General features: G+C 33.5%; 2 protein-coding genes and 2 non-coding genes across 4 annotated transcripts; 2 read left to right on the top strand and 2 right to left on the bottom strand.

Annotated features, from left to right (window-relative positions):
* Window positions 1-8240: 8240 nt before the first annotated feature.
* LOC118187687 (SEC14-like protein 2) lies at window positions 8241-78405 on the top strand. The gene is made up of 14 exons (XM_035357961.2): window positions 8241-8665; window positions 32913-32986; window positions 33809-33878; window positions 35682-35725; window positions 37528-37590; window positions 40509-40602; window positions 50510-50604; window positions 54702-54780; window positions 56958-57038; window positions 60073-60159; window positions 63685-63791; window positions 70266-70489; window positions 72292-72434; window positions 75935-78405. The coding sequence occupies exons 2-14, from the start codon at window positions 32933-32935 to the stop codon at window positions 76018-76020; spliced, it is 1227 nt and encodes a 408-aa protein (XP_035213852.1). The 5' UTR covers window positions 8241-8665; window positions 32913-32932; the 3' UTR covers window positions 76021-78405.
* TRNAS-CGA (transfer RNA serine (anticodon CGA)) lies at window positions 25078-25150 on the top strand. The gene has a single exon. It is a non-coding gene; the product is annotated as a tRNA-Ser (tRNA).
* A 4-nt stretch (window positions 78406-78409) lies between the features above and the next one.
* LOC118187691 (uncharacterized) lies at window positions 78410-111253 on the bottom strand. Its single transcript, XM_035357972.2, has 4 exons — window positions 111095-111253; window positions 104583-104738; window positions 87510-87582; window positions 78410-78716 (listed from the first exon to the last, which is right to left on the bottom strand). Exons 2-4 carry the CDS (start codon window positions 104647-104649, stop codon window positions 78500-78502), a joined length of 357 nt encoding a protein of 118 aa, XP_035213863.1. The 5' UTR covers window positions 104650-104738; window positions 111095-111253; the 3' UTR covers window positions 78410-78499.
* On the bottom strand, window positions 110397-110510 carry TRNAL-CAA (transfer RNA leucine (anticodon CAA)). The gene is made up of 2 exons: window positions 110473-110510; window positions 110397-110442 (listed from the first exon to the last, which is right to left on the bottom strand). It is a non-coding gene; the product is annotated as a tRNA-Leu (tRNA).
* Window positions 111254-121896: the final 10643 nt, after the last annotated feature.

Raw genomic sequence — 121896 nt, 5'->3', positions numbered from 1 at the left:
TACTTTCTCCTGTTTCACCATACGTTAAAAATTTTGCACGATAAATATCTTCGCGTAAGAGTCATGTTTCGGATATTTTTTTTAGAAATACATATCTCCTCTGAAATACGCATTTATAATTATGAATAATCTTTGATTGCTGTTGTGACTTATCTCCTTTCTCTGGCAGTAACATCAAAATAAGCCCATGAAATTTATCGTGGCAATGGGTGCATGATTGCGTCTGTCATTGGCAATACCCTTGAGCGCCATGCAGGTGAAAGTGCGACTTTGTTCCCTTCCGCCCCCCCCCAATTTTAAAGAACAGTACCCCGGGGGGGGACAAGTGCAAGAGTCTCTCACGTCTCTCATCCCTCTTCTCCCACCAAAACCTCTCGAGAGGACTTTCGGCTAGTCACATATTTAGAGTGCCCTAATGTCGCAGAGACACTATACATTTAAAAACATCCACGACTACTTCGGGATTCGAACCCGGCCCTTCGGTACCCCAGTCAAAGTCGCTAGCTACTATTTCGCTTGCGCGGCGAATAATCATTTTCCTGATATGATACGATCGATTTCTGTAATCGATGTCTTTGAGCTCCCGTTTATCACACAAGCATATTAGTGGAACAATTCCTGTAAGTTTGACTACTATTCCGATTTAAAATTTAATTTCAAATATGGAAGGAAACTTTATCTGTTGAAAATTTCATCAAATATGTCTAAAATAAAAATATGTCTAAAAAAAATGCTTCTTGAACGAGAGGACTGCTGAGCTTCAGCTTGGGAACGAAGCTAAGGTTTATTCTCTAGAAAGAGGCTGTCCTCAAGGCTCTGTATCCGGACCTACTCTTTGGAACATAATCATAAATGATCTTTTAAGTCATCTCGACGGTTGTTTAAAAATTGAGTTTGCAGACGACTTACTATTAATTTTCCAAGGAAGGATTTTGAATAACATTCTTTTGAGAGCACAAGAAGTTCTAGATTTTGTCTCCAGTTGGGCGATTTCTCATAAACTCACTTTTAATCCTTCAAAAAGTAAAGCTATGCTTGTTCCCAGTACGTTTGATGATCAAAATATTGCTTCTTTGATGCTCGATATTTCTCCTTTGGAATTTGTAGAAAATGTTAAATATCTTGGTGTCATTCTTGACCAAAAATTAACATGGAAAAAGCACATTGAATTCCTTTCTGCTAAATGTGAAAAAATTATTAATGGCTTTCACCGAATTGCCAAAAATACTTTTGGAGTAAGCTACGATGTTAAGAAACTCATGTATAAGCAGTGTATTGTACCTTTCATTTCGTACGGCTGTCGTGCTTGGGCACATGTTCTTGCCAAGAAGGTTAACAAAAGAAATTTAAGAAAGATTCAACGGAGAATTCTTCTTCGTATTATTAGTGGTTATAGAACCTTAAGCTATGAGGCTACTTTTGTTCTTGCAGGAGTTCCGCCTATTGATTTTGAAATTGCATATAAGAATAATATTTTTGAGTCATTGGCAACTCATGCTTCGGAAGACTGTATTAATGGAATTGTCCCCTTCACTGATCTTCCTCATCCCGCTTCTTTAGAACCCATAAATTTCTGCGATTATAAAGAGACTGCTGAAATAAGTTTTCATATGGTTTTCTTTATAGATGGCAGCAAGATGAACAACAAGGTTGGCCTTGCATTTGTTCTTTTTGAAGGCCATTCCGAGATTTGTTTTCTTAGACATCGTATACGGAATGAACGTACAGTTTTTCAAGCAGAACTTCTGTGCATTTATTTTGCCGTCAAATGGATCCAGGATCATGGGACAACATCCTCAAAGTACCTTATTTGTTCTCATTCTCTTTCTTCTCTTCAACTTTTGAACAGTATTACCAGCTGCGATAAATTAGTTATCGAAACACTAGTAACTGTTAGGTCACTTAGAATTAGAGGTATTGATATCTAAAGCAGATATATGCAAGATATATGCAGATATAAGCAAGGCTTATGTTCGTGCTCATCATGGTTTCTACGGAAAGAGCTGATTTTCTAGGTAAAGATACCTTAAATTTACCCATTGATATCAACATTAGCATTCCAAAGAGTTATTGGAAGTCCTTTCATTATAAAAAGTTTTTAGCTATGTGGAATGAGGAATACATTTCATCTTGTAATGGTGAAGTCACCAAAAAGTTCCTTCCTTCTATTTACCATATACTGAATTCCGAGTCTTTCCTCTCGTTAAATTTTAAAGTGTCTCAGTTTTTATCTGGTCACGGTAAATTTGCAAGTTATTTGTTTCGTTTTAATCTACGATCGAACAATTTATGTGAATGTTCAAAAAGAGTTCCTCAGGATGTGGAACATTTGATTTTCTCGTGCCCTACATTTGATGGTCCTAGATTATGCTTACAGAACGATTTGAAAATGTTCGGAGTGACTTGGCCAGTGAACTTATCTGTTTTCGTGAAGTCCAGACTGCTGTTCTCTGCTTTTGTTCGCTTTATTTATGCATGTAATTTTTAATGTTTATTTACACATGTAACCTTTAATGTTCTAGCTAACTTACTTCTGTAAGCCCCGTGTTGTACATATGTGGTGCACGGGGAGTCTGTATGTTCTCAAAGGAAAAAAAAAAATATGTCTAAAATTGATCGGAATTCTATATTACTCTGTAATGAAACGTATGTTTTCTTTAGTGTAGGGAAGGAAATAACTTATGCCGTAAATTAGAAAAAAAATACTTTTGAGTTTCATCAGTAAGCTTGTGGCATTCCTAATTCTTTTGTCTCAGATGAACGTCGAGGAAACTAGTTAACTATGTAAAGACTTATCGCTGAGTTCAAACAACTCAAACCTAGACTCGAGAAGGGTTAAATTACCCTTTTATGCACTCAAATAAAAATAACATTCGGCCCTTTCTCGGGCTTATAGGAAAGCCTCTACTCTGGCTTTAACTTAGAATAAGAAATAAGAACTAAACTATAATTAACTAAGCGAGACTTAGACGAAACTAGATACAATTATCTAACATAGTTGGCCCTTAAATTAAAATAGCCTGCGAATATCATTAGGCACGTATGATACGGCCAAGCGTAACAGCTTCAAGAGTGACTTAGTAGGAAGGCAAACACGCTCCACTAAGCACACTCTTTCGAAGTAAGTTCAACCTTCCTTAAATGCTTCTTCTAACTCATTTGCATTCAACGTGATTCTAAAACCTCATTCCGGTAGGCAGTTGCAAGTGGAAATAAGAATTGATAGAAAAGGGTTTCAAAATTAAAATAACTGTTATAAAAAGTAAAATATATCTTACAAGTTTACCAATTTGAGTAGTATATTAGTGAGACCTTTTTAACTGTAACTGCTAGCTTTCTAAGGTTTGTGCTTTTTCCTAAATTCCTAAGCAAATTCCTTCTTCATTAAAAAAACATATCCCTTGAAACTATTAATTTTAAACATTAATAATATATTTTTTCTCTAACATCTTTGAACTACTTCAGTTTTAACTTGAATACGAGAGCTATTTTTACTTTAAAAAAAATCTGATGTGTACACCATATGAATGGAATATTAAATTGCATTTCCTTTAAACTTATTGGATTGAATTAAATCTACTTCGTCGATAGCGCATAAACCACAATAGAATAAATACACTCTCTAAAATCCACTATATTTGTTTAACATAACGACAGTCTGGCGCTAGGTTCACTTAACAGCGTTATATTTCGTTCATATTATAACTCAGAATGCACAAAATTTATATCATTTGAAGAATTGTCGAATCGTTGCCACATGTTCTATTCAATTACTATAATAAATCTAGCACGATGTATAAAAGAAATTAAGTAACCAAAAAAAAAAAAAAGTTTTTCACAGACGGTTCAGTATTTCTCATTCAATTAATTCAGTTCTCACTTCGTGACAAGACAAAAATACATAAAAGCTCAAAAATATATATATTAAAAATTAAAGTAAAATCAAACACTTATTTCCTCGAAAAAATACCAGAAAGGATTAAGCATGATTTAATTTTCAATAATAAATGAAGGCATTATCTTTGTTGTTGCGAAGCTTAGTCTCCCTAGATTGGCAACAAATCTACTATTCTGCTGTTTCAAATGTAAACAAACATATCCGCCATGTTATTTAAAAATTAGGCTTAACCGCACTTAAACCGCTTTTAAATTGTTGATAATTCTACAAACATTGCTTGCAGATTTCTTAAAGACATAAAAACGTTAACCGGAAGATAAGAACAACATAATTCTATCATTTTTAAAACAAAAAATGCACAATTTACAAACATATAAGCGTATATAAACTGAGATCACTGAGCCGGGTAACAGAGTGGATATATATAAAAATATATTTATATACGTTTGATACGGCCGATTGCAATCAAAATACGACGTGCATATCTATATGTTATAGCAGTCCTATATACAAAATTTCAATGTTTTGAGGCTACTCGTTTTTGAGTTATGCGAGATATATACGTACGTACAGACACCACAAAAAATTCTCTTCAGAATTCTTTTTTAATAACATTTATTATTTTATTATTATTTAACATTATTTTTTATTTTTATTTTGTTGGAGGAAAAGAGTCTTTTATTCTGTCCTTACGTACAGATGTCACGCAAAAACATCGTTAAATTGCATTCGATAGCGGTCAAAGTAGATATTTTCGTTGAAATATACTGCCTGAAACTTTTCGCGATTACAATACACTACTTCCTTTTTACTTCGTACAAGGAAGTAAAAAATATATCTGAAAATCTTGTTTATTTAACAAAAGTTTCAACAACATGGATTTCAGAATGATATATTATGACGACTAATACATTAAAAGAACAGTAAATGTTTCCGTTTCTGATGATCAGATTAATTCGTTCCTAATATCAAACGAATGAAAACGGGTGCAATGAAATAATAAAAAGCTCACAGTGTTACAAAATAGGACTGATAGGCTGGTGGCTCTTTCGGAAAGGAAAGGTTAACAAGATTTACAATACTGTGTTATAGAAAATTTAATCATGAATACATTTTTGCATCAATGCATTTTATAAATCTTGCATACTTACAAAAATTGTACAGATTCTAACTTGTTATCCATTATCAGCTCCTCAATCTTTCCCATAATGGATGAAGCTTGATACGTTTGTGCTTTGTAAGAAATAAGTTTTTCAAGCAAGGAAATCAGCACTTTCATCTCTTTGAGAAACATATTTTATCCTTCATTTTTATTTGAGAAACAAAACAATAGTATTTAAGAACAATAATGAAACTGGTTTTCAAAGATCCGATATTTAACGGATAACGATAACGGGATTTTATTAATAATCCCGTTATCGTTAAGAAATATCAAATTATTTGTATTGAGCATACGGTCTTGAATTGTAATTCTTAATTGAAATGTTTGTTTAAAGATGTCATATAGTTTTGCAAAGAATTAATGACTTTTAGAGTCACTATTTTTTTTCTCGTTATACCGCTATTAAAAAAATATCTAATGCGGACTTCCTTGTACGGCCTATTAAATTATACATTTTTTTTTTTTTTTTTTTTTTTTTTTTTTTGCCGGACTTCATCTAAACTTATTTCCTCGAATTTCATCAGAGATATATTTCTCATTCAATCAATTCAGTTCTCACTACGCGGCAATGCAAATATATGTAAAATTTCAAAACATCTTCATTAAGAATTGCAAAATATAGAAAAACCTAAAACAGCAAATACAGTTAAGAACGTTTGAAGAAAACAATTTTTACAATTAAAATTAGCGTTTCTACACATAAGAAACCAATTCGGGCAACGTGCAGGAAGACATTTTCGGTGCCTTAAATTCAAAGTTAACTTTGGTCCCAGTGGGCAAAAAGAGACTTTAGGTTGGTGCAGTAAGTGACTTAATTCACTATTCTACGAAGAGTTTCAAGTGCAAACAAAGGCGGCCTCGTTAGGTCTAGCGTCACTTAACTTTTAAGCTGTTGATGATTCTACAATTATTGCGTGCAAATTAAAGGCATAAAAACCTTAACTGGAGCATAAGAACAACATACTTTAACCTCTCTTACCGCAAAAATTGTACCAGCATATAAGAATAAAAATACTGAGCTCCCTGAGCCAAATAGGGTGGGAATATATGTGTGCTTGCGGCCGATATATATATCTCCTTGAATGCAGTTCTCACTTGCGGCAAGGCAAAAATACATAAAATTTCAAAATATCTTTATTAAAAATTGAAAAATATAGAAAAATATAAAACACCAAATACAGTTAAAACAATTTTAAAAAACGTTTTTACAAGTAAAACTAGAGTTTCTACCCCCAAAAAAAGAATTCGGCCAACGGGGAAGAAAGCATATTTTTCGGTGCCCAAAACTTAAAGTTTACTTTTGGTTTCATTCAGCCAACAAACAATGACGGGGCATAAACTGACTAAATTCATTATTCTGCTAAATTTCAAATGTAAACAAATATGGCTGCTAAGGTAAAATAAAATTAGGCTTAGCCTAATTAACTTACACATCTCTTAAATTTTGGCTCATTAAATTGTTGATAATTTTACAACGATTGCATGCAGATTAACTAAAGACATAAAATCCTTAACCGAAACATAAGAACAACATAATTCAATCACTTTTAAATATAACACAATCACTTTCACTAAGCATAATATGCGCAATTTACCAACATATAAAAATTTAAAAAAAAAAAAACTGATCTCACGAAGCCGAGTAACAGAGTGGTGATAATAAATAAAGTGGTGATAGTAAATAAAATACTTTTTATATACTTATTGCAACTAAAAAGGGAGGTGCACAACTACATCTTATAGCAGTCCTATATACAAAATTTCAACCGTCTGAGGCTGCTCGTTTTTGAGTTGTGCGAGATACGTACATACGTACGTACACAATGGCGACACTTGGGAATGGAACCGATAAGTTTGATATCTAAGACACAAGAAAAATTTACCATTGCTGAAATGGAAAACTGAATTTATACAGACTGTAGTTTTTTCTGGGTGTCGTCTAATAAGAAAAAAAGTTAATGAAAAATATAAATAAAAGTTAAGTTAATAAATAAAAGTTAAATAAGAAGATGAATATTATAAATAATATTGATATAAATCAGGTACAGACTAATCATGGGCGTTTCCCGGATTATTTTAATCGGCTCCATCTACAGAATAATGATAAATGCTTAGTATGTGACTAGTTTGGGGATGCTAATCACTTTATTCATAAATGTACACTTACCCAGAGTGCAAGAGAGAAATATAGAAAGAATTTTAAGAAAGATTTTAAATGGAACTATTCAAATTTGAAAGATTTTGCAGAGACAATGATGAAAATACATACGAACAAAAATACAATTGGAATTCGGCACTGAGACTCAAATTATATATATATATATATATATATCTGGCCAGTCCCGTTCTTTGTTCGTACAGGCGGCTTGTGTCGGCTAGGAGGATCGGGGCTGTGCCTTTATAATGATAATGATACGTACGTACACAGACGTCACGAAAAAAATCTCTTTTGAAGCCATTTTAAATCCTTTTTGCAACCCGTTTTGGGAAAAAAGAGTCCTCTATTCTGTCCTTACGTACAGATGTTGCTCAAAAACATCGTTAAATTGCATTCGATAGCAATCAAAGTGGATATTTTTGATGAAAATAGGATACCCGAAAATTACCCGAAGTAAAAAACAGATCATTACAACATTACAAACTTAAGTTTACCAAAGTCGCGATGTATATTTTAGTATTTTGACAAAAGCAGAGAAGATACGTATGGGCATATTAATATATAGGCAATAAATAATATTTGCAAAAGCAGAGTATATATATATATATGGAGATATTAATATAAATATTGTTTGAGGATGTGTACCTTAATATTGCGTAAACAACTATTTTTGCAACCCGTGGAATCAACACACACCTTAAATTGATCTCCATGTGTGCAGAAGTTGTCCATCACTGGTATAACAGATTTGCTCGTCAGTCATCAAATATTATTTAGTAAAACCTTCAAGTAACAAAATGTAAAAATAGTTTTCGGTAATGATGAAGTACTTTGTGACCTCAAGCAATAATTTCCTGTTGTAATCAATAAGGAAAAAACAAACTACTGCTCTGATAAGAAACAACCCTATGAACTTAACAATCCGTGCAACACTTCAAGTTTCAGAGCGAATGAAACAAGTATAAAAGACCTTCAAGATTTTATCAGTTTTGGATAGCTTGATACAACTATAAATAATTTTTCTTTTTTAAATTAGCATTCAGTATTCGAAGCATGCTTTCTTATAAATATGGATGTGCACTTGCAACGGGTAAAAAAAAAATACTCTGTTCCGTTTCGCTGATAGGAGATGAAAAATACCTTCGCTTGGTCTATTGCTCCAATAATCGTGTTTCTTGGTTTTGACCACGCAAATCCAATGGTTGAATTACCTTTGGGGAAAGTCCAATTATGCTTCAAGGTCATTGTTTACTTCGAGAGTTGTTTTCCATTACATAAGATTGTTCTTATCGGGTGCATTTTGTTGATGTGCTACAGCGGAAAGTGCAGCCCAAAAAAAAAAAAAAAAAGGCTTAAATACACTCTCACTCTCGCTGTTCAAAATTTGCTTCAACATTATCGGTGAGCTTGGACACTTCGCAACAACTTTGTCAACCGAATTTTTTTAGTAAGTTTTAAACTTGTTCTTCGTTTCTTGATATATTAATGAGAATGTGTAATAATGCATATGTATCCAAATGTATGAATGCTGTACAAATATAGAAGCAGATATTCATTATTACTTGGTTTCAGTTTTGATGCAAAACGTTTAATGTTTGTCATTACTTTTTGCACTAGTTAACATATTAATAAAATGGTGTGGAAGAGTAACTTTCAAAGTTTCAGTACATAAATTTTAGTGATATTTTAGTAATTTCACATAAATTTTAGTGATATTTTAGTAATTTCACATAAATTTTACTTATTAAATATTTTAGTAATGATTAGTAATATTTTAGTAATTTCACATAAATTTTAGTAATAGAATAGTGGAGAATTTTAATGTGTTTGCATAAAAACACATGACTTTTCCCTTTATCATATCGAATTTGAGCTGTTATTCCAAATACATGTATTTAAGTGTATATAAATTTACAGTCTATGGTAAGTTGAGGGAATGACTTGGCAAGAGCAGTTTAATTGTATCTAATAATTTTTATAAGCTTAATTGTATCTGATAGTTTAATTTTTAAGAAACATATAACCGGACGCTTAGATATAGATATTACATTTTAATCATTATTAAATTTTGATAATGATTTAAGTTTAAGAACTAATTATTGGTGTTTATTGGGCATGATTGAATATATGAAAACAAGACATCAATTTTTGTATATATTTTAATGATATTATTACTCAAAAGACAAAGACACTGCATTTTAATCATTATTCAATTTTGATAATGATTAAGTTTACAGAGTTTAAGAACTAATTATTGGTTTAAGAACCAATTGAATATATGAAAACAAGACATCAATTTTTGTATATATTTTAATGATATTATTACTCAAAAGACAAAGACACTGCGTTTCAGTCATTATTAAATTTTGATAATGATTAAGTTTACAGAGTTTAAGAACTAATCTTTGGTGTTTATTGGTCATGACTGAATATATGAAAACAAGAAATTAATTTTTATAAATGCTAATTTAAGAAATTAATAGATATTATTACTCAAAAGATGTAGACACTACATTTTAATCATTATTAAATTTTGATAATTATAATAATAATTTTGATATTGATGATAATAATTTAATAAGTTTAAGAACTAATTATTGGTGTCTATTGGGCGTGATGGAATATATGGAAACAAGACATCAATTTTTGTATCTACATATTTTATAGATATTATTACTCAAAATATTAAGTAATTAAAATTACATTTAAATATAGCAGCTTCTTTAATTATGATATTTTAAATACTACCGAATTGCTTTTTATGTATGATACTAGGCACACTACTATATAAATCTTTGAAACACAATTGGAAAAATCTGTTTCCAAGTTACTTCTGTTCTGTGAAATACTTCAAAGTATATTGAGGAATATATTATGGCACCTTTTCCCACTAGATTATCATTAAACTGTTTCTGAGTGTGTAAGAATTATTAAATTTTTAAGATTTATGATGATTGCATTATATGATGAGTATATTTATGAATTAGAGTTTTTGAAGCAGAAGAAATCAACTGCATGAATTTTAATCCGAAGGTGGATGAATGTAAACAATAATGAGAATTCGCAGAAAAAAATAAAGCATGCAATTATTGAATATATAGTATCAAATGCTACATAATAGCTTTTTATCCACTATAATAAAACAATAATTTATTTCCATGCATGAGAATTATGCTGTAATACTTTTAGAATTTTATTAATGAATTTTGAAACAATCTCAAGTTATAATCAAATTAAGAAATTAGTAAAGATGTGTAAGGATTATGTTAATTTTATTAACAGTTCAATTTTAAGTTAAAGTTCCTTTCCTGTCAAATTCTTAACTTCAACTTACTACCTCCGGCCAGAACGTAGTTTTGGAATCTTGCTGAATATTTAATGAGGAGGAGCGGTATTTAAACCGCGAAGTTACTTACTGAGTCAGAGAGAATCAGAGTTTCTGATTTACGCGCGTCTGCTTTTTTGGCCACTCTCTCTCTCTCTCAAAGCTGTTATTACGCTCGGCCGTACTCAGGCCCTTGCTAAGCTTCGTAGTCAAATAAGTTAAGGGAGCCAACTCGTTTTGAACCTCGGCTATACTTCTTTAGTTAATCTTAGTTTTAGTTTAATTCTTAGTCTTTTAAGTTCAAGTCCAAGTGCGGGCTTTGCTTGTACACTCGCAGACGGAGTTTTGATAAATCTTATTGGAATAATAAAGCGTTAGTTACCCTTCTATCTTGTTGTCACCGAACTCAAGCGATTATTCGCTTATCAGTTCTTAGATTCTTCACTTCAAAATTTAACTTAGAATTCCAAAGTGAGGAACTCTACAGATGTTTTCATTCAGAACTTAAGGTGCATGATTATTTCATCATATTTTTAGCTGGAAGTGGCAATGATGTATATGTGGATAATTTATAATAAAATATGATATAAATTCACTAACAGCGTTAAAATGTTTCTGAGTGTGTAAGAATTATTAATTTTTAAAATTTATGATGACTGTATTATATAATGAGTATATAATACAAGTATTTAAGTATAATTTAAAATACAAGTATTTAAGCATACAAGTAGTTATTAATACAAATATTTAAGTATAATTTGTGTTTGACAAAGTTATTTGTAATTAGATTATGATACAGTTTCACTAATCATTTGTTTCAAAACACATTTAGGTTTTCGCGATTATAAAACTTTTGAACACAAAATATTTGTAATGAATTTCTTCTTAAACTTATTTTATTTTGAGAATACCATTTTTAATAATTTATGCTTAAAATGAACATGATTACATGTTCTGGTGAGTGTAAGCTATGCATAAGATTGAAGTACGTCAAAGCATGGGGAAGCTTTGTGCCGAAGATCGAATGGGATGTTGGAGGGCTTTTCAAAGGGAAGATGATTCGTATTCATAATGCATAAGAGGCAAATCATCTAAACTTCTAAACTCTCATACCCAACTCGTTCGCTTGGCTACGAACCCATGTCGAACTACCTGTATTCTAGAATTTTACCATTTCGCCACTGGCGGCACCTAGGTTTAAAAACTTATAACATGCACGTAGTATTGAAATTAAAATATGAATTAGAGTGCAAATCAATATGCAGTATATAGTACTTAAATCAATATGTAACATTACGTATATCTATCTATATATATATATACTGCATAGAGCTTTATTTTATATATATATATATATATATATATATTTTTTTTTTTTTTTTTTTTTGCTGCAGCTGTTCTATGTATAACAATTAGTGGGATAATAACAAATTTAAATGACTATATTTTCCTTCAATTTTCGGAATTAAAATAAGGGTTAGAACTTATATTTTTAGGCCACAGGAGCAGTCTGCCCAGAAGGACTATTAACTTCGTTTTGGCATTTTGCGTTGATTCACTGTAAGCGTTGTTTCACTTTACAAATTGTTGCCACCAAAAATTATCGCCCTGTATTATATATTTTAAAAAATTAAATAATGACGAATCTGCATAAATGTACGTATGTATGTTTCTTAGCACTGTGATAAAGCAACGGTAACTAGAGCCATCCAATTTTGAATAGCGTTATCCTCCTACGAATATGGGCATCTGGAAGCCCAAATTTGAAATTTGGAATTTGTTTTATTGTCGATTCCCTATTTTGCAAAACTTTAACGAATTTCTGATTAATAAACTCAAGGATTTCAAAGCGAGCAATGGCAACGTTGCACAGACAAAACAGTTTATCTTCGGCGTTGTGTATCAGAAATTACATGCTCGAAAAGGCCGAAAGAAAAGCCCTGCTGCATTTTTTGCCAAGGGGACCATGTAAGCAGTTTCCGTGGTTGCGCGGCATATAAGATGAAGCTTCAGAAAGGAAGTCAGCCCAGAACTCAGCGGAAATCACCCCCAGATGCCACCCAAGAAAACTTTCCTGAGCTGGCAAAGTCAAATCTTCGGACAGACCAGTGCTGCGAGCAAAGCCAGCTACAGCAAAAAAAAAAAAATTGAGAAGCAAGCCTCCAACGTCGCTAAACATCCTGGAAGAACTTCTATCCTGGTTTCTTAGCGCGAAAATTCAAGAACTGCTAAAAGTTTTCTCCGAAATTCTAAGCTTCCTTCGGAATGTCAACCTAGCTGAGAAACTGAGAAGAATACTCCGAACCGTACAGAAAATCATGCAGATGACCAGAGTAATTCCATTTGCTTTTTACCTCTCAAAGACTTCTGAATTTTTGCAGCTCGCCAGTTCGATGGCCTCCTGGCCTGCAGCTATTTGATTTTAGATCCTTAAATTTCTCATATCCTAAAATTTAAATTATTTTGCAAGCTTAATATTTTCATCTCAATTTCCTAGCAGCTTTATTAATTTAGTTTCTTCAGATTTTCGTTCGAGTAAAATACTCAGATTATTTCTTAACAAGATTCGTAAACGTCTTATTTTATTCTACAAAATGTAGGGTCTCTGAACACAGGTACCCTCGTGTGTAGACTTCTGCTGGATCGAACTGTATCAGAAATTCTAAAGATGTGCTTATTTTAAAATTATTTACCGATATTGCTCTTGAACTGAATTTCATGGGTTAAGTGCGAAGAACGTGATATTTAATAAATAAAAGTAACACACAAAATGTTACAAAAACGCCCCGTTGGACGTAATTTAAAATCTAAAACCTTTCAATTTTTTTAGATGTAATTTATTATTGCGGTATGCATCCCACAATTTTGCATAGATTATATTTCCAGAACAAAGAGCAATGGCTAACAAAAGCTAAGCGAGCGAAGTAGCGTCCTAAAGACAACAGAGGTAGAAGCTCTTTTCGACACGTAACACACTTTTTTAAGGACATAATAGTTTACTAAGCACTTAACATTTGTTCAGTTAAATTATACTTTTTAAGAGAATTAGTCTTTGGTGAGAAACTTAAAAGCGCCCTACAATGAATCTTAGCACTTATTTTTTTTTTTAATTCGGAAATACTATATTCATCAAAACCATTATTCTTCGAGGCTGTTAAAGGAAAAAATGAAATTTTGGGGTACTTTTCTGTTTTGCCGGCGGAAACAATAAAGTCGCCAATAACGGTACAACTGATGCTAAACGGAATACCTTCGCTGGCAACCTTTTACGCTTCATTTCCAAAACAAGTTGCAGCCATTCTTTCAATACTGACATACAATTACATAGAAATTTTACAAGATTGTTCAATTTTATGGCGTAAGGCCATTCCCGGTAATTAAGTCAATTAGAATGCAATCACACCCCTCACCGGAAGGAGAAAATATAGAAAAGGCAAAATCAAGGGTTAAATTCATCTATTCTAATGAGAATGCACTAGCGAAGTAAAGCAATGCGGTTTTACATAATTTCCGAGTAAGCTATTCGTAGGAATTGAAATAATTCTTGCATTTAAACTAACTTGTATTCCAAATCAAGATTTAACTTGAAATTGATGTAAATCATTAATGGGAGAATTAGTTTTTTGTAGCGTAGTTTACGTGAGATGAGATCACTTGGGGGTCACGTGATAATAACCGGCGAATCGGGATGTTGAACCATGAAACCGTAGTAAATTCTTAAATGAATGTCTTTTTACGAATTTATTGTCTTTATTTATTGGCTTTTTAAAAAATTTTAAACCATATTAAAATGTTCATGCCTTTAAAATAAAAAAATCTTAGAACTAACATTTGTTAACACTTTTTATGTGTATACTGTATGCTGTCGCCAACAAAGTCTGCTTGACGAGATTTGCGCCGGCGAAACGGAAAAGTACCAATTTTTGTTTTCCTGTTATGTTAACGTAACTTCATAAATGGGACTGGGCACTTTCATAAAGAACTAACTGTATTTGTATTAAAAATTAGACTGAACTGAAAATTATTTTACACTAAGCTAAGAAAAGAAAGTAATTTCTTATACCCAGAACAAGTCTCTTGGCTTAATTACTTTGCGTAATAATATAACAAAGCATCAACTCAAAACGTAATAAAAATAAATTCTAAGAAGCTTTCATTCTGAGATTACAAAATAGTGTATTTCATAAAAAGCTGAAAATACAAACATAACATGCAATTTGCGTCATTAGATATCAAATGAAAAGCTGCTATCAAAAAGGTTTATGTTTTATAAACTACTTCTAATAACATATCATATCATTCAGTGACATATCGACCTATCTAAAAATATGTTAATTATATGTCAGCTAAAATATATCTTATCAACAGTGAGACCTGCCCTCAAAGAATCTGAGCACTAGAACCAGATTTTCACTTAGCACCGACAGAAAGCATTGCTTATTTCCCCAGGTTTTAGGTTCTAAACCTTGAAGTTTACTCTGAAGTTTACGCACCAAGCTAAACGTCATTCTTATAATATATCTTTGCTGTTATGTCAAGAAAAAGAATAAGAAAATGCATGCATTTATATGGAAAAATTTTATATTACGCTCAAAGAATCTTTTTTTTTTTTTTTTTTTTTTCCCCATTTACACAAGCATACGCGTTTCGGGAGTATTTCAGCTATTCATTTTCTTTATGAAATGTTAATTCTTGTAGAATAATTTCACCATTGATAAGAGACTCATATTAATAGATTTTTATTTTTAATTTAAAGACATATTTTGGAATTTAGATTAGCAGAGTTGTTATACTTAGTCGGAACACTTTATTTTAATGCGTTAAATTTACTTTGCTAGACACCAAAATATTTTTTATAGTTCAAGAAAACAAAGAAAGAAAAATTAAAAAAAATTTATCTTCGGCAAGAAATAATTCCGTTAAGGGAATTTCAAGTTTATTATTATTATTATTATTATTAGTCCAATTTGCCCAGAAGGACTATTAATTTCGTTTTGGCATTTTGCGTCGATTCACGATAAGCGTTGTTTCACTTTTCAAATGATTGGCACCAAATATTACAGCCTTGCATTTTATTTAAAGAAATTAAATAATAAAGAATCTGCATGAATGTATGTGTGTTTCTCGCATTGCGACAAAACAACCTAAAGCCATCCAATTTTGAATTGCGTAATCTTCCATAGAATATGGGCATGTGGAAGCCCTAATTTGAAAGTTTTTTTATTATCGATTTCATATTTTGTAACATTTCAACGAACGGTTTACAAACTAAACGACTTCAAAGCGAGCAATAGGAACGCTGTACGAAAAAAAAAAAAAAGAAAAAACATTTTATCTCCAGGGCGCGAGACTCTGTATCGGAAATTCTAAAGATATGCTCATTTTAAAATTATTTTGCTATAGTGCTGTGGAACTGAATTTTATGGTTTAAGTGCGAAGAACATGAAATTTAATAAATAAAGGTAACACACAAAATGTTTAAAAACGCCCCTTTAGGTATAATTTAAAATCTGAAACCTTTCAGACTTTTTTTTTTTTTTGGGGGGGGGGTTAAGTTTTTTTATTTATTATTATTATTACTTTGTCTAAATGTTTACAGTATTACTTCAAAATAATTCATTTACCCATATTTTCTGCAGTGGTTTTGCATATAACGTTTATTAGGATAATAACAGATTTAAATATAATTAAATTTTCTTAAAATAATATAATTAATTAAATATAATTAGATTTAAATATAATTAAATTTTCGGAATTAAAATATCGGGCAAGAACTTACATTTTTTATATGTAATTTACTATACTATACATCTAAGTTATTATTCAGACATGGAAACAAATGTTTTAACTCAATGGAAGAAGAAAAGCTCTTAATTGATGATGTTGAAAATGATGAAAAATTGATGGAACAAAAATATGTCCCCTCGCGTAACTTTCTGTTGAGTTAACAAAATGAATGCCAGTATTTATCTCAGAAAGCGATGACTTTTCTATTACATTTGTAACCCACGTACGGAAAAACCAGATTCCCCAGTTTTTTTTTTTTTTTTTTTTTTTTTAAACAAGTTTATAAACAGATTACATCTTAATCCAGTTTTAAAAAAATTAATTTCTTTCCATCCTGAAATTCATTTTCTTTATGAAAAATATCATTACACTTCAATTAATATTACAGCTCTCTTCATCTCTTTTCTTCCACATTCTTATAATATTATATACTAGCAGCTTCGCTGCCAGCCTTCGTCTGGCTTTTAAATGTACCGGAAAAATAGCTGAAGGAAACACCAAACGTTAAATTTAAAAAATTGCGCAGAATGTTACTCTGCAGAACTATTTCATAAAAAAGTTATTACGTATAACAAAATTACAATGAAATAAGCAATATCCCTTAATACATATATTAATTATCCTAATAAATAAATTAACCAAATTCCCTTTGCAAAATCTTAAGAACTCAAATGGTAAAGAATACAAAAAACAAAAAAATTCTGAAAAGCAAAGTATAATTAATGATATTTTATCTTATATTTTCAAGAGAAAAAAATTACAATGAAATGAGCTATATCCCTTAATACAAATATAAATTATCCTAATAAAAAAATTAACCAACTTTCCGTTGAAGAACACAAATCATGCAAAACTTTTCAACATCTTACAAACAGTGAAATAAGCAAAAATTACATGAAAGCAACTCAAAAAACATAAAATTCCGCGCAGAATTTTACTCTGCACAACAACTTTAAAAAAAAATCAATAAAATATATAAAAAAATGACAATGAAATATGCCAATCTCTTAAAAACAGTGACATAAGAAATACGATGAAAAATTGTTGCCAAACCCATATTTCTAAAAGAATGAAACTATTCAAAATGATGCTATTTCATCAAAAATCTATCAACAACAATAACAGGAAAATTGTTGCCAAAATCACATTTTTAAAGATGTGAGATGTGAGAAGTGTACTCGGAAGCTTCATTTAAAAAAAAAATTTTTAAATACAAAATATTATCATTTTTCCAAAATTCTTTTTGTAAAAGCAGCCGCAAGGATGAAAGTTTAACGTTGTCCAAAAATCAAAGAAAAATAAACTGTACATTTTTAAAAATAAACTTTTTTAGAAAAATCCCGTTGAAGAGGTGTCCCTTTGTTAAATAAATTCGTATTCAATCGATTTATTGAAACAAGAAATTTATTTTAAGTTAAATAGCTAAGTGCCTACGCTTCATGACGATGTGAAAATGGAGTGCGTAGAGTAAAATCTCGCTTTCCTATAGCCCATTATATCTCAAAATGACGCGATTTCGTCACAAAACATAAAATAAAAAAAATTCGAATTCGAATTTCGAAAAAATCGCTTCGAGGCGCATTGGCTCTTGTTTAGATGCATCTATGTACCAAATTTCGTAGCCGGGGGTCTATTAGCTTACTATCAGCGCGAACGAAAGACACACACACGGACAGACAGACTCTTACTCTTATTATATGTAGAGATTAGATTGTAATTTCACGTATCAGGTAGCTATATAAATTACAATTGTAATTTTTAATATCGAATGTCATAGATTTGGATAAACAATGTCGCTTAATTTTCCACATTTATTTTGCTGAATAAATTTGTAAAATGTTCTGTCCGATAGCGGTGAAAAGACATCAAATCAGAAGAAACATTTCACTCAGGAAATTCACGAACATTCTATTTGAAAACGATCACGAAAGAGGATAATTAACATTTTCTCAGACAAATATAACATTTCTAGAAATGTTCATAAAATCACATTATTCTGTGAATAAATCTGTGCATCTCAAAAATTACTATAGAAATAAAACTCTCTTGTTCTCAATAAAGAGTAAAGGTTAATCACACAACTCTTGCCCAAAACGAAACATCGTTTACAATTTTTAGCTGAAGCATAAATAAGCAGTTGTTTTTATCCATATTGTTATCCCAAAGAGCATTAGCCTAAAAGGATTTATTGAATTATTAATTTCAAAACGGCTTTTTGCGTCGATTCACTTTTCAAACAGTTTTCACCAAATATAATCCCCATGTATTATATTTAAAGAAACTAAATAATGAAGAATGTGCATGAATGCATGAATGTTTCTCGTACGGTGAAGAAACAACAGTACCTAGAACTATCAAATTTCTAATAACGTAGTCCTCCAACCGAACATAGATACTTCAAAGCCCGCATTCTGAATGTTGAATTTGTTCTATTCTCTACTTAAAATTTTGTAAAACTTTAATGAATTTTTGATTAACAAACTCAAAGATTTCAAAGCAAACAATGGCATAACTGCACGAAAAAAAAAAAAAAAAAAAAAAAGAAAGAAAGAAAAAAACATGTTTATCTCCAGCGCACGAGGCTACGTATCGGAAGCTCTAAATATGATGTTTTTAAATATTTTGCGATATTGCTGTTGAATTGAATTTTATGTGTTTTAAGTGTGAATAACATGATACTTAATAAATAAAGGTAACACACAAAACGCTAAAAAAACGCCCTTTTGAACGTAATATAAAATCCAAAAGCTTTCAGATTTTTTTTTTAATTTTTTCGTCTAAAATGTTAAACATCAGATTATTTTAGTAGTACAAGAAACAAAAGGATTACTAAAATATGCACTTAAGGAGAAAGATTGCACTCATTCTAAAATTTTCCATGAAATAAATTTTAACATGGTGTAAATATCTCTCTTTACAATGATGTATATTCTGATATTTGAATTTATTAATCAGTAAAATAAACGTCAAATTTGTGTCCCAGAAAATGCCCAATAAACTATAAAAACTAGATTTTGGAAATAACTACATGAAATATATTTTAAAAGATTACCAAAATACGTACTTAAGGAGAAAAATTGCACTCGGTCTAAAACTGTTCATGAAATAGATTTTAACATGATACAAATATCTCTCTTTGCAATGATGTATATTCTGATATTTGAATTTATAAATCAGTGAAAGAAATGGCAAATTTACGTGTTACAGAAAATGCCCAATAAACTTTAAAAGCTAGATTTTGAAAATAAAAAACTGCATGAAATATGTTTTAATCTTAAAAATCATATTTTTAATTTTGAAACTTCTACGTGGGTGCTTTCTGATATAAAAAATGAGCTGAAAGTTTTTCAAAAAATGCGTTACTTTATCAGCATGAAAATAATATTTGGAAACTTTAATATATGAAGCGCTAACAGATTTTATAATTAGAACTTTACAGTAAATCACACAGCAAAAGGACAATATTCATACATTTTTCGCAGCTTAAAATTTCCGCTTGAGTCAATGATTAAATTATTAAATTAAATTTATGCTTCTTACGATCCAATAAGATTTATAATATTTAATGTTAGATTCATAAAGTGAAAAAATTAAATACGGCAAGAAATTTCCTGGAATTATCTAACTTGAATATCTTTCCTTGAATTACCTCAAATGGGAAATTTTACTAATGCTACTTACTTTTTCACTAAGATAAAGAACGCAAGATTTCGACAATGCAAAAAACAACAAACAAACAAATAAAAAAAAATAAAAAAATCTGAAATGTTTCAGATTTTAAATTACGTCCAAAGGGGCGTTTTTTAACATTTTGTGTGTTACCTTTCTTTATTAAATATCATGTTCCTCTCACTTAAACCATAAGATCCAGTGCAACAGCAATATCGCAAAATAGTTTTAAAACGAGCATATCTTTAGAATTTCCGATACAGAGACTCACGCGCTGGAGATAAAAATGTTTTTTCTGCACAACGTTGCCATTGCTCGCTTTGAAATCCTTGAGTTTGTTAATCAAAAATTCGTCAAAGTTTTAAAAAATAGGAAATCGATCATAAAACAAATTTCAAATTTCAAATTTGGTCTTCCACATGCTCATATTCGTTGGAGGATTACGTTATTCAAAATTCGATGACTCTATATACCGTTATTTTATGACAATGTGAGAAATATACATACATTTACGCAGATTTTCATTATTTAATTTCTTCAAATATAATGCAGGACTCTAACATTTTATGGCAACAGTTTGAAAAGTGAACCGACATTTATCCGTCCGACGCAAATGCCAAAACGAAACTAATAGTCCTTCGGGATTCAAATCCCTTTGGACTAAAAATAAGCATTTTCGCTCCAACGAGAGATAAAGTGAAGGAAACAATTAAGAAAATGATCTCTAAATGTAAAAATTATGCAACACATTATAATAACATCGTTGTAGACATGCTTATAAAGAAAGTCCTTTAATGCTGTAAAATCGGAAGCGAAATATTATTTATTAGTTATTATTACCTTCTTTTTGTATATATAAGTAAATCTGGTAATACATTAATACCATAACCTGTGGTTGTTGATAGAGCACCTGTATTATTAGCGTCAATTCCGAATGCTATTGTTTTTAGATGTTTACATCTGTTAGGTTTCGTTAGTTTATTCCTGTTTAATTTTCAGAGTTAGCTGATACTGTATATAAGAAAAAATAAAGCATTTTTAAATGAAGGGGGAAAAAATTTAAAAAAAGAAAAAAAGAAAATCTGAAAGGTTTCAGATTTTAAATTACGTCCAAAGGGACTTTTTTTTTTTTTTTGTTCATCGAAGTTAAACCATAAAATTCAGTTCAAGAGCAATCTCGCAAAATAATTTTAAATTGAGCATATCTTTAGAATTTCCGATACAGTCTCGCGCGCTGGAGATAAAAATGTTTTTTTCTGTACGATGTTGCCATTGCTCGCTTTGAAATCCTTGCGTTTGTTAATCAAAAATTCGTTAAAGTTTTACAAAATATGAAATCGATCATAAAACAAATTCTAAATTTCAAATTTGGGCTTCCACATTCCCATATTCGCACTAAGAATAGGTCATTCAAAATTCGATGGCTCTATGTACCGTTGTTTTATCACAATACGAGAAATATACATACATTTGTGCACATTCTTCATTATTCCATTTCTTCAAATATAATGCAGGACTCTAACATTTGGTGGCAACAGTTTGAAAAGTGAAACGGACATTTATAGTGAACCAACGTAAAATCGCAAAACGAAAACAATAGTCCTTCAGTGACAAAGCCCCTTTGGACTAATAAATAAAATAAGCTCTAAAAGCTTTCAGATTTTATATTACGCGCAAATGGGCGTTTTTTTAACGTATTTTGTGTTACCTTTATTCATTAAATATCACATTCTTCGCACTTAAATCATATAAAATTCCCTTCAACAGCAATATCACAAAATACTTAAAAACAGGTGTAGGTTGAAATGACCCAATATTTCCTAAAAGTTAAATGGGTATAGCCCTTTTGCACTGCCATTTTTATTAATTTAGAATGTAATAAATAAATAAATGTTTACTGTCGGTGCCTTTGCACTTACAAACTTTGGAGTCATATTTCCAGATTTTTAGTAGTATAAATTTTGTTACAATTTTTTTAGTATGCAGAATTTTGTCATGGTATATAATTAATCATATTAGATCTTTAGGATCAGGCTTATAAGAGATCATATTTTTCATAGTTCATCATTTGTAGTATATGTTTGTATATTCATAATAGTAAAATTTATTTGTAATTCGTAATAGAAGTATTAATAAGTTATAATTATTGGAGTTTCGGGTAACTGAGCTGTATTTAATTAATTAGCACAAAGTTTTTCTTCTGTGGATGAAACGTACATCATGCTATTTTCTGTTTTCTTTCTGAAATGCTTATTCTATATTTGAAATTTAATAAAAGCATTTGTGTTTGAGGTAAGTAATTTAATGTGAAATGATCTAGTTAAGGGACAGGCATTTATATAATGATTAGGGTCTCCTCTATCTCCACATACGCATTGATCTAGGATCATTGATCATTGGAAGTAGAGATGTTTCTTTATTGAAAGTATGTGGGGAAATATTTAAAAACAGTATATCTTTCTAATTTCCGATGCACAGTCTCGCGCGCTGGAGAATTTTTTTTTTTTTTTTTTTTTTTCTTATATAGTGTTGCCATTGCTCGCTTTGAAATCGTTGAGTTTGTTAATCAAAAATTCGTTAAAGTTTTACAAAATGTGAAATAGATAATAAAACAAATTAGGGCTTCTAGGTGCCCATGTTTGGGGGGAGGATCACGTTACTCAAAATTTGATGGCTGTAGATACCATCGGTTTTACAGAATGCGAGAAACATACATACATTAATGCAGATGCTTCATTATGTAATTTCTTTAAATAAATTTGGTGGCAACAATTTAAAAAGTTATTCGCGTTTATAGCGAAACGCTACATAATGACGTTTTGAGACTAATAGCCCTTCTGAGCAAATGCTCCTTTGGGCTAAAAGAAGAACAAGAGTTGATGCTGAGCTTCGACAAGAATTAAGTAGATTTACAAAAAGTTAAAATATGTTTAAATGCACTGTAGAGGCATTAAGATTTTTTGGAGGCCGGAAAGATGAAAAATATGCAACTGTCTTCGCCGGGAATCGAACCACGGACCTCTGAAATACCGGCTCAGTGTGTTGACCACTATACCACGAAGGCACGCTAGGAAGGCAGGAGAAGTACCTTACAACACAAAAATAATCAACGCGGACCACAAAAAAAAAATTCGGGTTTGGAAAAATAGCTATTTTTAGCAGAGGTAAAAATTAAACCAAGAAACAAAAGACAATATACTACAAACCATCATTTTTTAATGTAGTGTGTTTATGATGACAGTAATAAACATTCTTTTTTACAGTATGTATTTACAGTATACCTGCCTGAGTTTTTAGCCGCATTTATCTCTTTTCCATCCATTTCATTAAGAAACGACAGATCCAGGTTTCCTTTCACAATACGTAAATCCTTTCACAACTTTTATCTTAGCAACCGTTACATACACATACATACTTTTATCTTAGCAACCGTTACATACACATACATACTTCCACAGCAACAAAATATTTTAAATGAGGCAAATAGTAATGTTTGACATTTTTTAATTTATAAAATTAATTCTGTAAAAGTTACAAAATCTAATTTTTATATGGTGCCGCGTCCATATACGTATATTTATTAAAAGTTTTAATTTATTTTGCAAATAAAATAAACAAATAATTGATTTGCTTTGTTCGTTTATGTGATTACGGCAAAGCCTCAAGGGCTATCTGCCTAAGAGAAGAGAATGCTTTCATGGAGGACTTTCTAAGGCGAACTGGCTCGTACACACGTTACACATGGGGAGAACCACGAAAATGCCTATACAGCCAGTCTGTTCGCGGGATTTGGACCGAACTACCAGTGTTCAGTGACTTTACCGCTCGGCCGCTGAAGGACTTGACAACAGATAATTTAAGTGGGCATAAAGACTTAATTCCAATGAATGGAACCACTGTATATTTTACAAAGAATGCAATCATCTGCAGAATTAATGGCTGCTTATATTTTTGCTCAGTTATTTGAGAAAAATTTCTTCTTAGAAGACATTTTAATAAAGTTGTGAAATAATGTATTTTACTCTCATGTGTAGCAAAAAGCATTGCTTTTTCCCGTGTGTATACGTCAGTCTACGTTCGTGTGCATTTATTTGAGTACTATAAAGCAGCTGATCTTTAAGTACCTTATTATTATGTGTCAGAAATGGAGTTTACTGAAATCACCTTACGTATATAAACGGAGCAATATATATATGATGATAATGATCGTCGTGGAAAATCCACATATCTATCAAAAATATACGCTATAAGGTATTTTTCCCGCTTTCTTAACATGCCTTTGTGGTGTAGTGGTCACCACGCTCGACGCGAATTCGAGAGGTCCATGTTTCGAGTCCTAACGAGGGCATTGCTCATTTTTCATACCTTCTGCTTCGAAATATCCTATGTCTCTACCGTGGCGCCCGAACTAAAAAAGGTAGTGAATAATTTGGCCACCCGGATTCGGCGACTGTGTCCCCTAAAACCCCCGTCGCCCTTTAAGGGGTATCAACAACCCCTATACTGACAATGTTAAATTGGTCATTTTTGATGTACCTTTTCTCAAAATCTGCCGCAGATACACGCTTGAAATTTTGTGTGGAATTAAAGTATACCTATGTGATTATCGTGTAAGTGAACTTTTGAAACATTCTGAATTTTAGAGTAATTTACAGAATATTTTGTTAGGCATAGAAAAATTAGCACTTTTCTCACACAAAAAATTTTGTTAATTTTTTTCCTTAGTTTATCACAAAACGCTCATTTTAATAAATATTAGGAAACCTAATAAATAAGCCATAAAAATTTTAGATACCTGTGAGCAGTAGTTCCTAAGAAAAGGTACCTCGAGTATAAAAAAATCACGTTTGGAGAAAAACGCGTTTTTATGTAAAAATCCCCGTTAATCAAAACATTCGATGACAAATTAAAACTAGATTTTTTACAGTTCCAATTTTCATAGCGATTAAAGAAAGGTATTTTTAGAAAGATAAAAGTATAGAGAATTTAAAAATACAAAAATATGAAATCACCATGTTTTGAAAATTTTTCGGGTTCCAACACCCCTTAAAAGAAGGAGTATATAAGACATTTCTCCCGCCTTCGTGGTGTAGTGGTCAGCACGCTCGACGCGAATTCAAGAGGTCCGTGGTTCGAGTCCCGGCGAGGGCATTGCTCATTTATCATATCTCCTGCTTCGAAACAACCCAATGTCTCTATAACTCAAACACTTTATTGTTTTCATACGGAAAAAATGTATTCGCGTGTTGCTATTTCATAAGACATGTATTCACTTTCGCAACAATTTTCATTCAGCACCTTTTTATCCGATACCTGTTCACAGGTCCGTTCCTAGCGAGGTGCAGGGCGTAAACGTACGTGGGTGGCCGAAATAAGGGGCGGCCGGACACTGCAGATACCACACCTAAATATTTTAAATTCATCGTAAGTATTTGTCATGTGTACTTTTCATACAGTTTGTCATATGTAGGTACTTAGTGAGTATGGAATAACAATTTTATTAATCATTGAGCATTTTTTGCTTCCTTGTACGAAGTAAAAAGGAAGTATTGTAATCGCGAAAAGTTTCAAGCAGCATATTTCAACGAAAATATCCATTTTGACCGCTATCGAATGCAATTTAACGATGATTTGCGTGATACCTGTACGTAAGGACATAATAAAAGACTCCTTCAAAAAAATTACAAAACTACTTTAAAATGAATTCTGAAGAGAATTTTTCGTGGCGTCTGTACGAACGTATGTACGTACGTACGTACGTGTCTCCCATAACTCAAAAACGAGTAGCCTCAGAATTTTGAAATTTTGTATATAGGACTGCTATAACATGTAGATGTGCACCTCGTATTTTGGTTGCAATCGACCGCACCAAACGTATATAAATATATTTATATATATATATCCACTCTGTTACCCGGCTCAGTGATCTCAGTTTCTTTACTCTTATATGTTTGTAAATTGTACATTTTTTGCTTTAAAAATGATTGAATTATGTTGTTTTTATCTTCCGGTTAAGGATTTTATGCCTTTAGTAAATCTTTGCGCAATATTTTTAGAATTATCAGCAATTTTAAAGTTGTTAATTGCAGCTAAGCATGTTTTTAATGGCGGCCATTGATGTTTACATTTGAAACAGGAGACTAGTGGATTTGTTGCCTATCTAGAGAAATTTAGCTTCGCAACAACAAAGATAACGCATTCATTTATTATTGACAATTAAATCATGCTTAATTCTTTCTGGAATTTTTTCGAGGAAATAAGCGTTTGAGATTTATTTCGTAATTTTTAATATAGATATTTTGAGTTTTTATGTATTTTTGCCTTCTCGCGAAGTGAGAACTGAATTAATTGAATGATAAATACTCAATCGTCTGTGAAAAACTGTTTCTTTTTTGTTTTGTTTGCTTAATTTCTTTTATACATCTTTCTAGCTTTATTATAGTATTTGAATAGAACATGCGGCAACGATTAGATAATTCTATTCTTTAAATGATATAAATTTTGTGCATTATGAGTTATAATACGAACGAAATATAATACTGAAAGGGAGTCATCACTTTTGCGCAACACAAAAAGTGAGAATTTTAGCTGATTTTCGAGTTTTAAGAAGTCATATTGTTTTGGACATACATATGTGAAATTTTCAGTGTGTCATCTCTATACATAGATGATTATCTTTCTTGATTTATTTTACTTAATAGTGTATAAGAATTTGTTTTATAAAGAAAAAACTAACTGTATTTTCCGAAAATTTAAAATTTGTACTGAAGCACTGAGCGCAAACTGACAGTAATAGAAATTTAGCTACAATAATATTTTTAAGTGAATTCTAGCGCCAGAGTGCTGCTATGGTAAACAAATACTAGAGTGAAATTTAAAGAATGCATTTATTTTATTGTGGTTTAGGCGCTGTCGGCGAAGTAGATTTAATTCAATCCAATAAGTTTAAATGAAATGCAAGAAAAATGCGTTTAATTCAATATTCCGTACAAGGAAGTCATGTGGTGTACGCATCAAATATTTTTTAATTTGGGGACGGCGATCTTAGAAAGGTCGCGGCTAGCCATTGGCCTAGGATCGGCCCTGCCCAGGCGTGTTCATTTTTCAGACTCCGTCAACTATCGCTGATTATAGGCAAAAAATTCAAAAGAAAGAAAACCGCTTACGTAAAGTTAAAGTCCATCATTTGAACACATTACGTGAAAGGCACAAAAAGAAGGAAATTTTATGAAATCGATGATCCTGTGAATACAACAGAATTATTTTCTCAGAAAAAGGAACAATAGAATTAGGAGTCACAATTATTTTATTCTTTTACTAGAGCTTACCCTTGAACAATATCATGCTAAGTGAGCAACTATTTAAGCTTGCAAAAACTCAAAGTATGTCCCTTCAGGACTTATTTTAAATTTTTATCTTTGTTATCAGCTTATTATAGCGCTAAAGATGTGCTTAAGCTTTAAAAAACACAAGACAATTTTCACATTTCGCATTTTTCCTGTAGTATATCAAGGTACTGAAGCATGACCAAAGTGCGCATAAAGAATGCGATTCTCAGAGCAGCTTTGGGGAATAACTTGCATGTAAATGATAAAAATCTTTTTTTTTTTTTTTTTTTTTTTTTTTTTATTTGCATCTATCAGTTTAAATCGAATATTCAAATATTAAAATTAGATATATATATATATATATATAAGGTAAAAAAAAATGTGTGAATCAGAATTATAATTTAAACTAATGGTAAACTCTTTAATTCTCCCTCTCGGTTCTAAAAATCGTAATAATTTCTCTCGATTGCGCCATTTCTAGATCTTTTGATTTTGCGTGGCCTGCGCAGCGTTGATGACGTAATAATTGGGAACTGAAACTTTTAACTCAAACCAAAACCTTTCCTTTTGTGTGCTCCATATGGGATAACTACACACTTTAGCTCCGCTCTCTACCTTGCTAGGATGTACCTTCGCTGTCTTGCTTGTTATTGAAATAGTATCAAAAATGTAAGTGTTCTGTTATTTTCTTCCTTCACGTTCGTACGGGGTTCGTAGATTTGGAGTGAATAACGACGACACTTGATGAAGCATCGAAACACACTTTATTTACCAATATTCTCAGGACAGCTCCAAAATACTGTCGTCTAACTGTTATAAACACTCTGACACGTTTAGCGACACAGCCTTCATAATTTCAGGCAATAACGGTGGAGACAGCTTCACTGCAAAGCACCAGAGTACAGCTTCCGACTCTGTTTAATCGTTCTCGGAACTCCACGTACTCTAGAGACTGTCCACGCGATGCACAAGGGTATAGGTCTCCACTCAGCACAGTCTAAGACAAAATTCGACGATGCACTAAAAGACTCTCTCGATGCACTCGACGACCAACTCGGCGGTAGACTTCGAGACGCCCGCTCAATGACTGACTATCAGCTCGCTAGACGAGGCACACACACTCAATACTACTACCTCTCCGCGTACCAGCAGGGTTTATATAGCTTTCGGCTTGTGTTCGAGAACATTCTGGGCTAAACCGGTTAGAATTCCTTCCAGAAGGGGCCCACCAGCGGCCGAGCGTCGTCGCTGAACACTGGTAGTTCGGTCCGAGGTTCGAATCCCGCGAACGGGCTGGCTGCATGGGCGTTTTCGTGGTTTTCCCCATATGTAACGTGTATACGAGCCAGTTTCCTTTAGAAAGTCGTCCACGAAGGCATCCCTCCTCTTAGGCAGATAGCCCTCGAGGCTTAGCCATAGTCACACACACACCTTCCAAAAGGTTCTCCAACCGTCCATGGTATATCGCAAATTTTGTCGCCAAATGGGCGATTTCTCGCCAAATGTGGCAACCCTGCCTCCCCCCCGCCATTTTATGGCAACTCTAAAACTGCTTTGCGGGGAAGCCATCTTACCGCGCCTTGACATTTCGTAACAATATGTTAGTCAAACGATGACAAGTTTTAACAGGTTCAAAATTGTATTGTTTTAGTAAATGCGTCATACTGAATTTCACGCATACTCTTAATGCCCATGAACTTATAGACAGACCCGATATTATTCCGCTTGCACATAAATTTCCGTATGTTTTCGTGCTGCTTATTATTTACATATCCTGCCATACTCTAGCCATCACGCAAATTTCCGGTCGATCAGCTGTGGCCTTCTTGATGCTGCAATTTTAATGGCCAGTCGCCATATTACTTAAAAGCTATTCGCAACTGTTAAAGGTTTTCCTCCTTTTTTTATTATTATTACCTGAGAGATAACAATGGCCCGTCATTCATTCATTCAAAATATGTTTTGTAACTCATATTCTATCTTATTTCCTTTAACTTAAAGCCGCAAGGTTTCTTCTTTGTGCTAATTTTCAGTACTTTTCCCTCTCATTAGCTCCGCAATTTAGCGTCTGTGGTACATCGGCTTTGATTTCATTTGGAATTTACAGATTTCCTTGCCATCTAGGTTAAAAACAGGATCTTAGAAAAAAAGGAACAGCAAAAACGTATTAAATACGTACTTAATGTTTTAATGTAGAATTTCCTATACACAGTCTTGCGTGCTGGAGATAAAAATGTTTTTTTTTTCTTCGTACAGTGTTGCCACCGATTGCTTTGAAATCGTTTAGTTTGTTAATCAAAAATTCATTGAAGTGTTACAAAATGTGAAATCGATAATAAAACAGATTTAAATTTGGGCTTCCACATGCCCATATTCTCTGGAAGATCTCAAATTTTGATGGCTCTAGGTATTGTTTATCATAATCCAAGAAACATACATAGATTCATGCAGATTCTTCATTATTTAATTTCTTTAAATATAATACAGAGTTGTAATATTTGGTTGCAGCAATTTGAAAAGTGAAACAACGCTTATTGTGAATCGAAGCAAAATGCCAAAACGAAATTGATAATCCTTCTAGGCAAATTGCCCCTTTGGACTAGTAATAATAATTAAACTTTGAAATTCCCTCAACGGACTTTTTCTTGCCGAAGATAAGTTTTTCTGCTTTTCTTTCCCCGTTTTCTTGAACTTTAAAAAACTTTTTGGTGTCTAGCAAAGTAAATTTAATGCATTAAAATAAAGTGTTCCGACTAAGAATAGCTCTGTTAATCTAAGTTCCAAAACTTGTCTTTAAATTAAAAATAAATATCTATTGATATGACTATCTTGTCAATGGTGACATTATTCTACAAAATTAACATTTAATTTTTCATTCTCTTTATCAGTAACTCATTAAGTGTGTTTTATATGTACATTTCTCTATATATGTATAAAAATAATATATAAAATCTGTATCCCTTAGAAAATAGTGGAAAAAGTATAATTAGCCCAAACCGGCGATAAACAAATAAATGCTTTACAAAATATGAAATACGTAGATAATGAAACGAATTCCAAATGCCAAATTTGGGCTTCCAGATGCCCATATTCGGGGGGAGACTTACGTTATTCAAACCTGGATGACTCTAGGTACCGTTGTTTCATCGCAATGCGAGAAGCATACATACATTTATGCAGATTCTTCGTTATTTCATTTCTTTAATGCATGGCTCTAATATTTGGTGGCAACAATTTAAAAAGTGATTCGCCGTTTATAATGAAGCAACGCAAAATGCCAAAACGAAATGAATAGCCCTTCTGGGCAAACTACCCCTTTGGGCTAAAAATGGCTTTATTTTTTTAAAGTAAGGTATCCTTTTTTACTTCCTTGTACGAAGTAAAAAGGAAGTATTGTAATCGCGAAAAGCTTCAGGCAGCATATTTCAACGAAAATATCCATTTTGACCGCTTTCGAATGCAATTTAACGATGATTTTGCGTGATATCTGTACGTAAGGACAGAATAAAGGACTCTTTTCCTCTAAAAAAACTAAAAAACTGCTTTAAAATGAAATGTGAAGAGAATTTTTCGTGGCGTCTGTACGAACGTATGTACGTACGTGCGTATCAACGTACGTACGTACGTGCGTACGTACGTATCTCGCATAACTCAAAAACGAGTAGCCTCAGAACGTTAAAATTTTGTCTATAAGGACTACTATAACATGTAGATGTGCACCTCGTATTTTGGTTTCAATCGGCGGCGCAACGTATATAAATATATTTATAAATATATCCACTCTGTTACCCGGTTCATTGATCTCAGTTTCTTTACTCTTATATGTTTGTAAATTGTACATTTTTTGCTTTAAAAATGATTGAATTATGTAGTTTTTATATTCCGGTTAAGGATTTTATGCCTTTAGTAAATCTGTATGCAATATTTTTAGGATTATCAACAATTTTAAAATTGTTTAAGTGCCGCTAAGCCTAGTTTGATGGCGGCCATTGATGTTTACATTTTAAACAAGAGACTAGTGGATTTGTTCCCAATCTAGAGAAACTTAGCTTCGCAACAAAAAAGATAACGCATTCATTTATTATTTCCAATTAAATCATGCTTAATCCTTTCTTGAATTTTTTCGAGGAAATAAGCGTTTAAGATTTACTTCGTAATTTTTAATACATATATTTTGAGTTTTTATGTATTTTTGCCTTTTCTCGAAGTGAGAACTGAATTAATTGAATGATAAATACTCAATCGTCTGTGAAAAACTGTTTCTTTTTTGTTTTGTTTGCTTAATTTCTTTTATACATCGTTCTAGCTTTATTATAGTATTTGAACAGAACATGTGGCAACGATTAGATAATTCTTTAAATGATATAAATTTTGGGCATTCAGAGTTATAATATGAACGAAATATAATACTGTTAAGTAAACCTAGCGCCAGAGTGTCGCTATGGTAAACAAAGTGAATTTTAAAGAATGCATTTATTCTATTATGGTTTATGCGCTGTCGGCGAAGCAGGTTTAATTCAATCTAATAAGTTTAAATAAAATGCAAGAAAAAATGCGTATAATTTTATATTCCGTACAAGGAAGTCATGTGGTGTACACATCAGATTTTTTATCTATTGTAAATCTTTAGCACAACAAATTTGGTTATATATGTAGAATATGAGATAATTAATAATATAGTTTAAAGATAATTCACTAGTTCAGCAGCAATCAATTGTGATAGAATAACTGTAACTTCTTAAGATCATATTTCAATAGTGTTAGGATAATCTAATGATATTATACATATCAATATATTGACTATACTTTCAGGATTGTTTATTGAGGAGCTAAGCGATAATCACTACAAGTAGAAGAGAAATTTTTTTTTTTTCGTTTAAAATTAACTTTTATTATTTATTTCACAAACTTTTCTTAACTCATATGTATGGAACTATGATATTTACGTTTTGATAGATGATATTTATGTTTGTTATATATTCTTTTCATAACTATGTATCATATTATTGTATTATATTTGACTATAATAATAGTAATATTGTAGAGATATTAGGATTTTTGGAAGCAAGAGAAATTAAAAAGTAACAACGCCTTCGCCGGGAATTGAACCACGGACATCTGGTATACCGGCCCAATGCGCAGACCACCGCACCACGAAAGCACGCCAAGAAGGTGGAAGAAATACCTTATAATATGAGCTAAATGCGAAATTTATAAGTGTACAAATTACATGAAAAAGTTATGTAACATAATAGCAAGAAAACAGGGTTTTAATACGAAATAAACTGATCTTTTTTACTCATCACATCCTCCCTAAATTCAATATTATGTCCATCTTCTGAAAAACATTTATATTATTTTTCTGTTAATTATAAAATGTAAGTTTTTCTCACATTACTAAAATATTTACAAAAGGTACCCTATCTACATAATATTTCCATCTATAAAAATGACTGTTTTTGAAAGTACTTTTTTTTTTTAAAATTTAAATCATGCTAAATGACAATCCGTTTCGAAGACTATCTTATATTCACAAAATATTATAAATCTGTCAAGATATTTCATTAGTTTTCTCTTCTTTTCAGAAGGGTGATTTTTATGTGACATGGCGACTTCTGACCATAAACTAAACAATATGGAGCAAGAAATGCTAAAGCAGGTAATTTTCTGCAAACTGCACAAAAATCTAAATTTACATACTTTTTTTTAAAGTGGTGTATTATTCTATTCAGGGTGAATAATAGCAATAAAAAACTTATTGATATATTTCTTATAAGCAATTTATTAAAAAGTAAAATAACTTCCCAAAGAAAACATTAACAAAACTGTGTTATCATACTAAAATCTTTGTGATAATGCCGAAGTTCCCAGTTCAATCTTATACTTAACCCTTTGCGGCACAGTGTGTCCGGTCTGGACACAGCTAAAAATTTCTTTCTGTACGCACAAAAAAATTGAATGAAAAAGGATTTATAGGTTACTATAGGTTACTCTGAACCTACTTTATTTATAGTAGATGGCAGCTCAATGAATATTAATGAAAACGTGATATTGAAAATGTTCTAACTCTGCAGTCACTTCTGGAAAATTTTAATTTATTTTTTAATTACTTTTACTAACAATCTCAGCTGCATTCGCGTTAGATTTAAATTTTGTTCATTTAAGTTCATTTTAGTAACTTTACTTTGCCTTATTGTAATATATATGTATACGAGAACAACAATCTCTATGTTATTAAAATAACGTTTTGAGAACCAGCATAAATTACACTTTTAATATAAGATGGATTTTGTGTTTTAGAGTTTATGCATTGCAAATGTCTCACATTTTCAAAAAAGGAATATCAAATTCTAATGAAAAAAGTTGTGAATGATATCATAAAATGAAAATTAATCTAAATTGATTCTTTTTGAAAAGATCGCCTTGTTATTTTATATACACTATAAATAAATAATTCCTAACTTTGAATTTTCTTTATTAGTTTCGTAACGCCTTAGACGATGTTTTGACTCCAGAACATACAGATGCCGTATTGCTGAAATGGCTCAGAGGTAAGCTTTTATTGTCTGGATGTTTATTACACAAATTGTTTGATTTCATAGCTTTATAGTAATGGTATAAGGATTATATTGAGCTGCACTGGTGAAGTAGAAGTCAGTTTTTTTTTCAACTGACCACCTTCGCGGTCTTCTTGTTGGTATTAAAGCAAATTTTGGGTGATGCAAATGTTAATTAACACGAAGAAGAACAAATATTGAGAGTATTAAACAAAAAGAATAAGCTTAATTTACATTAATTTGCAGAACTAGTTTCTAAGGTTAAATAGAATCGTTCTTCAGCTGCACGAGTGAAAATGACGAAGAAGAAGTATGTGTTTCCGTGATAACAATAGATAGAAAATTCAAGAAAGTTCTAGCTAAGGAAAGAAAAGGCTACTAGCGCAATCTATTGATCAAAAGGTAAAACACTTATGAAATAATTTGTTTAAAATTTGAAAGTTAATCCATCTGTACTTTCAGCTTAAATTATATCTGGTAATTTTATTATCTAGCACTTTGCTATGCATATAAACAGTCTGCATTAAAATGATTCATTTCAAAATTTATGGCTAAGGATTATTTAATTAATTATTATCATACCCTTTCTACTTCAAAATTAAATTGTCTTCTTAACGAGCTCTCGCTTGCTCACTTCTCTTAAGCAAAACTCGTTAATATGATACTCTACTGTATGACTAAATTTGCTGAATTCATCGATATATTAAACAAATAGCTATATTAAATGCTACCTCTTTTTACTTACTTCTCTTCGAAAAGTTTATATAAGCTGTACTGAAACACCTTATATGTTTACAGTTATTTAAGTCGTACAGAAATGAATGACACAAATGCTGCCACAGAGCGGAATACAATTTATTAGAAAAAAAAAAACTAATAGTCCATCAGGTTAGAAATAATCGCCGCCCATTTCAGTACACTTCTGCCATTTGACTGGGAGACCCCGAAAGGCTTTGGTAAACCAGTCTATGGGATGTTGGTGCACCACCTATCGGCAATTGTATGCAATTCGGCAGAAAATACAACATGTTGGCCCCTGACTACGTCTTTCATGTTGTCCAGCAAGGTATAGTCCGAGGCCCACCCACTTTGCACACAGATTTGTCATCTCCAAATCACCATGCACAATCACCTGCAATGTTCCTTGCGCAAGCCCTGTCTCGTCCTGCATCTTGTTGAACATTGTGCGCCTGTTCGCCATAATCAAATCCGACACTGCTGCCACATTTGCTGCTGTATGCGATATTGCTGGTCGTCCCGCGCTGACATCTTTGGCTGTGTTCTCCACTCCACTGCTGAACTTGGCCAACCAACGGAACACAGTACGCCTTGGAGGTGCTTTATTCCCGCACACCGACACCATACGACGATATGGAATTAATTCACTACGCTGTATCCCTTCCTTCCATAGGAACCACGCTGTCCAACGCTGACCGTGATAATCACCTTAAATCATTGCTGTCCACTCTCTCAATGACGACGGCAAAAGGGACGGGTCCTGACTTATACTGTTCGCTTGCGGCCAGCTCCATTTATGCATTCTGAGTAGCTCACACTCCCTTGTGTCTATTTCACTTCTTTTCCCTTTGCATAGTCTAATAGTTTCATCGCGAGAGCCCTTGTGTCAATCCTTTCTGTACGATCCAAGTACTTTACACTTTTCTTGTGTATTTTTGTGTGTCTGTAACTGTATTTGGCTAACTGAATAGACTATGACTGTTCTTTTTTTTTTATTTTTCTGTGAACGTATTTATGTATGATGCTTTATTCTTGATGCTAATTTTTTCTTTATTCTAGCCCGGAATTTTAATTTGAAAAAGGCTGAAGAGCTCTTTAGACAGGTTAGTTTTTGATAATAGTTAATTTTCTTTGAATGCAGCTTTAGGAATTATGACATAACTTCTTAGCTGTTGTTTAACATGAAGGAGACACGATCGTGCAAAAACTTAACAGTTTTTATATCATGCAGAGTAATATTTTACACTGCTGCAGAGTTGTCAAATTTACAGAGTAATAACTTACCAAAGGTGAATAGTGAATTAAGGAATCTATCATAAATAATTTATAGATAATTAATTAGAAAATAGAAAATTTGCGACCTTTTGATCAGATTTTAAAAATTAAAATAAGTGCTTTATCTCCCTTTTGGTGAAAACTTGACTAATTTTATAGTGCTGGCTCAGTGTATGCTTCTTATATAACACCTTCAATAAGCAAAGATAATTTTCAAAAACATATTCTCAATTTTTTTATTCTCTTTGCTTAAGTGTTTCTCATTATTCCTCTTTCAGTCAATCAACTATCAAAGTTAGTCGTTGGATTTTGGTAACCCTGCTGCTATGCTAAGCACCTGGCTTTTATATTGTTACGAAATGTACAGGCGCGGTGAGGTGGCTTTCCCCGCAAAGCAGTTTTAGGGTTGCCATAAAGTGGCAAGGGAAGGCTGCTCACTTCTGACCCCAGTTGTTACGTTATTTTCCTCCTTCAAGTTCCTACAAGTTGCGAAAATTTGCTTTTTCAATTTCAGTTAAGAGTTTTTAATAAATATCTCGGCTGATTAAAGTCGTATGCAGATGATAATGATCGAAAAGGCTTCCCACAAATTTTTGAAATCCGAGGTTACTTCTCTCGAAACCCAACTCCCCGCCGTTCCGGAGGAGATGATGTTACAGACAAACGAACAAACAGACAGATGCGCACAGATTTTTGATAGTACAAATAAAACGGCCGACCGAGAGGCATACTTTCAAATGAGCAGTTGTTCTATTGCAATGCCAGCTGAAAAGGGACCGGAAATGTATTCCTATTTGTCATCTTTTAAAACACTTCTTTGAGTGATTCTGATACAATCCCGCTGTAGAGAAAACGTGTCCGATTAAGCCATCATTCACTTCTTTTCATTTTCGCTGCATTCTGGATGAAGGGGGGTAGAAAACAGTCTCTCTCTGGAGTAAGGCCCAATTGTGTGCCGTTGCGAACGCTTAATAACATTTCTCAAATCGACTAGTTTGTCAAGGGGCAAACGGTAAAGTGGTTAATGTAATAAGTACAATATGCAATCAATGTCTTTAAAATCTATTGTTTCCATTAAAATAAAATTTCATCTCAAGCTTATAGCTGCTGAAAATTTGGCCAAGTGTCCTGCACTTGAATGTCTTGAAAATGTTATGAAATGTTTACTGACTGTATTAACAATTTAAAGAATTTTAAGAAGGATTAAAATTAATTTAAAGAATTTTGAGAACTGATATCTTAAACAACAAAATTCAGCAGTTTTATCCCAAAAACAACATTACCCTTCAATTTGATGTAGTAAAATGCCCCGAGGATATTTAATATTATGCTTTCTGTAAAGACTTTTGAATTTATTTCAATAAACTCATACTATTGTATTTCAAGGAGTTAATCTTAAATTACATCTGAAGGAAAAAAAAAAGGTCTGTTCGATAAACAACTACTTTTAATTCATGCTATCTGAGTTATTTTAAGATAGACAAACAGAAGTATTTTAGATATCTTCCTCATTTGTCTATTGGTGAACATATTGAAATTGTCTAAATTTAAATCAACGCACAATTTAAAAAAATTTTTTACACATGTTCATAACAATTCTTTCCCGTTTCTTAATTTTGCATTCTTTTAGAATCTGTGGGGTAGAGCTGTTTATAACGTGAAGTCACTTTTATCTACCTACAAAAAACACGAGGTAAGTGTACCACACATTTTCATTTAACCTTTCATTATATCTAAATTATGTGTTTATTTTTCTTGAAATATTATTATATACCCTTGATAATACAATTAACAAAATAAAATTGCTAAAATATTTTGTTTTCAAAGATATGCAAATGATGCAAATTTAATTAGCAATCATATATTTCTCTCAGTGTTTCTTTGCATAATTGTAGTTTAGATCTTTATAGTCTAGCAATGGTGGAAAAAATACTTTATCAAAACACTACTAGTTTTAATAATTTAAAAATATTTTTGCTGAATTAGTTTTTTTTTTTCTGCAGCAAAGATAATAATATCATTTTAGAGCCTACCAGCGGCAGAGTGGGGAAAGCTGCTGAATACTGATAGTTCGTTCTGGGGTTACAGTCCCATCGAGAACCAGCTCGTTACATTGGCCTTTTCGTGGTTTTCCCCATGTGCAACGCGAATACGAGCCGATTTCTTTTAAAAAGTAAGCCCACGTTGCGTCCCTTCTTTCGATGCATTGCCCAAGGAGAGATTGAAATCAGGGAAGCATGCTGGGTAATCCATTTTTTAGATAACATCATTTTTCATAAGCCTCTCAGCAGCATACGTTCTGCGTAGCTTATGCATTGTCATCCATAAACACAAAGGCGGGACCAATGGCCCCCTGACTCACGTGGAGGAGGATAATGTCATTACAGTAATGATCTCCGATAAGTGAACCTTAGTCGAAAATGTGGCGCTCCGTCCGTCTGTTATCATCATGCCTCTCCATATAACCACGCAAAGACCACTCCAACGGTTTCGTTCCGTGATTCTTTCCCCTAAAGACGAGTACGTGCCTCTACCGGCATCGTCCACTCCTAAGGCCAGATTTGGTGGTCTCTTTATTATGGAGGCTCCTAATAGATGGGCCAACTTTGCCTCTTATGAAGGAACAGACAATTTTTACATCCATGCCTTTCTCCGGGATTCGAACCCTCGTGGTTAGGGTACCCGGGCTCTTCGGTATCACAGTCAGGCTACCCTAACCACTATACCGTCTGGACGGCTCTTTTCCCGGTGTTAGTGGGATGAAAGCATGTTCCTACCTCTCTGGCGCCTTCTTTGCGTTTCCTACACTACAACGATGCCCCTGATGGCTGCTGTCAATGGTATCCAGCGTTCAGGATGGCGAGTGAATATGCCAACTTTATGAAATAATCTTGCTACGAACTGGGACACTTATCATCCGGGTGCAGTGCACAAATGCAAAAATTGTTGCCCACTGTCCGGTTTTGATCTCCTTTTGCTTTCAGAACGATATATCGGTCGCGACTCACCGCTGTGTTTCTTGATTCCACCACCAACAACCTTTCTTACTGCTATACCTGTTGTTTGAAGGCTTTTTCAAGCTCGTGAAACAACCCTTTTATCAATTCCAAACTCTTGGGCGACAAACGTCAAACTACGCCCATCCCCAAACTTGCTAATCCTTCCACCACGTGTAAAGGCGTCCAGATGTTTTCTTGTAGCCATATTGCACGTACACCTTGCACTAAAAAAAGGGTGGGACACTTCTATATCTTCCGTTCCACTGGACCGATTGCTGAAATTTAACTTGCGTTTTTTATATCTCGAAACCACGACTTAAGGTATATATTAGATTTACATGTAACATTGTTCTAACATAGGTATTTTGACACAAAATCCAACTTTTTCTGAAATAATATACAAATTTCTTTCCATATTTCAATTGTACGACTCCAATTATGCTTAGATATTAAATTTGGTAATTTGGTGAAAGATTTATGGAATTTTTTTTAATTTATCTTGGCGCATTTTTTAGTTTGCGCCAAGAATTATTCACCTGGCAAACTTCTTAATTTATAGCAGCCTATTTTCCTTCCCTTTTTTTCATTGTACAAGACAGGAAAAAAGTTCATCGTTCATAACTTCAAATAATTTTAACAAAGTGCGTAAACCACATTTGGCGTTATTATCGTTTATAACAAATATGCCAAATTTTAAAACGTGCCAACGTGTAAATTCACGTATATCTTAGGAAATTTTAAATAAAAAACCCTCATTTTTGTAGGTATGCTTAGGAATATATCTACTTTAAGGTGATAGTAAAATTTTATAGGTTATAATTGAATTTTTTTTTCCGAAAGATTTATAAAGATTATCTAAAAATACAAATTTTAAAAATAAATAATAAAAAATTGGTGAATTTTACTTGGAATGAAATTAATTTCGAAATGTTAAAGGAATAATCAAATAAGTTTAATAAAAAAAAAGAAATATTAATAAATGTATTTAAATTCAGCTAACATGGAGGAGCTAAAATTTTGAGAGCTAATTTTTTAAAAACTTCACGTGCAATTTTTACAAAACTTAACAGTTTGGCATAATTTGAGTCGTAGAATCGAAATATGGAAAAAAAATGGGTATGGTATTTCAGGAAAAGTACGATTTTGTGTCTAAATACCTATGTTAGAAGAATATTATATATAAATCTAATATATATTTTAAGTCGCGGTTTCGAGACATGGAAAACGCAAGTTAAATTTCGACAATCAGACCAGTAGAACGAGGATAAAAAATTATACCCCCTTTTTGTATGTTTGTGTGTGTGTGTGGTGTAGAGTGTATAATCTCATTTTAACTTACAGAAGAAGGCCTGAAAATGCGTCTTCTTTTGTTGTTAGCTTGCCTTGCACTACGAGGGCTGACAACTTGCGTTTCTGACATACCCGTCGGTTGTTGATATTTGCATATATAATCATTTTTCTACCGAGTTGGCTTTTCATTGTATGATGCCAAAAGCCCTTTCTAACAATTTCACGGTCGTATATCGAAAAATGAAACTGTGGCTTAAGTTTTGCACACTAGTGTATTTTGTAAGAAATATCTCCTTTTAACTTGCTTTCTTTTATGTTACAGATTGCAGAAAAATTTGAGTTTGCGAGCTACCTTGGAGCAGCAAAAGACGGTACACCCCTGCGTTACGTAGCCTTAGGTAGAGGAGACTTCTATGGTGCGCATTCTCTCTCTTCATAGTACTACACAACTGGCATTTAAAAAAATTTCAAGTTCTAATATTTTGACATCGAAGTGATGTAAAGACATTTAATATTTAAATCAATGTTTCTTACAAAACTATCTGAAATAGTCGTAATTTTATTCATCTTTTAATTAGATAAAAGACGGTAACTTTGTTTAAATTAGCATTTTCTGCTTTTAAGCTTCCACACTCTGTTAATAGTTATTCCATTACCACATGGAAATATCAGTTATGAAAATTCAGTTTGAATTTAGAAATAACTATCGGAATTATTCGATGGCAGATAACTTAGAGTAATGCATTTAACAACAGAGAGAACGATGCCGCTGTAATCCTTCTCTAATAACGATGCAAAAAATGTGATTCATAGTGATACATTTTTATGTCTGATGCGATATGGAACCCATACAAAAAATTCCCATAGAAAAATAAGCTAATTCTGTCTTATTATTTCAGCAACAATGGCACGCAATTTTGAATGATTTTCGTCTTTCTAATCAAATGGTTATGGAAGCTCACCTTCCATCCAATATTTCATTTAAATTCAATGTTAGTCGATTAAATGTGGCAAAAAAATGGATCATAATTAATCAGAAATCAATAACGCGAACAAACAAACATTCATCTTTACATATAGATTTTGTAAAACTTAAAAATGTTTGATTAACAAACTCTACGATTTAAAAGCGAGCAGTAACAACACTTTTTGCGAAATAAATCATTTTTATCTCCAACGCGCGAGACTGTTGCCACTCGGAAACATGAGAGCGAAAATGAGCGCTTTCAGAGTTTTTAATTAGTATATTGGCTGATTAAAGTCGTCCGAAGATGGGAATAGTCGAAATGGCTTCCCACCAGTTTTTGGAGTCGGGAATGATGTATTTAATGTTTGGCAATGTTATTTTTATTTCATCGTAAAACTTTTTATTAACAAACTCTAGTATTTGAAAGCGAGCAATGGCAACAACTTTCCGAATAAAACACATTTTCATCTCCAGCTTACGAGACTGCTGCCACTCGGAAAAATGAGGGCGAAAATGATCGTTTTTCCGAGTTTTTAATTAATATCTCTGATTGCAGCTACTTTTTTGGGGGAAAAAGTGGACGTCGGCCTTTTCCAAAACCCAAAAAATAATAGTAGAAAGTTTGGTGACGATAGCTATAAAAGTGACGGAATTATTAAAGGACAACCAAACACACTGAGAGATTGATAGTAGTCTCTGGATGTAATAATCAATGTTTGTTTGTCGTTTATACAAATCTATAGCTTAATTCCGATCTTTATGAAACTTGCCACACTCGACCTTGAAAAGAAGAAAAAGGTCACTGTCTGCACAGCACTTCTCAAAAACCCACCCCATGGGATCCGTATTCTTTATATTTTATTCTAATTTAAAGAACTTTTCATTAAAAAACTCAGGGATTTAAAAGCTTTGCATTTTCACTCTGCAAAGCGTAAGATATATATTTTTTTCAAATTTAATCAGAAGATATAAAAAAAATATTTTTTTAAACTGAAAGGTTTCAGATTTTAAATTACGTCCAAATGGGCGTTTTTTTAACGTTTTGTGTGTTACCTTTATTTATTAAATACCATGTTCTTTGCCATAAAATTCAGTTCAATAGCAATGTCGCAAAATAATTTTGAAATGAGCATATCTTTAGAATTTCCAATACACAGTTCTGCGCCCTGAAGATAAAAAGGTTCCCCCCCCCCGCAGAGTGTTGTCATTGCTCGCTTTTGAATCGTTGAGTTTGTTACTCAAAAATTCGTTAAAGTTTTATAAAATATGAAATCGATCATAAAACAAATTCCAAATTTCAAATTGGACATGCCCATAAATTCCACATGCTCATATTCGTAGGAGAATTAAGTCATTCAAAATTCGATGGTTCTACGTAGAGCCATCGAATTTTGGATTCAAATTCGCATTGTAACAATGCGAGAAATATACGTACATTTATGCACAATTCCTTATTTAATTTGTTCAAATATAACACAGGACGATAATATTTGGTGGCAACAGTTTGAAAAGTGAAACGGACATTCAGAGTGATTCAACGCAAAATCGCAAAACGAAAACAATACTCCTTCAGGACCAAAGCCCCTTTGGACCAATTATGTTACCACTCGGGAAATGGCAGATATATATTAATTTGTCTCGAATTTAATTTTAAAAAAAATTCGGCTATTTCAGAGAAATGTGGTGCCACTGCCCATAATTAAAATATTTTAAGTGTGTATTTTAAGCATTAACATATGTGTTATTGCATCACAAGCACATACTTTCCTTTTTGAAAGTTAATATGTAATAGTCATTCCAAAGCATTACTTTCGCAGCGAAACCAATTATGCAACCAAAACAAAAATCGATTGATCGATCTACACCTCAAGTGCGAACGAAATAGCCATCACGAGCTTCAGAAACAAGCGAGCAACGGGAAGCAAGACTAAAAGACGTTCGAGAACGCACTGCTCAAGTCCGTTCGTCTGAAACAGACGAGCTACGAAAAGCAGGATTGGAAAACGTTCGAGTACGCACTGCTAGATCCACACGAACATTGCAGGCTAATTTAAATCTCTGTGCATTCCATTACGATGCTGATTATGATTACATGAACATGAGCATGAACGCCGAACTCGGAGCCCTTGCCCTGGAAGGTTCTAAGATCTCCCTTTTCAAGGTTTGTAGAACTGAGACTCCAGAGACTACCGGAGGGAACGCCACCACTCGCCGCTCGGTACAGAGGGATGTAAATTCCCTAGACAAGTTCACCGACGGAAGAAAGCCGACGGGCGACCATCGCGAAAAGATCCACAGGGCCGATCCTCAACCCCCGGCTAGTACAACAAAAATACTTTCCCACGATCGGGGCACCACTCCCTCTCACAGTACTAGAATTAATTCACAAGATTAAAGATACAAGTCAGACATCACCGTCCCTCTGGGCCGACCGGCGGGAGCCAATCTTCCTCGGTTGATCTTCGATGTCTGACTATGTAACGTCTCCACAGCCAAGGTCACAGACAAGACAGTACCAGTACGGTCCCTGCCAAGCCTGAACCACCACCGAATAAACGATGGCCCTAGTCTTTTCCTGTAAAGATGGTTCATTTACCCAAGAAATCGAAGCTCTCTGAGCACAAGTCCAGCCAGTTGTCTGGAAGAACCCCGGGTCTCCTCCCACAAGTGGTCGGTTCCGGAAATCCCACCCAGTCGATTCCAAAGGATGTTTGTCCAGCACCGTTAACCTATGCCAGCTGAAGCCGACATAGTTACCAGCGAGCGCCACGAGGAGGCCGATGCTAAACTGAGGGAGACAAGGCGAACCCCCTCCCTCGGCACCCGCATCTTTAGATCAAACCCCCGGTCTCCTACCGCCAGCGGTCGGTTCCGGAAATTTGTCCTCAGATACGGGATCGTGATTACAGTGTTCAACCAAGTATGGTCGTAGGAAAGATGGATAAATTTTGCATGTGTTACAGAACCCTCAAATTTAAGAATGAAGCAACAGGAATGTACTGCATGGATGGAAAAGTGAAATTGCCAGAATTAACTTCACCATACGAACCATTATCGACCTTGGTTCAGGTGACACAAGCCAATCGTAATGTGCAAAATACGCATAAAAGAAATAATTTCATAACAGAATTAAAACGCAAACACTTTCTTTCAAGTAACATTGCAATGCATTATGGTAACAGCTAGTTATATTCTAAAGTGGGTATCTTATGCCACTCAATGAATCTTTCAAAAAAAAAATATGGCGGCAATTGGCGGCTTGCTTATGGCCTATATTTTCCACTGACATCTCTTAAGCACAGTCTTTCTTTTCTAGTATCTGTTTTAGTCTGAGATATGAAAATAGCGTTATTAAAAAATCAAAAAATACATAAGACTAAAATATAATTCTTTTAATTTGTTTAATTTTGAATGCTTGCTACCCATTCCTTTTATTTGAACTTAGCCCAAGAAGATCGTTAATCCCGAATGGGATATTAGTCTCGAAATGGCATTTTACGTCCAAACACTTAAATGCGTTGTATCACTTTTCAAATTGTTGCCACCCAATAATATCGTCCATTATTATATTTAAAGAAATTAAATTATGAAGAATCTGCATGAATATATGTATGTTTTTTGAATTGTAAAAAAGAACAACGGTACCTAGAGCCATCCAATTTTCAATAAAGTAGTCCTCCACTTGAATACAGGCACCTGGAAGATCTAATTCGAATTTCGAATTTGTTTTATTATCTATTTCATAAGATTTACAAAATATGAAATTGACGAATTTTTGATTAACAAACTCGATGATTTCAATGCGAGCAATGGCAACACTGTACGGAATAAAATGTTTTTAACTCCAGTGCACAGGTCTTTCTATGGAGAAATTCTAAAGATATGCTATTTTTAATTATTTTGTTATTTTGCTGTTGGATCGAATTTTGCGTGGCTTAAGCACCAAGAACATGATATTTAATAAGTAAAGTAAAGACATAAAATGTTAATAATGGAAAGATAAAAGAAAGTTTTTGTAAAGCCAACTTAGCAAGCAAACTGAAAATTGGTATGAGGACTTGAGGGAAAGGCCGGGAAAAAAAAAAAAAAAAAAGAATAATGTATACTAACACTTAACGCTGCATCGAGAATTTTAAACGTGTACTGCTATGCTGCTTTGAAAATTTTTGTAATTTTGCTGTTGAATTGTGTATGGCGTAAGTGAGAAGAAAATGGTGCTAAATAACAAAGCTAAAAAGACAAAAAGAAAATGGGTTAACAGGAAAGGAGTGTAACAACAGGCTGGTAGACTGCGAGCTCAGTGCGAGCATAAAGCACCTTAACAAAAACTCTTGGATGACCGTTCAAATCTCAAAACTTTCAGAAATTTTAGTCCAAAATGACAATTTGCACAGAAGGACTATTAATTTCATTTTGGCATTTTGCTTTGATTCAGTACAAGCGTTGTTTAATTTTTCAAATTTTTGCCACTAAATATTATCGCCTTGTATCATATTTAAAGAAATTAAATAATGAAGAATCTACATAAATGTATGTATGTTCTCGCAATTATGATAAAGCAACAATACCCAGATTTGAAATTTGTTTTATTATCGATTTCATATTTTGTAAATCTTTAACGAATTTTTGTTTAACGAACTCAAGGATTTCAAAGCGGGCCATGGCAACGTTGTACAGAAAAATATTTTTATCTCCAGCGCGCGAGACTGTGTATCGGAAATTCGAAGCTTGTTGAGTCATTAGGTTTTATTGAAGTAGGAAACATGAAAAATGACCAATGCCCTTTCCCGACTCCAACTTTGACCTCTCGAATACGCACTGAGTATGCTACCGTTACACCAAGAAGACGTGCTGGAAGGAGAGAGAAATTACCCTATAAGCTTTCCACAGGAAAAATTGTCTTTTTGTGTTTTTCACAGGTGACAAACAACAAATGAGGCGATCATAAATGCTTCGTGCGGTATTTTGCCATTTTTTAAGGAAAACATTGTCAAGTTCTTTCTTAACTGGATTCACTAAAATAAAGTAATATGTGGACTAACTTTGCATTCATGATAAGTAAATAACTAAAACACATAAAAAGCTTTAAGATAAGAAGTTATCCGTGACAAACAGCAATAATCTTTAAACAATATGATTTTTTTGTTCGAGATAAACAAATATTTGTTTACGAATTGTTGTTGGAAATTCATAATTTCATAATTGATTTCCCTTTTCTTTTCATTCATATCTAAGCGATAGATTTAGATAAAAACGCGGAAATGAATAATAATAAATATCACACTTCGAATTTCACCAGTTTGTAAGCAAACAGGAATATTTTTTGGAATAGATTTTTCGTAAGTTAAAGATCTCATCAAATTTAGCTCTTAATCCAGTATTTCTGCTTTATAGTATTACGTATTTACTATTGCTCTGAACTTAATAATTTCTCCTCAGAATTTATTTCTATTTTTATAATAATCAAAAAGTATCGTGATTGATTCTATAAGTGTGTTACTTACCTTGAGTTTCCAGTTCTACCTAAAGATACGATCTAAATATGATGCTGCATATCATAATTTCGTATCATGGTTAGATTCTATCTATGATGATATTGATATCATGATATTGCATTATAATATTTAGATCATATCTAAATATGAAATTGCATATTATATTTTGATCGGTGCTACTTTGGTAGACGGTTGTACGGATTTTTAACGATTTACTTTGGCGCAATTGTTGGTACGGTTTTTACAATCATCAGCCATCTTGAAAAACGCTGTTTTTACGTATTTTACGCATAGTAAATTATTCGAAACTTTAAAATCATAAATATCGTTAAAAATAATGAATTAATTTTTTGTTGAAAACTTTCCTTTTTAAGATGGCAGGCAAATGTAAATAAATACACTTACAACGAGTATAAAATACTAAAGTAAGGTTAAATTATTACTTTCATATAGCAAAGAAATAGAATGAAAACACCGCTATAAAAACATTGCGCCAACGTTTAATTGGATTAAAATATTACTTAAACTGAATATCGAATTAAAAACCATCATACCAACGTTTAAAAGAATTAAAATTTTACTTAAATTCAAATACTTTAAAATAATAAAATAAGAACGCTTCGTACACAAGAGCTAAAATGACCGCAATTAGAAGTTTACTGCCGGTAAAAAAGGAGGAATTGTCTAATTCTTTTTTTCACCCATTACAGCGGTTATTTCTTCCACCGTAACCACAATACCATATACTGCCGTCCTCGGAATCGGCTCTTTTAACAATCTTCATCTATGATCCACATTTCTCGCATTTCATTGAAGAAGCAATTAGCGAGGTTTCCTCCAAAAATTTAAAATTAATTTCCTCTGAGCCTTGTAACAATTTATAAATAAATCTTTGACTAGGAAAGCCAGGTTGGCCAAAATAAGGTCTCAAAGGACAATTTTTTTATTCCGATACCGATAATTCTTGGTATTTATCAATAACAATATTAATGTTCGAAAAGGACATATCCGTTCTCTATGAGATCTAAGAAATTCGAAGAGATGAATAATAAAATTTAAAAAAGGCGCGGTAATGCACAAATATTCAGTAACCAATCAGGGAGCTGATTAAATCACGCATAGAATTAAAATTATTTAAAAAATCATACATAATAAAATCATTTTTCAAAAAAAATGCAAAATTAAATTGTATTTTAATATTTAACAGCCATAAATAATAACTTTATAGATATTAAAACCAATAACTTTTACAGTAAAGTGACGTCATTGATTACATCATGAACAACATAAAATTATATAAAATACCATAAACAACAAAATTTTTATTTCAAATAAAAATGCAAAATTTAATTGATTTTTAATATTTAGAAGCCATAAATAATATTTAAAACACGAAATTTATGCATAATAAAACGCATTATTTTTTAAATAAAATGACAACGAAGTATCGGTTACCATAAATAACTTGTCCAGCAATGGGTGTACCATAAGCTGTATCACTCGCTAAAAAATATCTCGCCAAAATCCGTGCAACCGTCTACCAAAGTAGCACCTTTTGATCTAACAGATGCTAAATTTCATATGTATTCTAAATGTGTTATTGCAATTCATATATAATCTCTAAATATTGCCGTGTATGAATTCACATTTATTAGCACAAAAGCGCGGAAGCCTGGAAGGGCTTTTAATCTCAAAACGGCATTTTGTGGCGTTTCTCTATAAACGACGAATCAGTTTTTAAATTCTTACCACCAAATATTATCCCCCTGTATTATATTTAAAGAAATTAAAATAACATAAAATAAAATCTGAAAGCTTTCAGATTTTATATTACGCCCAAAGGGGCGTTTTTTTAACGGTTTGTATGTTGCCTTTATTTATTAAATATCATTTTCTTCGCACTTAAACCACATAAAATTCCATTCAACAGCAATATCTAAAAATAGTTAAAAACAGCATATATTTTCGATAGAATATCCGATAGACAGTCTCGCGCGCTGGAGATAAAAATGCAATTGTTTGAACAGATTGCCATTGCTCTCTTTGAAATCGTTGAGTTTCTTAATCAAAATTTAGTCAAAGTTTTACAAAATATGAAATAGATAATAAAAAAATTTCGAATATAGGACTTCTAGCTGCCCATATTCGGGTAAAGCATTACGTTATTCAAAATCTGATGGCTCTATGTACCGTCGTTTTTTGACAATACGAGGAACAAGCATACATTGATGCAGATTCTTTATTATTTAATGTCTTTAATATAGTAGCATAATATTTGGTGGCAGCAATTTGAAAAGTGAAACGGACATTTATAGTGAAATAACGCAAAATACCATTTCGAAGCTAATAGCTCTTCTGGGATACCGCCGCTTTGGGCTAATAATAAAAAATCTGCATGAATGTATGTATGTTTCACCGCATCCCTCTCCGCGGACGGTTCAGAGGATCTTCACCCCCTTTCCCTACCACCCACCTCTCAAGAGGACATTCCACTCGCCGCATACTTAGAGTGCCCCAATGTCGCACAGACACTATACGTTAACAAACATTCATGCCTTCTCCGGGGTTCGAATCTGAACTCACCGGTACGGTAGTCACTTTTTACTAAAATTCGTTTACATCTTCTTAACAAACAGATATATTTTTAAAAAGTGTATTCCTAAATTGTTTGTAAAATGCTGATTGAAAATTTAGCTTTAATTAAAATTCTAATACAAGCGAGAGTTGTTTTTTATATTACTTTACGTGAAGAATTGCAGAAACGTTTAAGATTCGGGTTCGAGAAAATTTAGATTACGTCCTATTTCTTCTTTATACAAAATTGATTTCCTGTATAGAAAATATATATATATATATATATATGATGTACCAGCTTTTGTCCGGAATAAATAGATTGGTGAAGAAATATAGATGAAGTCGTAGCTTAAATTATCAGACGATAAGTTTAAAAAACAGGATCCATTTATTATTGGTCAGGAGAAATAGCAGTTACAAAAAATCATATTTCCGGAATAAATAAAAAAGAATTACTAATAACATTTTGTATGAAGTTTACTGCATCGTTACATAAAGAAAAGACCCCGATATTCCTCTGCGAGTCCTTTTATAGCCTCTGGAAAGGCAGAGCTTCCAAGAAATGACGTCAGCCTCGTCAGCCATTCCAGTTAGCTTTATATATCTCCAGAACATTCTATAACTGTACGTGTAGAAAAGGCGGGAAAAACAACGTGACTACGGGGCTGTGTATTTAATTCCACGTACTTTCAAATAAGAGACCGTCGCCATTAAAAATGAAAAGAACAAACAGTTAGAATTTTAAGTGTATTCTTGACTATGGAATTTTATTATTACACACACATATATATATATATATATATATCTTTTAAAATGACTAACTGCGACAAAAAACTTCGTATGTAATTTCTTCCTTACTGTAATACACATAATTGCTAACTCCCTTTGCAGAAGGTTATTACTGGAAAGTGTTAGCAAGCATGTTTTAGAAAAATAAATATATTATACATAAAAAAAAATTTTTTTAAATCATATATAGATATTTCTTGAGGCAATTAAATTCAGGAAAGACTGTTAAATTTCAGTATTTTCATGTACTTAGCTGCTGTTAGGTTATTAAACATCAACCTTGAATTAAGTTTATTATTTTTAATACGTATTCTTAAGTCTCTTTCTTAGTTTCTTTCTCAAGCATAACGTACAATTATAAACTAAAGAACTTCTCTCGCAAGACTGGCAACAGTAATTTGCTACTCTCGGTAAATAACTAATGCCTTGTCAGTATTAATTGACATGATGCGAGAGATAAGAGACATATTTCTAACAACAAAATTTTACTCATTTCAGGTTTTATCATGAGTATGTCAACGGCTGATATAATTTATTATGCTACTTACTTGCTTGAATATGATATCCAGAAGACGAAAGAGCAAACAAAAAAGGTAAATTTTTCTCAGGAAGTATTTTAAATTGTTAATTTTGACTAGAAGACGGGTTTATCTTTGGCACGTCGTTTACCTCTAGATAAACCTTTGATGTTATATATTAAGCACATTATAAATATAACAACTTCGAAGAAAATAAATATCAGAACTAGCCGATCATCTAAGCTGTTGTTAAATTCCGGATACGCGCCTAATAAAAACAAATTATAAATGCATACTTTTTTGGCTGGCGCAAAATTTAATTATTGCTTGATGAATTTAATTTTTCATTTACAAATTATGACATCGGCTAATAACAGTGTGATTTCTTAAACTTTCTGATGTATAATTTCTAGAAGTGATATTATGCTAGATATGATGAGAGCTTTCTGCAAGATGGATTTTGAGAATATAACCTTTAGTTAAATTGCCTCCAATAATACATTTTTGTTATACATTTTCGTTATGTCTTTTTTCTTCGCCGTATCGCACTGTAAAGTCATTATCTTATTTTTTAAAGAAGGTGAGATGAAAAATGAGCAACGCCCTCACCAGAACTCGAACCACAGACCTCTCGAGTACGCGCCGAGCTTGCTGACTACTACACCAGAAAGGCATGCTAAGAAGGCGGGAGAAACACCTTATATACGCCCCCTTTTAAAAGGGCGACAGTGGTTTAGGGTACTCAATCGCCAAATCCTGGAGGCGGAGAACCATCATCCACCACCCTTTTAGTTCGTGCGACACTGTAGAGTCATTAGGTTATTTTTTAAAGCAGGTGGGATGAAAAATGAGCAACGACCTCGCCGGGACTCGAACCGCGGACATCTCGAATACGAGCCGAGCGTGCCGACCACTACGCTATATCAGTTTCTAAGCAATTTACCGTGAAACTGCAACATATTTAGTAGCTACAGGCACGTAGGTGTTTCAGCATTTGTTATATTCAAGTGGTCCTGGCCCTTGGGAATATATTTATAATTAAGCTTGAGAATTACTGCTTTAATTAAAACTTAAATGGATACTGAAAAACTGAAAAATTGTCACATTTCTGTGTCAGCTTTTCAGGGACAAGTTATTTCTTTTCCAATGGCGGGCACAGGTCATCATCATAGACGTTGGCAACTACTAAGGCCAGAAGCGGTGGTCACTTTATAATGGAGGCACTTAATACTTGGGGAACCTTTGCCTCCTACGAAGGGACGGACAGTCATGATCATGCCATCTCCGGGAATCGAACCCGGGTCCTTTGGTATAGCAGTCGGAACCCTAACCACTATACAATGTGACAAAAGTAATCCGAACTATGTAACATGAAAACATAATTAATGAAGACTAGCTTAAACTAACGGGAGCTGTTGATTTGTAAATTATTATACAAAGAAGAGGAAAGAGGAAGAAAGAAAGCAAGGGAAGGAATTCCCCAGTGAATTAAGAAAGTATAATTGGCGAAATACGAAAGAACATAAATTTATAAATTTGGCTTAAGATTAGGCTTTCGAAAATCATATTGTTCCCACGATCCTATGGGGATACTGATTTGTGGGATAAGGATAATACACTGGCAAACTGACGAAAAAAGCATTTTTCTGATGGCTTTCTTACTTGTACACCTTTTCAAAAAAGAAATTATAACTTATATGTATTTATTTAACTTGTTAACGAAGGGTTTTTCTCTGTCTAATTTGTTAACGAAGTGAAGATTTGTTTACGACGTGCTTGCGCCTTTTAAATGCAATCGGGCGTAAAAAAGCAGATATTTAAGATTTTCTAACTGCTGAGTATAACTATGTCCCATTAAAGTATTAATATGTTTGTAAAAATAATGTTCGCAATTATACATAAATTTGTGCATTTATCTTACTTACACTACGAAAGCTGGAGAAATACCTTATATATTCCTCACTTTTAAAGGGTTAAAGGGCGATTGGTGTTTTAGGGAACACAGTCGCCAAATCCTGGGTGTGAAGAATTATCATTGACCACCCTTTTAGTTCGGGTGCCACTGTAGAGACATTAGGTATTTTTTGAAAACAAGAGAGATGAAAAATGAACAACGCCTTCGCCGGGAATCGAACCACGGACATCTGGAATGCGCGACCAGCATGCAGACTACCACACTATGAAGGCATGCTAAGAAGGCGGGAGAAATACCTTACAAACTACTGATTTATGTTAAAAAGAAGTAAATTTAATGCGTCGTTTTCGATAAAAACTTTCTAACTTTGCTACTAAATTACTTGATTTTTACTTCCTTGTACAAAGTAGAAGAAGTATTGTTATCGTGAAATATTTCGGTATCATATTTCAATGAAAATATTCATTTTTATCGCTCTCGAATCCATTTGACTAATGTTTTTGCGTGACATCTATACGTCCGGACAGAATAAAGAACATTTCTCTCAAAATGGATTGTAAAATGGATTTTTTCATGACGTCTGTACGTACGTATGCATGTATCTCGCATAACTCAAAAACGACTAGCCTCTGAATGTTGAAATTTTTTATATGAGACTGCTATAACATGTAATTGTGCATTTCCCTTTTGGTTTCAACCTGCCGACCTAAAAAATATATACATATATATATATATATATATATATATATATATATATATATATGATGCACCAGCTTTTGTCCAGAATAAAAGATTGGTGAAAAATCATAAAATGTAGTCGTAGCTTAAATTATCAGACGATAAGTTTTAAACAACAGGATCTATTTATTATTATTCAGCAGAAATAGCAGTTACAAAATCAGATATCCGGAGTAAATAAAAAGAATTACTAATAACTTTTTGTATGAAGTTAACTGCATCGTGACATTTAAGAAAAAGCCCCCAATATTCCTTTGCGAGTCCTTTTATAGCCTCTGGAAAGGCGGAGCTTCCAGGAAATGACGTCAGCCTCATCAGCCAATCCAGTTCGCTTTAAATATTTCCAGACCATTCTATAACTGTACGTGTAGAAAAAGCGGGAAAAACAACTTGACTACGGGCTGTGAATTTAATTCCACGTACTTTCAAATAAGAGACCGTCGCCATTAAAAATGAAAAGAACATACAGTTAGAATTTTAAGTGTAATCTTGACTATGGAATTTTATTATTACAAATATATATATATATATATGTCATATTTCTGGGAAACATAGAAGAAGAATCAGCTTGCAATCGACGTAGCTGAGAGAGAACGCTTACAGATAAAGATAACAAAACAGAAACTTGAAGAATTTCCAGTCTTTATTTCCACGCATATAAAATCATCTCTATAGATGTTTATCCAATCATAATTGAAATATGATAAGTTTCTATTTACATTGATTCTTCAATTTAAAACGCAGGCACTTTAGACGGGGAAGCAAAACGAGGAGGTATTTGCAAGGCGGGAGCAAGCAGAAAATAAACGCAGTCTGACGAAAAAATGGAACGCATTCTGCATTTATACTAGCAGTTATGTAAAATGCCAGAATGTTCTTGAAAGTACTGGTCTAGGGGAAAGAACCTGAAAATGCGGAAAGTTAATTATAGGTTGCCTGTTCTCTCAGAGCAAAGTCATCGTATTTTTTTTTTTTATATTTAACATATATACGTATTACATATATATATATATATATATATATATATATATATATAACATATATATATATATATATACAGATATGTATAAATATATATATACACATATGTGTGTATACTCTGTTACCTGGGTCGGTGAGCTCGGTCTTTTTATTCTTATATGTTGGTAAATTTTGCAGTTTTTGCTTGAAAAGTGCTTGAGTTATTGTTTTCTCGTGTTCCTGTTAAAGGCTTTATGCCTTTCGTTAATCTACATGCAATAGTTGTAGAATTGTCAACAATTTAAAAGTTGTTTAAGTGGTACTAAGCCTAAGGAATCTGCCATTTGTTTAGATTTGAAACTCTTAATACAATAGTGAATTCAGTTGGTGACTGAACTTCAGTGTCGTTTTGCCGTCAACTCCGAGTTTTGAATTGGCGAAAAAAATTCATTTTATCTCAAAGAATCGGACTGCTTATACACAAAATTTGTCAATAATTTTATAGTATTTCTGCTTAAACTCCCATTAATTTTCCTCGTGTTTTACATTCCCTTTACAGACAGGAAAAGAGATCAATGAAATCACCTATATCTTCGATATGGAGCATTTTTCTCTGCACCAGTGTACCTATACTTGCGGTAAGAGAATTTCCTTATTATTTTTAGATAAGAAGGAAAATGCTTAAATAGAAGCATTTTTGCGTTAATGTGCAAGATCTAGCGCGATTATCAATCATAAAATATTAACTAGATGTACTTAAGTGTTGATTCTAAGTGTTGATACCTAAGTGATGATAACTAAGTGTTGATTCTCGCACAGAGGGTGTAAAAGACCCTTGAAAAGAATATAATTAACAGACGACACGGACTTAACGTGCTTACAAGCACCGGCCACTTGCGGTGAAAACTTAAAAGACAGTGTAACACTAAATTTAAAGGTAACTAACGGGCAAGACCACCAGATGAGCGAGCTGTGACAAAAGCAATATTTATGAGTTCTATGTACACCTGGAAAGAAAGTGCATAAAAGCATTTCAATATAAATAAAGTCAGTTCATTCTTTCAAGTAACAACCAATTCGTAAATAAGTTTTTTGTTGCCAAAAGAGAAAACAAAAAAACTTTGAATACTTCAGCTTACGTATGACGTCGTGATTTAAACTTAATGTAGTATAACAATTTCCCTCAATATCAATGAAAGAATTAATGTGGCAATAACATATTGTGTCAGTTATCCTAACCTGAAACAAAAAATTTGCCAATAGCAGATAGTTATTTAAAATGCTGACATTCACGGAAACTTTTCGACATACAATGACGTCACATGAAATCGCATGCTTTCTTCAACGTCAGAATATGACCTTATATAATATAGTTAATGCTTGGCAATACTATTTTTATTTCATATTTCATAAAACTTACAAATTTTTCATTAACAAACTGTACAATTTGAAAGCGAGCAGTGGCAACACTTTTGGAAGATTTTTATCTCCAGCTCGCGAGATTGTTGCCACTCGAAAAAATGAGTGCGAGAATTAGCGCTTTCAGAGTTTTTAATTAATATCTCGGTTGATTAAAGTCGTACGAAGATGAGAATGGTCAAAATGGCTTCCACGAATTTTTGAAATCCCTCTTTCGAAACTCAGCTCCCCGCCGTTCCGGAGGATATAATGCCACAAACAAACAGACGCGCAGACATTTTAATAGTATAGAAGAGTAGTGCGAGACTACATAATTCAATTTAAGCTAACAGATTGACTCAGAAACCTGCGTCGGTATAATAAATCGGTGGCAAAAATGCGTAGCCGAAATTAAGGTTCAAAGTTGGAAGAAAATACCAACGTGCGTTCACAATAGTGAAATGACGCTCTGCTTAACCTTTTCTCTCCAACAGTTTAAATACTCTCGCTCAACCAACCTTATCCTGGCAAGGAGACGCGAGGGGAGGTTCTAAACTTGAGTAACTATCAGTAAAAATAAATAAAACCCGACAAATATTAATTCTAATTGTAGCCAAGTAAATATATGAATAAAATTGTCACATACTATGCGTTATTTATTACATTTTCTGAAGAATTCCCTTCTATCTAACTTGAAATATTTATCAGCAAAAGGTAATGAACGTTATCAAATAATGGCAACATCAGTGTTAACATTTTGATTACTGTACCTACGAATATAAATACCAAGAGATGTAATCAAACATGATTAGAAATAAATTCCTTAATTACTTCTCCCAAAAAATTAATCAGTCTCATGGTTGAAATACCTCATACATTTTATTTTATTAGGAAGAAGAAATGTAGAAAGTATTTCACTTAATTTTCTCTTTTCCTCTATGCTGAGTTTAAATAGTTTAGAAACATATTTTTATATGAATTCAGAACTTATTAAAAGTTAAAAGTAAATTGTCTAAGACACCGCTCATTCTATTTCTATTAATGAATGACCATGCGTATGTAAAAAAGAAAATGCAATCAGCATGTATAGAAACTGGTTGGTATGATCATTTTATGCTACCGGAGTTTGAAGCGGTGTTTAGTAAGATTTCGAAGTAATGTTTCATGTAACCTTCTCTAGACTTCAAATATCATAATCTTGGAGAGCGAAGGCCTTAATGCTAGTTCTAATTTTCCAAATTACTTTCAATAAGCTAATTATGAGCTTCTGACACTTTTTTATTATTGTACGATTTAAGATTCATGTGTTCAGAAGAATTTAAAATGACTTTATTACGAAATGCGGAGACATAAATTTGTAGATGCAAAAATCATAATAATTTAACGTTCTTAATTTATCTATTTATTTACATTTTAGTTGTGGAAACGGGACTGGATCTGATGAGAATGTTACAAGATTACTATCCAGAAATTTGGAAAAATGTACTAGTCGTTAATGGTACATATATTTTTCTTCAGAATTTTTCCTTTTTATCTTTTATCTAGAATTACCTTATATTATTAGATTATTAGATATAGGTGATTAAATTATTAGATTTGACAAAGGTTTGATTAGATAAGGGTCCACCTGTAGCGTGAAAATCAATTAAGACAAAGAGATTTTTTTCATAGAATTTTAAGTTAGTTGCCAGATGACAACAGCATGTCCCTCAAAACAGTTTGCCTTTACCTTCTCAGTACTGAATTATTTTAAGATTTTTGCCCATGAGACGGATCTAATTTGTCGCTATATGGTTAATGTGTTAAAGTATAACATTTTATTTGGAATATGCTTTTATTGGTGATATAAATTTATTTTTGAAACAGTATTTTAGTTACAACACTGATTAGGTCGGACGAGTCAGACTCGTCCACCATAACTTCGCCCGAGTAATCAATTGACGAGTCTCACTCGTCAAATGGATCCAAAGGGTTAAACCACTTCCAACCGTTTACACCGAAAGAGATTCGTCGATTTGAAATGCATCTTCAGCCGTTAGCAACGGCACACATTCAGTAAAGTTAAATGACGTGTCAAAATGGTTAGGTGTGCATAATTTAATAGGCCGTACGAGAAAGTGATGTGATGTCCAACTTGATTTATTTTTCTATAAATAATCGTGCATTACTCAGACTGATTTATCTCTACATATAATAAAAGAAAGAATCTATCTGTGTGTATGTCTTTCGCTCGTGCTGCGCGTAAGCTAATAGACCCAGGGCTACGAAATTTGGTACATAGGTGCATCTAGACAAGAGCCAGTGCACCTCGAAGCGATTTTTTTCAAAATTCGAATCAGATTTGTTTTTTATTTTATCTTTTTTAATGAAATCGCATCATTTCGAATAATTTCATTTATTTAAAAATGTGGTTTTGGCAACAGTTTTTCACTCAATGCTTTGTATACAGGACTGCTGACTGTTGAAAATATGAGATAAATGCTGCTTATTTTCTTTTGATTTTGGACACACAACACACACATCTCAAGTCTTCTTATTTTGACGCGCATGTGTCTCGCCTGGCACAACAGAAAGAATTTCCTTTGTTTCTCTCTCTCTCTCTCTCTCTTTATTAGCTAATGGCAAAGAGCTAATAAAGAGATTTTGAATTATATCATCCACAAAGCACAATTTTGATTAGTTATTACTTTCTGATGACAGTTTCATTCATTTAGAAATGAGGTTTCCGCAACAGTTTTTCATTCATTTCTTTAGATACTGGACTGCTGACTGTTTTCTCTTTAAAATAATAGATTTATTGCTCATTTCATAGTAATTTTTTATATTATGTTTTAATTATATATAATTTTAATTATATAAAAAGTTTTGCATGATTTTTTAGCAAAGTTTTTAACTTTATATACCATTGAAATTTTAAGATGTTGCAACGAGAAGTTGGTTAATTTATTTATTAGGATAATTAATATTTGTATTAAGAGATACTGCGTACTTCATTGTACTTTTCTTAATATTTAATACTTTTTTATTGATTTGTTTTTGATAAAGTTGTTCTGCGGAGTAAAATTCTGTGCAGGTTTTTAATTTAATGTTTGGTGTACCCTTTAGGCATTTTTACGGTACATTTAAAAGCCAGACGAAGGCTGGCACCGTAGCGGCTAGTAATGTTATATAATTTAATACTTCTCCCTAATAACTGTTAAAATTATTGCTTCATTCATCCCCATTTTGCATTATGCATACTAATAATTTTTCCATACGTATCTTCTTATATACGAAGTACCGTAAAGTTGTTATTCATGAACAAGCAAATTTATTGCCTGCTCCTGCATGATTCCATATCACTTTGCTTTATTTCGTTTGACAACGATTTCAGTGTATAAATAACAGGGTTAATTTTCTGAATAGTTTCTGAAATTTTCTGAAATAGAGCAGCCATTATTCTTCGAGGTTACTCCATCAATACTAAATCTTTTTACAACTTGCATGGCTTAAATATAAAGAATAAATACAATAGATAATTGTCTACTGTTTTTTCAAACGGAAAAGTAATAAATAGCGCCAAGAGTCATTTTTGGTGTTCTTCGGTATTGATAGGGAATAATGCTGAAAACACAAGTCTCATTTGTATTCACTAAATGAAATCTGAGCTTTTATTCACTAAGAAAATCCTACATGATTATTACTACACTTTATTTACAGAGGTTTCATGCTAGTACAGTTTTATAAATTGTGTTAAGATTAATTACTGCAAGAAGAAAAAATATCTGTTCAGGATAACTGTAGAGTTCCTCACTTTGTAATGCTGAGTTACTGTTGAACGCAAAGACTCTTAAGAACTGATAAGCGAATAATCGCTTGAGTTCGTGTGACAGGAAACAAAAAGATGGAAGGGTAAATAACCCTTTATTATTCAATTAAGATTAAATAGAACTCCGTCTTGGAGTGTACAATAAAAGCCGACACTTGGGCTTGAACTTAAGAGATTAAAAATTAAATTAAACTAAACTAAAGAGATATAGCCTAAGCTACAAGATTCTAATCGAGTTGGCCCCTTAACTTTAATTGACTGCGAAGCTATCAAGGGCCTAAAGTACGGCCGAGCGTAATAATAATTTACGAGAGAGTAGCCTAAAAAAAATGGACGCGTTCAGACAGAATATCTGGTATCTCTCTCACTAAGACAGAAGAACTTCGCGGTTAAATACCGCTCTTCCTCATTAGACGTGATTCTAAAACTACGTTCTGGCCGGAAGTAGTAAGATGAAGTTAAGAATCGACAAGATAGGAACTTAAAATTATTTAACTGTTAATGAAATTAACATAATTCTTACACAACAAATAAGTCTACACTGTTGATTGGTTATAATTTTTAATAAAAATCATTAGTTTCTCACATGTACATAATTCTCACAATGTTTTCTCTGAAATTTATGCTCAGAGTTTCAAAAATTTTATTCTGTGTATGTTTTTTTTTTTTTTTTTTTTTTTTTTTTTTTTTCCAATTTTATATTTACACACTTAAACCTTTTCAGCGCCGTTTTATTTCTATCAAGCATTTAACATCTTGAGGCCTATCTTAAGGTACAATCTTCTGCAGAACATTCGAGTAGTATCAAAAGGTAAAAATTTCAATATTTTTTCGCTTTGATATTCTTATAAAAATCAAGTAAGGGAGAAAAAAAGGAAAAATTTTTTAAGATTATAGTATTGAAAATCGAGATATTTGGGAATGAAATTGATTGCTGTTTAATTGTAGATAATACAATAGTCTGAATAGAAGTAGAATTCAATAGTTTAGATAAAATTTGAAGAACTTTCATTGCTTCATAAATTTCGTATTCATTCTGTATCCTGCTTGTGTTTCATTCGTTACGTAGGGATTATTTACATGCAACGATTTCTTAATAACTTAATTGATTGAACAGCTATTAGATACTAAGACTAGCGTGCTGCGGCCAAATATCATTTTATAAGTTCTGTGTACTCCTGAAAAGAAAATGCATAAAAACATTTCAGTATGAATCAAATCAGTTCATTCTTTCCAAGCAACAACGAATTAGTAAATAATTTTTAGTTGCCAAACCAGGAATCAAAAACTTTTGACACTTTAAGTCAATACGTATGACGTCATGAATTAAATTTAACGTAATGTAGCAACTTTTTCTTAATATCAATAAACGAATTAACGTTTCAATAACATATCGTGTCAGTTATCTGAAACAAAACAGTTGCCAATAGCATCCATTTATTTAAAATGCTGACATTAACGGCAGATTTTCGACATACAATGACGTCACATGCAATCGCGTGTTTTTTTCAGCGTCAGAATATGACCTTTTGTAATAATGATATATTTAATGCGTGCCTATCCTTTTTTTATTCCATATTTTGTAAAAGTTACATATTTTTTGTTAACAAACTCGACGATTTTAAAGCGTGCAGTGGCAAAACGTTTCGAAATAAAGCATTTTTATCACCAAAGCACCTAGATTGTTGCCACTCAAAAAATTGAGTGAGGAAATTAGCTTTCTCAGAGTTTTGAATTAATATCTCGGGTGGTTAACGTCATACGATTATGGGAATGGTCTAAATGTCTTCTCACGAATTTTTGGAAGATTCAGGCTTTAACAGTATAACTTATTCGACCAAAATTTGATTAAATTCTCACACATTAACAAACAAAAGTTAGTATTTGTTTTGAAATTAACGAGGAAGAATGATTAACAATAGTTTTTTTTTTAAATTATTTCAAAAAAAATCAAACTAAATGTAAAGAAAGAAATATTTTCATTGAAAATGCAAAATGAAGTGATGTTGAAGAAAACAGAAAAGCAATATTTGCATTATGTCTATTCCTAATAATCGGAGGCAATGAGAATAATCTTTGAAGCGCCTTCCAGAATCTCGTATATGTGCCAAATAAAATTGTAAATTATTGTAAAGCAATTAAAATTGTAAAGTATTTTTATACGGAAATTCGTTGATAAAGTCTGATATTTGAAACTTACTCAGAAATCTGCGGGATAAAGTGATTGAAATGACTTTTTAAACACATGATTATTTTTATTTTTTTTAAATATGAAATAAATGTGCAGATCATCATGTACCGAAAGTTCTTCGTGTACAGAAATTTTCCAAACAGAAAGATTTGAGGAAAGTGTGGAAATAAAATATGGATTGGTTTCATTGAGCACTTGGTGAATGGTGCTGCCATCTAGTGAGTATTCTGGAAGTGGTTTTCAATAAACTATGTGTCTCACAGATCAGATTAGTGACATATTAACTCATGGCCTGATTACGTCTCGAGCCACAAGTTCCAGAACTAAGACTTCAAATTTTACGGAGCCCATAACCAATCTTTCATTTGTCTTCAGCAATATTAAAATGCTTTATTCAATAGCGTAAAATGTAAACCATTTAAAAAGTCATTTTATCTAAAATTTTCAATTTTACAACAGGATTTACAGATTACAACAGGATTACAGGATAAGCAGATTGAATTTTAATACAAAGCCGCTTTTATTAGTGCACATGTGACATAGTCGGATATGTAACATATTGCACAGTGTGTAGAGATATTAGGTTATTTCGAAGCAGGAGAGATAAAATGAGGAATGCCCTCCCCCGGACTCGAACCACGGACCTCTCGAATACGCGCGGAGTGGGCTGGTCATTACCACGAAGGCATGTTACGATAAAAGTACCTTATAAGTGGCCTCTCGAATACGCGCGGAGTGGGCTGGTCATTACCACGAAGGCATGTTACGATAAAAGTACCTTATAAGTGGCATATGCACATCAGAGTATTCCTAATAGTATCAATACAGATCAAAGTAGCTTGCTTTCCAGCTCAGTTTGGATATACTATTTTTAGGTCAATGGTGCTGCCATCTAGTGAGTATTATGGAAGTGGCTTTCAATAAACCATATGCATCATAGATCAAATGAGTCACATGTAAACTCAGGGCCTGATTACACTCTCGGAACTATGAGTGTCATAAACGAAGCAGACTTCTAACACACTTTTCCAATTGTAAAATTTTTATTTTTATTTCCTTTGTATGTTATCATCTGCATAAAAATCAAATGGCTGTGATCAAATTTTATAGTAATATGTATTACAAAAATAAATTGTTGTAATATACTTATGTACGAACAGATAATGCACATTTTTTTAATATAATGGTATTTTTCTGATATATTTACATTCAGGAAAGAAAGGCAGAAAAAAAAGAATGTTTTAAAAATTAAAATTCGCTTTAATCTGATTTTTAATTTTATTAAAAATTAAAGATTTGGTTTTGTGAGTTTACAAAAGTAAATATTAATTTAATTAAAAAATAAATAACACTTGCACTTTTTTTAACATTTTTATTCTTACGCTTGTAAATAATAAATTCTTTTCTGAAATATTAGACTCAAACTGCAAATGTTTTTAATTTCTTTTCATTTTTTCTTTGCCATTTAGCTTTGTATTTCATATCCGCCAGTATAATAAAAAGCCTAAATTTTACAACATTTCTAGCAAAAATTTGAATTGTATCTAAATAAAGCTTTCTGACGTCGTGTAAACAATACTACAAACAGCATTACGTAAATGAAAATTACAAACTACTGCAAATATGCTCGTCAGAAACTTGAAATCTAATTAATCTAATTTTTATCTTTTTTATTTTTATGTACTTTATTCTAATTTTTTTTTCAGATATCTGCGGTATATATTTTTCAGCTTAGTTGATGTCACACATTCAGAATTAAATTGTAAATCTCAGCATATGTGTAACAATAACAACTGTCCTAATAATACACTCCTAATACGCTTACGCATTCTTGTTTTCCTTTTTAATAGACCACTAACGTACAAAATTCAAGACTGGTTGAAAGTTTCAGCTACAGAAATTATAGAAAAAGTTTAAGGGCTTATAACTCTTCGGAAAAATAAATAAAAACTTAGATACCTATTAAAACTTTGCTGAAGAATGACAGTGATTTTATTCATTTTTCTTCTGATTAAGTTTCTGCTCACTAACTTTCTCTAATATATTTGCACTAGTAGATCGAAATTATTTACAAACTTTAATGTGTATACAAATACGATAATTTACAAATATACAATTACGGTGGTAACTTTTTTTTTTTTCTAGAGAATACTCCAGAGCTATTACTGAAGTACGTAGACCCTGAAGTATTGCCAGCTTTCCTCGGAGGCCAAAGGGTTGATTCGAAAGGAGATCCCATGTGTTCTGAGTTCGTAAGTTTCGAACATTCAACTTTACTCTGTCTAAAGAAATTCTGGTATACTTTACAGTGATAAAAGTTAACTTTACAGTTAAGGGTTACTCATCTTATTAGCTAAATGTTCCGTTCAAAATATATATTACCCAGTGCGTTTAATGAATTATCTTTCCAGGCTAAACAATAATTGAACTAAATTTGTACAAGAACTTAAATAAACCTAAAAGCTATAGCCGAATGAATATGTCTATATCAGGAATTAAGGGTATTCTACACCACTGGAAATTAACGCAGTCTTCTCTTACATTATAAATTAAACTTTCTTTGCAATCTCAGAGGCTATTAGCACAAGTTTCGCGTTGTTTTGCTTTGCTATAAAAATCAATCATCTACTTAGAATTTTTTTAACTGGAACTATGCTATTTTTGAAAGCATAAATTATCGTCTGCTACATGACAGCTTTGTTTTCATGCAAAATAGAGCTTTTAAAGCAGCAATAAATGGAAGGTTATGTTTGTGCACTTTTCGAAGAAAATTATTTGTATCCATTTATTAAAAAGCGCTGTAAAAGCCGCGATTTTTAGATATCTAAAGTTACGATAAGTAACATTATCAACAAGAAATGAACAAAACGTCAAAGTTTAGCTTCAAGTGGAAAAGTTTCGAATGCTGCAGAGGTAAGATCTTTAGTGCTAAAAGAAAATCCGCCAAAGAACAATTGCAAAATCACTAAACTGTAAACAAAGTGATTTGAATCTTAAAAAGACTAAAAAACATATACTGTTCGTTGTTCTTTCTCAAGGAAATATCTCCGAACTCAGAACGAGATGCAAAATTCTTTATCAGAAGTATTTATCATGAAAACAATTGTAAACATATTATCACAATAGGTATAGATGGTTGTATTTAAATGACTTCAATAAAAAGAGACCCATGTATTATCATCAAAGGGAAGAGAAAATCTTAGAACACAGTTCAAAGAATCTAAAGTTTTTCAAATGGAGTTATGATTTTTCGTGATTTTTCATATAACGGCAAATTAAAAATAAAGCAAATAGAGCAAAATGTTAAGATCATCTTCGCATATTATCAGGAACATATTTTATACTTAATTTTCGAATATGAAATACCTCTACCCACAGCGCCATCAATGAGTAGAACTGCATCAAGACAAAGCAAGCAGACACACTTCAAAATCCACTGTTGATTTCCAGAAAATAATTAAACAAGAAACGGATATCAAAGTCATAGATTACACTTATAACGCTACTAAATCTCCTGAAGTAACACCCATGGATTTTTGCACTTTGGGACTTTTAAAAAGCGGATTGCCCAAACAAAACATGGACCTACAACCCTCTTTGAAATTTGGAAAGCAAAAAAGGAAGATGGGATAAAATACCTATTCCGATACTACAAAAGACTTTATTATGTTACAAATTACGGTGTAGAAAGATGGTGAAGAATAAGGGTTATGAAACAGAACATTTAAAACACAAAAATTTTAGATAAAATATTTCTGTAAATACAATGAAAATCGTCTAAAGAATGTACAAAACTCCTCTGTCTGTAATTTAATAAATAACATCCGATACTTATTTCTTCCTCGAATTTAATGTAAACTCAGTTTATAATCCTTTTCAGAATAAGATTCAGAAGGGAAAGAGAGATTCAGAGGGAGAGTGTTCTCTTTCAGCATCTGCGCCAATCACAACAAGTCAGCAAAGTCATTAAATAAAATAAACATGTTGTAGATTTTTTTTCTGAGTTTTTATTGCATATTCGTATGCATGTTCGTAAGCTTTCAGAAGGTGGTTTGTCAGTCTGATATTCTCTGCTTGTTTTGATGTAATTTACTTACGCTGTCGTCCTAACTTCACTGCTAAAGACCCATCGTTTTCATATCATGAAATCTTTTTTATTTATTTATTTATTTTTCTTACTATTATTTTCTTCCCCTTTTTTCCCCATTCCCCAATGGATAGACGTCTCAGTGCTCAGCATTCAAAAAAATACTTCACTGAAATCTGATTAACAAGTTACAGTCATATAGCCAGTAATTCTTCATCTTATCCATACCAAACTTCTTCATTTCTTAAAAGAATCATCGAAAAGAGTGAGATTATGCACGTGCTGTTTTCTTCCATCGACATTTTCCACAGCAACAAATTATATTTTAATAATTATTTATTATTATTTTTAAATTTTTCTTAAAATTATGATTTCATGTTCCCAAAAGCATTTGCACTAAATGTGATTTACTCATAATACACCGTGTTTCAAAAAGAATATACGTATTACAAAGTGTTATTTTGTCCAAACTATCGATCACTGCGCCTTGGCTCGACTATTGGCGAAACGGATACATAGTCTAGTTTATATTAATAGCCGCTAGATGTCAGTTGTCTTCTGTTTTGCGTGGTAACCGTCGCATGTTCAAAATGGCTACTCCACAGCAGAAATCATTTTGCGTTCTCGACTTTGCGAAGTGCAATTCCGTGATTACAGTACAAAGACGTTTCAAGTTGAGGTACCAAAGTGGTCATCCGAATGGGTGGAACATTCGCAGATAGTATCGACAGTTTGTAAATACAGGATGTGTATGTAAAGGAAAGAGTCGTGGCCGCCCTCGTGTTCCCGACGAAAATGTTGCACGAATTCAGACTGCTTTCCAATGTAGTCCTTCAAAATCCATTCGTCGTGCCAGTCGGGAGTTACAACTGCCTACAACGACAATTTGGCGTGTTTTGAGACGTCAGTTGGTTATGTACAAGTTACATTTGTTACAGGCTCTGCGTCCTGATGACAAACGCAAACGTGTGCCATTTTGTAACGAGATTATTGATACTATTGACAATGATAAATCTTTCGCACAACGCATCGTGTTCAGTGATGAAGCGACTTTTCATGTTAGTGGTCATTTAAACAAACACAATGTTCGAATTTGGGGCCTACAGAACCCGTATGCAGCCATTGAACATGTACGAGATTCGCCCAAAACCAATGTGTTTTGTGCGATATCCCGATCATCTCTTTACGACCCATTCTTCTTTGATGGAAACATGGTTAATGGTCAGCAGTATCTCGCTGTGTTACAAAACTGGTTTTTCCGAGGCTGCACGAAGACAACTTCATTTTTCAACAAGACGAGGCACCCCATCACTGGTGTCGCCAAGTGCGTGATTATCTGAATGAAACTCTAACCGAACCGTTGGATTGGTCGTCAAGGAGCTGGCGACTTAGCATGTCTCAGATGGCCTCTACGGTCACCGAATTTGACACCCTGTGACTTCTTCCTGTGGGATTTCATTAAAGACAACGTTTATCTACCTCCACTCCCAGAGAACCTGGAAGATGTGAAGACCCGGATCCGTACTGTCATAACATCAGTGACATGCTTGCCCGAGTATAGGATGAATTTGAGTATCGATGTGATATTGTTCGTGTTGCTGATGGAGGACATACTGAACATCTGTAACATTTGTAATCTGAACTTGAAAGGTTCATACATATGTGTGTAAAGTTTCACATTCGCATGTCATACAGTTTAATAAATATATGCATTTGAAATACATATATTCTTTTTAAAGCACACTGTTTATTAGTACAGGGTTCTGAACAATCTAATTTTAAAACATCTTATGTACAGGTTAGTAGTTTTAATCAGTTATCCGATTCGGACATACTTGGAGCCCGTTCTGACTGACGTATTTCACTGAAACGTCGTACGTATGTTATGCGAACCGCGAGAATAAGAAAACGGCAGTGAAAATAATAGGTAAAATTTCGACCACCAAGTGAAAAGATGGCGCATTAAGAACAAGAAAATCAAATTGGAAATATAAAATTTTATTTAATCACAACATATCATCACATTTCGGTCTCTATGGAAACGACAAGTGAACATATTGGCATAAAAAGGAACTAATATTCTCCAAAAGTTTTATAGAGAGACTCTGCGCTCCACTCTTGCTAAATTAGAAATGAAGAGAATATTCAAGCGATAGTTTCATCGTATGACTTCCTACGCTGCTGGTGTTGAGACCCGGAGTTCTTTGTGGTAGTCACAGCGCTGGACTCACTCCGTGTAGCCGCAGTGGCCGACTTTAGACTTTTGATCGGACAGAATTGGCTTAGTGCCTCTTTGTTTCTTTTTAAACTGACTATTCACCTGAATATCTTCTATTCGACTCTGGACAAGTCTTGCCTATTGCTCATGTAGACGTGTGCTCTTCACTAAATGATTTGGATTGTATTGTTAAAAGGTATTTGAAAGCTAATCGCCTAATGTCCTGATTATCAGTACATGCCTTCGTGGTATATTAGAAGCACACCCGACGCGCATTCGACATGCGATATGCGACGGAGGACGTGGTCGCCACCCCTCTACCAAAACGGTTAATCGGTATAGCTCCACGTCCACCTTTATCTAGATAGCCACTCAGAGGCCTTGCGGACGCCTCGCAAACCCAGCGCCCGATGCATCCTCGAGGGCAGTCCAGCAGACCAGAGCGCCCCCCGGAAAATCATCCCCACACAACTGCCCAGGCCTCAATATTTATTGATTCAGTGATCCAGTAATGCGTGCATGTAAGGCCTGTGCATAGATACTTACGGCTTGCTTACGAAATCCTTGCTAATAATCTTTCTGTCATACTTGCAGATGCTAATAAAAATATACGCGGATTCAGATATATGTAGAAATGAATATACAAATATGTTATATGCAGTATTACGCATATATACGCTGATACAGATATAAGTAGATACAATGATCTGCAGATGATGGTACCGCTACGCTGAAGCATATGATAAAGAACAAAAGGTGCATGAGATATGTAGGGTGACATAAATAAGAACCTATATAAGGTGGCATACATAAAATGACACACACGTACTTAGAAACATAACGTGTAGAGTAAGTTACACATTACGTGATGATACGAGATAGACGATACAAGATGCAGAAGACTATGTAGATGGTCAGGATACATGATACAAGGAGCAGAATAAGTTACATGATACAGGATGTTACGAGATAATACATGCAGATGTCTGGATACATGATGATAGGTACAGAATAAGCTATATGCTGTAGGATTATGCTAAATATATGATACGAGGTACAGAAGATAGCAGTATTCGCAGTTGATACATAAGAACATACGATGGCTACAGATAGACTGTGCAGAAGATACGTATATATTCAAATGCCTAAATACATGTTACGTAGGAACATGGGGTGCATGAGATGTATAAGGTGACATTCATAAGAACATATCTAAGGAGACACACATTGGCTGACGTACACATACTTAAGAGTATAAGATATATAGGTGCAGAATAAGTTACATGTTACAGGATGTTACGAGATATATTATACAAGATGCTGTGGATACAGATATATGCAGATGCCAAGATATATGATACGAGGTGCCAGGATACATGGTAGAAGGTGCGAAATAAGATGCATGATACAGGATTATGCGGAATTCGCATTCGAGAAGTAAAGGGTTCCAGTCCCGGCGAGAGCACTGCAAATTTTTCATCTGTCCTACTTCAAAAGAGGACTAATGGTCCCCTAGTCCCCAGTCGCCCTTTAAAAGGGTGAGTGTATAAGGTATTTATTCCCTCCTTTCCGCGTGTCTTCATGGTGTACTTGGAAGTATACTCGACGCGTAGTCAAAAGGACCTGGGTTCGAATACCTACGACGGCATTGCACATTTTTCATGTCCCCTGCATAAAAAAAAATAACGACTCTACGCTACAATATCATTTGTTTGAGGTGGACCATAACTGAGCTCTGTGTCATACAACTCAAGGGCTGCGATTCGACACGTATGGCCACTTACTAGAGATGCAATTTGTTATACAATGAGTTTGTAACTCACAGACATACTATTTTACAAGTCCATAGTTGCCAGCGGACTCGTGCTTTACACATCTTATTCTATTGCCGCCGCCAGTTTCAAAATTCCGCACTTTGCACCTCTTGTTTTTTTTTTCACGTATTTAATCAGTGAAAGCGTCGTTACAATTGTCATCGACAGGCCGGACAACTCTTTTGTAAGAGCGATTATCGAATTTGTCAGACTTGTCTTGTTTTAAGGAGAATTTCAGTGTTATTTCTTAGGTCTCCTTAAGTTATTTCAAGTATTTTCCTTTATCTATAGAAATGTTACCACTTATTACACTCAAATATTCATATTTTTTTCTGATTTTAGCTTGATTGTTTAGGAGGTCTTTGCGAACTCTTATAACTTTTATAACGTATAAATATGAGTCAGTTTATCTTAGATATTCTTCAGGAAGGCATTTTTATGTACGCAGACAGTTGTCGCATAGTTAGATAATTCTCGCATATCTTACTGCAACTGATTAATACAAGAAAGCTACGTCCGCATCTCATGAATTATGCTAAAAATATACCTATTCTAGCAAGAAGAAATAAACTAACTGGAGTGAAAATAAAATATGTTTCTTTTTTAGATCAAATTTGGAGGCATCGTTCCTGTAGAATATTATATATACAACAAACCTTATCTTCAGAAGAGAAACCCTAATTCCGAAACCATATTGATTCCACCTAGATCCTTCTACAACTACCCAATTATTGTCCGAGAAGCAAATTCTATCTTACGGATAGAGTTCGATACAAAAGGAGGCTCTGTTCCTATAACGTTAATCTTCAGACCATTCGGTAAAGATCCAGAGTAAGTAATAAGTTCTTTGTAAACGCATTAGTTTCCTTTTGTTACAATTAAAGTTAGCAGCATAAGTTTATGCTAGCCGCAATGGCTTCGCGAGTACTTAATCATAGACCAGCAGAGGTTTAGTTAGCTGCTTTAGTTTTGATTTTGTTCAGCTTTATCTGAACGTTGTGTTTTAATTTTCCGCAAGATAACAGTTTATTTTCCGTTACAAGTCTGGTATGTGAAACCGTCAATCCGATCGGCGTGTTACTATACAACTTTATTTTAAACTTTTTTTTAGTTGTAACTTTTCACTTTGTTATAAGACAGACAGGAAGAAAGGTCGTCCGACAGTCTCTTAGGGTTATTCATAGATGAATGAGCACTTTAAAGTATTTTTAGCATACCCGTATAAAATGATTGAATCTCGAAACTGCAAGAGAGAATCTATCATTTTACTTCAATGAAAAGGACTTTACTGACTGATACTATGGGTACTGATCGTAAAAGATTTAGGAGATCTATAAAACATACAAAACATGCAATTTTATCAACTATTCTATTGCTAATTTCACGGGATATTTAAAATAACTTTTTAAAGATTTTAATTCCAATTTTCATCAATTATCAAATTTTAAACCATTCATACATAATTCCTTTTCCTTTTACAGAAGAAAATACCTTTATTGGAACTGCAGCTCCAATAAAGAGAAAATCCGTAATTATAAATAATAAAAAGGGATATGACTTTAAAATAGAAACAGAAAAAGGACATCTTTTGGAACTTATTGTATGACTATATATGTCCATGAAGACAATGTGTCTTAAGAATGCACGCTTATTTATATTTTGATATCTTACTAAGCTCTTTATGATGTTTTTATCTCTCTTTATGATGTTTAATCTCTTTATGATATTACAACTATCTTTCATACCCTATTAAAATCATCATTTATAATCTTGATGAACTGAAAATTGTAGCTACATACAATCGAAAACATCTACATACAGTAATCAAAATACATGTATTTGCATTTATATTGATATTTAAAAAAGTAAATAAACAAATAAATGCATCTTAATAAACTCCGACATAAATTTATATCTAATCAAGAAAATAAATTATAGCTTAAGATAAAATAACACGCCGAACAAATATTAATTTAGAATTCAAACAACAAAAATCAGCTATATATTTGCAAATCATTATCACTATGCTTTAATACTTATTATAAATTTATTGCCCAGTTAATGTGAAGTATCAATTAGGAGTTTTTTTTTTTTTTTTTTTTTCATTCGATTAGGAGTAGGGCCTCGTTTACCCCATTCAACTGACCTTAACGTATCTTTTGCTAGATGACCCCTTTTTTGTATTCCGATCACTCCTTCACTAACTAAGAAATAACTAAGAAAGGTTGGATACTATACTACTTCAATAACTAAGAAAGGTTGGAGTTAAATTTAGTTTTAAGGGTTATTTTATAAATCATTTTAATACCGTTATTCTTTCACAGATGGAGCCATAACTCGCCTGTTGGTCTAGTAAGATTTTAAGGACTTTATGTTAGATTTACGATGAATGTTTCCAAAATTCCAGAAATTTTTTCTTTCTTCAATTTTTGCTAATATTACAATGCAGGTTCTTAATATAACCCCGTTTAAATTTTAATCGCTCGATGAGTCAGTTATTAAGGTTATTAAGAATTCAGCGACGAAAATCTTTCTAAATGTTTCATGCAAGGATTTCCAAACACCATCTTCAGATATCTGAGAATGCATTTTTTTTTTTTTTTTTTTTTTTTTTTTTTTTTTTTTGTTTTTAGGGACTTGGATATACCATTGAGAGATGAGTATCTAGACACTAATAATGAGAAGCACAACGTTTTTCTGATCAGCCCAACTATCAGGCCACAAACCCACCTTGTTCCTATCAATTACCACAATTATGCTCCTTGGCCGGGAATTTGTAAGTATACAAATAAGCTACTTTTAGATAAATGAGAGGCGTAGTGACCTTACAATTCTCGTACGTATCTCATGAAAACGCTGAGAATTTTAAAAGCTTCACTTTTAATAGGGGGACCGGAAAGTAATGTCGTTTCTGCGCATGTCGACAACATCACGCTAAGGGCAGAAGTGGAAGCAAATCCATGTCAAACACTCTTAACCAACCTTGGTCGACCATCCAAAGAACATTTAAAGCAAAGGACATTGAACATGGAAAAATAAGCAAAGCAGATGTTTGAGTCCCCCATAATCTGTCCGAAGAGAACAAAGCCAACCGATCCATCCCATGCAACGTATTGCTTCAACGGCACCGTACAGACCCGTTTTTTGATCATTTCATTACTGGAGACGAAAAATGGGTCCTATATGATAATCCAAAACGCAAAAGGCAGTTTTAATAGGAGTTACAAAGGGTTTACATCCCACAAAGGCGCTTCTGTGTGTTTGGTGGAGTATTCGCGGAACTGTTCAATTTGAATTGCTGAAACCTGGATAAACTGTTAATGGAGATCTTTATTGTGAACAACTGGATCGAGTGAATCAATCTTTAATCGAAAAATATCCGGCGATTGTCAATAGAAAAGGCATCATTCTACAAGAAGGCAATGCAAGACCGCACTGTGCAAGACGAACACAGGAAAAAATGAATGAATTGGGATGGGAGGTGCACCAACCATACTCGCCCGATATCGTACACTCGGATTTCCATTTATTCCGATCCCTACATTTTCTTAGTGCCAAAAAAATTGAAAATTTGAATGATGTCTAAAATGCGATCTTGAGATATTTTACTCAAAAACCAATTGATTTATATCGGTCTGGGGACTGAAAATCTGCACACTAGATGGCAAAAGGTTGTTGACAACGAGGGTGATTACATTATTGATTAAAAATAAAAACGTGTTACAAATTTATTCGTGGGAATTTAATGTAAGAAAGCGACATTACTTTCCGGTCCCCCTATTATTACGCAATCATGTGATTTTTTTAAAACTTTTTAATAACATAGGCAAATATTTTTATGCCCATAATTTTTTAATTCCCTTTGATATTATGAGTGATCTTTAGATCATTTCTTATAATTTATGTATATATTTATGTGTGTGCTTGTGCGGCGTGTGTAAAATAAAAAGCACTTAAATTAAATTTCTGTCTGTATTTCGGTCACAATTTTTTTTTTTTTTTTTTTTTTTTTTTTTTAACCTTTTTCGGACTAAAGAGACAATTTAAGCTTTTCGGAATTTCATTTCTAATTTACATTATTGATTCTCTTTATTTTACTACTCGTTTACGTTTTATGTATTTATTATTATTATTTATTTTCGAATTTTTCCCCATTTGCAGTGCTACAGTACATTCGTTTATTTATTTTACTCGTATCTACTTGCGTAAGCCTCGCGGTATACCTTCTGGAACACAATGAGTTAAAATTAGAATTAACACACACACACACAAAAAAAAAAAAAAAAAAAAAAAAAAGATTTCTAGCTTTAATTTCTAGCATACCTTTCATTCATATTCTTGCTAAATCTCCTGATCAATTACCAACGTATTTTTGTGCTTTTGTAAAGTAAAGTAAACTTTTAAAAAGCGGGTTATCCAAACGTCGACTTACAACGTCCTCAGATTTTGGAATGTTGTTCGAGAGCAATGGATAAAACACCTATTCCGATATTACAAAAGGCTTTATTATCATGGAAATTACGGTATATAAAGATAGTGAAGAATAACGATTATTAGACAGAATGCTTAAAACATAAAACTGTTAGGTAAAATATTTATGTAATTACAATATCTCTAAAAAATGTGCGAAGTCGTCTAAAAAATGTGCGAAGAGCCCCTGTACATTTTTTCTTAAAATTATTAATTTTTTACTTAATGAACCTGAATTTCAGTATCATTCAAGTGATATATATACAATATATATGTCTATATATGTGTGTGGTAAAAACAAACTTAGAAGTAATGACGAGCAGAAATCTTGATGGCGTAGAAGGAGTTGGTCCATTATGAATAGAAACTTGGAGGCGAAGGCAGATTAAATCTTCATTTTTTTATTTAAGCAAACATGTTGTGACCACAAACAATTAATGTGCCTATTCTAAAAAAGCTTACATTTTAGATGAATTTGCAGTAAGAATAAAGAAGCAGACAGATAGCAGTCCAGCCATGCCAAAGCGTAGAAAGCAAATGGGTTATGTTCAGGGTGAAGTCTTAATTCAGACTGAGTTAATTCCAGTTCTCAATGCATTTTGATTGAATAGTTAACAGTGCTATAAAATTACTATTGGCAGCTTGAGTTTTAGTTCCATTTACAGCCCCAGAATTAAAGAGTCATATGACATGGATTAATCTAAAAATGATGCAGTGCAGAAAGAAGTTACTATTTTTAGAATAGAAAAGGGAAGTTTATCTTGCTAATTTAATCTTTTACATATTCTTTATTTTTCTTACATATATGTGATGTACCAGCTTTTGTACGGAATAAATAGATTGGTGAAGAATCATAGATGTAGTCGTAGCTTAAATTATCAGACGATAATTAAAAAACAGGATCCCTTTATTATTGGTCAGGAGAAATAGCAATTACAAAAATCATATTTCCAGAGTAAATAAAAAAGAATTACTAATAACTTTTTGTATGAAGTTTACTGCATCGTTACATTAAAGAAAAGACCCCGATATTCTTTTGCGAGTCCTTTTATAGCCTCTGGAAAGGCGGAGCTTCCAAGAAATGACGTCAGCCTCGTCAGCCATTCCAGTTCGCTTTAAATATCTCCAGAACATTCTATAACTGTACGCGTAGAAAAACGCGAGAAAAACAACTTGACTACGGGGATGTGGATTTAATTCCACGTACTTTCAAATAAGAGACCGTCGCCATTAAAAATGAAAAGAACATACAGTTAGAATTTTAAGTGTATTTTTGATTATGGAATTTTATTATTACATATATATATATATTTAAATTTATCTAAATGAAGAGAGGCTTTTTCTAAATACAAGACTATTTGTACGTTTGCTATTGTAATCGGGAATTCTGCAGACAGAAAACGAAGAAATTTGTGTGTTATGAATTAAATATAGCCTATTACTCGTCCTGTTTAACTAAGGACCCCTGTAACACATATCGATATCACATGTGCTTTTTAGTTTTATGCGAAAAATAACTTCAGTAATTTGATTTATTTTTCTTATAATTATCATGCTGTTATATGTTCTAAAGATTATTTGCGAATCCATATTTAGATTTAAACATTAGCAAGTACTATTTATGCATAATTCAAATTGTTATATTGATATCAAACCCTTTAACTATTATAATGGAATCTCACAAAAGTAAATGAATTTGTACCTAAAATTTCATTTCCATTAATTACTTAAAATTTCATTTTATTTTAATATAAAAATTGTTGCAGATTATTTTAGTATTTGACAGATGATTGTATCTTTTCACAGATATCTTCAAGTTCGATAATTCACGCAGTTTGCTGACATCAATAAAACTCGACCTTTATATCCAAGTTGAGCCACCTCATTCCTGATGTATATTGTATTTTATCGTAAAAAAATTCAACTATACGTAATTTATATCCTGATATAACGCATTATTATAAGCACATGAAGATGCTTATAATTTTCTTCCATATGAAATGATTTGTGAACTGCGAAAATATTCAAGTCTTAATTTAATGTCACTTAGTAAATATTTATTTACATTATTTCATATATATTTTCAATAATTTAATATTTACTTTTACATTATACTATTGGAATATTTACCATTACGTTTCTTTGTTATTAAGTTTGTTTAGTAAAAGAACCCATCTACATGTTCTATTATCAGTCTGCAGATTAAAATAATAAATGAAAAAAATATCTATGCAGGCATAAATTCATAAATTAGCTTGGTTATTTATGTAATATTTAATAAATTATATTGTTAATTACATAAGAAAATTAATGGAAACAGATTCATTCATGTATCTAACTTAACATGTAAATAACATGTGCTTTCCCTTAACATATTCTTGCATGATACATAACTAACTATAGTTTCTTTTATTGGAAGAGCAATTCGATTTCAAAGCAATCTGAATTTTATTCATAGTTTATTTTTTATGGTTTTCTAAATACTTAGAATAGTATAAAATTTCAGAATTTGTTATGATAAATTATATCATTAATTTGAAACGTAGGAATAATGCAAACTACTTTATATGTTATGCACTTTTATTGTTATTAATGTCCTTCACTCGATAATTTTTTTGTTTTATTTATTCCTGTTAATGTAAATAGTTTAAGAGATAGATACATTTTGAATGTCTTGAAAATCCTCTGTTAAGTAAAGAAAATAAAAAACCTCATTTTAAAAACGGCATTTTCTTTAATGAAGCACAATAAAATTCAAATATTTTCATATCAAAATTATTATTTTTTTTTAATAAAACGAAAAAAAAGATTTTAAATAAATAACTAACTAAATTAAACGCCAGTAATATTTATATATATAACTAATAAATAATTGTTATTTCTGTCTAATTATAAAGCTACTATTAGCATAAAACTACATTTAAAAAGGCTTATTGTGAATATGTCGTTGCTAATTCAAATAAATAACTTGCAATAATAATATTCTGTAGTGCATGTTAATTTTTAATGAATGCAATAGAAGAAGTTGCACTTTTAAAAAAGGGCAGTACTTATTATCGTGGAAGGAAGTTTAATATAAGAAATAAATGTTACAACAAATTGTATTTCCTGAAAATATTTAACACATTGAACAACAGGACGCAGCATTATACAAAGAAAAGGAAACTTTTCCTGATATAAAAACACACAGACAGCATATTAACGCAGCTGACCATAACATTTCTAACGTTTATATTCAAAATACTGCTAGAATATTATGCATGAAATACAAAACTGAATCAAAAGGATCTTAGATTTTTATTCTTTCATAGAAATCATGCAATTATCTGCAATCCATGCAATTATCTGCAAATGCTTATAAGTGATATATCTTTAATAATAACGAAAACCTTATATACATTTATAATCTTCATATATAATTGTTGACACATCTATAGCCCAAAGCGGCGTTAGTCCAGAAAGGTTCAGACGGTGGTATAAATGTCAAAAATGGTTTGAGCCGACCTTCGTTGTTAGGTTACCAGACTCAGCAACATTTGGTTTAGGGATTTTGGCATAAAGTTTGAAGTTTTCAATTCGATGCCGACATGGTAAAAAGTCGACCAATCGGAGCAAAAGCCGGAAACCTATTGACCGGAAGAGCTGACGACACAACCACGCATGCGCAAATTTAATTTCTCTAACTGGCTACGGCTTACACCCTGTCTCACAAGCATGAACAGAAGCCCTGCATTTTATGCCTTATGCCTCTGTGACATTTATGCCACCGTCTGAAAGGAGCATTAATCTCGAAAAGCCATTTTACATCGGTTAACTATAAACGTCCATTTCAAATTGCTTCTACCAGATATTATCGCCTTATATTATAAATTTAGAGAACGTAAATAATCAAAAATGTGCATCAATGTATATATGTTTCTCTCAGTGTGATAAAACAACGGTACCTAGAACAATCAAATTTTGAATAACTTAATACTCCACCCAAATATGGGCAGCTGGAAATCAGAATTTGCTTTATTTTCTATTTTATATTTTGTAAAATCTTAAAGAATTTTTGATTAAGAAAGTCAACGATTTCAAAGCAAGCAGTAGCAATACTATATGGGAGAAAAAATTATATCTATAGCGCGAGATTGTCTATCAGAAATTTTAAAGATATGCTGTTTTTAAATGTTTTCCTGCCTGAAGGAACATTAGCCTAATGATCTCGAAACTTGTATGTGTGTGTAAATGAAAAAAATGACCCTTTGTGCTTTAATATAAAATGTGAAAGCTTTCAGATCTTTTTTGTATATTTTATTGTAAAAATTTCTACATTACAGCACGTTGCATGAAATTTCGCTACACTAAAACTTTTTTGTAACGAATTATTTACTTTTCCTCCTTTTGAACATTTTCTTCACTAGCTTCTGATACGGAAGCAGAAGTGGATTGACTACTACGTTTATCTTTCCCTTTTTTATCTTTTCCTTTTTTAAAAAGCTTATTCAAGGAAAATCTTTTTCCGGTGATTTCTTCGATCAGCTCCTCAGACTTTTTGCACTCAGAATTTGTATTTTCAGAAGTTTCTTCTTTACCCCATCGTTTCCTAAAAGTAAAAATACCATTATAATCATTCTTGGTGAAATAGATTATTTGTTTTGCTAAATTATAAAACAATAAAACTATAATTAAATTAGTTAATTAATAAAAGTAAATAATGTTAGCATTATTATTTTGAATTAAAAATTTTAAAACGAACACGCCTACATGCATTGAATAATTAAGTCATGTAAAAAAGCGATCATCACATCAATCATTTATTTAAAATTAAACTATTTATTAGAATCATGTGTTAATCTTGTTTATTCCTACATTATTTAAAAGTATCGTTCAGGGAAAACAGCGCATAGTTGTAAGCTCTCTTTTATATGTATTATATTTTTAACTGTTTAATAATTTGAATTAATTGGTCATTTATCATTTAAATGATTAATTTAAAATACTCATGATTTGATCAATCATTTAAAATTACTAAATCACGTTTCTCATGCTTCGAATATCAAGCTAAATTTTTGTGGCTATATTGTTCCTGTTCTATTATTATTATTATTATTAATCATGTTTCGTAAACAATATTCTATGAATTTTAGACTATTTTACCCCTCATTATATTTTGCATAAGTAAGAATCCGATGCGGACACCGCTTAACTTCTTTGTACAGAATATTAATTATGCTCATTTTGTTGCTGCATTTCATTTAAATTTATTTCCTCGAATTTTATTAGAGACATATTTCTCATTCAATTAATTCAGTTCTCACTTCGTGGCAAGGCAAAAAGGCATTAAACCTCAAAATATCTTCATTAAAAACTGAAAAATACAAAAAAACGTAAAACACCAAATACAGTTAAGACATTTTTTTTTAGAATTAAAATTAGAGTTTCTACGTAAAAACAAGCAATTCGGCCAGCAGGCAAGAAGGCATATTTTTCGGTGCATAAAACTAAAAGTTTTGTTTTGGTCCTACTCGGCAAAAAGACACTGAAGGTGCAGAAAGACTTAATTCACTATTCTGCTAAGTTTCAAATGTAAACAAATATGGCTGCTGTAGTGAAAAAAAAGGCTTCGTCATACTTGAATAACTTTTAAATTGCTTGTAATTCTACAACTATTGCATGCAGATTAACTAAAGAACTAAAACCCTCAACCGGAAGATAAGAACAACATAATTCAATCATTTTGAAAGCACGAAATGCACAATTTACCAAGATATAAGAATAAAATAACTGAGCTCACGGAGCGGAGTGACAGAGTGGGTACATATATATGTTACTGTAAAAGCAGGAAGTCTGGTAAATCCTATATTTTTACCGGTAAAACCTAGCTTTTACTAAAATGGTTTGGTAAAAGTCCGAATTATGCTTTAATATGACTCCATTTCTGACTTCCACCAAGCCTTTGCGGTAAAACCTAGGAGTTCCCAACGCCTTCCGGTTAAAGCCCGAAACGAGGGATTACTTAATGATACGATTTTCTATTCACAGATATAGTGTATACAGTATGTACTAAAAAACGTTAAAACACACTTTTTAATTGGTAACACAAATTGTAAAAGTGATCTAACTAAGGTATGATTTAAGATAATGTCGATGAAACTGTCTTACAATTATTTTTCAGAGTTACAAGAAATAAAAATAAAAAAATGCAATATTTATACCATTTCACAAATAAGATCCCTTGTGAAAAGCTGAACTAATGCACAATTTTCTCGATAACTACTGAAGAGATTTCAATAATTTAAAAAAAATAATTTTGACAATAGTTAAAAGAATAAAATTGATAGCTCAAAAAATTAATAAAAATTATGAAATTTAAAAAATACGAAAAATGTTGTATGTTTTTCTTTAATACATCTAACACTTCTTACTATCTGTTACAACAAGGTTGAGTGTTATGGCATTATAAATTTAAAAGTAGCTCAGCTTTTGTAGTAACTACTTTGAACAGTTGCATTTTCTGAGTCCTTGTCCCCCAATTATAGAAAGTTTTTTTTATTACTTCATGTACTCTTATTTCTCCCATACCAAATTCGTCAGAGTTAAAAATGTTTTCTTTGCAAAAGGTAACCTGGTTGCTTGTGTACAACGAATTTAATTTACCAAGGTTAGTACAAAGAACATAAACCTCATCATTTTTAGCCTCTGTAACAATGGCTATTACTGATTTTAAATTCATTTTTCGATCTATCAATATCAGGTACTTTTATTTTAACATTTTATCCTAGACTAGGTTTCGAAAAGTTTTTAGTAGACGCAATGTTCATCTTCTTTGTCTTGATACACAAGTCCTTCCTTAGCTGTCTTTTAAAACATTTTGAACTTTGATTATAATCGCACCCATTGTGTGAGAGCATATATCTATTTCTATTATTTTTTTTTAAAATTTGAACTTCAGTATCTACTTGCATCGTTAAGCATGATTCTTTTTAGTCCGAAGGGGCTTTGTCCCTGAAGGACAATTGTTTTCGTTTTGCGAAATTGCGTTGTATCACTATAAACGGCGAATCACTTTTCAAACTGTTGCCACCAAATGTTAGAGTCCAGCATTATATTTCAAGAAATTAAATAATGAAAAATCTGCATAAAAATATGTATATTTCTCTCATTGTGATAAAACAACGGTACCTAGAACCATCGAATTTTGAATGACATAATCCTCCTACGAATATGGGCATGTGGAAGACCAAATTTCAAATTTAGAATTTGTTTTATTATCGATTTCATATTTTGTAAAACTTTAACGACTTTTTGAGTAACAAACTCTAGCGATTTGAAAGCGAGTATTGGCAACACTCTACGGGAGGAAAAAATCTTTTTATCTCCCGCGCGCGGATTGGAAATTCTAAAGATATGCCCATTTTAAAATTATATTGCGACATTGTTATTGAACTGAATTTTATGGTTTAAGTGCAAAGAACATGATATTTAATAAATAAAGGTAGCACATTAAACGTTAAAAAAACGCCCCTTTTGACGTAATTTAAAACCTGAAACATTTTTTTTTAACATCTATTATTATTATTATCTTGCGATTCGAAATCAACTGTTCATTCGAGATTAGTGCCTTCATCTTCTATATTAACCATGCATTCATTACTAATATTTACAATTTTTTAAGTCCTCTTCAGTGGCCATGTTACTAATTAAATTACGTGGAAAAACTGAGCAACTTCATAGGACAGCCAAACATAGCTTTGTAAAGTGAAAATTTAATTTCCTTATGCTTTTGCTTTATTTTTCATTACTTGAACAAATTTTAGTCCTCTCGACCCCATTTATATCTTATTTGTTTCCATCCATGTTAACATATTCTCAACGTCTTCGTTCGCCCGTCCTACAGAGCCTTGACTGACTGTGCCTTGGCTTACTGACTGTGCCTTGGCTGACTGACTGTGCCTTGGCTTACCGTGAACTATTTTTATATCACTCCACATTTTGCATAAACCAGGGTTTCTTAAACTTTTTTCAGTCGCGATCCCTTTTTATCACTGAGATTCTTTCGCGACCCCCAAGACCCATAATATTTACAAAAATTTTGTGGAACCCCATAAGCATTGCGCAAATCCGACACACGTGTGCGTGAAACTGTCAATTTCTTCACTTTTGACTGTAATATACTATTGCAATTTTAGGCCATTACTTTTACTTTCTAATTTTAAGACATAGAACAATGTGAAAATTTTTAATAAGTAACAGACGAAATGACAGCGGCACGTGCAAAGCAAGTAAAATGAACGTTTCTATTATGTAAAGAATGTGTCGAAACGTTTTCCTTTTTGTCTGTACTGTCTTATCTTTATGTATTTTAAGATACGTTGTGTAAAACTATTTGGTAATTGTAAAATTATTACAATAAGTTGTAGAGACATTAGGAATTTTTGAAAGCCGAAGAGATGAAAAATGAGCAACCGCCTTCGCCAGGAATCGAACCACGGACCTCTGGAATACCGGCCCTGCGTGCAGAGCCACTACACGACGAAGGCACGCTAGGAAGGCGGGAGAAATACCTCATATATTCCCCCCCTTTTAAAGGGCAACTGGTGTTTTTAGGGGAACCAATCGCCAAATCCTGGGTGTGGAAAGTCATCCTCCACAACCATTTTAGTTCGGGCGCCACTGTAGAGACATTAGGATTTTTGGAAGCAGAAGAGATGAAAAATTAGCCATGCCTTCGCCGGGAATCGAACCACGGACCTCTGAAATACCGGCTCAGTGTGCTGACCACTACACCACGAAGGCGAGAGAAATATCTTTTAAAGTTAAAAAAATATCAAAACTGCTAAATTTTTTGGCGACCCCCCCCCCTGCTGCAGGTCACTCTGCCCCCCGGTGGTCGCGACCCACAGTTGGAGAAACGCTGGCATAAATAGTTAGGTTGCAAAATTCGCTCCCATTGTCGTAATGGAGAACGTTCCAGGCTCCAAAAACTTCTTAAAATATCCATAAGGTTTTATCAACAGATGGCGCCACTAGCTTAGTTTCTGTCCAGGTTTTCTTATCTTATCTAATCATTAAAATCTATCTCGTTCATTTGCGCTTTCGCAGCTGAGGATGGTGGTTCGGTAAAATCATCGAAACTAGTCTTGTGAAAATTTGAAAATATAACGCTGATTTTTGTTGTTTGATTTCTGATTTAGTATCCGTAAGGTTTAATGTTCCAAATTAGAATTTACAGCTAAATGTGTGGAACCTTGAGAACTGGTAAGGGAATAATCGCTTTAGTTCAGTAGACAGAGACTAGAACTCAGTAAGGGTTAAATACCCTTTATTTCTCAAAATAAATATTTAACAGTTGACTCCTTCTCGGAGTTTACAGCAAAGCCTCCACTTGGGCTAGAACTCATGAATACTAAGAAATAAAACTTAACTAAAAAGATATAGCCGAAGCTATCAAAGTTCTACAAGTGTTGGCCCCTTAATGCTAAGTAAACGGCGAATCTATCAAAAGCCTAAAGTACGGCCGAGCGTAAAAAGGCAAACGCGCGCTGGTCATAATCTCTGGCTCTCTAACGAAGATTCAGTAGTAGAATTAGTAGAACTTCAATTTTAAATACTTTGTCCTCTTTCATTTGCATTTATTTAACCACGATTCTGAAAAAAAAAACGTTCTGGCAGAAAATTGTAAGCTTAAATTAAGAGAGACAGGACAGAAGCTTTAAATAAAAATATCTGTTAGCAAATTAGGATAAACCTTACTAGGTGATATGTTACTTCATCAGCTCTTTTACTGTACAGACTTCGGAGTAAGACGAATTTTGTAAGATGATCTTTAGACATTAAAATGAATTTCGTATCACGATCAGGATGGGACTGCATTTCTATTAGGTGGACTTGGCATCGAGAATTCATTTTGCTATGCATACTGGTTTGATAACAGTCCACCTATTTTACAGTTTTTCGCTTTTTCTGACATGGTTCACAACGATAGATTCTACTATTACATTCTTGTACTTGAGATTCAGTTCCTTAATCATACGGGTTCTTCTACTATGGCCAACGAGCGTTGCGTATGATGCTGAAGATTTTATCAATTGGTAACGTAACGCAGGATTTCTGATTTTTCCACAAATAGTGGTGCTATAAGTTTGTCCTCTCCTCCAATGTTTAGAGTTTCAACCTTCTGTAATGAGCTGATTGTTTTTGCTTCACAAATTTTGCTTCTTTAACTTCATTTATTAAAGAAGTGTATTTCTCATTTGTTAAATAAAAGCTGCTATTGTGCTTATTTTTGACATATTCAGACAAAATGTCGTAAACTTTTTCTGCATAACATTACTCATTTCCTTTCAGCAAAACAAAAAGGACAAAATATGTTGAAAATGTAAACAAACTGCTTCTGTTTTAGATCGTAGCCACTTACTTTGTTTGAATTTGCTTCAAGCTAGACTGCAAATGGCCCAAATAAGAAGAAGCAGGAATACAAAAGTGACGTGACGGAGTTTGCATGCTCAGGTTTATTCAGAGTCAACTTAAACCCCTTCTTTCAGGGTTTTAACGGAAGGCGTTGGTAACTCCTAGCATTTACCGCAGAGGCTTGGTAAAAGTCCGAAATGGAATCATATTAAAGCATACTTCGGATTTTTACCAAGCCATTTTGGTAAAAGCTAGGATTTACCAGACTTCCCGCTTTTAGAGTACAACATATATATATATTTGTAAGATCACCCTGAATAAGAACATAGTAGAGCACGACTTAAACATAATTAGCTACTTTATTTTACTTAATATGAAATAGAAAAAATGAAAAGATAAATTAGGTGAAAGTGAATGTTATAGGTAGGCTCACAACTAAGTCTCAGTCCAAACAGAATTCGATTAATGTAACGGTGAATATTTCTCTCACATCATCAGTCTCTAACAGTTCTACAGGCAGGTCTGCCCTCATATGGCTAGCTCGATATAATAGCATTTCAGCTTGTCTACAGGGAACTTGAGATTTTAAAGAAACACGTCTTGTTTCCCATCAACTCTTGGAAGATCTGCATTCGTCTGCTTGCCTCCGTTCCTTTCCACGTCTCGAAGCTATCTGGGCGTTGTCTCGATAGCGATGACGTGACGCCTTGCTGGGTAGAACTAAAAGTAGATGGAGTGGGAGAGTATGCTCGCACATAATATATACTAGCGGAAGTACTCGATGTCAGTTATGTTAGATTGAGAGTAATGCATTTAACAACAAAGAGAACGATACCGCTGTAATCCTTCTCGATAATAACGATGCAGAAACTACAATTCATAGTCATACATTTTTCAGTCTGATGCGATATGGAACCCGCATAAAATATTCCCATAGAAAAATAAGCTAATTCTGTCTGATTATATCAGCAAGAATGGCACGCAATTTTGAATGATTTTCGTCTCTCTAATCAAATGGTTGTGAGAGCTCAAGTTCCATCCAATACTTTACGTATATTCAATTTTAGTCGATTAAATGTGGCAAAAAATTTATCATAATTGATCAGAAATCAATAACGATAACAAACAAACAAACACAAAACTAGACATTCTTCTTTATATAGAAGTTTTGTAAAACTTGCAAATTTTTTATTAACAAACTCTATGATTTGAAAGCGAGCAGTAGCAACACTTTTCGGAAATAAACCATTTTTATCTCCAACGCGCGAGATTGTTGCCACTCTGAAAAATAAGTGCGAAAATTAAAAACTTTCACAGTTTTAAATTAGTATTTCGGCTGATTAAAGTCGTACGCAGATGGGAATAGTCGAAATGGCTTCCCACAAGTTTGTGGAATCGGGAATAATGTATTTAATGTTTGGCAATGCTAGAACTACAACATTAGAAACTATGCACCTTAGCCTTTCGTGCAGTCTAGAGCAAAGTTACATAGTATGCAAAACAATAACTGTGCTCGTAACATAAACACATATTAAGGCAATACAATTAAACCAAGTCCTAGACATAGTACGCTACTTACTATAATGAAACTGAAAAATTACATTAATCCAATCCTAAGAATCCTAGGATTAAGCTACCTTAACACAGCAGTACATTAATTGTCCGCCAATAATAAAGCTGCACCCTTTAGACTAAGGAACATATCTACATTAGAGCTACTCACATTGATACATTAAGACATACGTAAACATATAGATATACATAAAAACATTTTCACGCAGTTCAAAGCAAATTTATATTTTATTGAACACAACAACAATGATCCGAATACAAACAAGTACTATTACAATACAATAAGGTCTAGTCCTAGGCACAAAATTCTACTTAAATGAAAACTGAATTATTATATTAATTCGAATAACTACATTATTATTTTACACGCATTCACATTACCTTTCATGCAATTCAGAGCTAATTAACGAAGTATGCAAGACAAAAACTGCGCCTCTAACCTAAACTAGTACTGTTACAACACAATAAGAACTAGCTCTAATCACAACATGCAACTGAAATAAAAAAAAAATGTAATAGTACGTCAAACCAGTCCTAGGAATCTTAGGATAGAGGCAGCTAACTACCTTTACAAAACAATACATTAACTACAAATCGCTAATAAATCCGTATCCCGGAGGGGGGGACGGGTCCGAGGGTCTCCTAATCTCTTTCCCTATCACCAAACTCTCGAGAGGACTTTCGGCTCGCCGCATATATAAAGTTCCCCCGTGTCGCACAGACACTATACATTTACAAACATGCTAACCAGTCTCATGTCCGGCGGCATAATAATGTCTCGATTAATTTTACATGCAAAAATATGCCTCTTTTTTATATACTTAAGTAAAAAAACATTTTATTAACTAAAGGTTCTGCTATAGAGTTCCCCCATACCGCACAGACTACTAAGCATTATATTAACTAGAGGTTCTGCTATAAAGGAACCTTATAAGACAACAGTTTTTGTTTATTTTTATAACCGTCCTATTCCCAGATATTAAAATTGCTTTTATAAAATTTGTCATTTGATTTTTCGAAATTTTATGATGAAAAGTTTTAGTTTATTTAGTATGGTTTATTATGGAAAAAGCGCGGGCATCTGCCTAAGGAGAGAGATATCATCGTGTGCCAGAACATTCCAAAAAAATTAGAAAGCGTGAAAATACCCATGCAGACATCCCGTTTTGCCGGGGTTCGAAGCCGGAACGAACTACCAGTGTTCAGCGACTTTGGTGCTAGCATATTTAGAACCAAACTGTAAAGAAATAGAGACCATTGCTACCTTAGATTATTTTATATGTCAGTTTTAAAAGGGGAAAACAGAAAATAATAAACTCGAGTTAGAATGCTGATTTAATTCTCATAGCATATTGAAGTAATAGATTTTATTTAAATTTAGCACAATTATTATTTGAAGCAAAAATCTACTCACCTGCTTGGAGCAGCTCGGCTACATACGTTGTCCATAGAAATGCTTTTTTGTCCGATATGCAAAAAATTAACACCTGAAAGGAAGGATATTTATGTGAAATTAATATTTTCACAACACAGTATTTCACACATTTACGTGCCTCTAGTGTGTTTGCGCACGCTAGAAAATCACCCCACTTCTTTCCAAAAGCTTTAAAAATGCATATACACACTTATTTAGATCTAGATTACATTCTAATGCGTTTTATACAGGGTGTATCAGTATAGGTACAGGTGGGAAGCTAGGTCAGCACCTTCGTAGTACCACAGGTAATTGAGGTATTGCTGAACCTAGCCAACTGTCAAACTCTCCACCCCAGTTTTGAGGGAGAACGCCCCGGGTGGTGGTCCGAGGATCCCCCGCCCCTCTTCCCTTAGCATCAACCCCTTGAGAGGACTTTCTCTCGGTGAACCGAAGGTTCAGTGAAAGGCAAGTTTTTGCGCATTGAAATGCAGTCTGAAGAGGACTATCGTTCGGTGGCCCAAATTCTAAATAATCAGGGCGCCGAATACAAATCATTTAACTTAAAGCAGGATCGGCCTGTAAAGGCTATACTTCGCGGCTTACCTAATTCTGCAAAAGCTGACAAAATTAAGTCCGAATTGCAATTATTAGGATATTCTATTATCAGTGTGACTCAGCTCCGTAGGCACAGGTCCCGTTATCCTATGCCATTATTCTTAGTCCAGCTAAATCCATCTCTGAATGTTTATGATATTTTTGAAGAGACTTCAATGTCCGGGATAGAAGTAAAATTCGAGAAACACATCGGGAAGAAGGGGCCGAGCCAGCGTTGGCGCTGCCAAGGCTTCTTCCACAGTTCCGCAGTGTGCATACTGCCAATCCAGTGTCTGAGGTGCGCTGGCCCGCACTACGCGTACCAATGCACCAAAGACCCGGAGGAAGCCAACACCTGCGCGAACTGCCTTGGGCGGCACGCAGCCAACTGGTTTTACTGCCCCAGAAACCCGGCAAATAAAAATAAACCCCCCCTATTAGATCGGATAACGGGATATCAAAATTCGTACCGGCTCCGGTTAAAGCTCCACTCAGCAGCACGGACCCCTCTTTTAGTGATGTCGTTTCCGGACGGAAAAATCCCGGACTACCATCATCTACGAAAGATATGAAGCAAGCTCCTGCGTTGAAGCAAGTCCCGAAGAAGAGTCCTCTCCTTCTGCCACCACCACCGGCCCAGGCTCCAGCCCAGTCTGCAGATGATGGCAGTTGCACGGATACTCTTAGGAGTGTTTTCCAAATTGCTTCTGAATTTGGAATAGAGCATAAAATTCTCCTAGAGGCTTTTAGAAATGCTCTCCCACGGCTCCGAAATGTCTCCACGGGGCCTGAGAGAGCATTTTACATTTACGAGGCATACTGTGGCCTCCTAAACTAAAGGCTTCACATTCAATAGTGCAACTGGTGAAGATTCTCTCCTGATCTTCTACTGGAACGCTAATGGAATCAAGAAGAAGATTCACGAAGTCCGGGATTTTATTAATGAGCATCACATGGACCTCTTCCTCGTTCAGGAGACACATCTGGTTGAGGGACTTAGCGCGAACATCGCGAATTATTTCTGCTACCGAAATGACAGAGAGGTATGCATCAGTGACACTGTTCGTGCTAGTGGCGGTACTAGCATATATGTAAAACGCTCCCTTAAGCATTCTAGGATACCCACGCCACCACTGGAGGCCTTAGAAGCGACTATAGTACAAATTCATATTCCAAATTGTCCCCCAATAGCAGTAGCGTCCTGCTATATGCCTCCGAGACAGGGACCCGCATTTATCTCTGATCTCAGAAAATTAAGTGGTGTTGCAAATAACCTGATTATCGCAGGAGATCTAAATGCCCGTCATAGAAGTTGGGATTGTGTCACTGCCAACAACTATGGCGATAAACTCAAAATTTGGGCTCAGGACGCCCGTATCCAAATTATTGCGCCAAACACACCTACCCATTACCAGTTTCCTGGGGGGTTAGGTGCTCCTTCCATTATTGATTTGGCCCTATTTAAAAATATTCCAGTAGATTATTCGATCGAAGTGATTCCGGAATTGTCCTCTGACCACTATCCGGTTCACCTCACCCTTAAAACATCCAAAATTAACCAAAATTTACCGGCGCAAGTCTCCACAAATTGGGACAACTTTCGGTATGTCTTGGAAAATGGTATTCTCCCCCCTATCAAAATTCACGATAATCAGGAGGTTGACTTAGCCATTGACAGGCTCAACCAAACCCTAGGAAGCGCATTTACAGCTGCTTCCAAACCCAAATTCAGGCAAAATTATTATAAATTACCTGATCACATTAAAGATAAAATCAAAATTAAAAACCGCCTTCGCAGAGACTGGCAAAATACACGTTTGGAAAACTTTCGAGTGCAACTGCGAAGGATCCAGAATGAGATCAAGTCTGACATTAAGAAATACACAGACGAAAAATACGCAAACTATCTTAAGTCCTTAAAGACTTCTGATAATAGCCTATGGGTTGCTAGCGCACGGCTTCGCAAACCAAAACACGACATTCCCCCCCTAATGGGCACGGTCAACGACCGGATGGCATTAACAGACACCGAAAAGGCTGAACGCATAGCAGACAGCCTTCAAACACAATTTTCACCTAACACTGGACTCATGTTCGATTCCTGTGCAGAGCACACGCATGAAGTCCAACACCAAGTTGAAGAATTTCTCTCCTCAGACACAAATTCTGAGGAACCCATCACCACAACAATGACTGAGATTTCAGCTTTTGTCAAAAATCTCACCCCTGCAAAAGCACCTGGCCTGGATAGGATTTCTAATCGCATGATTAAAAATTTACCAGTAAAATTCATATTTTACCTAGCAGTTTTGATAAATTCAATGCTAAGGCTAAAATATTATCCTCATAGCTGGAAGAATGCATTAGTCATTCCTATTCTAAAACCTGGAATGGACCCAAAGGTCCCTCAAAATTATAGACCGATCAGCCTTCTGTCTTCACTTAGTAAAATTTACGAAGCTATACTGCTTAGATACCTGAATGATTTCTGCCGAAACCGAAATATTATTATTCCTCAGCAATTCGGTTTTCGTGCTAAACACTCAACTCAGGCCCAGCTACTGAGGGTAGTAGAAATCATTCATACAGGATCTCGCAGTGGAAAGCCTACAGCTATTGTTTATTTAGACGTAGCAAAGGCTTTCGACAGATGTTGGCATATCGGAATTTTATTCAAGCTCATGCGACTTGAAATTTCGGCTAATTTTGTGCACATAATGCACTCTTACCTCACTAACCGTACCTTTTCTGTTAAAGTTAAATATTCTGTCTCTTCTCCTCGCCTATCCTGGCTGGGGTGCCTCAGGGAGGAATTCTTAGCGCTACGCTCTTCAACTTGTATGTAAATGACATACCACAAACACCAAGTGTCGATCTAGCATTCTATGCAGACGACACAGCCATCATTTCACAGCACTCAATATTACATGCCACTCTCAATCACCTACAGCTGTATTTAACAGACTTGGAGTCCTGGCTCATTACCTGGAAAATCAAAATTAATGTCGCAAAAAGTGCCGCCACAGTTTTCTTTTCCAGAAAGAGGAATGTCCATAGTCAACTCCCTCCACTCAGATTATTTGAAGAAAATGTACCCTGGGTGGAATCCTACAAATATCTGGGAGTATATCTAGATGCGAAGCTGCTCTGGAATACCCACATCAATTATGCCATATCCAAAGCTCGTACTACAAGAACTCAACTGATGTCCCTTCTCAAAAGAACCAGCAACCTCTCTCTCAATAACAAGATCCTCCTGTACAAAAGCACCATCCTTCCGATCCTGACCTACGCAGCTGTCGTCTGGTCGACTGCCGCCAATAGCCACCTGAAGAAAATTCAAGTATTCCAGAGCGTCACGCTTCGTATTCTGACAAATGCTCATTATTTCGTCCGTAATGAAGTGCTTCATAACGATCTCAAAATTCTTCCCCTTGACGCCTTTTTCAGGCAAAATTCGGCCAAATTCTTTAATAGATTAACACAGATCGAAAACCCAGTCTTGCATTCACTTCCTGCTTATGACCCAGCTGAGCCCAGCTCAGCTAAGCGACCTAGGAGCGTTCTTGATAGAACTTATAACATCTTTCCTAGGAAGCCAAAGCGGAGGTGTCTGCTTGACTAGGAATTCTTTCTAAAAACTTTTTAAATTAACAAGCACTTCACGGGCCTAACCCGGCGACCCTTAACTGTTTCTGTACTTCCACATGCCCGCCGGACCTAATCCGGCCTCGTTTCTCGGTTTTATATCCGTGCTGCTATAGGTAACATGCTCCTCCACTTGCCAAGACCTCATCTTTTCATAAAACACGGTCCAGACAATTAAAAGTCAGAAATACAATAGATTTAAAGTTTCTATATTATTAACATTTAACTTAAACTATTTAATTATTCAAATTAAATTAATATTCTAATCTTTAAAATCTAACTCCCTCATATGCTACTCAAAACACTTTTATTCCATGAATTTTTGTTCCAGCAATCTGCATATATACAAGCTTGCATGTCTTCAAACATCATCTGCAATCAGGTAATTTTGGTTAATCCTGTCCCAATTTTTTATTTCTTTCCCTTTTTTTTAATCCACCTCTCTTCTCCAACTTAAAACACTTTTCCTGGCTTCCCTTCCCTTTAACTATCCTAAAACTTCTCCGTCTTTTCTACAGTTAACTTTCTTCACGGTTCTTTCCGCTTCAAAAGTTGCTCCTATTCTTCTCTCGCCACGGGCGGTAGAAGAACTTTTTCGCCTCTTGAATCCTTTTCCCCCCTTCTTTTCGTTCCACCATCCCTTGCTCCGAGCTTTAGTCGCAAGACTCTCTCCCCCCCCCCAGCCCATCCCCAAGGCATTAGCAACTACTGCGGTTTTCCGTATTACCTAAAATACCTTTCCCAAGCCCTGGAAAATTATGTTTCCCGGCTGATTGTCTTCCAATCTTTCCGATTCCATTAATGCAACGCATTCAGGAATTCGCCTTTATTCATCACCTCTCTCTCTTTCAACCTAGTAAAACAGGTTGAAAGCAGAAAGAATTTATCGTCCATAGCGTGGACTCCTTATTCACTTCTTTCCCCGTAAACCCTTAATGTTCTCCTTCATTACCCTTCAGCCAGTGCTTTTTCTTAATCACTTCAGTTTTCTTAACGAAGTTGTGGAGGTAATTGCATTAAGTTGCAAAGGTACTCCGGAAAATATCGCCTTGGGCCTTGGGCCGAAGGTTCAGTGAAAATGGGCCTCCCGGTTTAAAACCTATCCCAGTAGAACAGTATTTTTCCATTTTCCGAATGTTGAGGAACATGGGGTTTTCATCCGCAGAGAACCCGTTGGCGCTTCGGGAAAGAACTCGTTGGCGCCGTTGCATTTTTACTCGCCAAACTCGCAGCTCATCGGCAGTAAGCGTGATATTTTGTAAACGTGGTTTTTAGTGTATGTAATTTCAAGTTAGCAGACAATGGTAGTAAAAATTCACAGATAATAAGTATGTAGAAATAAAACTAACAGGTTAAACGTGATATACGAAAATAAATTTGCATTAATTTCAAGTTAGCACAGAAAACAATGTATTAAACATAACGGGAAGTAAAAATTCATTTAAAAAATAACAATTAGTATTCTTGTACTTACGTTTACGTTATACTTATATGTATTTTCTCTAATTCATATAGAATACTAATATTTCTATTACAAGTGTCTTTTTTCATTTTTAAGTACTTTGCCTGTTGATTGATGTATTTCGGTAAGAGCCATGCCCATGTAATAAATTAATGAATGCATGACCTTTAATACATCCATTTACATAGTTTTCAGTTTTCAGTTTTTTTTTTTTTTTTTTTTTTTTTTTTTTTTTTTTTTCAGTTTCCAGTTTGTGCATAGTTTTCAGTTATTACTTGCGTACAGCTTAAGGCATTTTACGTTGAAACAAATACCTATCCTTTTTCATAATATATTTCACAATACAAATAACCTTCAACAGTAATCAAATTTTCTTCAGTAACATTGTTAATAAAACTAGAACTTTATACATTTTAAAATTATTATAGGGGTTGGAAACCTCATGGTTCTGCGTGCTTACAGCTGTTAATAATTAAGAACATAACGCGAACAGCCATGTTACAAATTAGCATTCACCCCTCCCGCCATATTTTCTTCCTTTGATCCCGAAATAACGAGCCGAGACCCGCCATCTTTCGACGATAACTTCTTTAATTATACGAATATATTTCTATCTATTCGTTGTTAAAAAATTCAAAAAAATAAGAGAAGAATAATATAAATCTCCAAATGCGAACAACGACAACCTTCGCACAAGCAAATAGGATGAATTAGCTAGGTTACCAGGTTTGAACTATTATCGCCAAAGTTGACAATGTTTACATTTACCGGGTTCTCTGCGGAAGTGCTTCCGAACATAGTGCTGGAAAAGTAAGATGCAAGTCCAGGAGTAACGTGATTACTTTCGGAGGCTAGCTATAGCTGAGTGAGTAGCTGGTTAGAGAGCTTAGGAAGAGCAGCATACGTGGCGCCATCTATTGGCCATTCCATGAGATCTTGAATCTGTGGAGGAGGCAGAGCAGTCTTGGGCCAAGAAGGAGGAAGGTGATAGGTGGGCGAGTGATCCTCAGTGTGCAATGGGGAGGGGGGTCTTTTCATTGCCATACAATTCATCTTAAGTAACGAAGTCACGCAGTGATGTTCCTGGGACACTTCCCTACCCTGTATTTAGCAACATAAGGTGGCATGCATATCTTTTATATTTGCGTGGCATAACTGTAGTCCAAGAAAATTGTGAAAGTTCTAAAATTAAATAGTGAAGATTTTGGAGATAGCAGTAATGGCAAGTAGTTCGTGATTCAATTATAGCGATGAGTTGAAGAAGTTGGATAAGCAATTTAGTGCTGGTTACGTCGAAAATGCAGCAATTTGGCATTAGATTGGTCATAACTGGTGCGTGAAACAGTGGAATAGTAGCTGCAACTAGATACTGAGGAATAAATTCATTTCGGCGTCGTAGAGTCAGTTTCCTTTTGCTTGACTAGAGCGCGAACCTCTGCCTTCAGTGTCTTCCGTCTAACTGAGCTGGAGTCTCGAAGTGGGAGTGCTAAGGAGAGAAATTGCAGTACAAACATTCGCTATAGGCAGGCATATGAGGGGGCGGGGTTCAGAGCCTCACTTTTAGGGGGTTGGTAGAGTCGAAAAGGGGGGAGGTTTACTATGTCACGTGGTTATCTACTGCTAGGAATTACAATTTTTTCTAAGTAAGAGTATTAGACAGATGGAGAAGAAAGTGATTGGTAGTTGAGTGTGTGGTATGATTGTGATTGCTAAAGCCTCAATGGCCGAGAGCTGTAGTAGTGTAGTTTCAAAGTGCATGATGGAGCGCTTAATTAAAATCATAATGCCCCCAGAAATTCTGCCAGGTCTCCTTGGTCTGTAAATTTTATAGCTTTCATAATTGCTAATTCTAAAACTTTGTTGTGGACTAAGCATGATTTCTTGTAGGAAAATAATATCTGGGCAGTACTCCTTTACAAAATCTCTAAGTTCATTAAATTTAGCGGACATGCGTTCCATGTCAGTACTGAGATATTTTCCACAGAATTAATTGTACTAATCATTAATTTCTGACAACATTTCAAAATATACAAACAGTTTATCGAATATTATCAGTATGAGCTTTTAATTTTGAGACATATTTCTTAAATACATGAGTCATCTTACTAATGTTATTATGTCCAAATATGCCATGGATTTCTGTTAAGCATTTGAAAAATTCAAAGACTTCAGAATTACTAGAATTTTTTGAGGTAGCATTAAAGAAGTTAGCATTTTGATTACTATTCATACTTGTATTTTTATTAGCAAGCTGAGGAAATTCAGCATTTGAAGGGTTTTTAGGACTTTTGTCCTCTTGCTTATCATCCGTTTGTTTCTGAGAGTTTAACCACATTTTGTCTGTGCGAAGCTGAGGTTAATTTCACTGTGCTTTTCTTTTTGTTTACTGGTTTATTTTTAGGAAATGCAGGTCATCCACGATAGGACGATGGGTGCTTTCCAGAGCAGTTCACACACTTAGGATCTTCTGTTCTGCCTTTAATCGGGCATTCTGAGGATCTGTGATCACACTTTACACAGCGCGGCTGAAGGAAGCAGGTTTCCGAGGAGTGATGCCACTTTTGGCAGTTGTGGCACTACGTAATTTGATTTTTCGATACATATTTCTCGACAGATACAATATAAAGCATTAAGTCCTTTAGATAAAAAAATATCTTCTACATTGGCAGTTTGCATTAGCGTGACAAGAAATAGAGGCATTGGTGCTCTTGTACGATGTTTGGTAAGCTGTGCTACTTTCTGCACTGTAAATCCTCTACCTGCTATTGCCTGGGCTATTGTCAGAGTTCGAAGGTAGCTCTCTCAAAACTACCTTTATTGGTCATTTATATTTTTCATTAATGATGTAATGTTCAACAGCTTTTTCCTTGAAGAGGGTAGATAGAGTCCTATGACCATCAGGCGTCTGCGGGAATACTTTGAGAAACTCTCTGCTTATTTTTGCTAAAAATTTTGCTTTAGTTTGAGCAACAAGCTGCTTTCAAAATTCGCCAAATTTTAACTGTCTAGGATTCACCATTATTGGTGTAACCTTAGAAATTTGGGGCGGGGGTAATATTATGCTGAATTTCCTCATTCGGAGGTGCACTGCCAGTACTATTAGAAATTTCATCTGCATTTTCATTATCATTTAAAACAGAAAATTTATTTTATACATTAATAATATTTTTAGCTTTTTCTACTCTTAACTGTTTTACCGTTTTATTCGGCATTCTAAATCCATCACTATCTACTACATCAACAGAGCCTTCAATATTTGATTTACGTTTAACAGTTTTACTATTAAGGTTAGGATTAATTTTCTCCTTACTCCTAGCAGAGATATTAAGGCTAAGAATACCTGCCGTAATAGCTAAACCGCACTTCCCTCGTTAATCATCCGCCTCGGCTTGAGCATGGGTTCAGTAATCGTATCCAATTCCGTAACGGCTCTCTGCTAGTGATAGGTATTTTAACAGCACTTTTAATTTGGTGGATTTGCATGTCTATATCCGCAATTCTGGATCGCATAAAGTCTTGGGACAATTCCACGTCCAAAGCAGTAGGAGCAGTATTATTAGCAACTCCAAAGAAGCCATTATCCGTTGGGTTAGCATCCGCAGGAACGCTCTCGTCCATGCGGTTATCAGGATCGCCGTTAGGCAAAAAAACATCAGCTGTCTCGCTCATAGCGGGTACATACATCCACCAGGGATCAGGAGCCATACAATTTTGAAAGGGTGGCCGAAAGTAAGGGGAGTGGAGAGGAAGGTGTTAACCTGCTAGATGAGCGTTATTAAAATTTTAAGACAATTACTAAAGAATTACAATTAGGAGATAAATGACGAGTTAACTATTCATTGAAATATCTAATTAGTTAGAATTTGATATATTTGCTTCTTCGAGATTTAGAAATATTACATGCTTTTTTTTTTTTTTTTTTTTTTTTTTTTTTTTTTTTTTTTTTCAGAATTGTATTTGCATTTTTTAACTCATTTAGTTTTTGGTTGATAAGTAGTGTTAATTTGGATAGTTGAATGCCGAAAATTGATTCGAGAGGACTTTCTGAGATCACTGATTTCCAGTATTATTAGCGTACACAAACCATGCTGAGAAAAGACTGTCCTTGAAACGTTGAAGAACTGATGCTTCCAAAAGTCTAAATTTGTCTGTACAAATGTCCTTCCTAAGTCGGAGAGTGTAATAAGCAAGTCTTTGAAACTCTCCATCAGCACTGCGTATAGAAAAATGAAATTGTTGGGACATCAAATTAAAAAATTTAAATAAATCTATTTTTAGTAATATATGGAGATGCATAAGCATTAGATATGACAAATATACAGTCCGAGTCTTTTGATATGTACAAGAATGTCTCTGGTTTGGGGCTTAAGGTGTCTGTTCTTTATTGCGTATTTTTTAAATGGTATTAGATTGTTGTTAGGCTTAATCAGATATTTACCGTATGTCAGATTACAGTCGAAAATTGCAGTGATCAGGGTCACCCCTTTTGCCCCATACGCAGAGATCCGTGCGGCACATGGTCTCTGTCATGGAAGTAGGTGGGGAAAAGACCATACCCTGTGATAGGTGACAAGTGACGAAGGACGCCTGATTTTTAACAGAGGCAAACAAGCATATGTCCCGCGTCCTCCACTATCCAGAGGCAACAACTCCCTGAAGCCGCACGAGGACGCACCGGGAGTTTATATAAGATTTAAGAAAGGTTTACAAGGCCATACAGGGGCAATCGTTTGACATAAGTTGGTGGATTACATATGTGGTTGAGGTGACATACAAAATACATTATATAGTGAATACGTACCCTGTGATAGCGGCGGCAAAATTTTAGGAGAGACAGGGTACACCCAGATGATGAGAAATCACATAGGAATGCGTAGTCGGAAACTTTTTCCTGGTGCGGTGGTGACGACATAAATGTCAAGAAAGAAAGAACATGAGCGGATGTTTATTTTTTGGAATAAAACAAAAACAAAGAAAAATCAACATAAACAGACAACGATCATCATCAAAGAAAGTGTTCTAAATTAATTACGACCCGGACCGTGATATAGGAACCGTATTTTCCATTCGTGATGCAGATCTTCCATGCGGTCGTAATTTCGAACACCTTTAACGACGATCGTTGCTTGTTTTTGTTTTTATTTGTAGGTTTCGGCTGTGCTAAACATAATAAAACATGTTTTGGCTCACTGTTTGTGTCTTTCCTTTTTCGTGTTTTGTGTCTTCACTACCGCGCCGTTTCAGACCATGCATTGTTATGTGATTTCTCATCGTCTAGGTGTACTCCATCTCTCCTGAAAGTTTGTCAACGCTGTGCTGATACACCCTGTGCATTAACAAATAGTGCAGAAAATATTGCTAAGTACGAAAACTTGAATAAAGGTAGTTCTTTATATTCATAAACTAAAGCTAAGTACTAATGCTGCAAACCGCAAATGAATAAGATAGGAAATAATGATTAGATAAGATAAAAAAGCCTGGACAGGAATAAGCAAGTGGCGCCATCTGTTGGTGAAACCAGAACTAAAACATAATTTCTGTAAAGGCTAAAGGCAAAGATGGATTGGAATTAGGATCATTAACTAGAACTGAAAGATTTTTTTTGAATGTGAAATGCCTCTAGAAAATCCAGTTCTCCAATGGAAGATGTTTTTTGAATAGTTTTGGCAGCAGAAAAATTAAAAGTGTGATTTTCGGACCAACAATGTTGAGTAACAGAAGACTTCTGTGTTTCTTTTTTCTAACGTATGCCTCATGTTCCTTGATGCGAAATTTTAAGGCTCTCTTAGTTTGGCCAATGTAAATTAAACCACACTGGCAAGGAATCCTATAAATACCCCAAGAATTCATATCTGGAATGGGGTCCTTGAGTATGGAACTCGGAATTTTATTGATGGGAGAAAATTTTGAAAATATAACGCTGATTTTTGTTGTTTGACTTCTGAATTAGTATTTATTCGGCGTGTTATTGTGTCTTAATTAAAGCTAAGTAGTTACTAAGCTAATAGTAATACTAACTAACTAAACTAATATTAAGCTAATAGTAATAACAGCTAAATAAAAGGTTGATCGCATTCCTCCCCACTCCCGAAACTATGAAATTCTCCATTGATTGAGATCTCTTAATTAATTCCCAATCATTAAGCCTCGAAAGAGAGGATTTGCTTCTAACGGAGTGATATTAAACAAGCTTGAAATGGAAAGCGAATAGAAATTCTTTTTAATTCTTCAAATTTCGATAAATGTACTGCATTCTAATATTTTATTGTTGATTATAGATAATTAAGACTACTGAGTATAATTCTTAGTCCTGTTGAATTTCAAGGGCTATTTTCAAAAATTCTTTTCATTTCAAATACTGAACGGACATAAATATAGATCATTTTCAAAGACTCTTTAAGTTCTTTCTTTTGTAACAACCTTCTATCTGTTACTTTCTCAATGTGTCAAGGCAATATGGTAGATGTTTGCATCGCATCTGCTTAAAATTTCACTGAAACGGAACTATTTTTAAAACACATGGAAGAAAATTTCTTGGAAGTGTTGATTATTTTCAGTTCACAGATTTCGCGTCTTGTTAAAACAGAAAATACAAAAGAGTCTCGATTATCCAATGTAATTACTACCATCACCACTTTGGATAAACGGAAACTCGTTAACATGACTAAATCTCGTTAACCGAAAACTGCTGATGTTTAAACTGAAGAAAAACTGCTGACAAATATTTTTCTACAACTGTTTTATTGAAATGTTAGTAAAATAAGTGGGAAACTGTTAAATTTTAACAAACAGTTTCATTACTAATTAATATTTGTTTATTTCAATTAAACAAATAATCCACGTAAGCTTTTGTTTTTTGACAATAATATTAGGGGCAAAATTTGAATAAATAAACTCCGTCAAGATTCACGGAAATTGCGAATTTTTTTTTAATTGCTTATATGCATATTTATGAAACACTGTTAGCCCAAAGGGACAATTTACCCAGAAGGGCTATTAATTTCGTCTTGGCACTTTGCGTTAGTTCACTATAAATGGCGCTTCACTTTTCAAATTCTTTCCACCAAATATTAGAGCCCTGCATTACATTTAAAGAAATAAAATAACCCAGAATCTGCATAAATGTATGTCGGTTTCTCGCGCTTTGATAAGGCAACGGGACGAAGAGACATCAAATTTTGAATAACGTAGTCCTCTACTCGAATATGGGCATCTGGATGCCCAAAATTTGGAATTCTTTTTATTATCTATTTCATATTTTGTAAAACTTTAATGAATATTTGATTAAGAAACTCAACGATTTTAAAGCGAGTAGTGGCGACACTGAACGGGGGAAAAAATTATCTCCAGGGCGCAACACTGTGTATCGGAAATTCTAAAGATATGATCATTTTAAAATTATTTTGGGATATTGGTATTGAACTGAATTTTATGGCTTAAGTGCGAAGAACATGATATTTAATAAACAAAGGTAACACACAAAATGTTAAATAAAAAGCCCCTCTGGGAGTAATGTAAATTCCTTTGCAACTACGACGCGAATGATTTTTTCTTCAAAATCTTCAAAACTTTTTCTGTTTTCTACATTTATTTATACTTAAACGTTGTTATCTTAAGCCATGTCTTTGCAACCATGGTCCTTTGAAACATGCCTAAGAATCCATTATCAAGTTTATATCTATTATGCTATCATCTTGTTACAACAAATTTAAACATCTTTCCCCTCGATGCGCAATAGAGAGGCCATTAAATGACTCATCACTAACAAAAAAATCTGATGTGTGCACCACATGACTTCCTTGTACGGAATATTAAATTATACCCATTTTTTCTTGCATTTCATTTAAACTTATTGGATTGAATTAAATCTACTTCGACGATAGCGCATAAACTACAATAGAATAAATGCACTCTTTAATGTTCCGTATATTTGTTTCCCACGGCGACATTCTGGCACTAGGTTCACTTAACAGCGTTACATTTCGTCCATATTATAACTCAGAATGCATATAAATTTATATCATCTTAAGAATGATCTAATTGTTGCCACATGTTCTATTCAAATACTATAATAAATCTATAACGATGTATACAAGAAATTAAGCAAAGAATAACAACCAAAAAAAACCAGTTTTTCACAGATGATTCAGTATTTCTCATTCAATTAATTCAGTTCTCGCTTCGCGACAAGGCAAAAATACATAAAAACTCAAGATGTCTGTATTGAAAATTATGAAGTAAATCTTAAATACTTATTTCCTCGAATAAATTTTAGAAATGATTAAACATGATTTAATTCGCAATAATAAAAGAAGGCGTTATCTTTGCTATAGCGAAGCTTACTTTCTGTATATTGGCAACAAATCTACTATTCTGCTGTTTCAAATCTAAACAAGCAATGGCCACTATGGCAAAACTTATTACGCTTAGCGTCACTTAAACAACTTTTAAATTGTTAATAATTCTAAAAATACTGCATACAGATTTACTAAAGGCGTAAAAGCCTTAACCTGAAGATAAGAACAGCATAATTAAATAATTTTGAAAGCAAAAAATGCACAATTTACAAGCGTATAAGAATAAAGAAACTGAGATCACTGAGCCGAGTAACAAAGTGGATATATATAGTATATATTTATATACTTTTAGTGCAACCGATTGCAACCAAAATACGAGGTGCACATCTACATGTTATAGCAGTCCTATATACAAAATTTCAACGTTCTGAGGTACTCGTTTTTGAGTTATGCAAGATACATACGTACGTACGTACAGACGCCAAGAAAAATTCTCTTCAGAATTCATTTTAAATTAGTTTTACAATATTTTGATGGGAAAAGAGTCCTTTATTCTGTCCCTTAGGTACAGATGTCACGCAAAAACTTCGTTAAATTCCATTCGATAGCGGTGGAAATGGATATTTGCGTTGAAATATGATGCCTGAAATTTTTCGCGATTATAATACTTCCTTACCAAAAAAAAAAAAAAAAAAAAAAAAACCAAACACTGATAAGAGAATTGGTGAATGTTACTAATTTTCTTTGCACCTTTTTTAATGTTACTATATTTTAATTACGGTTTCTTTAAATTAACTGACAGGGGTGGTTACAGACAGAGACGGTTAACAGAGATCTAGGTTGGTAAAGTCGCAGTAAATAAAGGTTCCACCGTATACTATCATTTGAAGAAAGCATTTGCTATAAGTCTCGTGGGCAAGCGATCCAATACAATAAATCCTAAGCTATGTCTTGAAAGATTCTTTTCTTTGATAAGTGTACATGTGGTTTTAAATGGTAATGAAATAATATCCCAGCAAATTTTTCTTGACTATTTGATTTTGCCCTTTTGAACGACTCATTTTAAATCTAAAATTTTATATTTTGTTTTATATCTTTAATTTCTGATGAAAATTGATTATTAAAGTATCAGGCATATTGTAACTGCTTAAATTATTTCAGATATTAAAATGAAATCAGCATATAATATCAGAATGCAGTTTCTTTTAATCTTACGACTGTTAATTTTTTTTAATCTTATTTAACTTTTTTTAAAATTTAATCGTAAATTTTTCGAGCTGTTGAATGACATTCTGAATTTTATTTTAAACCTTTAATTTAACCTAAACTTTATTATATAAACTGAATGTTTAAAATACAAGGATTCAAAACGTATTACTAAAATGTTCTAATAGTGAAACGTGAAACACATAAACAGTATTAACAAGTCTTGTTACCTTGTTTTTGTTATTTTAGGTCAAGAAAATGAAATCAGTTCTTAAAAACCTTTACAACTGATGATATCTAAATCTTCAGTTCCTAATCAAAAATAGCTAGAAAAAAAAAAGAAAATCTTAAAGCTTCCAGATTGTAGATTACGCCCAAAAGAGCGGTTTTTTTTTTTTTTTTTTTTTTTTTTAATGTTTTCGGTGTTACCTTTATTTATTAAATATCATGTTCTTCGCACTTAAACAATATAAAATTCAATTCAACAGCAATATCACAAAATATTGTTACAAATTTTGTATTTAGATAGCTAATGTTAGTAGAATTATAATTAAAACTGACGTATTTCCCCGTGCATTGCAGCATGAGACATATTTTAAGAGAACGCTACGCTAAAAAAAAGTAAAAATACAAGAGCACGTGCATTTAACATTTAATAAATAGATATCTCGTAATTTATATTTAAATTGAATAAATGTAATTGACTACTGTGTTAGCTGTAACCGTAATTCTACTCTTTTGCTTTCCAGAAATCTCGAGAAGCAAAGAAATTATTAGAACTCTCTCCGGACCGATTACCAAACTTTAAAAAGCCGGAGAGAAACATCTCAGCTCAGTTGCTTACTTAGCTGCTGTAATTTTGTTGATCGGATTAGTTTTCTCTGCGCTTTGGATTGCGTGCTATTTAACGTTTCAGTAATTTAAAGTATAGCTACTTTAAATTTTGCGTGATATTGTGATATTGCGTATATTGCGGGATATTGTGATATTGTACGAATACCTTTGAGAAAAAATTCCAGCATTTTGTTATATTTCGTTTGATAGAAATTAATTTTATTAACCTTTTATCGCATTTGTGTATTCAATCTATTACAAACCCGTACGCAACAATATTTCAAAACAACAAAACAGCATATCCCGATACACAGTTGGAGATAAAAATGTTTTTTTTTTCGTACAGTGTTGCCATTACTCAATTTGAAATCGTTGAGTTTGCTAATTAAAAATTCGTTAAAGTTTTACAAAATTTGAAATAGATAATAAAGCAAATTCGAAATTCAAAATTCGGGCTTCCAAGTGCCCATGTTCGTTTGGAAGACTACGTTATTCAAAATTTGATGGCTCTAGGTACCGTTGTTTTTTTGCAATGTGAGAAATATGCATGAAGATGCTTCATTACTTAGTTTCTTTAAGTATAACACATGGCGGTAATATTTGCTGGCAACAGTTTGAAAAGTGAATCAACGCAGAAAGTGGAACGACGCAAAATGCCGCTTTGAGACTAATTACCCTTTGGGTCTAAGGCCTATTTAGGCTAATAATTCTTCATTACTGTAACTGAATATTATAGCTATGAATTCCTTTAAAAAAATGGATTTCTTCTCTTACAGCACTTGAAATCAAAGGTGTGCTTTTTGTTCGAATTTATGTTGACTTGAGGTAAGAAAATGGTTACGCACAGTAATTAATTTTCATTTCTTATTTCGAAGATTTTATGGACAGATTTTACGGGATTTTACGGCGAGTTTAATACATATAAATTCTCAGAACGACGAGTTAATAATTTCATAATACATTACAATATATAAGTTATAGTTAAAAATATATTCCATAAATATTGACATTCATTTATATTAAGCTTACCAAATTGTCCTCTAAAATATTCTGATGTAGACCCTTTATGAAAATGAATATTCCTTATCTTATTCATCGTCCTCGTTCTCAGTTCCACCAATATTGTAGGTTAGGTATTCCGATAATTTCTCATGAGTATTTCATTTCCACTGATGCTGTGTCTCACTATCAGAAAATTGAGATAAGCACTCTTTGTTGAATGGTACAATTCTTCTACATAGAAAAGCAATTTGACTAATGTAACATTTAAGTGAAATTCTATCTTTGAAACGTATTGCAGTTCCTACAACATAACAGTAATCTCAAAATATTTTCATAACAAATTCATGATCAATAGAAATGCGTAATGACGCAAAGTATCTTGAAAAGCACTCAATTATTCAAAAGAATAATCACAATAAATAAAAACTGCACCGTAAATAATGAAATTAGACAGAAATAAAACTGAAATTTCAGATATTCTGTAAAAAAATTAAATAAAATTTTTGGAATCTGAGATTTATTCATTTAATCATTTATTTTATGTTAATTCTTTTCTGCAAATTTTCCGTTGATATTTGCAAAAATATTATGTTTTCTGTATATTTGTTGAATATGGAGCAATAATTCCAGTGGCTTTCAGCCTAGATAATATACAGGGTGATTATAATTAAAGTTTAAGTTTCAAAACGCTATAAAAAAAGAACCACTGATGAAAATGATGTGAAATTTGAAAGGAATGTTATTGAAGAAGGCGGAACGAGTATGGCAGAAGAAAAAATTTAGTTTCGAAAGTTAGCAACAGATGGCGCTGTAAGCGACAGAATCACGACGAGAAACGAGAAATGTTTCGTAAAACAACGGCTAAGGTGGAAGTTACACATTAAAACGCATTGACAAATTAGAATTGTTGAATAATTTTATTTGCATGACTGTACATATCACATCGGAAGGGACAAATCGGTTGGTTTCAAGAGTTTTGCGGCGGCATACCGCTTACGAACCATTCATCAAAGAAGTTCGGAACTGTCGCAAAACATGTTCAATATGATGTCCACCGTTGTGTGCAACAAGTTGAAAGCGACAAACAGCATGTTCCACAACGGATCGCAGTGTCTCCGGTGTGATGTTCAGAATGTTTTGCGAAATGCGTGCCTTTAATTCCGCTAAATTTGCAATTGGAGCATGGAACACAACATCCTTCAGATATTCCCACAACCAGAAATCACACGGAGTAAGATCAGGCGATCGGGACGGCCAGGCTGTAGGGAAATGACGGCTGATAATTCGAGCATTTCCGAAATGGCGCCTCAGCAGCTGCTTCACGGGATATGCAATGTGCGGAGGAGCGCCATCTTGCATAAAAATGATTTCATTCACACATCCACGCTGTTGCAGAGCTGGAATCACGTGGTTGCGCAAAAGAGACGCATACCTCTGACCAGTGACGATTGCGGTAACAGGACCGGAAGCACCCGTCTGCTCGAAAAAATATGGTTGTAGGATGACTAATGCCGTAAAGCCACACCATACCGTGACCTTTTCAGGATGAAGTGGTACGGGGTGCGTTGCCAGTGGATTTTCTGTTGCCCATATTCGACAATTCTGGGTATTCACGTATCCTGTCATATGGAAATGGGCTTATGGTCATATGGTCATATGGAAAGTGGATAATGAATGGCCGTGGAAAATTTCCAACGTCTCCCTAGCTGTCAGGTCAGAAGGAAGCAACTCCTGCACATGGCCAATTTTGTACGGATAGCATTGCAGGATGTTTCGTACCTGTCGTTTCGAATTTTTGCATCATTTTCTTTAGACCTACGACACTCATTGGACCAACGCCTTCTTTTATACCCTTCAGTGTCCTGAATTTTTGCAGAGCTACTCTTGCACAATCATCATTCTTGTAATACAGCTTTACCAGCAGAGCGCGGTCCTGCAGTGAAACACCCATGGCGAATGCCTGAGTCGCGAAATAAGGAACAGCCTGGTACCTGGCGGCTTTATAACACTGAAATTTAACTAACATTTTAATTTACGTCTTCTTCCGCTTGCAGCGCCATCTGTTGGTAACTTTTGAAACTAAATTTTTTCTTCTGCCATACGCTTTCCGCCTTCTTCAATAACATTCCTTTCAAATTTGACGTCATTTTCATGAGTGGTTCTTTTTTTATAGCGTTTTGAAACTTAAACTTTAATTATAATCACCCTGTATAATGCCAGTTACTAGACAACAATAAAGACAGGCTTAACCAGAAAGTTTATCAACCTCAGAAGCAGCAATAAAAAGGCTATTGTAAAAGAAAAGTCGCTAGAAAAAGAAAAGTTGATTCTCGTTCCTTGATCTGTCAGTTTTGGCAAAAGAGAACAAGATGCAGAGTTTTCATGTAACGAAATAACCCTGATAAAGCAATGGCAAGCCGCCGCATAAACATTTTCCGTGACATCGCCATGTCTTATCTCAGAAACATTTTAAAACGAATCATTTTGTTAACGTTACATTTTGAACGAAACTGACGCCCAGTCTGTCCCAAACGAAGTCGAATGTTGCTTAACTCTTTGAGGTGCAGGAAAAGGCAATTAACTTTGTCAGCAAAACTCTTGTTTTATTTACCGTATCAGGCTTTACAGTGAAATTATTTGCGACAATTACACATATTTTATCCAAGACGCGTGAAAAAAATGACCACATCTGGTGGTTAGTGTCAGTGACCACCAGGGGTGTGGAGTCGGAGTCGGGTGGATTTTGGTGTGAAAGGAGTCGGAGTTGGAGTCGCTAAAAAACACATCGACTCCGACTCCAGTTTTTTGAACAGTTTGAATTTGAAATGAAATTAAAGTGAATTGAAAAAAAAAATTAATAACAAACTGAGCTAATACTTTTATTTATGGACTATATATATATACATTAATAAATAGTTATTTTCTATTTTTTTTTGACATATTAGTAAATAAATATAAGGGAACGGTATCGACGTGATATCTGCCATTATTGATTAAACTGATTCATTTAGTTACTGATCTCATTGGTGAATTGAGGCAAGCAACAAGAACTCCCAAAATGGATGACATTCTTAGGAAGCGAGCAGGAAAAGAAGTAACGCAATCGAAAAGTACATATTTGATGATATAAGTGGTTGTTAGAATTAAGAACTTTTTCAGAAGATGTAAATAATCCTAATATTTCACTAACAGAAAGACTGTGGAATGATCTTGCCGAATTGGAAACTCTTCTTTCTATACCGTATATAGCCACAAAAAAGCTACAATCTGAATTAACAAGAGGCAATACTGGAAGAATGCGACGTTTGTTCTTTCTGAAATGGAGGGTTTATTGCAGAAGGAATCATTTCTTCAATGAAGAAAAGAGAAACTAGTTCGCTAGACAATAAGATCGCGCTGGGTTCGATATATGTAGATCCAATACGCCGAATTTTGTTGGATGACAAACAAATTAAAAAAGGCAAAGAAAGTCGTCTATGAACTTTCATGAAGAATGAAATTATTCTCAGACCAAGTGGAGTATTCAAATCAGGACAGTCAAACTGCAGATATTGCAACTGAATCTCTATCATTCTCTTGCACTGATGAATTAGATTTTGAGAAATATTTGGATAATATTGAAAAGGCTAAGGCAAAGCGAATGAAAATAAAGAACCAAGAGCCTTTAGATATAAAAATGAAAAAATACAAACAAGATTTATACACGGCTTTTGAAGAAATAGATACTAAATATGATTGCTCTTGCAAAACACCTCTTTTAGAACTTACAAAAATCTATCCTGAAAAGTTAAAACAGCCGTACCAGTAACAGCTCTTCTTCCTACTCAAGTCAGTGTGGAAAGACTATTCTCAATTTTGAAGTTTATCAAATCGGATCTATGGTACTCTAACAAACAAGATCTTGTCGAAGTTTCAGTTAAAGTAGCCGTATCAGTAACAGCTCTTCTTCCTACACTCAAGTCAACGTGGAAAGACTATTATCAATTTTGAAGTCTATCAAATCGGATCTATGGTCCTCTAACAAAGAATATCTTGTCGAAGTTTTACCATTTCTTAGAAATTACTAATGCCAGTTTTTCCATTTCATAATAAATGCTAATTAATATAAAAAAACGCCTGTGATAAATATAGAAAGGTAGTGGTTTATTCATTTGACAATGCAATTAAATTAATAGACTTCGTTGCTTAGGCACCAAACGATTTTATTATTCGCTTTATAAAATTGTAGATGAATTCTGTAAATAAAATTATTTAAACCATTATTCCCATTAAATTATTTTTCTAATGATCCTATCAATTTTAAATAAAACTTTATTGTATAAAAGCCTTTTTTAATTGCATTTATTTATCTGAGATTTAATTATTTCCATTGGTTACGGACTCCTGCACAAAGTATACTGATATAAACGTTGAAGTAACTAATCATCTATGATCCAAGAATGGAGTAGCCTGTTTTACTCCTATGCGGAAAATTTACAGTTTACGAACTTTTTGGACGACGAACCGCCTTCAGGAACGAATTAAATTCGTGAACTGATATTTCACTGTACTTACATTATTTGCAAAGAAATTACAATATGTCCTTTAAATACTAAAAGATAGAAAACAAAGGATTAACGTAATATAGAACTGTGGTTAGGAAGAAAACTACTTTCAGCATTTTGGTCAATATGAAATTTATATTTATAAGCCCAAAGGGGTAATTTGCCTAGAAGAACTATTAATTTCGTTTTGGCATTTTGCGTCGTCCACCATAAAACGGAATTTCACTTTTCAAATTGCTGCCACCAAATATTAGAGCCCTGCATTATATTTAAAGAAATTAAATAATGAAAATTTTTCATGAATCTATGTATGTGTATCGCACTGTGAAAAAACAACTGTACCTAGGGACATCAAATTTTGAATAGCATAGTCTTCCACTCGAATATGGGTGTCTGGAAGCCCAAATTTGGAATTTCTTTTATTATCTATTTCCTATTTTGGAAAACTTTAACGAATTTTTGAATAACAAACTCAACGATTACAAAGCCAGCAAAGCCAATACTGAACGGGGAGGGTAATTATCTCCAGCGCGCGAGACTGTGTATCGGAAATTCTAAAAATGTGCTCTTTTTAAATATTTTGTGACATTGCTGTTGAATTGAATTTTATGGTTTAAGTGCGAAGAACATGGCATTGGGTAAATAAAGGTAACACATAACACGTTAAAAAAAAAAACGCTCCTTTGGGCATAATGTAAAATCTAAAAACTTGCAGGTTTTTTTTTTTTTTTTTTATTTATTTATTTATTTATTTATTATTTCCAAAATATATATATAATTTATAATTTCAAAAGAAATAACGTTTTTATTGTAATACAAGAGATTTTTGATTAATGATTTAAAATAATTTGAATATTTAAAATTAATTCATAAAACTATTCAAAAACATTCATTAAAATTAATTCATAAATTAACTACTAATTAATAAGTTACTAATCATAATATCAGAATTATTAAATGATAATTTTAGTTACCATTGTAAAATAATCATTAATTAAGTTGATTTTAATATAAAAAGAATAATAAAAGAAAGTTATTCAAACCCAAACAATGAGTAGAGGGAAAAAATGCATGAAGGAAAAAAGTACAGTAAGAATATTATCATCATTATTATTTCGATGAAAGTATTTATTACACGAATTAAAACAGTTTAATTAAAATAATTATACATTCAGAAATATCCGTGAATATAATTTTGAATTACATGGAATGCAATATTCAATAGAATGTTTTTTTTAACAAAATTACTTCACGACATAGCTTCAATTAATTCATCAGCGCAAGAAAATAAAGTCACTGTCAGAAGTGGGATTCGAACCCACGCCCACATACGTGGACCAGAACACTCATACTCTGATACAGAGCAAGGTAACCTTGAGTCTGGCGCCTTAGACCGCTCGGCCATCCTGACATGTCTCGTTAGCTCTAAAATTAATACAAATCCTAAATCTTTCTCGATAATATTATTTATTTGTTTACAGTAGTTTTACTACACTTTTATGACTTAATCCTATTATGTACCTGAATTACGAGATAAAAAAAATCAATATTCTGGTTTCATATTTCTCCAGTTTATTTGATTTATCAAAAAATTAAAAGATAATTTTAATATTTATGAAAGCCATGTATACTGGTATGCTGGTAGCCGCAATAAAAGAAAGATTTGTTGCAGGTTAATTACATCGAGATCTGAATTTTCAATAAAAAATATTTCAGCTACTAAACACGTGCTGCCATCTATGAAGTGGTCTGCGTATGAATAAAAATCCTCATTGTTGTATGATTATAGATGAAAATACAAATATATTTCTATATATTAATGAATTTAGTATTTTTATATAAAGGATAAAAAGTTGCTCATAGACTAAATTTCAAGTATTAAAATTATTCCTTTTTTTTTAATAGTTATGTAGCCAATTAAGATCGCAGGTTAGAAATGCTTTAAACTTCACGTTTTTGAGAAAAGAACTTAAATATGCTGAAAAATTAACTTACCTTCTACCACTTCTTTAAACTGAAAGCAAGTGAATGAGTCGGATACCCAAATTTAAGCGAGCACAAAAAAAAAACCTGTCATCTGACTCATGTAGGTTTGTTTGGTTATAGCAAAGCACGCGAAACTGACCAAAGCCATCTCTTCTGACTCATCTGAAAGTGAAAATAGTGCGTTGAGAATTCAGCTGTTCTAATTAAACTGCTGTTCATTTATCGCTCTTTTGGCGATGAATAAGAAAAGATGAAATGAGAACTTCAAAACTAGGTAAAAGCTGAATTGTCAGTTATTAACTGAAAAATCTGAAAAAGAAATAATGTTCATAAGTATATGATATTCTAAATAAAATAGTTAACCTAAGCTATACTTCGGCAAAGAAAACTGGCACACATAAATTGCCTAAAATAACTGTCTTTTATAATGCAAAAATAATTACTTCGTTACTTTTTATTACATTTAAGTTTTTGCATTTCCTGCCTAAGCTTATATCACAAAATGTAAATGGCAATTAATTTTATTCAGACATTCCTTTTGTAGAAATATTATTTGATATAGTAGTATTTATAAAGTATTTATATATATATAATATTTGCGCTGAATGAATGGAAAAATAAGTGGTACGTCTTATACAAGGGCATAAGTGAAATTTAATGCTACACTTTCTTTTTTGGTGTATGGTAAAAACAGCGTTGAATTTGGTGAGAAAAATTTCAAGTTCAGCAACGGATTGGCGACGTAACTTGAAAGATAGTGAAACTTCCCAGATATTAAATCGACATTAGGAAAGAAAAATGTACTGTTAATTTTAAATGAAGATGCCTCTTCAATTCATAATAACATAATAATTTTTATGTGAAAGTATTATCTTTACCAAAGATTCCCCTTTAGAAACAGGAGTTACGTATAGGCTATCCTATGCGTAACTTATGTAATTATAGCTTATGTAATTGGACTTAAATTCATAATATGAGAATAGAATTTCTTATAATACAAAATATCCTATCTTAATAACGAGACAAAAAAAAAAGGGATAAGGAATTAGGAAAAAAGTGTATAAAATTTAAATAGTGTTATTTAGCCCACCGAATTGCTTATTTACTAATCATTAGAGGCCCACCAGGGGCCGAGCGGTTAAAGTCGCTGAACACTGGTAGTTCGATCCGAGATTCAAATCTCGCGAACGGGGTGGCAGCAAGGGCATTTTCGTGGCTTTCCCCATGTGTAAAGGGCCGTTCACACTGGGGTTTATCTGAGCTAACGTAGACATCCGATATAATCGACTCATCTCCAAAACCAGTTTTTCCCCATAGTGTAGCGAGTTGAAAAATCAGAACTGCAAGATATAGCGGAGATAGTCGACACATCGAACTAACTCTGTTAACTTAGATAAACCCCAGTGTGAATGACCCTTAACATGTATATGAGTCAGTTTCCCGTAGAAAGTCGAGCTCCAGCTCCCACGTTTTGAATGAAATCATTATATAAATAAGCGTCCCAGATAAAATGAGCTCCAATATTTTTATTTATTATTTGTCTTAAATTAAATTAATTTATATACACTATTAGACAAAAAAAAAAAAAAAAAAAAAAAAAAAAAACGACGCACCGAGAAGAAATAAAGCAAATTAAACACAAATTGATATGCATACAAGTTTCGACGGAAAATGCAAATTTTACATTTTGGCTGCCAATGAATGAACGGTTGTTGCTACAGCGCATCTGATCTGCGCAACTGGCAGGATATTTAAGAGGAGAAATTACGATTCCTGGTCATTAATTCTTCACGAATTTCATTCCGTGTACTCTGGTAAACAGTAACTATGCCTGGCATACAGGTGCGCGAACGATACGCGCAGATGTCAGAATTTGAGAGAGGTCGTGTAGTTGGCCGCAAAGAAGACGGTTGGTCTTATCGGCGAATAGCTCAACATTTGAACAAGAGCGATGCCACTATTAGACGATGTTGGCAGGAGTGGGTGAACGATGGCCGCACACAGTGTCAAGAAGGAAGCGATAGGCCTAGAGAAACGACAGAACGTGGAAGACCGAGCAATCGTCAGAGCGGCACTCACAGCCCCAGATGCATCATTATCATCGATTGTACGTGCAACTAGTGCTTCAGTGACCGCAAGGACCATTCATAGACGGCTCACAGAAAGAGAGCTGAGCTCACGGCGACCCTTGCGCCGACTACCATTGACCTCTGTACAACGTCAAGCTCGTTTGCAGTGGTGTCGGGCCCATTCGCACTGGAATGTCCCTGATTGGAGTAGAATAGTTTTCAGTGATGAGTTCCGCTTTGAACTGAGCCCCGATGACCAGCGAAGGCGAGTCTGAAGACGCCCCGTAGAGCGGTGTGATATCTAACTCGCCAGTTGGACAAAATTTGGCACAATATCCCTCAGGAGAACATCCGCAACCTCTATCAATCGATGCCAGGCCAAATAACTGCTTGCATAAGAGCCACAGGTGGAATGGAGAGGCCAGAGGGGGTCGCGACCCCGTAGGATCCCATAATATTTACAAAAATTTTATGGGACCCCATAAGTATTGCGCAAATCAGACACTCGCGTGAGTGAAACTATCAGTGTTTTCACTTGTACTGTAATAGACAAAATGACAGTTTTGGGTCATTAACTGTAATTTCTAATTTTAAGACATAGAACAATGTGAATATTTTAAATAAGTAACAGACGAAATGACAGCGTCACTTGCAAAGCAAGAAAAATGAACGTTTTTATTATAAAAAGAATGCGTCGAAACATTTTAGGTTTTTTTCTCTGTCTGTATTGTCTTATCTTTATCTATTTTCGAATACATTGTGTAAAAATATTTGGTTATTGTAAAATTATTATAGTAAGTTAAACAATTATCAAAACCGCGAAAACTTTTGGCGACCCCCTGCTGCAGGTCCCGCGCCCCACAAAGTTTAAGAAACCCTGTTCTAAGTCGTACTAGTAACCAAGTGGATAAGATGGCTGAATATTGGTGCGGCTCGAATTCGAATCCAACTTGAATATGACTCAGTTTTCCTCAGAAAGTCTTCTACGAAAGACATTTCTCTTCTTAAGCAGCAGCCCTTTCCCGTGAATGATTATCAGTTAACGGCTAACGAATAGGTTCAAACCCTGACATGAAAGATTGTAAAGGTAAAGAAAGGTCTTTGAATAATGATTAAAATCCGTTAATCCGAAAGTTTTCTTAAAAGATTGTGTAAGGGAGAAAGAAGCACGAGCATTCAGATATAATCATCCTTTAAGAGTTCTCGGTCCAAGAGAGAACGAAGCTTTTGAACCTTTGCGTAATTTGCCTTCGTTAATTGTTTTAGATCAACCTAATCTGATCATTTCTATAAATAACTAATCGCATATTTCAAAGACAGTTAACTTCATATCAGCCGGGACGTCAAATTGAACTCAAGAGTTCTTAGGTTTGCAGCTAGATTTTCTGACAGCGAAAATTAAGTATTATATAATTTTAAAAAATTTAACATATTTTTTGTATAGAAAGAAAAGCATTAAGTAAATTAACAAAGATTTCTGCCCTTTTAGCTCAAAAGTGCGTTAGCCCAGAAGGGCTATTAGTCTCGAAATGGCATTTTGAGTCCACTAAAAGCGTTGACTTTTCAAATTGTTGCCACCAAATATTATGTTTAAAGAAATTAAATAATGAAGAAGCTACATAAGTGTATACGTGTTTCTTGTGTTGCGAAAAAACAACGGTAACTAGAGTCACTAAATTTTGAATAATATAATCCTCCACCCGAACATGCCAGGTGGCAACCCGAATTTGGAATTTGAAATCTGGAATTATTTATTAATTTTGAATTTCGAATTTGTTTTATTATTGGTTTCATATTTTGTAAAACTTTAACGAATTTTTGATTAACAAACTCAACGATTTGAAAGCGAGCAATGGCAACACTCTACGGGAGGGGGGGGGAACTTCTTATCTCTTTTAACGCACGGAACTGTGTATGGGAAATTCTAAAGATCGGCTCATTTTAAAATCATTTTGCGACATTGCTGTTGAACTGAATTTTATGGTTTAAGTGCAAAGAGCATGATAATAAATAAATAAAGCTAACACACAAAACGCCTCTTTGGACGGAATTTAAAATCTGAAACCTTTCAGATTTTTTTATATTGTTTTTATTTTACTTTTTAAATTTTATTTTTAGTAAGTTAATACACGTAACACTTACATTTATATTCTTGCTTTCACTATAGCTGAATAATTAATTGTTGTGAGAATTGTTGTGTGTCCATATCTGAGAATTTAATTCATATTTAATAACTTTTTCTAGAACCCATCCTGAGTAATGTTCAATAAATTCGTCATAGCACGTTTTTACTTTTTCGTAAGCTTGGGATATTCCTCCTTCTATATTTATTCTTTTTAATTATTATTTGTAATCTATCCTCTTTAATTAATTGGAAACAGTTGGGGCAGAAATGAGAGTGATGCATTCATTTTCTCCAAAATCACACTCATTTTAAGAATAACAACTGCATACCATTCAAACGCTGATATGTAGTCAAATTTTCACTCAATTTTTGTGCAAGTTGCGATTTTATGTATTCAAGAAATACATCTAGGTCTTGATCAGTCTCAGCGTTAGAGAAAATCTACTCAGTTAAAGAACATATCCTTGGTTATCATTTCTTCCTTTATCTAGGATTCACATCAAGCCATTTTCCACTCAAATATGGTATATATATAAAAGATCACTTTTTCTTTTAATCACTAGTGAACACTGGGGTGCAATTTCTAACATGAGAAGCTTCACGTTGTTTCAAAACATCATCGCTATTGAAGCTCTTTGAGCAGCTGCTACATTTAAAAACAGCTTTGTGTGTTTTCATATGTTTTCTTAAATTCTTTTGACTTGTAAACACTGCCGTACAACTTGTAAGATAAGAAGCTTCATGACGTTCCAAATCATCAAATTCAGTAAATTTTTTAGGACATGAACTATATCTGCAAATCTTTTCGTGCGATTTCACATGTCTATTCAATTTACTTGTTTCCGGAAAACTTGTAAACATACCGCACAAGTAAAATTTCGAAGATGAATCACTTCGTGAATTCTTAAATTATCAATGTGAGCAACGCTGGATTTAGCATTTTGCCTAGGCAGGGCAAAAACTTAAAATAACCGCCCTTACCCATCTTTAAGTTTCTGTAACAAATTTGAGTTTTTAAATAAACATAGAAATAGATAGTTTTCGAAATAAAATGTAAAATCCATTTTATAGTAAGAAATTCCTTATGTGCCATTTTTGTTCTAAAAGAAATATACATAACAAATGGTTTAGTTTCTTTACTTATGGCAAAGCATAAGAGAGCTACCTGCCTAAGAGGGAAGATGTCTTCTGAGGTCTTTCTAAGAGTAATTGGCTCATATGCAAGTTACGCATGCACGAAACGGCGGAAACAACCATGCAGCCAGCTAATTCGCGTGATTCTAATTCCCGACCGAACTACCAGTGCTCAGACTTTACATCTCAGCCGCTGGTGGCCGAACATACATACCAAAAGTTACATAATTAAAAACCCGTGCGAACCCTCTTAATGCAGTTACTTCTCCTGTGCACTGAAAGAACCAAATTTACATTTTCCCTGAAATGGGGATTTTTTTCAATATTTGTAACAATACCTACTCACACTAATAAATGATGCTAATAGAAAACGATTCAGCACTAAATACTAAAATAGTTCAGCACAGCACAAAAATGGGAATCAGACATTACTAAATAATAAAAAAAAATTATTTAAACAAATATAAGCATATTAAAAATTACTAATACAATGGACTGAATAATTTTGTACCAATTTCTCGATACTAACGGTAACTTTAACCTAGCACTTTAAATATTCATTTCATAATAACGCCTTCATGTAGCCTACTCAAGAACTCTACTGTCGTCCTTACAAAGCCCGATAACATAATAAATATTTACATATTCATGTAAAAGACTATTTTTGTACTGCAATAATCATTTTTTTCTGAAATATGCAATTTTGCAATATTTGCAACAATAACTAGCCAGACCATGGAGGTAAGAAAGAAAGGAAGGGCCAACCCCGCACACTGCAAGTGAAGCACTATTCCGAGGGCTTCAGTCTCCAGATGGAGTGTTTTTGGTTTACATTTAGAACATCCCTTGACAGCGCACTGATAGTATTTCGACACACGATACTTCCATACAAATCGAAAAATGGGACACTTCCGCATAAAAAATACATTCATTGTGTGATGGATAATAGCAATTTGTATAGTTATGCTTATACAAAATGTTATGTTTAAAGAAGATTTTAGCAAAAATGTTACGCTTAAAGAATGAAAAATACCTTATGGTACCTTTAAAATTATATACATCTTTCGATACCCTTGATTATGTACTCGTAATAAAAATAATCTTTAGTTACAAACAATAGATTACATAAGTTAGGACAATAGATGAGCTGATTAATTACGTAACTAACTTTCATTAGATATACATAACAGCAATACGGGCTACTACTGAAAGGAAAAGGTTAGTATTTGTACTTCTTTTCATAATTCTTATTTCAGTAATAATTTTATGTTCTTACCTGACGCTCTTAAAATATTACGGAATTAAAATTTTATTCTGCGAGCCTTTTGTTCTGAAAATAAATCTATGGCATCGTCATAATTAACTTGATGTACTGTTTGATTTTCTGTTGCGAGACTTGATAAACGCTCCTGGCTCATCGAGGATCTCAGATAGTTTTTAATAAGTTTGAATTTGCTAAAACGTCGCTCACAGCTTGCGGATGTAGTTGGAAGCATAGAGTAAATCTGCAGGGCAATACAAATATTGTGAAAGGCATTCTGAAAATAATAGGTGTAGATCTGTGGCAAGAGATAAAAAGCTATAGCCTTTTTTATGTCGACGAATAACACTCGGGCTTGTTTTTTAAAAACGGCAAGTTCCTGAGAGAACTCAAATTCGTTTAGAGATCTCGCTCATATTTTCGTGCAAGATCTGCTCCATTTTTTTGCAGTTCTTTAGTTGACATATTCAATATTTCACGACCACTAAGAAATGGAAATTTGAATTTAGTGTAATAGCCCTGTTTGCCTTCGTTTTAATTTCTGATAAGATTGAATCTAATACAATTTTCATTGCATTAGAAAGTAGCTCAACACAATGAAATGTTCGTGATTCGTCCTCGCACAATTAATCAAATTCCTTTTTGCGTTTTAGAATTCGTTTATTTGTCAGAATAGGTTTAACCTCAATTTTTTTCGGCTGCTGCCTCAAATTCTTTTATCCAATATTCCGTAGGAATTTCTCTCATTTTGGTCAGACCTTCCATTAATGCGACGGATCGCGCAAGAATAATACCTTCAATTTGAATTTCAGAATTTATTCGATTGATTTCTCGAAGAATATTAGCCCAAATTGTCAGGCTGATAATAAATTCAAAATTTTTTACAACATGTAGCAGATGTCCTGCTTCGTACTTTGATAGATAATTAATTTTGAAATAGTAATATAGTACTTTGAAAGATAATTAATTTCTTTCAAGGATTTTATTACTTCTGGTAAATTCGTTAGAAAGGCTTTCACAGCCACATATTTTGACGACCATCTCGTCTGGCTGCTTCCTTTTGAGTTGGTTTTTTTACATCTTTTTGCAATATCCCATCGAATAATGAATTCGACAAAAAAAGCTAAATATCTTCTGGATAATTCCAAAGAAATTAAATGCTTCGGGGCAAGACGAGGCAGAAAGCGCACAGACAAGATTCAAAGAGTGAGCGAAACATCCACATATTTCGACCAGCTTATTCATTTCTGTAATCCTGGCTTGTACTCCAGGATCTAATATGGCCGGTAAGTACAGGCCATGTTAGATCCGTAATCCTCAAATTGACCACGACATTGTCAATATCCAAACCATCAAGTGTCAGTTTTTCCACAATCCGTTGAGAAATACATTCTATTGTCTTTCCACCAATTTCTAAGAAATCAATATAGCTCTCCTTTATTTCACACACATCCCCACATATTTTTTACGTATTGAATCACCTGGCTCATTTTTTCTGTATGCGACACATCCGGAATGCAATCGAACATTATTGTGTAATATTTGGCTTCTTTAATATCATATAAAATGCTATTGCGAACTGTTTTCGTCAATACATCAGTAATTTCATTTTGAATTATCTTTGTTAAATATGATACTTTCCCCTTCTTTAGGTATTCTAACTAGTACTTAAGAGTGATGTTTGACTAGCAGAGTCATTAAATTCAAAAAATTTGCCTTGACTAGGCCGAGGACACTTTGTAAGCAGACTGCCAGGGGTTTCATCAGACCCACAGAAAGAAAGACAGTTTGTTGAAAGATACAATACAGCATCCATACTCACCTGTAGGATCTTTCTCCATTTTCTTTCTCAGTGTGAATTAGTCTCTTAATGTCATGATGCCTTGACACTATTTCATTTGTTGTAGTCTTTCCACCACTTAATCATGCACTTTCTGTAGTATTTCAGATATTTCGTGCTTAGTTAACCTTTCTAGAGCTTTTTTCCAATTAGTGAATCCTGTAGTACACAATGCTGATTTAACGGCAGTGGCATGTTTCTGATAAATCTCACAGGGTGTACAAAAATAGCATTTTTAGTTTTAGAATATATAATCCAAGATCTTTTAAGCCTTTCATTATTTGCTAATGTTCTGTGCCACAATGAAGATGTCAAATGTCTTCCATCACGTTCAGTATACCTAAGGTCTACGTTGTTGGATATTTTTCGGCTAATAATACAGCTTGACTGCTAAGAAAGATCGTTGCTGATCGTTCATTTTTTCTGTGATTGGCCAACTATCTGGGTCTGACAAATCGAAAGATTTTAAGTCTTCTTTCTGTTGCCCACACTCACCTAAATGAGAAAATACTTTATATCCTAATTTTTTGTCCTCTAGATGTTAGTTTGAGGTCTATGAAGAAAGTTCTTCTCTCAGTTGCTGAAATAAAGTCTGTTTGAGGATGATAATTAAGATTCCTCATCTTGGTCATGCAAATTGCAAGAAATATCAATATCGTTTAGAATCTCGGTACCATCGGAATTTGCGGCAGGATCTGACGGTTCGTCTTTTCCATGAAGCCATTTTTCATTTTAGCTGCAATTTGTATTCTCTGTTATGTCCTATCTCTTGCTCTGGTTATATATTCTGCCCCGGAGAGTTTTTTCCTAGACCTTCTCATGATTTCTTGCACCCTAAATAATATATAGTATAACTTGCCTTAATAAGAAAAGCTAAAAATTGACATAATTACATTCAACAGCATTGTGGCCGCTTCGCGGACGTGCCCGCTAACTAAGTGGTTGCGTCTCGCTAAATATAGTGAGGAATACTAGAAGCAGGCATATTAAAAGAAAATAAGACAAAAAAAATCTGAAAAAACTTTAAAAACTATCAAAAAAATTAACCCATTTTTAAAACCTAGGTTGCTGACTGGCTGCAAAAAATCAAAATGCCTTACTTCATTTCTGCTGTATATTCTCGACGTACATTAATTTGAATTATTTCATTGGTCCAAGGTTAATTTGTATTGGGTGTTAGGAAAGAGTTACAATTTCTCCATTTATTTAGCAAGAGGCGTTGGTATAAAAACAAGGCGCCTCTATGCTATCGTTCTGTTTTTCATTTGAATATTCCCGCCAGGAGAGAGGACAACAGACTCTAGGCAAAGAAGTTGAAGAGAAAGATATATAGATTCTTTGCTCTAGCCATCACTTACGGGGCCAAAGACCAAGGCGTTTACGGAGTACCTTTGTAATAAAATTACATGTTGGGTTGACAGAAGGACAGGGCCCTTTGACTTTTTCAATGATGCCTGGAGTCCTTCTATTGTCCTCTCTCTGATCTTATCTTTAGAGACGTGTTCGGCTGTACTTAGCTTACTTTTAAAACTGTTTGCTCCAAAAGTTTCGAATAATTAATTATAAATATTCTTAAAGGAGGCTTTAAACCTGGCTTTAAAACTACTAATGTTGTATAAAAATTTGACAACATTCCAAATACAATTCAGGGCGACTTTTGAATTCGCCGCCCTCAGAAGTTGCCGCCCGGGGCACAGACCCCGGCTTGCCCCCCCCGCTAGATCCGGGATTGAATGTGAGTGCATCGCTTGGAACATATAGTGCATCGATAAATTGGTTTTCATTATGAATTCAATACATTTATTTAAATCACTTCGCCGCAGACTTTTAACATTCCTACAATTAAAGAATTTCTCTCCTGAATGGATCTTTAGGTAACGAATCAAGCTCCGTTTCACTGTGAACCTTTCATCACAAGTTGGGCTTACCTTATAGAAAACATAAGAATGGTTTGCTTTACTGAAATTACGGCAAAGCTTACTAGGAAAAATCTGTTTAAGGGAAGGGATGTCTTCGTGAAGGACTTTCTAAGGTAAACTGCCTCGTATGCACGTTACAAATGGAAAAACCATGAAAATGCGGCCATGCGCCAGCTCGTCTGCCTGGAATCGAAAATGTTAAATATTAGAGTAACTTAACACATTTCCGCATTATCCTACTTTACTTATACTTAAACACTCACAGATCAAGAAAGGAATTTGATTAAACATTGCTCATACGTATGCATACCTTACGCTGTAATTATTGTAATTTCGATTGTAACGCTGTAATGATTGGATCTTAAACATTAACAACGTAACATTTTCGCAATGAACCATTTTTCACAAATTTATTTTCCACTAAGAGTGTCCTGTTCTAACAATATAAACACTAAATATGAAA

Source organism: Stegodyphus dumicola, chromosome 4 (genome assembly GCF_044657685.1).
Source record: "Stegodyphus dumicola isolate Sdum_Otavi_A_Nest chromosome 4, ASM4465768v1".
NCBI lineage: Eukaryota > Metazoa > Arthropoda > Arachnida > Araneae > Eresidae > Stegodyphus > Stegodyphus dumicola.
Note: the sequence above shows the minus strand (reverse complement) of the source record. Positions and strands in the feature narration are given on the sequence as shown.

Coding starts and splice junctions, on each gene's coding strand:
- LOC118187691 (XM_035357972.2), bottom strand. CDS start 104,649: ATGAATAAGATAAGGAATATTCATTTTCATAAAGGGTCTACATCAGAA. Junction 87,583..104,582: donor ATATTTTAGAGGACAATTTG/GTAAGCTTAATA, acceptor CCTTCCTTTCAG/GTGTTAATTTTTTGCATATC. Junction 78,717..87,509: donor AGCCGAGCTGCTCCAAGCAG/GTGAGTAGATTT, acceptor TTTTACTTTTAG/GAAACGATGGGGTAAAGAAG.
- LOC118187687 (XM_035357961.2), top strand. CDS start 32,933: ATGGCGACTTCTGACCATAAACTAAACAATATGGAGCAAGAAATGCTA. Junction 54,781..56,957: donor CCAGTGTACCTATACTTGCG/GTAAGAGAATTT, acceptor TTTACATTTTAG/TTGTGGAAACGGGACTGGAT. Junction 70,490..72,291: donor CCATTCGGTAAAGATCCAGA/GTAAGTAATAAG, acceptor TTTTGTTTTTAG/GGACTTGGATATACCATTGA.